Source organism: Panicum virgatum, chromosome 4N (genome assembly GCF_016808335.1).
Source record: "Panicum virgatum strain AP13 chromosome 4N, P.virgatum_v5, whole genome shotgun sequence".
NCBI lineage: Eukaryota > Viridiplantae > Streptophyta > Magnoliopsida > Poales > Poaceae > Panicum > Panicum virgatum.
Window position 1 is genome coordinate 29,105,767 of NC_053148.1, and position 144,179 is coordinate 29,249,945.

General features: G+C 44.6%; 8 protein-coding genes and 2 long non-coding RNA genes across 16 annotated transcripts; 3 read left to right on the plus strand and 7 right to left on the minus strand.

The window, feature by feature from the left end:
- The first annotated feature begins 17,138 nt into the window (after positions 1–17,138).
- Positions 17,139–23,925, plus strand: LOC120670046. 2 transcript variants are annotated; one of them, XM_039950025.1, is made up of 3 exons: positions 17,139–17,304; positions 20,708–20,795; positions 21,437–23,925. In XM_039950025.1, exon 3 carries the CDS (start codon positions 21,814–21,816, stop codon positions 23,599–23,601), a length of 1,788 nt encoding a protein of 595 aa, XP_039805959.1. In that variant the 5' UTR covers positions 17,139–17,304; positions 20,708–20,795; positions 21,437–21,813; the 3' UTR covers positions 23,602–23,925. The 2 variants fall into 2 exon arrangements, with proteins under 2 accessions (XP_039805959.1, XP_039805958.1); XM_039950024.1 differs by lacking the exon at positions 17,139–17,304 and adding an exon at positions 17,324–17,678.
- A 1,778-nt stretch (positions 23,926–25,703) lies between these two features.
- On the minus strand, positions 25,704–27,454 carry LOC120670047. The gene is made up of 2 exons (XM_039950026.1): positions 26,296–27,454; positions 25,704–26,094 (listed from the first exon to the last, which is right to left on the minus strand). Exons 1-2 carry the CDS (start codon positions 27,422–27,424, stop codon positions 26,075–26,077), a joined length of 1,149 nt encoding a protein of 382 aa, XP_039805960.1. The 5' UTR covers positions 27,425–27,454; the 3' UTR covers positions 25,704–26,074.
- An 11,121-nt stretch (positions 27,455–38,575) lies between these two features.
- LOC120670051 lies at positions 38,576–59,900 on the plus strand. 4 transcript variants are annotated; one of them, XR_005673037.1, is made up of 3 exons: positions 38,576–38,864; positions 58,322–58,585; positions 59,320–59,900. It is a non-coding gene; the product is annotated as an uncharacterized LOC120670051 (long non-coding RNA). The 4 variants fall into 4 exon arrangements; XR_005673036.1 differs by having other exon boundaries at positions 38,577–38,864; positions 59,651–59,900; XR_005673038.1 differs by lacking the exon at positions 38,576–38,864 and having other exon boundaries at positions 58,105–58,585.
- Positions 45,166–46,918, minus strand: LOC120670049. The gene is made up of 2 exons (XM_039950030.1): positions 45,758–46,918; positions 45,166–45,556 (listed from the first exon to the last, which is right to left on the minus strand). The coding sequence occupies exons 1-2, from the start codon at positions 46,884–46,886 to the stop codon at positions 45,537–45,539; spliced, it is 1,149 nt and encodes a 382-aa protein (XP_039805964.1). The 5' UTR covers positions 46,887–46,918; the 3' UTR covers positions 45,166–45,536.
- Positions 59,901–63,126: 3,226 nt separating the features above from the next.
- On the minus strand, positions 63,127–63,860 carry LOC120670050. The gene has a single exon (XM_039950031.1). The coding sequence runs from the start codon at positions 63,758–63,760 to the stop codon at positions 63,449–63,451; it is 312 nt and encodes a 103-aa protein (XP_039805965.1). The 5' UTR covers positions 63,761–63,860; the 3' UTR covers positions 63,127–63,448.
- A 6,016-nt stretch (positions 63,861–69,876) lies between these two features.
- Positions 69,877–70,601, minus strand: LOC120668440. The gene has a single exon (XM_039948148.1). The coding sequence runs from the start codon at positions 70,453–70,455 to the stop codon at positions 70,138–70,140; it is 318 nt and encodes a 105-aa protein (XP_039804082.1). The 5' UTR covers positions 70,456–70,601; the 3' UTR covers positions 69,877–70,137.
- Positions 70,602–73,285: 2,684 nt separating this feature from the next.
- Positions 73,286–78,096, minus strand: LOC120670137 (CMP-sialic acid transporter 1-like). 3 transcript variants are annotated; one of them, XR_005673065.1, is made up of 9 exons: positions 77,893–78,096; positions 77,216–77,299; positions 76,871–77,085; positions 75,842–75,920; positions 75,183–75,352; positions 74,858–75,044; positions 73,983–74,060; positions 73,669–73,888; positions 73,342–73,566 (listed from the first exon to the last, which is right to left on the minus strand). XR_005673065.1 is itself a non-coding variant. In XM_039950147.1 (8 exons), the coding sequence occupies exons 1-8, from the start codon at positions 77,941–77,943 to the stop codon at positions 73,784–73,786; spliced, it is 969 nt and encodes a 322-aa protein (XP_039806081.1). In that variant the 5' UTR covers positions 77,944–78,096; the 3' UTR covers positions 73,286–73,783. The 3 variants fall into 3 exon arrangements, 1 of the variants encoding a protein (XP_039806081.1); XR_005673064.1 differs by having other exon boundaries at positions 73,646–73,888; XM_039950147.1 differs by having other exon boundaries at positions 73,286–73,888.
- Positions 78,097–78,581: 485 nt separating this feature from the next.
- Positions 78,582–80,758, minus strand: LOC120670805. Its single transcript, XR_005673377.1, has 3 exons — positions 80,382–80,758; positions 80,149–80,213; positions 78,582–79,609 (listed from the first exon to the last, which is right to left on the minus strand). It is a non-coding gene; the product is annotated as an uncharacterized LOC120670805 (long non-coding RNA).
- Positions 80,759–82,301: 1,543 nt separating this feature from the next.
- LOC120669279 lies at positions 82,302–83,561 on the minus strand. The gene has a single exon (XM_039949056.1). The coding sequence runs from the start codon at positions 83,559–83,561 to the stop codon at positions 82,302–82,304; it is 1,260 nt and encodes a 419-aa protein (XP_039804990.1).
- Positions 83,562–85,963: 2,402 nt separating this feature from the next.
- Positions 85,964–91,111, plus strand: LOC120669280 (ABC transporter G family member 28-like). The gene is made up of 13 exons (XM_039949057.1): positions 85,964–86,205; positions 86,320–86,396; positions 86,794–87,066; positions 87,172–87,235; positions 87,327–87,473; positions 87,628–87,662; positions 87,873–87,946; positions 88,048–88,907; positions 89,004–89,300; positions 89,389–89,868; positions 89,966–90,114; positions 90,396–90,685; positions 90,833–91,111. The coding sequence occupies exons 1-13, from the start codon at positions 85,964–85,966 to the stop codon at positions 91,109–91,111; spliced, it is 3,267 nt and encodes a 1,088-aa protein (XP_039804991.1).
- The last annotated feature ends 53,068 nt before the right edge of the window (positions 91,112–144,179 follow it).

The following is a 144,179-nucleotide window of genomic DNA, read 5'->3' on the forward strand; positions in this document are numbered from 1 at the left end:
ATGGACTACAGCTGCTAATTCCAGATCATGTGTGGGATAGTTCTCTTCGTGACGCTTGAGTGATCGAGAAGCATAAGCAATCACCCGATTCTCTTGCATCAGAACACAGCCAATTCCGGTGCCCGAAGCATCACAATAAACATCGAATGGCTTTGTAGTATCTGGTTGAGCTAAGATTGGTGCTGAAGTAAGTAGAGTTCTTAACTTCCGGAAAGCTGTCTCACATTGGTCACTCCAATAGAATTTGGTACCTTTCTTGAGAAGTTCAGTCATAGGTTTAGCAATTCTGGAAAATTCCGGTATGAACCGACGATAATAACCCGCTAACCCTAAGAAACTTCGGATTTCAGCCACTGAGGTTGGAGCCTTCCAGTTCAGTACATCCTGTACTTTACTGGGATCAACAGAAATACCCTCAGTCGTAATAACATGACCTAGAAATGGAACTTCCTTTAGCCAAAATTCGCACTTGCTGAGCTTAGCATATAGCTGATGTTCCCTGAGACGTTGGAGTACTATATGAAGATGCTGAGCATGTTCTTCTTCCGTCTTGGAATAGATTAAGATATCATCAATGAATACCACGACGAATTTATCCAGCTCTGGCATGAACACCGAATTCATGAGATACATGAAGTAGGCTGGAGCATTGGTTAATCCAAAGGACATGACCAAATACTCATAAAGACCATAACGAGTGGAGAATGCTGTTTTTGGTATATCTGATGGCCTGATTTTAATTTGATGGTAACCAGATCGGAGATCTATTTTCGAGAAGAACTTGGCACCGGCTAATTGATCAAAGAGAATATCAATGCGAGGAAGAGGATATTTGTTTTTGATGGTGACCGCATTCAAAGGTCGATAGTCCACACATAATCGTAACCCATGATCTTTCTTTTTCACGAACAAAGCTGGACAACCCCATGGTGAAGTACTGGGTCGGATAAAACCCTTATCCAATAATTCTTGCAACTGAACTTTCAACTCAGCTAACTCACTTGGGGTCATTCTGTACGGTCTTCGAGATATGGGCGCTGTGCCAGGCTGTAACTCAATGACAAACTCAATATCCCGATCGGGAGGCATGCCTGGCAAGTCCTCCGGAAACACATCGGGGTATTCACAAACCACCGGAATTATTTCTAGAATCTTCCCCTCAAGATGGTATATGATAGTGGTTGGAATTTCACGCTGGGAAAGATGAATATTCAAAATGCCATGTGTGGAAGAATTGATTCGGACAATGCGAGATGAAGTATCAAGGATAACACGATGTTCCTCCATCCAATTCATTCCAAGAATGATATCTATTCCTTGGTTTGGAAGAACAATGAGATCGGTCTGGAAAACTTTCCCACCTAGGTCAAGGGATACACTCGGAACAGATTGACCGGCTTTTAACGGTACACCCGGTGCATGAATAATATATGGTCTTTTCATGTGTGTTACTTGTAAGTTGAGCCGTGCTACACATGCTTCGCTGATAAATGTATGAGATGCTCCGGAATCAAATAACACAACAACAGGGCGCTGGTTAACGGAAAACATACCCATCATTACTTGAGTACCGTCAGTAATATCTTCCAATGTGGTGTAGTTCACACGACCTGTTTTGACAGGTACAGTCTTCTTCTTATTATCTTGGGTACTAGAGGTTGATATTGGTGTAGGAGGCTGGTAATTGACTTGTCTGCGTGGCATGGTACAATCACGTGCAAAATGCCCAGGAAGCCCGCAGTTATAACAAGGATAGTTGCTGGGGCGTACAAACGGCGAAGCGGGAGGTCTCTGCCCTTGCTGTGGCGCTGGGAGACGTGGTACCCACGACTGCTGCTGTGGCGGCCTAGCAACCCAACGGCCTTGCTGCGGTGGACGACTTAGAGTCCACTGACTTCCTGTTTGTACTAGCTTGTACTTCTGGGGCGTACTGCTGGAAGATCCAACAGGTGCCTTCCTCTTTTTGTCGGCCTTATGAGCTAATGTAGCATCTTCTTGAGTAATAGCCTTATTAACCAGTTCTGTAAAGTGGGCACAAGTAGTTAGGGCCAGTTTGTCCTGCAGCTTGGTATTCAGTCCTCTCCTGAAGCAATCCTGCCTCTTTTCATCACTATCCACATGAAAACCACCATACTGAGCTAACTGGTTGAAGGTTTGAGCATATTGAAGAACAGTGTTATTTCCTTGCTTCAATTCCAGGAACTCTGCCATCTTCCTTCTCATCAGACTAGTAGGAATATGATGGGCCTTGAATGCTGCCACAAACTCATTCCAAGTGAGACGCGCACCAGCGGGGAGTAGAGACTTGTGATTAACCCACCATATCTTCGCTGGGCCTCTCAGTTGTTGCGCTGCAAAGGCGGCTTTGTCTACTTCTGTACAATTGAGGATACTGAACTTGTCCTCGATAGTGCGAATCCATGCATCAGCTTCAAGAGGATCATCTGCCTTGTGGAACAGAGGTGGCTGGGTGGCCAGAAAACCGACATAGTCAGTTTCTGCTGGTGGTGCTTGTCGACCTCTGCCGGCATTGTTTTGCACTAATTGCCTCATCAATTCGGTCTGCTCATTGCGGTCAGCAATAAGAGCTGCAATAGCCTGAGCCAAGGAGGGAAGTGGTTGGGGTTGTGCTCCGTGATTCTCATTTTCAGGGTTGGCAGCGTGGTTATCACCCATCTGCAAAATAACCACCCCTTGGTTAGCCATTCCGCTATCAGGACTAATTCATGCAAATAAAGAATGTGCATATCTAATATGGACACACGGCATGAATCATTTCCCTTGCGATATGGTTCACCAAGGAAAAAATAAACTGACTTGCTTTGGTTGAAACTTCATCTACTCACTTGAACCACAGATTGGTAACTCGGGGTTGCACAACTATTAACTACGAGGCGAGCAAAATTAAATTTTTTTTTTTGAGGCGCAACTGCAAACAACAAAGCGGTCAACCAACTCAAATATGCCAGATGCATGCACGTTCTATCGTTTCTCACCCAAGCAAGTACCAAATATGGTATACGAAGACGACTAGTGGCACAATTACGTACTCTCCCTATATATACTAGTCGTTCCTACGATCAAGGATTTCATAACGTGCTTAACGAAGTTAGTGTTCCTGCAGACAAACCAAAACAACAAGAGAGATATAATTATCCATTTCTGGACCCTTCGTGCCAGCACACACGAACGGCCCCCATGTGTCCTACGCCACACGGGTAACGCATATGCAGTTTCCCACATATTCACCCATACATTACCATCCACTATAGAGATGGCACCCAGACGTTTGACGCTGAATGGGCAGCGCTGCATACGTCATAACAACGTATTCACTTCCCGTACACTCGCCTTACGGGACATCCAAGGGTAGACGTGTCCCAAGGGTCACGGTCATGGCCAACCGCATGACAGGTTTACATCTCGTAACATTGCCTTACGAAATGACCGTGATCACAATCACACGGTATGAAATCCGCACTCCATATCAGGCGGCAGATAGCGACAGGCTCATTTGAATTGAGCCTTATCACCTCCTCGTATGCTCATCATACGGGACCCGCGCACGTATGAAACACGTGGGCTATTCTAAGGACTATCAGAATTCTCACCTTGCTTACCTCAGCGTAGGTGCGTCGTTACAGAATAGTAGTTGTGCACAAAAGTAAGGTTTAACGAGAAGTAATTGCTGGAAGTGCTGGAATGAATAGATACTTAGATGCCTCCTAACTTATAACACATAATTAGGGCATACGAACTACCTACCTATTCCTTAGCGCATCTAGCGTCAACTTTTCGAAAAACCCAAAAGTTTTGCAGTTAAGCACTCAAGTAATCACCCCCCCAGTGCAATTAGCTCTGATGCCAGCTGTCACAGAACAGTCCAAATAATACCGATCAAGTGCACTAATTAACCTTTTAACTTAAACCCCCGCTACTGCACTTCAGCAGTACATCCAGACTGCCTGCTTTAACCAGGATCGATTGCACAGGAACTCTCGCCAAAAGACGAGCACAGGTGATTACAAGCAACCAAGGTTTTCAAACTTAACTTACAACCAGAGTTAAACAAAAGTCTTCAAATTAATTTACAACAAAAGTTTTACAAGCCAGAGTTACATTTCGAATACAGAGTTCAAACGCAGCGGAAAATAAAATACAAACAGGTTTGAAACAAGCTTCAAAATACAGTACGATAAATAACGTCGATGACCAAAAGATGAACTTCACATCTTGCCCACTGATGTGAGGCTCACCTGCCTGCAATCACGGAGAAGGCGGAACCCACTCGAACGTCCAACCTGGAGGAAGAGGCTGACCACTCCAGGACGCACCGATTTCCTCGAAGTCTTCCGGAATACAGCCTGCTCAGAAGGGTTACAACCAAACCCTGAGTATTCTAATACTCAGCAAGGCTTACCCGTCTATGGGTATACTTAGCCCATTACCTAGACATGCACAGCTCTTTGGCTCTGGATTATTTTGCTGGAAAGCTACTAAAACTGGATCCTTACTTTCAATATTTTAGCTCCAATTGTGTTGATAGCTAGAAACTAGGTTTGCCTAATTCTCTAGAGCACACATGGTTAATCATATTATCTTTTCAAGAATATCAACAAAAGTCCAACTTTACTCTTTCTGCCTTTCAATCCTTACTACGATGCGACGCATTGACCAAGGCTCTCATATCCGCGAGTCACGGCGAATCGATCCGATTTAACCTTGCAAGGTGGACCTAACTCACACGACACGTGAAAACCCCGTCGGGCCACACACGTCAACTGTTCCCATAATTACCCCGAAGTCTGAATCAAGCCCGCAAGCACCCAGATGATGAGCCCCGCACGTGCGAACACCCAGTGAACCCGTGGGCTACTTCACCATCCGTCAACCCTACCCAGCACCGCAGGTCGAGACCCAGATTCCGACGCAATTAAGGTAATTAGCTTACCGGTTTCGACTACCTCCTACTTCCGGCATGTGGTTAGTACTGTTCAATCCTCAGTCAAAGGGCCAACAACGGAACGGTCCTCAATCGACACAGGCGGAGACTCAACTTTCCTTAATCAACAATCATGTCCAACTTTACCTCCGCCCGGTCTCCAATTTCCCTTCTCATTGCATTATTTCTCATAACACTGCCTGAAGTAACAACCCTATATCTCGCGGGTGACAGGAAATCACCCGTCTTCTACCGGTTTACTTAAGCCTAGCAGTGCTAGCGATACCTACACTAGTAAGGACACTGGTAATCAAGATTATGCATCTATGGTTCCAATCAACTCCTGGAACGTAAATGCACAATACTTAAAGTATAACATGGAGTAATTAAAATAAGGGATATGCTCCGGGGCTTGCCTTGCAAGTCAGTGGGGTTAGCGATTTCTTCGGGAGCGTGCTCGACTGCGTCCTCCTGCTGTTCTCCCGCTTGCGGCTCCTGGATCGGCTCGGCAACCAGCGCGTAGGCGATGTCGGTTTCAGCGTCTACATGAATAAAATATGCCATGCATGAAACTTATGAAAAGATACAATGCAATGCAGCACGTGCAATTAGAAATAAAAACAAAACCAATAAACAGCACTTTCAAAACTATGGTCCAAAGGAATGGTGTAGTGCTGAGATGGGATTTCGGTTGCTAATTCCTTTTAGCCTGAAGTATTTCCTTCAAAACATCAACTACTAAGTTTGCTTAGGGCAGCACGGAGTAAGACAGGAGTTTGTTTTGTTGTGGTTACACATGCATGAAACAATAATCAAATAACCACACTTATAAAAGAAAAGTGTAGCTAGGAGCCAATAAAAGCAAGGACTCTACATGCAGATATGATCAAGCCACAAGAAGTTACCAAAATAACAATGATTTTGGTAAAGCATGCCACATAAAATTTTTCCAACAATTATTGACGGCAGAAAGAATTTATTTTACCCAAGAAAAGAAATCAAACACTAATAGATCCACAAACATGTACACAGGCTATGCACCTGAAAATTTTTCAATGGACTACACATGCAAAGAGTAAGCTACCATAAAATTTTCAGGATTTTTAGACAAACAGAACAACCCATACAAAATAATCTAGCTCAAACGCAAACCCTAAATTTAGCAGGGGTAAAAGTGGCATTTCACCTGCAAGAGTATTTTTCTATTGAAGAACTTGATTTTAGAAACCTAACAAAATTTGGTTTGCAATTTTAGGATTTTTCTGCATTTTTCTACGATTTTTTTTTGAAGATTTCTGCAGAAATCAACAAAAGTAAATAAACCCACCCATAAAGCTCCTGACCCGTGGGCCCCACTCGCCATAGAAACAGAGAGAGAGGGGAGGGGAAAAGCTCCCCTGCTCTGCTCAGCCGTCTGCCCCGGCCCGCACGCCGACGGCGCGCCTGGCGCGCGCGGCGGCCGTGGACCGGCCGGCCGGCGGGGCAGCGCGGGCAGGCCCACGCGCGGGGAGTCAGCGCACCTGCGGCCCGCGCAGGAGCGGCGCAAGGCGGAGCGAGGCGGCGGCGGGGCGCAAGGCTGGGGCGGCGGCGCGCACGCGGGCAAGGGCGGCGGCGCGGCGATCTCCGCCGGCGGCGAGGCCGGTCGGCGGCGGGCAGGGCAGCCCCGCGGCCAGGGCGGCCTGCCGGCCCCGGGGCGCGCGGCGGCGGCCCGCAGGCTCGCGCAAGGCAGCCCCGCGGCGGCACAGCGGCGGCGGCATGGGCGGCCACGGCGGCGCGGAAGCGTTCCGGCGTCGGCGGCGCCTAATTAGCGCGGGGAAAAGGCTGGGAAGGAAGAGGGGCGCGCGGAGAAGCTCACCGGCGACTCGTTTTACGCGGAGGGAGGTCGGGGAGGGGAGCTCGACGGCGATGCAGAGCTTCGGCGCGGAGCAACAATGGCGGTCGGAGACACAGGGGCTGATTCGGCCCGGGGTTGGCGCGAACGGGTTCGTGGAGGGACGAAGGAGCTTCGGGGTGAGGTCGCGCGGCTTGGGGCGCGGGGAATCGAAGCACGGCGGCGAGAGGTGGCCGGAATCGGCACCGGCGCGGCGAGCGGCAGCTAGGGTTACTCGGGTGCTCTGCTCGCTCGAGGAAGAAGGGGACGGAACGAATTGGATAGGGCTCAGGATAAGAACGCGTCCACGCGGAAGCCGAGGATCGCCGACAGCCGACGCGTGGTGTCGCCGGCGACAACGCGGGGTCACGGCATGGGCGCGCGTACGGTTCACTGGAGAGCACAGTAACCGGGTTTAATTCGTTTGAAATGAAATTGACCAAAGTTTGACCGCCCAAAACTCAAATTTTCACATTGAAACCCGAAATTTGACCAAAATATAAGTTGTAGAGGACAAAAAGTTCTACAACTTTGTTTTTGGGCGACAATTGAATTGAAGCTCGGATCATTGAGAAAAACTGGGTCGAACTTGGCTAAACGATATTTACCGTGAGAACTCGATTAACGCTAACGATGAGCTTAAGTCCATAATTAGCGGTTTAACCCATGATTAACACTTTGATTAACACTGGGGTGTTACACCGATGGCGCCCAATGCGGCGACGACGGGTGCGCCAGTACCACGCGAAGCAACGCCCGACGCGGCGACAGCGGGTGTGCCAGTGCCAGGCGCAGCAACGCCTGACGCAGCGACGGTAGATGCGCTAGTGCCAGGCGAGGCAATGCCTGACGCGGCGACGCCGGATGCTCCAGTGCCAGGCGCAGCTGCACCCGACGTGGTGGCCCCCGAAGCTCCCGATGTGATGGCCCCCGAAGCTCCAGCTACGGCGGTAGCTGTGCTGACACCAGGTGCAGCGACGGTGAGCACTGCAGGAGAGGGCACAACAACGGCGAGCACCCCGGTAGCCGAGGTCCCGACGCCTGTGCCGGAAGTTCCCACCTCCAACTCTGAACCTGCAGCAGAGGAAGAGCTGGAGGTGGTCTCTGGAAGGCGGCTCCTGCAAGGTCCCCCGGAGGAGGAAGCGGCTCCCCTCCCCTAGGTGCTGGTCCGAATCCGGCAGTCGATAGAGGAGGCGACCTCCACCGCCGAGGCGGCCTTCCGGCGGGAGTGGGCTTGAACGCTGCATAGCTGATGACGTTGAGGCCAGCCCCACCGTCTATCAGCACGTGATAGAGCCTGACATTGGATGACAGGGGCGGTGACCAGAGGTAGTACACCAGCCCCGGCCATGTTCTCCGGGCAGTCGGATAGCCCGAAAGAGATGGTAGTGTTCATCCACCTTTGGTGCGGCACCACCTTCGGGACCCCCAGCTTCACCGAAAGGACTTCTCGGCGAAGGGTCTTCACGTCCCATCGGGAGACAAGCTCCCAGCTTCCGCCGTACATTACGTACAGCTTCTTGCGGCAGTCGTCGTTGTCGGAGTCGGAGTTGTCGTCGTGGTACACGCCCTTCAGCTCCCGAGCGGGGGATTGGTACCCCAGCTCCTTCTCCCCGGCAGCGGTCCCGCTGTCGGAGGCTTTCTCCTTGCTAGACCGCTGGCGAGGAGGAGGTGAGCCATCCTTGGAGGACTGCTCACGCCGCCCACTGACCCGCTTCGCGAGTTTCTGGATCTTGCGGCAGTCAGCGGCACTGTGGCGAGCAGTGGGATGCATTAGGCATGAACCTCCGCTACCACCTTGCGGGCGCGGGCGTTTGCCATGCGCATTCTGGCCCCCAGCCGCTGCCGCAGCAGCTGGTGCTGCTGCTGCTGCGACTGGACCGCCGGGTTGCGGCTCCCCGCGACTCCAGTTCTTGTTCTTCTTTTTCTTGCCACCGCCCTGGGCGGTGGCACCGGAGCCACCAGCTTTGGCGTCCCCGTACCTTGGTGAAGCGCGAGATGAATGCCCGGAGCGTCTCCTCGGGTTTCTGCCTCACGGCATGGAGGTGAGCCTCCACACCATGCTGCTGGTATGCACTGGCGAAGTTTGCAGTGAACCTCGCACAGAGCTCCTTCCAGGACTGAATCGTCCCAGGAGTGAGGTTCATGAGCCAAGTCCGGGCTGGCCCAGTCAAGGCTACATGAAAGTAGCTCTCCATGACGGCGTCGTTACCACCAGCTGTTGTGATGGCGGTAACGTACACCTGCAGGAATTCTGACAGGTTAGTGGTACCGTCGTACTTCTCCAGCAGGTGCGGGCGGAACTTGGACGGCCATGCCACCGCGCGGAGGTGCTCCGCCAGCACAGTGCAGCCCACCCCAGCCACCAGGGTGCCCGCCTGTATCCGGGCGTTCACTGGAGGCTTGGGCGCCGCCACGTCCAAGTCGGCGTTGAGGTTGCGGCCCTCAATGTTGAGACGGCGCTCTTGCGCCCTCTCCACGGAGATGCGGGCGTCCTCACCCGCGTGCCTACGGTTGAGCTCCGCCTGCAGGTCTTCTGTTCGTGAACCCCTCACTGTGGGGGAGCGCACGGACGCCGACGCACCGCCGTGGCGCCGGTGGTAGGGTACCACCGCATTGCCAGGCGAAGGTCGTTGCCCAGTCCTTGCAGAACTGGGGGAGGCCTGAGCCAGATGGAGGAGACGGTCAATGTCGTCCCGCCACTGCCTCAGGGCGTCTGGCGAGGCTGCAGCAGCTGGAGGGTTGCGAAACAACTCCCTAGCCGCCGCCAGCGCTCCGCCGCTCGCAGCTTGTGAGGGCACCCTCGACGGGCGCCCTGACTCTTGCCGACGTGCAGCGCGCGTCGCCGCCGACGAAGGCTGCTCCACAGGCACGGTTGCCCCTGGAGCAGGAAGGCAAGAGGCATGCGGCGCGGAGGACGCCACACCCTCTGTCATCTCCACGTCGCCCACTCGAACCATGGAGACGAGCAAGAGATGAACTGAAACCAGCTAATCCCCCTACCTGGCGCGCCAAATGTCGTGGTGTAGCAAACCACAGCCGGGTGGAAGAATGCACCCGCCTAAGCCCAGAGGGTGAGTACTCGGGGGTTAGCTAGGACTAGTTCGATCTCGCTCAAGAACACGATGAACACAGCCGGTTTAGAGTGGTTCGGGCCGCCGGAGCGTAATACCCTACGTCCACTGTGTGTTGTATTGCTTGAGTCTGGGTGAGCTCGGAGAGAGCTTGGTCTGTGTGTGTGCTCGAGAGTGCTTGGTCTGTGTGTGTGCTCGAGAGAGCTTGGTCCTGTGCAGCAAGCGCCTCCCTTTTATATCTCAAGGGAGGCGCGTACATGGCCGTTGGGTCCCCGACATGTGGGCCCCAAACGATGTAGTATAAGATAACATATTGTTCATACATTATGGCGTTGCAGGTCAAGGAGATCTCATCCCCGGATTTCCCTGGTTTGTCCGTGGGAATCTTCCGACCGGCGTGCTTTGCCCTGTCTTGTCGAAACGGTGCCAGGGTGTAGCGTGCGGCGTTGCCTGCAGCGTAGCTGAACGGCCGTGTAGCTTGCGGCGTAGGCAGCATGATGGAAAAGTGCCGTGCCGTCGTATCCATTTAATGCGGCAGACAGGCTCTGCGCGGATGCTGCGCAGGCGGCTGCACTGTGTACCTCGGTAATACGCGGTATACAATGAGACCTGGCAAAGGCTGCCCCACGTGCCTTGGCGGCAGAGCGCGCCTCAACCACCCACATTAAATGCGGTGGGTGGGCGAGCCTTCCAGTGGAAGACCCGCGCCCGCGCCTGCGGGACACGTGGAGCCTCCGGATCCCCTCCCGGCGGTATGCTGCCTCTACGTGCGTGGGAGGTCCGGACAGACGCGGGGAGGTCCCAGACCCCTATGGGGGTCCGGGCCCTCGGCCGTTGGCTCGGAGCTTCCCCTCCTTAGGGACACGTGGCGTCACCGGACCCGTCCCAGAGCTAGGAGCGGGTCCGGGGCCGTTGGCCGGGTGAGGTAGGAGCCTGACCCGTGGGGCCCGGCAGCTCCGCCCCATATGGCGTAGTCGCGGATGACTATGCGAGTCCTGCCTTGCTTCAGTAGAAGTGGGTATCCCTGCTACAGGGTACCGACAAGAACAAATTAAACTTTTTGTACAGTGTTCTGCCACCTAGAACTTTGAGGACGTGGAGAGTAGGCTTTGTTTGCTCGTAGAAGGGAAGAGAGTAGAGCATCACAAATTAAATAAAGCAGCCTAGCTAAAAGGCATGAAACTGGAATTCGACGTGCGGAGGATGCATGGCCAGATGAGCGGTGGTGGTCGGTCGATAGAAAAAAAGATGCGCGCAATCCGTATGTAAAGGTAGCGTTGGAGTACCGTGCACCACAACTTGCTGCCGGATCCATGGGCGAGATCTGTGTTTGTGACTGCACGTAAGAAGAGGGAGATTGTGGCTGTGGCAGGCACCACAACTGACCGAGTGCATCTTGCTGCTGGAAGATCGTCTGGCTAGCCTGTAGAAATTTAAGATGGAAGACGAAAGAGATGAGCTCAAGGTCAAAATTAGGGCTGGACAAACAGCTCACGGCTCGTTAGCTCGTTCGACTCGTGACTAACTCGGCTCGGTTTGGCTTGTTGTATTTTCTTAATGAACCGAGCTAGTATTTTTGGTCGTTTGTGTAAGTCGGCTCACGAGCTGCTCATCACAAGCTCAACAAGCTCAGGGTAGAAACAGACTACGCTGCTGTTTGTGTTGGATTAATGCTCTTCATCACCTTGCTCACTCCTTGGCCAGCTGCTGACCTTCGCCCTCACGCCGTTCTTGCTTGTGCGGCCAGGCGGATCCGTTCCTGCTTGTGCGGCCAGCCGGCTTCACCCGCCATGTCCTCGCAGCCTCTCCTTTCTTAGCTCGCGAGCCAAACCGAGCTGGCTCGAGCTGCAAACGATCTGAGCCGAGCTGCATTTTGTGCTCGTTTAGATAGTGAGCCGAGCAGAGCTAGCTCGTTATCTGAACGAGCCGACCTAGCTCGATATCCATAGTGATGGAGAGACGCATTGGCAGGATCCAAGCGTAGGCTGGCCACAAGCCACACGCAAGGCGAGAGGGGATGTCAATCTCGGATCCGATCCCAACTGCGACAAGATCGCGGTGGATCCGTGGCCAGGCGCACCCTTGCTAGACGACCGAAAGCTGCTTGCATGCCGAGAGGAAAGGAAAAGCCACCTAGATCATCAGGGTTGTCCGAACCCTCCACCTTAGTTGCTTTCTAATAGGTTCCCACGTCACTAAAAATCTAAAGTGGCAGTATAATTAACAAGGAGAGAGAACAAAATCACATGACAAATTGTGTCGACTCAAAAATCAAGGCAGCAAGACAAGAGCGACTCTGCATTGAGGTTGTCCGCACTCATTGTACTTATTTTCATTCTCTAAGACGAATATTTTGTTCTGGTCATCGAGATTATTTCCTCTATACTCATTTCTCCCGCACTCATATACTCTATATCCTCTTCATCAATATATACTACTCAAATCTACTCTACCCACTACTTCTATAGCGGCTAACGAAAGGGACCCACCCTAACCTTATGTTCCACCCCTATCCACTCCCTCTCACCACGCCCTCTTTCTCTCTCTCTCTATCTATCACTCTCCTTTCCTCCACGACGGAGGTGCCGGGGTGGAGGCGCGGAGGAAACGACAATGACAGTGGCGCGGCGGAGGTGCAGCAGCGGCAACGGTGGTGCGGCGGAGGCGTGGTGGTGGTGTGGCGGGGACGCAATGGCGGCGGTGGAATGCGCGGCGGCCCGACCGCGGTACGGCTGGGAAGAGGCAGAGCCAAGCTTATGCGGGTGGATCTTGTTTTGCTGGATGGGACCGGCTCGCTGCTGCTGCTCCAGCCATGCCGGAAACGACGCCACCACCGGTGACTCTCTTGCCGGTCAGGAAGAGCTCACGGGGATGTGGAGGGGAGGCGGAGGGCCTCGCCAGCCGCTAGGAGTGCGTGGGTGAAGTGGTAGGAGAGATGGTCGGCGGTGTCGGCGTGGGTGTGGAAGAGCGCGGTGAGGTGGACCGGCCGCGGTGGGACTGGACGGAGCGACAGCCCACCCCGCCGCGGCCACGGCACGTGTGGGGGCGGAGAGGGGGGTTGAGTGGTGCGCGGACCCACACCATGTCTGCGCGGACGGGCCCGCTCGGTAGGGGATGACATCGAGGCCTCCGGTGCAATGATGTTGGTAATGCAGGATGGTACAGAGACCCTTATGCGGACAGCCCGAAGCTCTTCTGTATTTCTTCGGAAGAAAATGGGGTACGCCCCGCGCGCGCGTACGGCAGGTCCTGTGCACCCCCTCCTGCGATGCCGTCCCGTTACAATCCGACGGATGGCACAACAATCAGTTTCTTCAAATTCTTATTGGCTTACCCCGTCGACCACAGCCAGCCGAGTCCGCCCGACGGCGCCTCGCCTCCTCCCTGGCCATGCCCGCGGCCGCTTCCCTTCCACCACTGCTTCCAGTCCCGACCTCCCTGCAGAACGCCGCCACCGCCCGACCTCCTGCGGAGCGCCCGTCGCTGTTGGATCCCACCGAAGCGCCGCCGCTGCCGTCTCTCTGCTCTAATTCCGGTCCGCTACCCCAATCTCCATGCTGAGCCCGTCATCCTGCTACTCCTCGTTGCTGCCCGCTTCGTCCTACTACAACAACATCCAGAGGAGCATCAGCTCCCACTTGCTCCTGAGGCACATCCAGTTCGCCAACGACATGGCCTTCGGCGGCGGCAGCAATGGCTTCTTGTGGCTGTCCTCCCGACCTCCCCGTCCTAGCACCGCAGTAGTCGAGGTCGCGAAGAAAAAAGGCGGAGCCGAGGCTGCCGATATGAGCCGAGCTGTATCTGCATGAGAGGAAACGAGCCGTTCACTGTGCCATCCGTCGGATTGTAGCGGAACGGCATCACGGAAAGGGGTGCACAGGACCTGCCGTGCGCGCGGGGAGTACCCCATTGACCCACCATCGGCCAGGCTGGCAAAAGCTATGCCCGTGCGGCAGCACCTGCATGGCAGGGACCTTCCCCGCCGCCGGTCTTGCATTGCCCGCTCGGAGCTCGCCGCCGCCGCCCAGCACCGCGCGCAGCCTGCGCCGCCCGTTCGAGAACCACGCCACTGTCGCCACCCGCCGGCCCCGCGGCGCCCGCCCGACCACCAGTCCACCACGCTGCTATCATCTCCGCCCGCGAGCCCCGTGCGCCACCACCAGTGTCCACAATCCTCCTCGCTGCCGGCTCGGGTCGTGGTGGGCCTCTATCCATCGGCCTCCAGGCCTGCGGCCCGCCGCCGCACTGCGCGTATATTGTCAGCGCTGACGTGCCGCAGGAGATGCGGAGCCTGCCTCGCCTGCGCCGGCGCGCGCGTGCAACGAGACCACGGCGCTTTCGCGACTGTTTCCTTGTTCGTTATCGTTGTTGTATATCCTTCCTGCCATCGTTTTCCAGTTCCCCGCGCGCCTCGAGGCTCCATCTGAAAATTTTCATATCTAAGTATCTATTTTATATTATCCTCAAACGAAGCCTAAATGACCCACGTTCTAGGTACGTACCACCACGGCCGGCTCTACGATTTCTCGAGTCTCCGAGCGAACTAAAAATTATGGACCTTTTAGACTAATTCTTTTTTATTTCTAATATAGAAGAGAGATAATAATGCTAATAATACATATATAATTTTGAAAAAATATCAATAGTACAGACTAAAAGTGTGACAAAATGTAATTAGTTTAAAGTTTATGAATTGAATATCTAGCATGCTAAATAGACGATTAAAGAAATGAATTCAAGACGAAGGTGCGATGCTAAATTGAATATGGGCATCTACTTCAAGTACCAAAAGCAAATTAGGTTGACTGCGGCTGGCAATCTTTTCTCTAATTTGCTAATTTCGTTTTAATTGTTTGGATTCCATCGATGATGATGCCTACGAGTTTATGATGCAAGGTCTCCGAGGATAGATGTCGCATCGCCACCATTTTTTTCGATGCCTCGATCAGCTCCGAAGTAAAAGATGTGATGACTAGAGTTCTAGAAAACATGCTTTATATATGGATTGTTGGCCCCCCTTATTCTATGGGCCCGGCCGTCGCCTATCCTGCATGGGCCCCTGAGCCGGCCCTGCATGCCACTACCACCACCTTCGCGGAGTCTTGATGCATGTTAGTGTCGACATAAATCTGGTCAACACATGAAAACACTAGAATGCACGGATCGCAAACGATCAACAGCTCCTGCGCATGCAGGTCAGACCGGTTGGTCTAGGGATGCCGCAAAAACCTAACACTACAAGCTCGGGAGAGACTCTATCGGAACTAATGGAGTTACGGTTGTCATGAGATCGGCAGGCCATTCAGAACGCCCTCTAACGCCGTAGAGACGTATCAAGAACAACAATTCGGGTTTGAAAAAGATAAGGTTTAAAGAGTAAAAGGTAAATGCCACAGGTGTTGAATTGGTTGGGATTACCCTCAATCAGCCTTAGCCTTCGTATATATAGGCCGGAGAAGTTATACCCCTTCATGAATCGGCTTACAAAAGGATTCCAAATTTCAAATATAAACCTACTCGGATTGCACAAGCCGGTCCGACGGCTTCGGTCTTTACCAATTTTGGTTGTGAACAGTAAACTTTCTCAACTTATTGAGCTGATACTTTCTAAGAATTATTAGCCACTAGACTCTCAACTAAAGAAGCCTTGCTTTTCCTGATGACTTTCTCGTTGTTCAACTTTCACATTTATTGCTGAATGATATGTCAACTTTAAGCACCAATGGATCCAACATGAAACATAATAAAGATGTAAGGTTTCTAACGTTAAGAGAAAACGGGAGCGTGATAGGCGATGAAAAAGAAAGCCAAAATAACCATTTTCGTCCTTAAACTTTCACTCGAGGCTCAAATTCATCCTTTAGCTATCAAACGGTCGCTTCGGTCATCAAACTTCCCCTAACGGTTCTAAGTTGGCACGCCACATGAGCATCCATCCATCCATGGTTCCAAGTGGGTTTAAATTGACCTCTTGGAGCATCTCCAACAAACTAGCTAAAAATTCTAGCTAAATAAAGAGCTAAAAAACTAGGTAAAAAAAATTAAAAGATGCTCAATGGATAGAAAAACCAACAGCCTCTTCAAATTGACTCTCCAAATCATCTCAAACTCTCCCTCACCATCCTCCTCCTCGGTGTCCGGCTTGGCCACGCTGCCACAGGACCTCACGACGAGGGCTAGAGAGGTTCCAGCGGGTTCGCCAGCCGCTCATCATGTCGCGCATGCCCCCGCCTGCTCCACGGCGGTCTCCTCGAGCGACGGAGGGCCGTAGGTGCGCGCCCGCCGATGGCCGCACTGACGAGGGCGGGATGCGAGAGGAGGAGAGGGGGCGGGACCCGAGGGTTGTGCCGACAGGGAGGAGCGACGGGACCTCACATCGCGCCAACTGTACAGCGTGCGGCCGGGGATGGCGAGAGGGCGGGAATGAAGGAGCGCGCGGGGAGGAGTAGATGGCGAGTTGAAGGGCTCGGTATATATGCCTACCGAGGGTGGAGGGATCCCGAGCGAGATAGAGAAACCGACGAGATAGCGAGTCTTTTGCATCGTGATTTCACTGTCTTTTTTTTTATTTTTACCTATACAGTCTCTTTTGGAGAGTCAGGTTGGAGATGCTCTTACCTCATCTTTTTTCCCTGCTATTTTCCGTGAAGTTTGTTATGAAGAACCATCTTTCAACATTATAAGGGATATTGATATCTTTTCTTAAGATGTTCAAGAAAACAATTTTATAAATTTTGTTTCTCCTCTTTCTAGAACAACCGACGTTATCGTTTGCATCCTTTTCCAATAGTCGCCAGCAAAACACCTCTCTTAGACCTACAAAGTAACCTCAATCCCAATCATTTTGATACATTCATTTAAGAATTTAAAGGCTAGATTGAAGTATGGTTGAAAGAATAGATATCCAGATGCTAATGCTAATATGGTAAGACAAGTAGGATAAAGGATGAAATTGAGCCGCAAGGATAAATTTGGGGATTGAAATGGTCACTTTGATCGTTGAGGGATGAAAATGAGCTTCAGTTAAAGTTCAGAGGATGTAAATGACTATTCTGCTAAAAAGAAAGATCAATAACCTATGGTCAGAAATAAAAAAAAACATCTAGACAAATTTAAAATACATTAACCGAGAAAAAAGATGAACCTCAGCAGTAGTCGTGGCAGTCATGGCCTATCAGATTCGCCATTTGGCCACGTCGACCACGAGGCCCTCCACCTCCACCAGATCTTCTTCCCTCGTCGCCACTCGACTCGCCTCCACCTCTCCACTTGTCTCTGTCCTCCACCTCCGACCAGGGACTCCTCGCCCCGCTCGCTTTCTCCCCTCCATCCCCGAGAAGCTCTCGCGCCCCTCCGCTACCGCCGCCGGCGCCGCCTCGGTGCCCCCGCCCCCGCGCGTTCCGTCCCGCCCCTCCGAGGTCGGTCTCGTCCTCCCGCCCGTCCCGACGCCACGCGTGGCTGCTTTGTTTGTCCCTTCCCCTGGCTGCTTGCCGCCCCCGCGGGGACCCTGCCTTGTCCGGGACTCCTTGGCCCCGCGCGGCCTCTGTGGGGTGCTTACTTAAATGCGCAAAGAATCGCGGGCGGCGGCCTCTTGCTGCGCTGCTCCTGGGTACTAGCTCTCGCGTAAGCTGGGATCGCTACGGATCCGTATCCTCTAGGTGTTAGGAGGAGCTCGGGTTGATTCTGTTCTGTCTTGCCTGCGTGATTTCGGGTTTTCCAGTTAGCTTCTGTGTTTGTTCCGATCGTCACCACGCTTGCTAGCTGTCTCGTGGGAAGCTGCATCATTACCTGGGTTCGTTCTTTCTTTTCCTTGCAGCAAATCCTATACTCGTCTGCATCTAGGTTTTGGGCATTAGTATGGTCAGATGGCCAATCATATGTTTTGTTCTCGGCCTCCTATAGAATTTGCAAGATATGCTATTTTCATGCTTTTGTAGTTCTGAGTAGATTCCATTCGTAGATTTTTTTTTCGCGAATGTGCCTGAGCACGTATTTCATTAAGAGGAAAGCAGTATGACCGTTACAAACCTTAATAGGCAGAGGCTATTAAGGTGGAAACACCACCAAGTAAGTGGCAGGCAACCCGTACAACAAATTAAGAACAACAAGAAAGACGGGGAACACAGACGAACCCGCAAACCTAGACACATCCATGACTGAACCTGCCAAAAGAAGCTACAACGCCACGGCTGCAAGGATCGACAACACAACAAAGGTGGCAAAGCATCCACCCGACCTATCGAGGCGGCAAAGTATCCGCCCGAAACGATTACCAACACAGCGACAGCGGCAAAGAATCCGCCAAAGTAGAACGGCGGCAAAGTATCCGCCAGCAAGCAGAACGGCGGCAAAGCATCCGCCAGATGACGACCAATACAACCGCAGACGATGCAGATGAAATGAGCGAAGGCAGGCGCAGAAGCGGAGATTCTCTGAGAAGAGTAGACGACCACCACCGGCAGAGCTTCCAAGACGACGCCTCCAGGGAGTTAGCGACGCCACAGGCGCCGTCGTCATCCGACCAACAAGGTCTAGGCTTTCACCCGGAAAGCTCACCGGAGAGGAGGGAAGAGGGGCAAAGAGATGACGCCTTCAAGAAGGTAAACGGCGCCCGAGGGCGTCGCCGTCATCAACCCGCAAGCAGGTCTAGGCTTTCGCCTCCACCCCATTCCCTCCCCGAAACCAGAGGCCGAAGCACGCCGCAGCGCAGAAGAGCCCACCGGCCGGCACCCCGCCGCGGCCGACCACCGGAAAGTGGAGGCCAGCGGAGGACAGACACCTGCGGCCCACGCCTCGAGCGGCCGCAATGCCGCGGCCACCAGGGCCGCCGAAGACAGCAGGCCACGCCCCAGGGCCGGCGGCGGCGCGACCACCGGCCACCCGAGCCACAAGAGGGGCAGCCCCCACCCCGGGCCGTGCGGCGACAGCGGCCGCCCGACCACGCGAGCCACCCAAAGCGGCGGCCGAGCAGGACCAGCCGGAAGAGGGGGGCGGCGAGGACGAGATCCGGCAGCGGCGCCCCCGCCCAACCGAGCGTGCTGCAGGCAGGGCCGCGCGCCCGCCCGAACCACCAGAGGCGCGCGCGAGACGACGGCCACGAGGGAAAGCCGCGCCGACACCACCCCGAGCTAGGGCCAGCCGGAAAAGGAAGGGCGGCGACCACCACCACGACTAGATCCAAACAGGGAGGGGCTGGATCCGTCGCGGAGGAGGCCGGATCTGGCCCCGGCGACCGGCGGCGAGCATCAACCACAGCTAGGTTTGGAGTCCGTGGGAGGGAGGCCGGGGGAGAGAGAGAGAGGAAGGAGGCGAGGGGGCGGACAGGGCCGACTTCGGCCAAGCCGAGGCCCGCCGCCGCCACCCAGCCGGCCGGCCGGGGGTGGCCAGGAACGGGGGAGCTCTGGCGGCGCGGCGAGATGGCCCCCGAGTCGCCTGGAGAGCGACGCGGGCAGGGGGGGTGTTCACAGATTCCATTCGTAGATTTCACTTACTACTACTGATGCAGCAAATTACTGCTGTTATAGCTTTGATATTATTCTAGCTTCAGGAAATATTCTGTGGTGCCTGTTGTCGCTGACCCAAATATATTCCTGTCATGCCTTCTAAAAGATGTATAGTGGCTGACTATGGTACCCTACTTTAGATGATTTTGATTTGTTCCATGTATCGAGTGTGCTACTGGAAAGACCTTTCCGCTTTTGCCCCTCTAGTAGTTACAGTCCACTCGGTTACGGTGTTTCCTGAAGAATTGAGATTAATGCATTATACACGTGTGCTTCTGCTTCAGTTGAGTGTTCAATTTCTTCAATCGTCAGTCAAAATTCCATTTCATGTGTTGGTGCTGATCTGAATACATAACAGAATATTCTTGTCATCTTGACATATATTCCTCCTAAGATGCAAAGTGGCTGACTCTGAAACATATCAGATTGCAGTGCTACTAACATTAGATGGTTTTGATTTGTTATATGTTGATTTGTTGTGCAAGTAGTCCTTTTCACTCCTTTTAGTTCTTAATAGGCTCCACTCCTATAACAAAGATGATTCTCTTTTCTTTTGAAACCAACAAGAAGATGCTTCTTTAAGACCACATATGTGATTCAACAGAATATATGGTATTCTTTAGTCCTAAAAGTTTAGATGAAGTTGTGTTTTGCCTGTTGGTGCTGACATAAATTCAGAACATTCTTGGGATGTTGACATTATACTTTGTAAGGTGTAAAATGGCTGACTGCGATATTTATCTATGGTGCAAAGCTACTGCTTCTGATGCTTTGATTTGTTTAGTGAAGTGAGTGTGACATATGAAAGATGGTGTCCTTTGCCCTTATCTAGTGCTTATTTGATTCCATGCTCCATTGTTAGATGTAAAGAAGCATCTTGAAGACTAAGTACTGTTGATTCAGTTGAATTGCTGCTAGTAGGTTGCTGCTAGATGTTCAGTCTCGAGAAAAAATTCCATTATGCCTGTTGATGGTGACATGCACAGTGAATATTCTTATGATGTTTATATCACGCTCTTAAGCTGTAAAGTGGCTGGCTGTGATACCCTTTTAGAGTGTAGCACTGCTACTTTCACCGTGATTGAGGTGCCATGCATACAAATATTCTAGTCGCCTATTGATCTAACTTGTGCGGCCTTCTTTCTTCGTTGGTGATTCTTGTATATTTTTGCTTTCTTATTGATGTCCATCCATATCATTTCGTGCGTCAAATTAGTTTGGTTTATTTTGATGGGGCGTCTAGTTAGTAGCATAAATTTAGTTTGAGTTAAAGGATGGCATATAATTTTTGTTTTCTAACTCATGTTTCTCTGTTCAGTTTGCAGAGTGATCTTGCTGAGTTTCTATATCAACAGCAATGCAATTTCTTGCAGTATAGAAAGGCTATTGCTCTTTTCCACTCATTGGTAATTATCAAAAGCCTTTTTATCTATCGCATGGAGTCAAGTATATACATTTATCCATCATGTTACTAGGTAACAGGAGTATGGAGGTTATTGAATATGCTCGAATTGTGAACCTAGCCTCCTGTTTCTCATAAAATTGTTATTCCTGATGATGACACATTCACATAGCATTTTATTGTCAACTTTATTTTTTCTTTGAAAGCTAAATGGACCTTTGTTTCGAAACTAATTGCATCTCCTTCTGAGATCAAGAATGGCATCTGCTTAGTACCCTTTTTTCAGATTCAACTATCATTTTGAATTTGCATCAAAACAATTTCTAAGCTGGAAACATTGTTTTATACTTGCATTTGGTGTTCATTTCAATGAAAAGTTATTCTTTATGACAGAAAATAACTTAGACGAACTCACCTGTGTTTTGCAAAAACATGATGAACATGTGATTTTCTTTTAATTGAACACCAACTATACTGACGAATATTGTAGAATACAACTAAATCATTAATTGCATGCACATTGTTTCAACCACTATGCATTTCTCATTTTCCCTGCTGTGTGTATTTGTTATTTCGTTGTTTGTATAGTACTGATTTTGAAATTCATGGATATTTACATTACCATGTCTGTTTCCATCCATGCAGAGTTGCAGACCTGCAAAATCTTGTCCAGTGAAAGCAGAGTCAGTTGCTTCTGATTGTTAGTTCTGGATTTGATAAATAAATAGACTCTCTTACAGGGTTCTAACAAATGGATCGTCATGATACTTCTGGGTTTGTTAGTGGAGGATGCAAGGTGACAAAGGGACTGCTAACAAGCATAGACTTCTGACACATTATATTTCATTGCATTATGTAACCAGAAGTGACGCAAGTCGCTGACTGTACTTTCCATAAAGATCAGTAGGATTTGATGGTATTCTCAGCCACCAGGAGCAATTGATCATAAACATTCAGGATATACTGCAAAATCTTTGAGTTCAAACAGCCTTGGAAACTGGACCACTCATAGACCAATTGTCATGGAACTAAGAGCTTGTCCTACACAACTTGATGTGCTTTCCCAAGATAGCACAGATTTTGTATCAAGAGGGATGAAGCGTAAGCATGTTGACTTGTCACTTGGCTTAGGTAACTCTTCAAGCTCCTCTGACTCTAGCAAGCAGAGCGTGGGCACATGCTGCACCCTGTCTTCTACTGCAAAGGATAAGGATGATGGATCATCTATTGACTTGGACCTAAATTTTCAGTTTAGTCTGTGTAGTGAAAGCACTTCCAAATTGGGCACGAATGCTTGTAATGCTAAGACTTCAGAGAAGCAGCCTTCTACGGATCTTAAGTTATCTTTGACCGTCGGACCTGCTGAATCTGTTGTTACTGATGTGGACCTTAATGTGACCTCCCAAGATCACATAGTATTGCTGCAATCATGCAATATGACTTCAGTGTCAACTGTTGATGAGGGATCAACATCAGCTCGTTGGAAAACTGGTGGTATGCTACATCCTTACCTGTTACCTGTTTGCTCCAATCAATCTCACGGTCCTTTACCAATGCCACCAGCAATACAACTGCCAAAAATTCCAGTGGCCTGTTCTTCTGGAGTTATTAGCCCACAGCAGCGCTGTAGTAGCACAAAAGTTTGTTCACAGCCAGGATGCTCTAAAGGTGCCCGCGGTTCATCTAGGCGCTGCATTGCACATGGTGGTGGCAGAAGGTGCCAGAGAGAGGGTTGCAAGAGAGGGGCGGAGGGAAAAACCATCTTCTGTAAAGCTCATGGAGGGGGTAGACGCTGTGAGCATCTTGGATGCACAAAGAGCGCCGAGGGTCGCACTGATTTTTGTATAGCTCATGGGGGTGGCCGCCGATGTAGCAGAGAAGGGTGCAAAAAGACAGCAAGAGGAAAATCTGGTCTTTGTATTAAGCATGGAGGGGGGAAGAGATGCCAAAAAGAAAACTGTACAAAGAGTGCGGAGGGACAGTCTGGCTTTTGCATTGCTCATGGAGGTGGGAGGCGCTGCAAACATGAAGGTTGCACAAAAGGTGCTCAGGGCAGCACTAATTTCTGCAAATCCCATGGAGGCGGTAAGAGATGCACACATCCGAATTGCAGCAAGGGTGCCGAGGGAAGCACACTCTTCTGCAAGAGCCACGGAGGAGGGAAACGCTGTGCAGCTGAAGGCTGCCCAAAGAGTGTCCATGGTGGCACTGAATTCTGTGTTGCCCATGGAGGTGGAAAGCGATGTGTGGTACCAGGATGCACCAAGAGTGCTAGAGGACGAACAGACTGCTGTGTTCGTCATGGTGGGGGCAAAAGATGCCAATTTGCTGGCTGCAGTAAGAGTGCACAGGGGAGCACTGACTTTTGCAAGGCTCATGGCGGAGGCAAGCGTTGCTTATGGGGCCTACCAGGATCTGATCTTGGCACAAGCAGTGCTCCTTGTGAGCGATTTTCAAGGGGAAAGGATGGACTGTGTGTTGCACACAATGCTCTGGTGGAAGACAGCCGAGTCCGTGGTGGGGAGACACTTGGTGCTATGGGCTCACCAGGACCTGTTGTGAACAACATGGTTAATTATGGTTCCATTTATAGAACTGCAGATGGTGAGTCATTCAACCCTTTTAAAATCAGTGAAAGGCCCAACAATGTTCTGCATCCTGCAGAGACTCTTCATCACGCACCAATATCTGCTCCAGAGGGGAGGGTGCGTGGTGGTTATATTGTTGCTATGCTATCTACTGGTATGAATCTTGGAAAGCAATTAAGCTACAATGTGGAGGCAAGCACCTCTGAGGGAAATTGGCTGTAGTGCGGAAACACACCAGCCTCTCCAATTGTCTTTGCTTCATGTCAACTGGAAGTAACCTTCCGGTCTTGCCCTGTTGTGTATCTGGGAGCCATGCCTGCTGATAACATAGCATTTATGTTTTATAATTATAGGGGACTTCCATTTTTTGTTTTAGCTGTAACTCCCTTGTGTCATAAATAAAAAGGGGGAAAATACTGTAATCTATACTAGCACCCAAGTGTGAAATTAGAACTGTTGGTCTGAGATGTAACGAATAATCTTCTGAACCTATGTGTTTCATTTTCTGAGTACAATATTAGGATTGCGCTAAGCTCCTGCAGTGCATGTGTGGAACTGTTTGAAACTCTACTACTTATACCTACTATGTTCTTCTTAGTGTTGCCATGTATTCAGTTACTCAGATTATTTGGTTCTAGATACAGTCTATGGTCCAATAAATTATTGCGTCCTATCCTACGCAACAAATTCTGTTGAATTAGGGCAGGCACTGGGCATTTTCGTCTTCAGAAGCAAGTTCCACTTCAAAACATGAAATTGGCCTGTTTTTGTCCCTTGATGGAGCTGCCTTCTCATGTCCCCTGTCATATGCATTTGTGTCCTCTCTATCTTAACATGATGTAGCGACTGCACTTCAGCAAAATTATTCTCTTCAAATCTGTATGAATTTAGATGGAGGTGCTGGTTCACCAAGTTGTTTCCATGTAGACAGCATGGAATGTAGATGAGAAAAACAAGGGAATGCATGACCATCGATCACATTTGTCCTGTGCAAGAACGACCAAAACACTGGTATAATTACAAGCAAGTTCATCAGGATTACGACCTAAATCTTCCTGAATTCATACCGCAGAGGGCTGTTTCAAAATTACAAGCTAAGTTCGTCAGGATGCAGAGAGTTCCGTTGAAACCAAAACATCTTGCCTATGTTGAGTGATTGGAGGGAACCAAATAGTCATGTGATTTTGAGTACTGGAGAACGTGCGTTCAAGGCAGGTGCAACCGAGTGCTAAGTATAGTGTTTGGTCTGCATCAGATGCAAGGATGGTCGTGTCATTTCTGTTTACTCAGATTATTTGGTTCTAGATAAATGCTTTAGAAAAAAAACTGATGAACTTGTTAGCTGAGCTCCTTTGCAGTTTTCCTGGGATCCCAGGCTCGAGATCAATACTGTTTACTGATGTTGTTAAAACGCATTGTGTTTTCAAGGTTCACAACTATAAAATCTCTACTATTTTGAATACTTACCAGAATACCCACACGAGATATTATAACAAATTAACAAGTCTCTGTTTATCCAATCAATTTGAAGCCACAATGCGTTGAACCCAACTAAACTGGCCAAGAGTAACATGACGCTTGTGAAGTTACAGTATTTCAATTTCAAATGCCTATATCTGATTAGTCATTCTAGACTTCAATTCCAATGCTATGTAAAATTCTGGAGTTCACACAGAGTAGGGTAGCACATGGTTATCAACTTACAAAAAAGTTCATCAAACTTGACACCATGATCAACCTAGCTAAGAAATTGAAGAGATAAGCTACCTTGAACAGAACAACTAAAGGTAAACAAATTAGGCCAGCACTAATCTCATTAATGCTAAAGAGGTGTTCCACCAAAAACCCAAGCTGTTCACCATTTCCATTCGACTGATGCACCTGCACTTGGTCCCTCACAGGTAGAAACTCCTCCCAATGTTACAGAAATAGACAAATTATGAAAGTAACACAAACAGGTTGGTGAATCAAACATTCGCTCTCAATGAACTTTTCTACAGCTAATGCTAAATAAACAGCAGAAACATCTTATCCGCAGCTCCACCAATGAACAGCCACACTTGCACAAAGTTTTTTGATAGAAATCAAGCTTAAACAAACATTAAAGAAATTGCTAAATAGAAGTGCCTCTCTTGCTTAAAACAGGTATCCAAGTTATTAGTCAGAAATTTAATTTCTATTAAAAGACTCATTCAGTTCATACCGCACAAACAAACTGAAAACATACCAGCATAACTTTAAACATTTTCATATCCACCTACCATGTGCATGAATTAAATTAAATTCTGAAGCTACTTGTGCAAACCATGTTTAGAACATTCACATTGAGACAAACCCACAAATACACTTTCTTAATTTCTTCAGGGAAAGAGAAGCAGAGTCACACATGATTTCAAAATTCCAAAGCAAGCTACTGACCATGAAATGAACATTAGCATTAGCTACAGTAAAAAATCTCAAACGAGCACACTTAGTTTGTAAGTATGGATTCCTGGAAAAATCATCACGTTATCACGAGGAGCAATATCATTCTCCTAATCTGATTGCAAACTCAAGTTCCCAAAGCACAATGAGAGTACTACTATTCTACTGCAGTCACCATCTTGCAGAGAAGGCCAAGAAAACTATCTGCATTCAGCAGCACTAGATACTTCCAGCTTGATGTAGAAGACCTTGCACTGGAAACTTGTGTTGCTTATGGCCCCTGCTGCGTTCCTGCAGAAAAAACACACAAGAGGAATTATGGACATAAACCAAAATTTCTTGTCACTTGTCAGCAAATCACAAGACGAATCAAGTTTCCGCGAGCAGCTAAAATGAACAGCACTAACTTATTTTCCACAACTAACACCAGGAACGGTCGGTCACATATGCTGAACATTATTAAGAGAGCACTGAAACAAGTGAGGCTAGTACCTAGAGTGTAGAAGATCTCGAAGGGAAAGATAGTGTAGGAATTGGGGGTCCTGCTGAACTTGCTGACTCGGCCAGACCTCAACTGGACACTGGAGATTATGCCATTTGCACTGACGAAGATGGTACCCGACATCTCTGCAAAGCCAATCACCTTGAGCTGGGTGATGGGGGCTCCGATGGTAAAGGGTATCGACATCTCCAGGTCGATGACCCTGCGCAGCGCCCATCCAGCAGCAGCCTCCCAGGACCAGAGGCGGAGGCTGTAGCCCTCCACGGCGGCAACTCCCAGCCCTCCACCCTCCCCGGTCACCAGGAACGTGTCCCTCCTAACCAACGGTGGAGGGTCCATCACCGTCAGGGCACCCCCGCCCAAATCGTACCTGAGAACAGTACGGTTGTTGAGGAGGTCCAGGGTGAAGTAGAGCGCGTCGCCGGCGAGCAGACTTGGGCCCATGATGCTCGTCACGCCGGGCGAGTTCATGACGGCGCCGGGGTGGACTGTGCTCGGCTCGGTCCAGGCTCCGGTCTCCGAAGAGTAGAGGATCGCCCATGTGGAAACCACGTCGACGTTCTCGTAGGAGGTGGCCGCGAAGACCACGCGGAACGGCCCCTGAGGGGGGCAGTCGAGGTGGTCACAGCCGTCCACCGCGCAGAGCACCGCACCGGCGAAGTCGCTGTAGGGAGGATCAGGCGGGTCGAGCTGGATAGGCTCCTCAGGCAGGACCTGATAGTCGCCGGTGACGGGGCTCCAGACGATGAGGCCGAGGGGAAAATTCGTGTGGAAGAGCACGCGACCGTGGCGGCAATCGAGCGCGAGCCAGAACTCGCAGTCGAACTCCGGGTGGTGGTGGAGCGGCGGCGACGGGGCGGCGGTGGTTACGAAGCGAGGAAACGGCTCGTCGGAGCGGCCGGTGTTCTGCAGGAAGCCCAGAACTGGCGGCGCCGTGTGGAAGCCGCGGTAGGTGCGGACATTGTCAGGGCTGGTGAGGAAGGCACGCCACGCCTGGCAGACGGCCGCCGCGCGGAAGAGGCATGCCGGCTGGTCCGGCGGGAGGCGGAAGAGGACCTCGCCGGTGACCGCCTCCGTCAGCACCGGCCCTTGGGCCGCCTTCTCACCGGGAGCCTCCATCTCGCCGTGGGATTGTGTGCTGGCGAAATTGAGAGGAGTTAATTCCTTCAATGCCATCAAAATTTATATCAATTCCTTCAATACCACTGAAAATTAAGTTATCCCTTTGTTGCCATCAAAATTTAATGTTTTATCCCTTCAATGCCATTCCGTTCAATCCTACTGTTAACATAACGGAAGCTACTGCGGACCCCACGTGTAAGTGAAAGGGAGGAGCCTCCTTTTTACCCCGGCGGCGTGGCGAGCTGCCTCTGCTCGCGCCGCACCCCAACAGCGCCTCCGCTCGCTCCGCCCCGCCGCGCCATGGCCCCTGCTCCTCCTCCCTCCCTCCCCCCGGCGCGCCGCGCCGCTCCGCCATGGACGCGTGCCGGAGGAGGAGGGCAACACGCCGCGCGTCGTGTGGCCTCCGCCCTTCAATTGATTTTTGCACAAATTTTGTCTCGTTAATTTTTTTCTTGAATTTTTTTTTATCTATCTAAATTTTTTCTTGAATTTTTTTTCTCTCTCTAAAATTCCCCTTGAAATTTTTTCTATCTCTCCGAAAATGTTTTCTGAATTTTTTTCCTAAACCTTTTTTATTACAAAACGACAAAAACTTACTAAAAAAGAAAAAAACGGTCGGGAGATCGACCGTAGGGAGCCTCTCCCTACGGTCAACCGTAAATTAGCGAGACCCGGTCTAGACTCTACCCTTAGTCCAACTTGGATGGGAAGAACACGCTTGGGGTGAGGTGGCGTTGGCAGATTGAGTAATCCGGTGCCAGTATTTTTTGTAGGGAGAAATTCAAAATACACCCTCGAAATATCGTTCAACTATAAAACCGGATAATATAGACAATCCAACTATTAAAATCGGGCAAATTTGGTCATTGGAATGGTTTCAAAGGTAGTTTTGTATTTTTAAAAATAAAAAAATTAATTAGCTTTAAAAAATCAAACCTAATTGATTTTAAATCAGAAAAATATGAAACTAGTACCAATTTTTTTCTAAAAATATAACCTACTTATTATTGCTCTATTTAAATCTTAGTTATTTAAAAACTATAGACATAATTACAAGCAACTAAATATTATGAAAATAAAAAAATAGATCAGAATAACTAAAAAATATCGTACCAATAGATAGGTTACATTTTTAGAAAATTTTGTACTTTTTTTATTTAAAATGAGTTGCTTATAAATTTTTAGTTTAAATTTAAATATTTCTAATTCTCACAAAATAGAAAATCACCTTCAAAACCACCTAAAGGGCCAAATTTGCCCGATTTCAATGGTTGGATGGACTTTGTTATCAGGTTTTGTAGTTAAAGATTGAAAATCGTGTTTTTGTGATGTTCAAGGGTGTAAAAGCGGATTTTTCTCTTTTTTATATACTAGGTGATGGGCCGTGTGATGCTACGCGCATAGAAAATTTGAATAAAACAACAATAATATGAAAGTAACAAACACAATTCTAATCGTGAAAGACTTAAACTAATATGCTTTAAGAATCACCTAGATAGGGAATGTTGTAACAATTCATACTTCTCCATTTGTGAGACTAATATAGCGCCTAAGATAATATCATAGAATTTCATGTATGTTGTGCTCTTACTAATTACCCTTGTATCTCAATTGGCCATTATTTTTTTTCGCGACCGTGCCTGAGCACGTTTTTCATTAAAAGGAAGAAGAATGTGTTATATTACAAGAGGGCTCGACTGCAGAAAGGAGCCGGCCTGACACAAATACAAAAGATTATTACACCGTAATTGTTGCGCGACCAGTGAGCGTGCCTAGAACGGCTACCGCTAACTCCAACTGTTTGTACCCAGCCTGGTACCAAGACATAATCTCCTCTGCGACCCTAGACAATAAATCATCGATTGTTTGGACTCGGCGATCGAAGGTCCTATTATTCCTCTCTTTCCAAAGGAGCCAGCATACTAGAACCACAAGGGAATCAAAGTACTTGCGATCATCTTTGGGAATACGTTTCGTTGCACCATACCACCATTCAGCAAGAGCGTATGTTTGGGCAGAGGGGGAAACTGCCTCCCAATGCATCCTGCGCAAAGACTTGAACCAAACCTCCCTTGAGAAAGGGAAGACGAGCAACAGGTGCTCGATAGTTTCTGGTGCTTGGTTACACAGGGCACACGTATCATCATTCTGCAAGCCATGTCGTCTGCGCTGGTCCGCCGTCCAGCATCGATCATGCAGTACCAACCAAATAAAAAAAACTTGCATTTGGGCGGCGCTCACGCCTTCTGAAGGATTTTGGCCCCTTCAATCGGATGTTGTCCAATGAAAAAGGACCTATAGGCTGAAGAAGTTGAGAAGACCTTATCTGAGGTCCACATCCAACAAATCCGATCGTTTTGGTTGTCCTGAAGTTGTATCCCTCTCGTCAAATCCCAAATGCACAGATATTCCAGGATTACTTGCACTGTCAAGGCCCCCGAATGTCACACCCTGAATATTTTGGATTTCAGGATGTGATTAAAATAAAAAAACAACAATTTTCTTGTAATTTTAAAAATTTGTTCAACACTTATTGTCTTTACAGAGAATTTAGTGTAAAAGAAAATAGATTGTTTGTTTTTTAAAAAAATTAAATAAGGTTGTTCTTTTGTGTTGCATTCATGCCGCAATGCATTATTCCATTGCTTGTTGTTCAACTCAAGTTTAAATTCTCTTGAATTTGAATTAAATTGATTAGGATCATTTTCAAAAAAAAAATGCAAAACTTTTCTATTTCCTTCCCCTCCTAGGCCCAAAGCCCCAACCACCGGCCCAGCTTCTTCTTTCTTCTTCTCCTCCACTGCAGCCCAGCCGGCCCACTCCCTTCTTCCGGCCCAATCCGGCGCCCCTCTCCCCTCTCACTCTCTGCCATGCGGGCCTCGCCGTTAGGCCTTCCTTCTTCCTCCTCCCGTGTGTGCCACGGACTCCGCAGAGTCCGGCCGCCTCCCGAGTTCTGCGCTGCGCCTTGGCGCGCACGCCAAGGGCCTCGGCCCCGGCCTATAAAAGGCGCCGCCCGCACCCCGTGAACCCATCCAACCGAGCCGCAGTCGCCACGCCCTCGCGAAACCCTAGCTCGCGAGCTGCCATTGTTGCCGAGCTCGGAGCCCATCGCCGCACCGCCGTCCCGTCGCTCCCTCGCCTCCAAAAGCTGCCGCCGGAGCACCGCATCGTAGTGAGAACTCTCACCGGCCCCTTTTCCCTCTCCTTTACACTCTCCTTCGCGCGAGATAGCTCGACGTCGCCGCCCTTCTGCCTTGCGTCGCCGCAAGCGCTGCCCCGTCCGCTTTAGCTCGAGCCGCTGCCCTAGATGCGTTCGCCGTGCCGTGCGCGTGCTCCCAGAGCAAGACCCGAGTTGAATCGGGGCCGGAATCGCGTAGACGCGACACACCGGCGATGCGCCGCCGCCTAGCTCGCCGCCGGCAGCCTTGCGCCGCCGCCAACCCGCCCCATCGAACCCGAGCCGTCTAGATCAGATCCAACGGCCGAGATTAGATCCATCCTGAATCAAACCTATCAAATACCGGTCAGCCATGGTGTTTTTGCAAAAGAGCCCTCCACTTTTTCCGAAATCAACCCGCGGTCCCCTCTAGTTCAAAAATAATTACAAAACGGCCCTCCCTTTTATGTTTTAACCCCTGGGCTTTTCTAAAATCCAACCTGCCGTCCAGAGCTCGAGTTTTTGCATGTTAGCCCCTGTGATTAAGGTTTAATTATGTATAAGTCCCTGGTTTCTTTAGAGTTAGCCCCTGGAAGTTCAAAACTCTCACAAACAAGTCCCTGGTGCACTGTTTTAGCCATATCTTTCATGTTTTAACTCCGTTTTCATCGATTCTCGTGCTTGCGTGATCCTTGTGACATGTGCAATAGCTTTATACCCTTTTTATCCTCTGTGAGCACACTTTATTGTGTCTTACGAATCTTTTCTGTTAGCTCTTAACTCTATAGTTAATCGCGACTAGATCCCTGAAGCATCGTTTATCCCATAGAATCGCCGTTTTAGTTCCGTTTTCTGTGTTTCTTGCGCCTCCGTAACCATAGCAACGAGCCCTATCCGTTAGTACGTTCTTTTAAAGCCTTTCTTTTGTTTTGGTGTATTGTTCTTAGATGTATCTTCTTGTTTGCTTTGTATGTTTGCTCGATGATTGCTCCGAGTAGATGGATCGCCGTTCGAAGATTGAAGATCAAGAGTTCCAAGTGAGCAAAAGCTGAAGAGCAGTAAGAGTAGCTTTTCGTTGGAGAAAGGCAAGTGACCCTAACCATACTTCTATCTATGCTTTTTACAAGATTATATGATTTAATTGGAACATGGAGAACCACTCAAGAAAACAGTACAACCACAATACTACATGGCTCTGGTCTTGACTGATTAATTAGAGACTCTAGCTTGTGACAGTCTTACCGAAAGGGCAAGAGGGGAAGCATCGACGGGGTATAGCTCGATCCTCTTGGGGCAATTGGTATTGTTTAATGGTCCTTTGGCAAGGTACCACCTCATTAGGACAGTGTTATGACCGCTTTGACTTGAAACCTTAGCGGATTGTCATAGGTTAGGGAATCTTTGTAAAGGCCTCATAGCGTCCCTATGCAATCACACCTCGGAAGTGTGGTATTGTGCCTAGCTAGCACATTGCGTGGTTGGGTTCAAAGTTCTTCAGAACTTTTGCGCGAATTGTGGTGAAAGTGTATAACCTCTGCAGAGTTAAAACTAACTGGTTAGCCGTGCTCACGGTCAAGAGCGGCTTGGACCCTCACATGATTAATAAACTTAAAGATGGATTTAAATCATTTTCTGGTTATTTCTTGTGGCCTTGCTGAGTACCAACCATAAGTGTACTCACCCTTGCTTACTGCTGCTCAGAAGGAGAAAGTTGTGGTGAAGTCTTTTGAAGATGTTGCTGAGTTCTAGGCGTGCGCAACCCCCAGTCGATTGCCTGTGAAGTTTGGAGCCTTTGTTTCCAGGATAAGCTGTAAACTCTGATAGTCTTTTATTTGTTTTAGTTCTCTTTTTCGTGATACTGTACTGATTATTCACTTATGATGTCTCTATATGTATGAAACTTGATCCTGACATACATATAGTTATGCATTCGGTTTTGTCCTTAAAACCGGGTGTGACACCGAAATATCCCTGATCCAATTGTCCCCCTGTAAGGCTTGTGCGACCGTTCTCTACTTCTTAATACGCGATCCAACAGCGTTACATAGGCAGGGTGCAAGTTCAGAAATGGACCTGCCCTGCAGCCAGCGATCTGTCCAGAATAAGGCCTTACAGTCGTCCCCCAACTGAACGTATGTCGATGCCATGAACATTGCCTCCACAATCATTTCTGATTCATGTGAGAGTAGATGCCAAGAACGTGCATCATCAGCTCGACGCTGCCATAGCCATCTCATGCGTAAGGCATATCCAAAGCGCTGCAGGTCAACTATCCCCAGGCCTCCTAAATCAGGTGGGCGACAAACTCTTGGCCATGCTAAAAGACAATATCCCCCTTTTGCTGACTGATTTCCATTCCAAAGAAATCCCCTTCTGTAGCTGTCAATACATTTTATCAACCATGGCGAAAGGTTGACTGCAAGAGCCGTGTGAGTTGGTATAGCAGACAAAGTAGTCCTGACCAGGACAGTTCTCCCCGCCTTATTCAACAACCCTGCTTTCCAGGTGGGTAGGCGATTGGCGATTTTGTCGACCAACGGCTGGAGATCCCCTTTGCTCAACTTACGTAAACCCAGTGGAATGCCCAGATATTTGATAGAAAACGGATCAATCTTCCCTGAGAAATGATTGAGTAATTGCGCCGTTGCATCCTAGTTGCACTGGATTGGTGAGATATGACATTTGGCCAAATTAGTTCTGAGGCCCGACGCGCCCGCAAAAATTTCAAGAATTGCTCTTATGGCTGTCAAGTCTTGTTGTTCCGGCGAGGAAAATATCACCACATCATCGGCATGCATGAATGCCCTCTCCTTGACCTTGGGGTGTAAAGTAATGAAAAGGCCTTTATCATCGGCAAGTTTGAGGAGAGCATTGAGCACTTCCATAACTAGCACAAAAAGTAACGGTGATAGAGGATCCCCCTGACGGAGTCTCCTTGCATGGCAAATTCTCCTATACCTGGGGTTCCATTCAGAATCACCTTTGTGTTTGCCGTGGACAAAATGATGGAAATCCAGTTCACCCAGCGCCTGGAAAAACCGAGATGCTGCAGAAGATCGAGTGGGAATTGCCAGTTAACTGTGTCAAAGGCCTTTGCAATATCAATCTTCAGGAGGGAACATGGCACTTTGCTTCGATGTAGTAACTTGGCCGTGAGCTGTACAGCCTTGTAGTTTTCATGGATAAGCAGGCACAAGAGCGTCCAAAGTAAAGAACTTTGCTTGCACACACTTATCAGGGGAAGGAATAAATGCCAGAACAAATATAAAAAGATAAATTCATGATAGTTGCTTGGTGAATCCACAGATCCAGTTCGGTCGAGAGGAACATGAGATGAGAAATAGCACATGTCACTATACGAGACAAAATTTGGAAATTAAATGCTCTTCATGGTAACTGACAGAATATGTCCTGTAAGTTTCAGTAATATTACGACGGTGAGGACCAAAGACTCTTCCCAGTACGTAGTGCAAGATAACTCAGTCTGAAACATCACTAAAACAAGTGTCAAGCCATTCGTCTAGCAATTTCACTATCCTAACAATCGAGGACAAGAGTACAACAGATCGCGGTACAACTTAAATGCATCAGATTCATATGCATACAAATGTTACTAACATAATTTCAGAAACAAATGGTTTGCCGTGTCGGTTCTAAAAAAGACTTCACTACCACGGGTTTTGGCTTTGTGAGAGCGTGAATAGTTTTGGACATACTGTGTGGGTTACATGTAAGAAAAAGGACGAAATAAATCTTAGGCTAAATTAACTAAACTAACGAAAGAATGAGCTTTTCGGGGGGGGGGGGGGGGGGGGATGAGAAACCAAAGATGCATGGGCTGAGTCTGGGTTAAGAAAAACTAGGAAATGATGGGCTAATAAGGAAACAAGTCCAATGATCCACACCAAGTTCTGTATTCTCGGACCAGGCATGGCCCAAGACGTGGTTCTGTATGCGGCTATATGGCCCATGAGGCCATGAAGATAGGTGACTCAGATTAATTAATTCCCTTTGATAATTGGTATACTTCGTAGTCGTAGGGGAAGCCTAATTTCATGAACGGGGCCTACGACTGGCAATCTGATACGTGCGTCAATCGATTTTTTAATATTGTGAATTTCTATTTTTTTTTCTACATTTCTAAGTTTGAGTCATGTTCATGTCATGGTCTTTCTTATTTTGATAAGAAATCCTTTTGATTTGTAAATGATGGTCTGTTTAATATGCATGAGTGGGGTCTTTTTTTTTTGAGTGATTTGTAGCCAAATTTTCGACGGATTCACGCCCAGAAGATCAGTTGGCAAAATCGAGTTATTTTTATCCTATCATCGCTCGATTTTTAGCAACTGTCAATGCTACATGGCCTCATTCTATTAGCTCTAAAAGTTGAGTGATGATGCTGTGTCTTTTTACTCGATTATCAGGTAGTTTCATGAAAGAAAGAGCGTCGAAGTATTTTTCATAACAGTAATGAATGAATTCAATAAGAGAAGTGAGATTACCAAACAAGAAACACGTCCTCCTTGGCACCTTCTTACTAATCAAACATACAGCATGCGACAAAATATCATATCAAATTAGCAAGTCGAATCTCTTACAAGCTTTGGCAAAACAGGACCACAAATTTGTTCAATAATTCGGCTACAATCATAAATTTCGAGAGCTTTCCTGCACCATCCGGTGATGGAAAACCAAATAATTGATTCTTCGCAATAGTGATATTTTAAAGATAATAATAACAGATGAAAACTGCACTGAATTCGGAAAGCAACCAGAGACATGGTCACCTCCATCCATATCTGATAAAATAATGCTAATAATAAGTTCCAGAATCGACGCGATACACTACATAAATTCTGACAACGTCGTGCTAGCTTCATCCCGCCGGCGACCTCAGGGCATTGCATCGCCGGCATCACTGTCGGACATGGGGCATGAGCCGAGCGGATGAACTTAGGACCATGTCACCATCCATTGAATGTGTGATGCATAAGTACATGATTGATCAGGGATGTGGCAACAAGAAACACTGCTACTGACTGATCAGGAATAGCTAGTTGGAGTTGGATGCCCGATACGTAACGGTAGCTGCAGACAGTGCAGCTGCTCAAGTTTTTGGATCTTGGGACAGCGATTGGTGGGCGACTGTGGAGTTACCTGGCTGGAAGGAAACTATGCCAAGTTGAGAGTGCAGAGAATTTCTTGGCAAGTCATTGATTGGGCCGTGAGTTATGGTGGTTGGACAGCAAGGTTGAGAACTTGAGATCTGTCAAGTAGATGTTGATGAACGAGGAGTACTTGTGGAAGATTTGAATTGAAAGAGGAAAATGCGCAAGTTAGAACGTAGTTCAGGGGAAATTAACAATAACTTTAAGGAAAAGTCCCTACTACGACTAGAATAATGTAAAATTCTCATGTCCTTTTTTATTTTCTAAAAAGAAGGCAGGAGCACTGCCTGCCATGCATGTCATACAAGGACAAGCAATTCCGATCTTAGAGCATCTCTAGCAGTCTCCCAATAAACAACTTCCAATAACATATTATTGGAATGTCTCAATACAATTTTCATAGGTTATTGGGATTTGGGAGACATGTTTTTACAGTTCCCCAATAATCTCAACCAAATACAACAATATATTGGGAGAGCCAAAGTTCTCCCTTTATTTGAGGGGAGTTGAGGTGAGATATTGGGACAACCCAATAATTATTGGAGGAAAACTAAAGGAGAGGTATCGGGGAACTGCTGGAGCATATTTCTTTCCAATATCAACAATTTATTGCGGGAAAGGGAGACTCGTGGAGATGCTCTTACAATATGTCTACTATATGAAACAAATTAAACTCAAACACTTGAAAAAGACTAACATTAGAAACAAAAAAGACTGGGATTCGCACACGCGCAGCTCCATTTCTTCCTTGATTTGTATTACGACAGGTGGAGCTTGCAACTTTTCTGTCGAAAATTCTCGTTTCTTTCCTTCCAGAGGTTCCACACCGTATACATCAGGGCCGCCTTTAATCAACTGGCCTTCTTGCTTGACCTGCTCCCATGTGTCTTTCGCAAATAGGCACTGCAGGCACAAGTTTTCTAACAATGCCATAGAGGAATTGTTACAATGCGGTGGACAAAATGTTTTTGGGAACACTTTCACTAGAAAATATCAGGGTTACCTAACTCCACATATACATACACTATTTCCTCTCCAAAATAAAATAACCCTAGTTTAAAGGAGAACATATCAGGTACAAACCAATCTCTACGTGCAAACTCCAATCTAAACCACCGGATTAACATCCAAAAGACATGAGGGATTGGGTAATTTACAATTAACCGCCACTACTAGAGAACTAGCTATTGCAAACAGAGTATCACCGCCGGTTCCAGACATCACCGCCGATTTCAAAGTCGGTGGCCGTAGTGGTCATTAAAACCGGCGGTGATGGTGTCATAGGGCATCACCAACGGTTCCATCCACGAACCGGCGGTGATGAGGCACATCACCAGCGGTTTGTAACACGAACCGGCGGTGATAAGCATGTACCCATCTCCTTCTTCCTCCCACAACCTTTCTCTATATTTAAGCGCTATCTTAACTATGTTTATGCGGTTATGGGACCCTTATCATCAATTGAAGCTACCTTTCCTCTATATTTATACGCTATTTTAACTATGTACTATTTAGAGTGAACTAAAGTTCTTTTATGTACCACTAGGACTAAACTAGGTAAAGGTCAGTGCAATCTATGGGCACAATGTTATGAACAAAATAAAATAACCTTAAAGAAACTTATTCAGGCATGCCGTGGCCTCCTTCTCGGAACGAGATCCTCTGCAGTCATGCTCTTCGACTACACTCTGCAGTCATCGCATCCGCGCCGTCCGCACCAATCCAACGGTGACAAGCTCCCCAAGAGCTCCACCCTTCACGCACTGGACCTCGGCCCAACAATAGCCTGGCCTATTCCGCAACCACGGCGGCGCGGCCCCGGCGCTCCCCGCGCTCTTCCATGAGCTGAGCTCCACCGGGGGAGCCGCACGTGGGGCTCCGCTGCAGGCTGGAGCACCCGAAGGAAGGCACGGCCCCCGCCTGATGGAGCACGCGGCCGGAGCGCGCGGCCCCGCCCGCGGCTAGAGCGCACGGAGGAAGGAGCGGCCCCGCCCACAGCGCGTATCCTACTGCGCGTCGCCATGGTTGCCGCGTTTTCCTGTTCTTGTGAGAGGTCACAGCAGCGACGCCGGTGCCAGCCAGCCACGCGCGAACGTCTGACGGCCGGGAGCTTCTGCAACTGAAGTTCATGGCGCCGACCAATGCCAGCACCCAGTACACACTGTCCAGCCTCGACCGGTTCAGGTTGTCTAGCAGCCACCCTGTGCGCCGACGAACGCCGTGCTCAAGTACGACCTCGCGGCAATGAATAACGGCGACATCACGGTGGCCGTGCTCCACAACGCCATGTTCCCCGGCAGGTGCAGGCGTGCAGCGCCTCCTCCGCGCCGGTCAGCGCCAGCTGCGCCACCAGCCACATCCTGCCTTGGAGCGGTGGCCGGCGGGAGCCCCCGAGGAGCACGGGCGGCGGCCGAGGTACGCGCCGCGGTGGTGTCGAACGCGGAAGACGATGACGGAGGGGAAGAAATCCCGAGCAGAAATGGCCTGGGCTCAAATGGGCCGCTTCATGGGCCATTTTTGTGAGACTGAGAGGCTTGGGATGCACGATCGCCGTTGGTTCACACTCGATGGTGCATATTGTGATGACTGCAGAGTGCTGTCGAAGAGCACGACTGCAAAGGATCTCGTTCCTCCTCGTCACCCTGCACGGTGGTGAATGATGCGTCTGTGGATAGCAGATGTGTTTTGAACAATGTGAATGGGAGAGACCCATTGGTTGTGCCGGCTGAGCCCTGCAACATAGACACTACGTTCGTATTATTAGTAGAGATTTAGGATGAATTTTACTATTTATTTTTTAATAGAACATAAATATAAAAATATGATCGCTGCTGGGTGATGGCTGGACCCGGCGGTGAGTGCCATCAACACCGCCGGCTAGTGTCTGACCCGGCGGTGAAGCCGTGAACCACAATTATCCATCAAAATCGGCCTGCTCGCGCCTCACCCTCCCAAAATTTCCCAGAGCCCGCGCACCTGCGCCCCAGATCCCTGCCGCCGACGCCCCCGACCCCGACGCCGCCTCACCGCGCATCTGCGGCCGCGCCGCCCGCGAGGAGGTCCAGCGTGGTCCGCCCCGAGCCCCTCGTACTGTCGGACCGCCCGCGAGGAGGTCCGGCGCCGCCGGCCCCGAGCCCCTCCTGCTGCCGCGCCGTCCAGCGAGGAGGTCCGGCACCGTCCACCCCGAGACCTTCCTGCTGCCGCGCTATCCCGCGAGGAGGTATGGCGCAGCCCGCCCAGAGCCCCTCCTGCTGCCGCACCGTCCTGTGCAGAGACGCGCTGCCGGCCGCAGCTCCTCCTGCTGCCGCGCCGCCGTCCGCGAGAAAGTCCAGCGCCGCTCGCCATCCCTGCGCACGCCGCGTGCCATCGCGAGGAGGTTCGCATCGGTCTCTGTCCCCATCGTTCGTTCTATCCCTTCAATTTTATATATCTAGATTAGAATTAGATGATCTCTCGCGCTGGCTGGCTTGTTGATTGATGTGATCTTGCATATCCTGATTGGGTTGTTCTAATGTGGTTAGAGATCAGTGCAGATCGTTTTTATAAATTGGTTGTCATTCAATTTCTTATATGTTCGATCCGTTTATCAACTTATGTGTGGTGTCATGTCATCTTAGGTCTGATTCTTTATGATTACTAGCTAGTTATAGGTATATGATTCCTGATTTTGATCTTGTTTCTATGAATGACATATGCTGAATGAATAGTTTCTTTTCTCTGTCAGCATTTCGATTTTCTGGGGAAAATTCTGTGGATATATGTCTGGTAGCCTTTTGTTTTTACACTACATAGCATTGCAAGTAATAGTTTCACATGTTTATATAGCTTTTGTCAAATGGTAAGAAAACATCTGTCAGAATTCAGCTGACTAAAGACTGAACATAGATGTAGCTGAGTAAACAACTGGCTTTTCACTTAATTTCTTAGGCTATTGCATTTGATTAGCTTACATCAGTTATAGTCTTTAGGTCTGAAATTGTAGCATCTACGTGCATACAAATTTACACAAAGTATGCCATTTTTATCTCTTACCGCTCAGATGTGACAATCTGCAATGTTTAGGGTTTCTCATGGTGATTGAACACTGACAAACATTATTTTACTGACAGCAAGCTTGTTTGTTACAAGCTGCAATGTTTAGGGTTTCTCATCATATCGAAGCGGTGAATAAAATGGAATTAGCTGCTGCTGCTGCTCTCTAGCAATGAATAAAGTGGAATTAGCTGCTGCTACTGCTCTCATGCAATGAATAAAATGGAATTAGCTGTTGCTGCTTTTGCTACTCTCTTGCAATTTTGCTTTGTAACTACTCAACTGTTGAAAGATAAATTTACAATGAGAAAGCTTTTTGTTAAACTTTATTTTAGTAGTTCATGTCATTTCTCTTTGTTGATTTAAGGTTATGAATTCACAAGTATAATAGGACGATTTTCATGATTCAAGTCAAGTCTCGTTGTGGGAAACAGTTAGAATAATGCGGAGAATGATGATGGAGGGGCCCGTGGTAATTGTGAAGGTAGAGAAGGGGATGTAAACAATCTTGATGTATGAACTCTTTTTGATGTATGAACTCTTTTGTTTAATCTCAATGTCCGAGTTGTTTGGTTGAATTATGCTAATATAATTATATATGCTTTAAAAATTATGCAACATTATTGTATAAATATTTTTTTTGATGGGAAAATGATCTTCACCGCCGGTTCCAGCCACAAAACAGTGGTGATGAGCACTCATCACCAACGGTTTATGAACCGGTGATAATGACCTTCCCATCACCGCCGGTTGGAAAACTGGCGGTGATGACCCTTCCTATCACCATCGACTTGAATCAAACGCCCCTCAAACCGGCGGTGATACCTATCCCTCAAACCGGCGGTGTTACCTATTTGGAACTGACGGTGATGGGGGGCGTTGGAGTAGTGCGCCCACCCTTGAATTGGGTAATCATACTTTTGCAAATCTCCCTTCCACTCCCTCTGTGCCCCCCTAAGATGTTGATCCGGTGGTCCAGATTAGAGTTTGTACGGTTTGCACGGAGAGGTTAGTTTACACTTGATATGTTCCCAGTTTAAATACCCTCATTTGTGCCAACAATGATCCTTGCCACGATGCCTTCTGCAACTTTATAAAGATCCATGTCAGGGCAATGAACTTTTTAAAGATCCTTCCTATTTTTTTTCTCAAAAGGGATCAACGACTTCTCCAAGATTCATGTCGGAGTAATGCCTGTGTTTCGCAAACATGTAGTCTGATCATGTTCTGCACTTACTGACTCATCACAGTGTAACGAACATGGCCCTATTTAGGCCATTTCGAGTGATTTTGGTGATCGAGTGACAACGCAATCAATGGGACTAACGAGTTTGCGAGATCATATATGTAGGATTTCTTAGGTCCCTTGGATGACGCCCAAGTCATATTCGAGACGTCCAATGTACCGTCGAGACGTCTAATGCACCGTCGAGACGAGGTGTCCAATCCAACGCAGAGATATCAAGTCCAATATATTTGAAGTGTCCAAATGACTGCTGCGACACGTTGGACAAGTGCACCATGGAAATAGAAAATGGCAGTTGGCTTGGATAATCCGAACACCATAGGGTCGGACTATCCAACCAAAGAAGCCGGATAATCCGACGCAGTAAATGCAGGCTCGGACTATGAGTAATAGTATTCTTCAGAGAGCCTATTTTAGCATTTTGGAAAACTGTCTGTGGGATCGGATTATCCGACGCTATGGAAATGAAGGTCGGACAAAGGCTCGGGTGATTCTGCAGAGAGCTTGTTTTCGAGGAAGGAAAATTGCCTTCAGGGTCGGATGATCCGACGTAGCCTTCAGAACGCGTCGGACTAACTAGTCGGACAAATGACGTCAGCGAATGGTTTAAAAGATAACGGCTACCGTGGAAAACTCAGTGGGGTCGGATGATCCGACGCCCTTCTCAGAAAAAGCAGAAAAAGCAGTAACGGCTCAAAACGGCTAGTTCGACTTGGTGGCCTATATAAGCGCCTCACCCCGGCCATTTTGGAGTTCCCGGAGTTCAGAGAGACCCTAGACACATTGAAGAACACCTCCAAGCCAACCCAAGGGCTTAGTGATCAAATCCTTCAGGTTTAGCACATTCTTGTAAGTGATAGTGCTATGATAGCTCATGTTTGAGTGTGATAGCAAGGTTGTGTGCCTTGTGTGCTGTGCTTGAGAGCAGCTCAAGTTTGTACTCGGTGAGCAGGCCATCCTTGGAGTCTTGGTGACTCGCCGGCACGTCTTCGACCCTCCGGTTTGGTGTGGAGCGGCGACGACAAACTTTGTGCGGGGGATGTGGAGACCCCCTTTCTTGGAGGAGAAGCTCCTTAGTGGAACCTGGAATCAAGGTGACCGTGGACTTGGTGTCCTTGGAAGAGACTTGATTGCCGAGAAGCAATACTCTTTATGAGTGCTTTAACAACGTGGATGTAGGTGTGCCTTTGTGGCTAACCGAACCACGGGATAAATCTTCGTGTCACAAGAGTTTGCGTTCTCTCATCCCTCTTTAAACTTCCGCATTTACTTATTCCAATCTTTGTGTGACTTTACTTTCTAGAGTAGAATCTTGATAGGATTGGCTATAGGTTGCATAACTCTTTTGGGATGAGAGTTTTCATACTAGAATAATACTAGTTGCACATCTAGATAGTATATCTTAGTTTAATTTATATGCAAATAGTTGGAGCTTGATGTTAAGGTTTTTAGTTTGACTAATTCACTGACTCCCCCTCTTAGACTACGAGCACCCGATTCCTTTCACGCAGGTTATGGAAGGATTAGAATATTCAATGATCAAGAGAAAAGCAGAAATCAGATTGTTCTGAGATACGAATACATGCAGATCAGATCTCTGGTTGCATCATTGTTCCTTGCCTATGCTACAAATGAAGTCCTGTATATATGCCCTGGGACACACAGCAGCTGTTGCCATGCTGCGACTTATTAGTAAAGATCTTGGGGCTCATATATCGACTCGTGCAAATGCAACATACCGGCAGTTTTTCAAAAAAAAAAACCCCAGTGAATCACAGTCTGCAAGATTTCTAACCGAGAAGGTGTGTCTAGAGCTAACAAAGTTATCATTCAGAAGAACAAAAGTTTACATAGAAAAGCTAGCTTCTAGATCATATCAGATCTGAACATCTGATGTTTCCAAAAGCAAACAAAGGAGCATAATTTGTCTAATCTGCACTAAAATTTGCAACATCAATAACCATTGGTATTAGGTGGATATCTAGTGTACTCTTCTTAGTGCGATACCGCGTGGCACAAGTCATTGCATTGGGTCCTCAAGGAACAGTTCTGTTCTGTGATTCATGAGTCACGAAAGCATGTAACCTCAATATTTTGCTCTTCCTTCAGTACTGACCATTTGAATAATCAAGTGCTCATAACATCATTTGCACAAAACAACTTCTCATAACATCACTGAGCACCAGGATGGTACGAGTTCAGGTCTGTTGTCGTACTAGCTTGCTTTTTCAAAACATCAACTTTTTACAATGTTATTTATTTTTGTACAAGTGAAGAGGGATCGTTAAAGTATAAAGTCAGTCAACATTCCGACTATTCTCCATGCTTTATTACGCAAAATGTATCACCACAACGCCAGACCCATAGAAGTTGTAAAACGCCAATGTAATTCATTGGTATTATTTTTCCTAACAAACACCTCTAGCTCTGCCCCTGGCTGTTCTCTAGTTGGTGACAGCCTTTTCCATCTCTTTATTGCAAGTCTAGTTTGTTTATCTGAATTTGTTATGTTAGAGAGGAGTACAAAAGTTGATCAATCAGCTCAGTTGTGGTTTTGACAAAAACGTGAGATAGAGGTAAGTGCTGAAAACAGAAACTGGCACCATCCATACATTTACTAATTTTTATATTGATAGATGCAATACATATATCATTCAGCGCAAGAGCATGCATAGATGATCAGCATGTCAGTACGTAGAAATGCTAGCTAGATTGCTGCCAGTACGTAGAATGCATGACAGCATGGAATGTAGATGAGAAAAACAAGGGAATGCATGACCATCGATCACATTTGTCCTGTGCAAGAACGACCAAAACACTGGTATAATTACAAGCAAGTTCATCAGGATTACGACCTAAATCTTCCTGAATTCATACCGCAGAGGGCTGTTTCAAAATTACAAGCTAAGTTCGTCAGGATGCAGAGAGTTCCGTTGAAACCAAAACATCTTGCCTATGTTGAGTGATTGGAGGGAACCAAATAGTCATGTGATTTTGAGTACTGGAGAACGTGCGTTCAAGGCAGGTGCAACCGAGTGCTAAGTATAGTGTTTGGTCTGCATCAGATGCAAGGATGGTCGTGTCATTTCTGTTTACTCAGATTATTTGGTTCTAGATAAATGCTTTAGAAAAAAAAACTGATGAACTTGTTAGCTGAGCTCCTTTGCAGTTTTCCTGGGATCCCAGGCTCGAGATCAATACTGTTTACTGATGTTGTTAAAACGCATTGTGTTTTCAAGGTTCACAACTATAAAATCTCTACTATTTTGAATACTTACCAGAATACCCACACGAGATATTATAACAAATTAACAAGTCTCTGTTTATCCAATCAATTTGAAGCCACAATGCGTTGAACCCAACTAAACTGGCCAAGAGTAACATGACGCTTGTGAAGTTACAGTATTTCAATTTCAAATGCCTATATCTGATTAGTCATTCTAGACTTCAATTCCAATGCTATGTAAAATTCTGGAGTTCACACAGAGTAGGGTAGCACATGGTTATCAACTTACAAAAAAGTTCATCAAACTTGACACCATGATCAACCTAGCTAAGAAATTGAAGAGATAAGCTACCTTGAACAGAACAACTAAAGGTAAACAAATTAGGCCAGCACTAATCTCATTAATGCTAAAGAGGTGTTCCACCAAAAACCCAAGCTGTTCACCATTTCCATTCGACTGATGCACCTGCACTTGGTCCCTCACAGGTAGAAACTCCTCCCAATGTTACAGAAATAGACAAATTATGAAAGTAACACAAACAGGTTGGTGAATCAAACATTCGCTCTCAATGAACTTTTCTACAGCTAATGCTAAATAAACAGCAGAAACATCTTATCCGCAGCTCCACCAATGAACAGCCACACTTGCACAAAGTTTTTTGATAGAAATCAAGCTTAAACAAACATTAAAGAAATTGCTAAATAGAAGTGCCTCTCTTGCTTAAAACAGGTATCCAAGTTATTAGTCAGAAATTTAATTTCTATTAAAAGACTCATTCAGTTCATACCGCACAAACAAACTGAAAACATACCAGCATAACTTTAAACATTTTCATATCCACCTACCATGTGCATGAATTAAATTAAATTCTGAAGCTACTTGTGCAAACCATGTTTAGAACATTCACATTGAGACAAACCCACAAATACACTTTCTTAATTTCTTCAGGGAAAGAGAAGCAGAGTCACACATGATTTCAAAATTCCAAAGCAAGCTACTGACCATGAAATGAACATTAGCATTAGCTACAGTAAAAAATCTCAAACGAGCACACTTAGTTTGTAAGTATGGATTCCTGGAAAAATCATCACGTTATCACGAGGAGCAATATCATTCTCCTAATCTGATTGCAAACTCAAGTTCCCAAAGCACAATGAGAGTACTACTATTCTACTGCAGTCACCATCTTGCAGAGAAGGCCAAGAAAACTATCTGCATTCAGCAGCACTAGATACTTCCAGCTTGATGTAGAAGACCTTGCACTGGAAACTTGTGTTGCTTATGGCCCCTGCTGCGTTCCTGCAGAAAAAACACACAAGAGGAATTATGGACATAAACCAAAATTTCTTGTCACTTGTCAGCAAATCACAAGACGAATCAAGTTTCCGCGAGCAGCTAAAATGAACAGCACTAACTTATTTTCCACAACTAACACCAGGAACGGTCGGTCACATATGCTGAACATTATTAAGAGAGCACTGAAACAAGTGAGGCTAGTACCTAGAGTGTAGAAGATCTCGAAGGGAAAGATAGTGTAGGAATTGGGGGTCCTGCTGAACTTGCTGACTCGGCCAGACCTCAACTGGACACTGGAGATTATGCCATTTGCACTGACGAAGATGGTACCCGACATCTCTGCAAAGCCAATCACCTTGAGCTGGGTGATGGGGGCTCCGATGGTAAAGGGTATCGACATCTCCAGGTCGATGACCCTGCGCAGCGCCCATCCAGCAGCAGCCTCCCAGGACCAGAGGCGGAGGCTGTAGCCCTCCACGGCGGCAACTCCCAGCCCTCCACCCTCCCCGGTCACCAGGAACGTGTCCCTCCTAACCAACGGTGGAGGGTCCATCACCGTCAGGGCACCCCCGCCCAAATCGTACCTGAGAACAGTACGGTTGTTGAGGAGGTCCAGGGTGAAGTAGAGCGCGTCGCCGGCGAGCAGACTTGGGCCCATGATGCTCGTCACGCCGGGCGAGTTCATGACGGCGCCGGGGTGGACTGTGCTCGGCTCGGTCCAGGCTCCGGTCTCCGAAGAGTAGAGGATCGCCCATGTGGAAACCACGTCGACGTTCTCGTAGGAGGTGGCCGCGAAGACCACGCGGAACGGCCCCTGAGGGGGGCAGTCGAGGTGGTCACAGCCGTCCACCGCGCAGAGCACCGCACCGGCGAAGTCGCTGTAGGGAGGATCAGGCGGGTCGAGCTGGATAGGCTCCTCAGGCAGGACCTGATAGTCGCCGGTGACGGGGCTCCAGACGATGAGGCCGAGGGGAAAATTCGTGTGGAAGAGCACGCGACCGTGGCGGCAATCGAGCGCGAGCCAGAACTCGCAGTCGAACTCCGGGTGGTGGTGGAGCGGCGGCGACGGGGCGGCGGTGGTTACGAAGCGAGGAAACGGCTCGTCGGAGCGGCCGGTGTTCTGCAGGAAGCCCAGAACTGGCGGCGCCGTGTGGAAGCCGCGGTAGGTGCGGACATTGTCAGGGCTGGTGAGGAAGGCACGCCACGCCTGGCAGACGGCCGCCGCGCGGAAGAGGCATGCCGGCTGGTCCGGCGGGAGGCGGAAGAGGACCTCGCCGGTGACCGCCTCCGTCAGCACCGGCCCTTGGGCCGCCTTCTCACCGGGAGCCTCCATCTCGCCGTGGGATTGTGTGCTGGCGAAATTGAGAGGAGTTAATTCCTTCAATGCCATCAAAATTTATATCAATTCCTTCAATACCACTGAAAATTAAGTTATCCCTTTGTTGCCATCAAAATTTAATGTTTTATCCCTTCAATGCCATTCCGTTCAATCCTACTGTTAACATAACGGAAGCTACTGCGGACCCCACGTGTAAGTGAAAGGGAGGAGCCTCCTTTTTACCCCGGCGGCGTGGCGAGCTGCCTCTGCTCGCGCCGCACCCCAACAGCGCCTCCGCTCGCTCCGCCCCGCCGCGCCATGGCCCCTGCTCCTCCTCCCTCCCTCCCCCCGGCGCGCCGCGCCGCTCCGCCATGGACGCGTGCCGGAGGAGGAGGGCAACACGCCGCGCGTCGTGTGGCCTCCGCCCTTCAATTGATTTTTGCACAAATTTTGTCTCGTTAATTTTTTTCTTGAATTTTTTTTTATCTATCTAAATTTTTTCTTGAATTTTTTTTCTCTCTCTAAAATTCCCCTTGAAATTTTTTCTATCTCTCCGAAAATGTTTTCTGAATTTTTTTCCTAAACCTTTTTTATTACAAAACGACAAAAACTTACTAAAAAAGAAAAAAACGGTCGGGAGATCGACCGTAGGGAGCCTCTCCCTACGGTCAACCGTAAATTAGCGAGACCCGGTCTAGACTCTACCCTTAGTCCAACTTGGATGGGAAGAACACGCTTGGGGTGAGGTGGCGTTGGCAGATTGAGTAATCCGGTGCCAGTATTTTTTGTAGGGAGAAATTCAAAATACACCCTCGAAATATCGTTCAACTATAAAACCGGATAATATAGACAATCCAACTATTAAAATCGGGCAAATTTGGTCATTGGAATGGTTTCAAAGGTAGTTTTGTATTTTTAAAAATAAAAAAATTAATTAGCTTTAAAAAATCAAACCTAATTGATTTTAAATCAGAAAAATATGAAACTAGTACCAATTTTTTTCTAAAAATATAACCTACTTATTATTGCTCTATTTAAATCTTAGTTATTTAAAAACTATAGACATAATTACAAGCAACTAAATATTATGAAAATAAAAAAATAGATCAGAATAACTAAAAAATATCGTACCAATAGATAGGTTACATTTTTAGAAAATTTTGTACTTTTTTTATTTAAAATGAGTTGCTTATAAATTTTTAGTTTAAATTTAAATATTTCTAATTCTCACAAAATAGAAAATCACCTTCAAAACCACCTAAAGGGCCAAATTTGCCCGATTTCAATGGTTGGATGGACTTTGTTATCAGGTTTTGTAGTTAAAGATTGAAAATCGTGTTTTTGTGATGTTCAAGGGTGTAAAAGCGGATTTTTCTCTTTTTTATATACTAGGTGATGGGCCGTGTGATGCTACGCGCATAGAAAATTTGAATAAAACAACAATAATATGAAAGTAACAAACACAATTCTAATCGTGAAAGACTTAAACTAATATGCTTTAAGAATCACCTAGATAGGGAATGTTGTAACAATTCATACTTCTCCATTTGTGAGACTAATATAGCGCCTAAGATAATATCATAGAATTTCATGTATGTTGTGCTCTTACTAATTACCCTTGTATCTCAATTGGCCATTATTTTTTTTCGCGACCGTGCCTGAGCACGTTTTTCATTAAAAGGAAGAAGAATGTGTTATATTACAAGAGGGCTCGACTGCAGAAAGGAGCCGGCCTGACACAAATACAAAAGATTATTACACCGTAATTGTTGCGCGACCAGTGAGCGTGCCTAGAACGGCTACCGCTAACTCCAACTGTTTGTACCCAGCCTGGTACCAAGACATAATCTCCTCTGCGACCCTAGACAATAAATCATCGATTGTTTGGACTCGGCGATCGAAGGTCCTATTATTCCTCTCTTTCCAAAGGAGCCAGCATACTAGAACCACAAGGGAATCAAAGTACTTGCGATCATCTTTGGGAATACGTTTCCTTGCACCATACCACCATTCAGCAAGAGCGTATGTTTGGGCAGAGGGGGAAACTGCCTCCCAATGCATCCTGCGCAAAGACTTGAACCAAACCTCCCTTGAGAAAGGGAAGACGAGCAACAGGTGCTCGATAGTTTCTGGTGCTTGGTTACACAGGGCACACGTATCATCATTCTGCAAGCCATGTCGTCTGCGCTGGTCCGCCGTCCAGCATCGATCATGCAGTACCAACCAAATAAAAAAAACTTGCATTTGGGCGGCGCTCACGCCTTCTGAAGGATTTTGGCCCCTTCAATCGGATGTTGTCCAATGAAAAAGGACCTATAGGCTGAAGAAGTTGAGAAGACCTTATCTGAGGTCCACATCCAACAAATCCGATCGTTTTGGTTGTCCTGAAGTTGTATCCCTCTCGTCAAATCCCAAATGCACAGATATTCCAGGATTACTTGCACTGTCAAGGCCCCCGAATGTCACACCCTGAATATTTTGGATTTCAGGATGTGATTAAAATAAAAAAACAACAATTTTCTTGTAATTTTAAAAATTTGTTCAACACTTATTGTCTTTACAGAGAATTTAGTGTAAAAGAAAATAGATTGTTTGTTTTTTAAAAAAATTAAATAAGGTTGTTCTTTTGTGTTGCATTCATGCCGCAATGCATTATTCCATTGCTTGTTGTTCAACTCAAGTTTAAATTCTCTTGAATTTGAATTAAATTGATTAGGATCATTTTCAAAAAAAAATGCAAAACTTTTCTATTTCCTTCCCCTCCTAGGCCCAAAGCCCCAACCACCGGCCCAGCTTCTTCTTTCTTCTTCTCCTCCACTGCAGCCCAGCCGGCCCGCTCCCTTCTTCCGGCCCAATCCGGCGCCCCTCTCCCCTCTCACTCTCTGCCATGCGGGCCTCGCCGTTAGGCCTTCCTTCTTCCTCCTCCCGTGTGTGCCACGGACTCCGCAGAGTCCGGCCGCCTCCCGAGTTCTGCGCTGCGCCTTGGCGCGCACGCCAAGGGCCTCGGCCCCGGCCTATAAAAGGCGCCGCCCGCACCCCGTGAACCCATCCAACCGAGCCGCAGTCGCCACGCCCTCGCGAAACCCTAGCTCGCGAGCTGCCATTGTTGCCGAGCTCGGAGCCCATCGCCGCACCGCCGTCCCGTCGCTCCCTCGCCTCCAAAAGCTGCCGCCGGAGCACCGCATCGTAGTGAGAACTCTCACCGGCCCCTTTTCCCTCTCCTTTACACTCTCCTTCGCGCGAGATAGCTCGACGTCGCCGCCCTTCTGCCTTGCGTCGCCGCAAGCGCTGCCCCGTCCGCTTTAGCTCGAGCCGCTGCCCTAGATGCGTTCGCCGTGCCGTGCGCGTGCTCCCAGAGCAAGACCCGAGTTGAATCGGGGCCGGAATCGCGTAGACGCGACACACCGGCGATGCGCCGCCGCCTAGCTCGCCGCCGGCAGCCTTGCGCCGCCGCCAACCCGCCCCATCGAACCCGAGCCGTCTAGATCAGATCCAACGGCCGAGATTAGATCCATCCTGAATCAAACCTATCAAATACCGGTCAGCCATGGTGTTTTTGCAAAAGAGCCCTCCACTTTTTCCGAAATCAACCCGCGGTCCCCTCTAGTTCAAAAATAATTACAAAACGGCCCTCCCTTTTATGTTTTAACCCCTGGGCTTTTCTAAAATCCAACCTGCCGTCCAGAGCTCGAGTTTTTGCATGTTAGCCCCTGTGATTAAGGTTTAATTATGTATAAGTCCCTGGTTTCTTTAGAGTTAGCCCCTGGAAGTTCAAAACTCTCACAAACAAGTCCCTGGTGCACTGTTTTAGCCATATCTTTCATGTTTTAACTCCGTTTTCATCGATTCTCGTGCTTGCGTGATCCTTGTGACATGTGCAATAGCTTTATACCCTTTTTATCCTCTGTGAGCACACTTTATTGTGTCTTACGAATCTTTTCTGTTAGCTCTTAACTCTATAGTTAATCGCGACTAGATCCCTGAAGCATCGTTTATCCCATAGAATCGCCGTTTTAGTTCCGTTTTCTGTGTTTCTTGCGCCTCCGTAACCATAGCAACGAGCCCTATCCGTTAGTACGTTCTTTTAAAGCCTTTCTTTTGTTTTGGTGTATTGTTCTTAGATGTATCTTCTTGTTTGCTTTGTATGTTTGCTCGATGATTGCTCCGAGTAGATGGATCGCCGTTCGAAGATTGAAGATCAAGAGTTCCAAGTGAGCAAAAGCTGAAGAGCAGTAAGAGTAGCTTTTCGTTGGAGAAAGGCAAGTGACCCTAACCATACTTCTATCTATGCTTTTTACAAGATTATATGATTTAATTGGAACATGGAGAACCACTCAAGAAAACAGTACAACCACAATACTACATGGCTCTGGTCTTGACTGATTAATTAGAGACTCTAGCTTGTGACAGTCTTACCGAAAGGGCAAGAGGGGAAGCATCGACGGGGTATAGCTCGATCCTCTTGGGGCAATTGGTATTGTTTAATGGTCCTTTGGCAAGGTACCACCTCATTAGGACAGTGTTATGACCGCTTTGACTTGAAACCTTAGCGGATTGTCATAGGTTAGGGAATCTTTGTAAAGGCCTCATAGCGTCCCTATGCAATCACACCTCGGAAGTGTGGTATTGTGCCTAGCTAGCACATTGCGTGGTTGGGTTCAAAGTTCTTCGGAACTTTTGCGCGAATTGTGGTGAAAGTGTATAACCTCTGCAGAGTTAAAACTAACTGGTTAGCCGTGCTCACGGTCAAGAGCGGCTTGGACCCTCACATGATTAATAAACTTAAAGATGGATTTAAATCATTTTCTGGTTATTTCTTGTGGCCTTGCTGAGTACCAACCATAAGTGTACTCACCCTTGCTTACTGCTGCTCAGAAGGAGAAAGTTGTGGTGAAGTCTTTTGAAGATGCTGCTGAGTTCTAGGCGTGCGCAACCCCCAGTCGATTGCCTGTGAAGTTTGGAGCCTTTGTTTCCAGGATAAGCTGTAAACTCTGATAGTCTTTTATTTGTTTTAGTTCTCTTTTTCGTGATACTGTACTGATTATTCACTTATGATGTCTCTATATGTATGAAACTTGATCCTGACATACATATAGTTATGCATTCGGTTTTGTCCTTAAAACCGGGTGTGACACCGAAATATCCCTGATCCAATTGTCCCCCTGTAAGGCTTGCGCGACCGTTCTCTACTTCTTAATACGCGATCCAACAGCGTTACATAGGCAGGGTGCAAGTTCAGAAATGGACCTGCCCTGCAGCCAGCGATCTGTCCAGAATAAGGCCTTACAGTCGTCCCCCAACTGAACGTATGTCGATGCCATGAACATTGCCTCCACAATCGTTTCTGATTCATGTGAGAGTAGATGCCAAGAACGTGCATCATCAGCTCGACGCTGCCATAGCCATCTCATGCGTAAGGCATATCCAAAGCGCTGCAGGTCAACTATCCCCAGGCCTCCTAAATCAGGTGGGCGACAAACTCTTGGCCATGCTAAAAGACAATATCCCCCTTTTGCCGACTGATTTCCACTCCAAAGAAATCCCCTTCTGTAGCTGTCAATACATTTTATCAACCATGGCGAAAGGTTGACTGCAAGAGCCGTGTGAGTTGGTATAGCAGACAAAGTAGTCCTGACCAGGACAGTTCTCCCCGCCTTATTCAACAACCCTGCTTTCCAGGTGGGTAGGCGATTGGCGATTTTGTCGACCAACGGCTGGAGATCCCCTTTGCTCAACTTACGTAAACCCAGTGGAATGCCCAGATATTTGATAGAAAACGGATCAATCTTCCCTGAGAAATGATTGAGTAATTGCGCCGTTGCATCCTAGTTGCACTGGATTGGTGAGATATGACATTTGGCCAAATTAGTTCTGAGGCCCGACGCGCCCGCAAAAATTTCAAGAATTGCTCTTATGGCTGTCAAGTCTTGTTGTTCCGGCGAGGAAAATATCACCACATCATCGGCATGCATGAATGCCCTCTCCTTGACCTTGGGGTGTAAAGTAATGAAAAGGCCTTTATCATCGGCAAGTTTGAGGAGAGCATTGAGCACTTCCATAACTAGCACAAAAAGTAACGGTGATAGAGGATCCCCCTGACGGAGTCTCCTTGCATGGCAAATTCTCCTATACCTGGGGTTCCATTCAGAATCACCTTTGTGTTTGCCGTGGACAAAATGATGGAAATCCAGTTCACCCAGCGCCTGGAAAAACCGAGATGCTGCAGAAGATCGAGTGGGAATTGCCAGTTAACTGTGTCAAAGGCCTTTGCAATATCAATCTTCAGGAGGGAACATGGCACTTTGCTTCGATGTAGTAACTTGGCCGTGAGCTGTACAGCCTTGTAGTTTTCATGGATAAGCAGGCACAAGAGCGTCCAAAGTAAAGAACTTTGCTTGCACACACTTATCAGGGGAAGGAATAAATGCCAGAACAAATATAAAAAGATAAATTCATGATAGTTGCTTGGTGAATCCACAGATCCAGTTCGGTCGAGAGGAACATGAGATGAGAAATAGCACATGTCACTATACGAGACAAAATTTGGAAATTAAATGCTCTTCATGGTAACTGACAGAATATGTCCTGTAAGTTTCAGTAATATTACGACGGTGAGGACCAAAGACTCTTCCCAGTACGTAGTGCAAGATAACTCAGTCTGAAACATCACTAAAACAAGTGTCAAGCCATTCGTCTAGCAATTTCACTATCCTAACAATCGAGGACAAGAGTACAACAGATCGCGGTACAACTTAAATGCATCAGATTCATATGCATACAAATGTTACTAACATAATTTCAGAAACAAATGGTTTGCCGTGTCGGTTCTAAAAAAGACTTCACTACCACGGGTTTTGGCTTTGTGAGAGCGTGAATAGTTTTGGACATACTGTGTGGGTTACATGTAAGAAAAAGGACGAAATAAATCTTAGGCTAAATTAACTAAACTAACGAAAGAATGAGCTTTTCGGGGGGGGGGGGGGGGGGGGGGGGGGGGGGGATGAGAAACCAAAGATGCATGGGCTGAGTCTGGGTTAAGAAAAACTAGGAAATGATGGGCTAATAAGGAAACAAGTCCAATGATCCACACCAAGTTCTGTATTCTCGGACCAGGCATGGCCCAAGACGTGGTTCTGTATGCGGCTATATGGCCCATGAGGCCATGAAGATAGGTGACTCAGATTAATTAATTCCCTTTGATAATTGGTATACTTCGTAGTCGTAGGGGAAGCCTAATTTCATGAACGGGGCCTACGACTGGCAATCTGATACGTGCGTCAATCGATTTTTTAATATTGTGAATTTCTATTTTTTTTTCTACATTTCTAAGTTTGAGTCATGTTCATGTCATGGTCTTTCTTATTTTGATAAGAAATCCTTTTGATTTGTAAATGATGGTCTGTTTAATATGCATGAGTGGGGTCTTTTTTTTTTGAGTGATTTGTAGCCAAATTTTCGACGGATTCACGCCCAGAAGATCAGTTGGCAAAATCGAGTTATTTTTATCCTATCATCGCTCGATTTTTAGCAACTGTCAATGCTACATGGCCTCATTCTATTAGCTCTAAAAGTTGAGTGATGATGCTGTGTCTTTTTACTCGATTATCAGGTAGTTTCATGAAAGAAAGAGCGTCGAAGTATTTTTCATAACAGTAATGAATGAATTCAATAAGAGAAGTGAGATTACCAAACAAGAAACACGTCCTCCTTGGCACCTTCTTACTAATCAAACATACAGCATGCGACAAAATATCATATCAAATTAGCAAGTCGAATCTCTTACAAGCTTTGGCAAAACAGGACCACAAATTTGTTCAATAATTCGGCTACAATCATAAATTTCGAGAGCTTTCCTGCACCATCCGGTGATGGAAAACCAAATAATTGATTCTTCGCAATAGTGATATTTTAAAGATAATAATAACAGATGAAAACTGCACTGAATTCGGAAAGCAACCAGAGACATGGTCACCTCCATCCATATCTGATAAAATAATGCTAATAATAAGTTCCAGAATCGACGCGATACACTACATAAATTCTGACAACGTCGTGCTAGCTTCATCCCGCCGGCGACCTCAGGGCATTGCATCGCCGGCATCACTGTCGGACATGGGGCATGAGCCGAGCGGATGAACTTAGGACCATGTCACCATCCATTGAATGTGTGATGCATAAGTACATGATTGATCAGGGATGTGGCAACAAGAAACACTGCTACTGACTGATCAGGAATAGCTAGTTGGAGTTGGATGCCCGATACGTAACGGTAGCTGCAGACAGTGCAGCTGCTCAAGTTTTTGGATCTTGGGACAGCGATTGGTGGGCGACTGTGGAGTTACCTGGCTGGAAGGAAACTATGCCAAGTTGAGAGTGCAGAGAATTTCTTGGCAAGTCATTGATTGGGCCGTGAGTTATGGTGGTTGGACAGCAAGGTTGAGAACTTGAGATCTGTCAAGTAGATGTTGATGAACGAGGAGTACTTGTGGAAGATTTGAATTGAAAGAGGAAAATGCGCAAGTTAGAACGTAGTTCAGGGGAAATTAACAATAACTTTAAGGAAAAGTCCCTACTACGACTAGAATAATGTAAAATTCTCATGTCCTTTTTTATTTTCTAAAAAGAAGGCAGGAGCACTGCCTGCCATGCATGTCATACAAGGACAAGCAATTCCGATCTTAGAGCATCTCTAGCAGTCTCCCAATAAACAACTTCCAATAACATATTATTGGAATGTCTCAATACAATTTTCATAGGTTATTGGGATTTGGGAGACATGTTTTTACAGTTCCCCAATAATCTCAACCAAATACAACAATATATTGGGAGAGCCAAAGTTCTCCCTTTATTTGAGGGGAGTTGAGGTGAGATATTGGGACAACCCAATAATTATTGGAGGAAAACTAAAGGAGAGGTATCGGGGAACTGCTGGAGCATATTTCTTTCCAATATCAACAATTTATTGCGGGAAAGGGAGACTCGTGGAGATGCTCTTACAATATGTCTACTATATGAAACAAATTAAACTCAAACACTTGAAAAAGACTAACATTAGAAACAAAAAAGACTGGGATTCGCACACGCGCAGCTCCATTTCTTCCTTGATTTGTATTACGACAGGTGGAGCTTGCAACTTTTCTGTCGAAAATTCTCGTTTCTTTCCTTCCAGAGGTTCCACACCGTATACATCAGGGCCGCCTTTAATCAACTGGCCTTCTTGCTTGACCTGCTCCCATGTGTCTTTCGCAAATAGGCACTGCAGGCACAAGTTTTCTAACAATGCCATAGAGGAATTGTTACAATGCGGTGGACAAAATGTTTTTGGGAACACTTTCACTAGAAAATATCAGGGTTACCTAACTCCACATATACATACACTATTTCCTCTCCAAAATAAAATAACCCTAGTTTAAAGGGGAACATATCAGGTACAAACCAATCTCTACGTGCAAACTCCAATCTAAATCATCGGATCAACATCCAAGAGGTATGGAGGATTGTGTAATTTACAATTAACCGCCACTATTAGAGAACTAGATATTGCAAACAGAGTATCACCGCCGGTTCCAGACGAACCGGCGGTGATGTCTCATCACCACCAATTTCAAAGTCGGTGGCCGTAGTGGTCATTAAAACCGGCGGTGATGAGACATCACCGCCGGTTTGTGTTACGAACCGGCGGTGATGGTGTCGTAGGGCATCACCAACGGTTCCAGCCACGAACCGGCGGTGATGAGGCACATCACCAGCGGTTTGTAACACGAACCGGCGGTGATAAGCATGTACCCATCTCCTTCTTCCTCCCACAACCTTTCTCTATATTTATGCGCTATCTTAACTATGTTTATGCGGTTATGGGACCCTTATCATCAATTGAAGCTACCTTTCCTCTATATTTACTCGCTATTTTAACTATGTAGTATTTAGAGTGAACTAAAGTGCTTTTATGTACCACTAGGACTAAACTAGGTAAAGGTCTGTGCAATCTACGGGCACAAAGTTATGAATAAAATAAAATAACCTTAAAGAAACTTATTTAGGCATGCCGTGGCCTCCTTCTCGGAACGAGATCCTCTGCAGTCATGCTCTTCGACGGCACTGCAGTCATCGCATCGGCGCCGTCTGCACCAATCCAACGGTGACAAGCTCCCCAAGAGCTCCACCCTTCACGCACTGGACCTCGGCCCAACAACAGCCTGGCCTGTTCCGCAACCACGGCGGCGCGGCCCCGGCGCTCCCCGAGCTCCTTCGTGAGCTGAGCTCCACCGGGGGAGCCGCACATGGGGCTCCGCTGCAGGCCGGAGCACGCGAAGGAAGACATGGCCCCCGCCTGACGGAGCACGCGGCCGGAGCGCGCGGCCCCGCCCGCGGCCAGAGCGCACAGAGGAAGGAGCGGCCCCGCCCACAGCGCGCATCCTGCTGCGCGTCGCCATGGCTGCCGCGTTTTCCTGTTCTTGTGAGAGGTCGCAGCAGCGACGCCGGTGCCGGCCAGCCACACGCGAACGTCCGACGGCCGGGAGCTTCTGCAACTAAAGTTCATGGCGCCGACCAATGCCAGCACCCAATATACACTGTCCAGCCTCAACCGGTTCGGTTGTCGAGCAGCCACCCCATGCACCGACGAACGCCGTGCTCAAGTACGACCCCGCGGCAATGAACAGCGGCGACATCGCGGTGGCCGTGCTCCACAACGCCATGTTCCCCGGCAGGTGCAGGTGTGCAGCGCCTCCTCCGCGCCGGTCAGCGCCAGCTGCGCCACCAGCCACATCTTGCCTTGGAGCACGGGCGGCGCCCGAGGTACGCGCCGCGGTGGTGTTGAACGCGGAAGACGATGACGGAGGGGAAGAAATCCCGAGCAGAGATGGCCTGGGCTCAAATGGGCCGCTTCATGGCCATTTTTGTGAGACTGAGAGGCTTGGGATGCACGATCGCTGTTGGTTCGCACTCGACGGTGCAAATTGTGATGACTGCAGAGTGCTGTCGAAGAGCACGACTGCAGAGGATCTCGTTCCTGTTCCTCCTCACCCTGCACGGTGGTGAATGATGCGTCGTGGATAGCAGATGGGTTTTGAACTATGTGAATGGGAGAGACCCATTGGTTGTGCCGGCTGAGCCCTGCAACATAGACACTACGTTCGTATTATTAGTAGAGATTTAGGATGAATTTTACTATTTATTTTTTAATAGAACATAAATATAAAAAAAATATGATCGCTGCTGGTGATGGCTGGACCCGGCGGTGAGTGCCATCAACACCGCCGGGTACGGCTAGTTTCTGACCCGGCGGTGAAGCCGTGAACCACAATTATCCATCAAAATCGGCCTGCTCGCGCCTCGCCCTCCCAAAATTTCCCAGAGCCCGCGCACCTGCGCCTCAGATCCCTGCCGCCGACGCCCCCAACCCCGACGCCGCCTCACCGCGCATCTGCGGCCGCGCCGCCCGCGAGGAGGTCCGGCGCCGCCGGCCCCGAGCCCCTCCTGCTGCCGCGCCGTCCAGCGAGGAGGTCCGGCACCGTCCACCCCGAGACCTTCCTGCTGCCGCGCCATCCCGCGAGGAGGTATGGCGCCGCCCGCCCAGAGCCCCTCCTGCTGCCGCGCCGTCCTGTGCAGAGGCGCGCTGCCGGCCGCAGTTCCTCCTGCTGCCGCGCCGCCGTCCGCGAGGAAGTCCAGCGCCGCTCGCCATCCCTGCGCACGCCGCGTGCCATCGCGAGGAGGTTCGCATCGGTCTCTGTCCCCATCGTTCGTTCTATCCCTTCAATTTTATATATCTAGATTAGAATTAGATGATCTCTCGCGCTGGCTGGCTTGTTGACTGATGCGATCTTGCATATCCTGATTGGGTTGTTCTAATGTGGTTAGAGATCAGTGCAGATCGTTTTTATAAATTGGTTGTCATTCAATTTCTTATATGTTCGATCCGTTTATCAACTTATGTGTGGTGTCATGTCATCTTAGGTCTGATTCTTTATGATTTACTAGCTAGTTATAGGTATATGATTCCTGATTTTGATCTTGTTTCTATGAATGACATATGCTGAATGAATAGTTTCTTTTCTCTGTCAGCATTTCGATTTCCTGGGGAAAATTCTGTGGATATATGTCTGGTAGCCTTTTGTTTTTACACTACATAGCATTGCAAGTAATAGTTTCACATGTTTATATAGCTTTTGTCAAATGGTAAGAAAACATCTGTCAGAATTCAGCTGACTAAACACTGAACATAGATGTAGCTGAGTAAACAACTGGCTTTTCACTTAATTTCTTAGGCTATTGCATTTGATTAGCTTACATCAGTTATAGTCTTTAGGTCTGAAATTGTCGCATCTACGTGCATACAAATTTACACAAAGTATGCCATTTTTATCTCTTACCGCTCAGATGTTACAAGCTGCAATGTTTAGGGTTTCTCATGGTGATTGAACACTGACAAACATTATTTTACTGACAGCAAGCTTGTTTGTTACAAGCTGCAATGTTTAGGGTTTCTCATCATATCGAAGCGGTGAATAAAATGGAATTAGCTGCTGCTGCTGCTCTCTAGCAATGAATAAAGTGGAATTAGCTGCTGCTACTGCTCTCATGCAATGAATAAAATGGAATTAGCTGTTGCTGCTTTTGCTACTCTCTTGCAATTTTGCTTTGTAACTACTCAACTGTTGAAAGATAAATTTACAAAGAGAAAGCTTTTTGTTAAACTTTATTTTAGTAGCTTTTTGTTAAACTTTATTTTAGTAGTTCATGTCATTTCTCTTTGTTGATTTAAGGTTATGAATTCACAGGTATAATAGGGCGATTTTCATGATTCAAGTCAAGTCTCGTTGTGGGAAACAAGTTAGAATAATGCGGAGAATGATGATGGAGGGGCCCGTGGTAATTGTGAAGGTAGAGAAGGGGATGTAAACAATCTTGATGTATGAACTCTTTTTGATGTATGAACTCTTTTGTTTAATCTCAATGTCCTTTTGTTTAATCTCAATGTCCGAGTTGTTTGGTTGAATTATGCTAATATAATTATATATGCTTTAAAAATTATGCAACATTATTGTATAAATATTCTTTTTGATGGGAAAATGGTCTTCACCGCCGGTTCCAACCACAAACCAGTGGTGATGAGCACTCATCACCAACGGTTTATGAACCGGCGATAATGACCTTCCCATCACCGCCGGTTGGAAAACTGGCGGTGATGACCCTTCCTATCACCATTGATTTAAATCAAACGCCCCTCAAACCGGCGGTGATACCTATCCCTCAAACCGGCGGTGATACCTATTTGGAACAGGCGGTGATGGGGGGCGTTGGAGTAGTGCGTCCACCCTTGAATTGGGTAATCATACTTTTGCAAATCCCCCTTCCACTCCCTTTGCGCCCCCTTAGGATGTTATCCGGTGGTCTAGATTAGAGTTTGTACGGTTTGCACGGAAATATTAGTTTACACCTGATATGTTCCCAGTTTAAATACCCTCATTTGTGCCAAAAATGATCCTTGCCACGATGCCTTTTGCAACTTTATAAAGATCCATGTCAGGGCAATGAACTTTTTAAAGATCCTTCCTATTTTTTTTCTCAAAAGGGATCGACGACTTCTCCAAGATTCATGTCGGAGTAATGCCTGTGTTTCGCAAACATGTAGTCTGATCATGTTCTGCACTTATTGACTCGTCACAGTGTAACGAACATGGCCCTATTTAGGCCATTTCGAGTGATTTTGGTGATTGAGTGACAACGCAATCAATGGGACTAACGAGTTTGCGAGATCATATATATAGGATTTCTTAGGTCCCTTGGATGACGTCCAATGTACCGTCGAGACGAGATGTCCAACGCACCATCGAGACAAGACGTCCAATACACCGTCGAGACGAGGTGTCCAACCCAACGTAGAGAAATCAAGTCCAATATATTTGAAGTGTCCAAATGACCGCTGCGACAAGTTGGACAAGTGCACCATGGAAACAGAAAATGGCAGTTGGCTTGGATAATCCGAACACCATAGGGTCGGACTATCCGACCAAAGAAGCCGGATAATCCGACGCAGTAAATGCAGGCTCGGACTATGAGTAATAGTATTCTTTAGAGGTCCTGATTTAGCGTTTTGGAAAACTGTCTGTGGGATCAGATTATCCGACGCTATGGAAATGAAGGTCGGACAAAGGCTCGGGTGATTCTACAGAGAGCTTGTTTTCGAGGAAGGAAAATTGCCTTCAGGGTCGGATGATCCGACGTAGCCTTCAGAACGCGTCAGACTAACTAGTCGGACAAATGACGTCAGCGAATGGTTTAAAAGATAACGGCTACCGTGGAAAACTCAGTGGGGTCGGATGATCCGACGCCCTTCTCAGAAAAAGCAGTAACGGCTCAAAACGGCTAGTTCGAATTGGTGGCCTATATAAGCGCCTCACCCCGGCCATTTTGGAGTTCCTGGAGTTCAGAGACACCCTAGACACATTGAAGAACACCTCCAAGCCAACCCAAGGGCTTAGTGATCAAATCCTTTAGGTTTAGCACATTCTTGTAAGTGAGAGTGCTATGATAGCTCATGTTTGAGTGTGATAGCAAGGTTGTGTGCCTTGTGGGCTGTGCTTGAGAGCAGCTCAAGTTTGTACTCGGTGAGCCGGCCATCTTTGGAGTCTTGGTGACTCGCCGGCACGTCTTCGACCCTCCGGCTTGGTGTGGAGCGGCGACAACAAGCTTTGTGCGGGGGACGTGGAGACCCCCTTCCTTAGAGGAGAAGCTCCTTAGTGGAACCCGGAATCAAGGTGACCGTGGACTTGGTGTCCTTGGAAGAGACTTGATTGCCGAGAAGCAATACTCTTTATGAATGTTTTAACAACATGGATGTAGGTGTGCCTTTGTGGCTAACCGAACCACGGGATAAATCTTCGTGTCACAAGAGTTTGCGTTCTCTCATCCCTCTTTAAGCTTCCGCATTTACTTATTGCAATCTTTGTGTGACTTTACTTTCTAGAGTAGAATCTTGATAGGATTGGCTATAGGTTGCGTAACTCTTTTGGGACGAGAGTTTTCACACTAGAAGAACACTAGTTGCACATCTAGATAGTATATCTTAGTTTAATTTATGTGCAAATAGTTGGAGCTTGAGGTTAAAGTTTTTAGTTTGACTAATTCACTGACTCCCCCTCTTAGGCTACGAGCACCCGATTCCTTTCACGCAGGTTATGGAAGGATTAGAATATTCAATGATCAAGAGAAAAGCAGAAATCAGATTGTTCTGAGATACGAATACATGCAGATCAGATCTCTGGTTGCATCATTGTTCCTTGCCTATGCTACAAATGAAGTCCTGTATATATGCCCTGGGACACACAGCAGCTGTTGCCATGCTGTGACTTATTAGTAAAGATCTTGGGGCTCATATATCGACTCGTGCAAATGCAACATACCGGCAGTTTTTCAAAAAAAAAAAAAAAACCCCCAGTGAATCACAGTCTGCAAGATTTCTAACCGAGAAGGTGTGTCTAGAGCTAACAAAGTTATCATTCAGAAGAACAAAAGTTTACATAGAAAAGCTAGCTTCTAGATCATATCAGATCTGAACATCTGATGTTTCCAAAAGCAAACAAAGGAGCATAATTCGTCTAATCTGCACTAAAATTTGCAACATCAATAACCATTGGTATTAGGTGGATATCTAGTGTACTCTTCTTAGTGCGATACCGCGTGGCACAAGTCATTGCATTGGGTCCTCAAGGAACAGTTCTGTTCTGTGATTCATGAGTCACGAAAGCATGTAACCTCAATATTTTGCTCTTCCTTCAGTACTGACCATTTGAATAATCAAGTGCTCATAACATCATTTGCACAAAACAACTTCTCATAACATCACTGAGCACCAGGATGGTACAAGTTCAGGTCTGTTGTCGTACTAGCTAGCTTTTTCAAAACATCAACTTTTTACAATGTTATTTATTTTTGTACAAGTGAAGAGGGATCATTAAAGTATAAAGTCAGTCAGCATTCCGACTATTCTCCATGCTTTATTACGCAAAATGTATCACCACAACGCCAGACCCATAGAAGTTGTAAAACGCCAATGTAATTCATTGGTATTATTTTTCCTAACAAACACCTCTAGCTCTGCCCCTGGCTGTTCTCTAGTTGGTGACAGCCTTTTCCATCTCTTTATTACAAGTCTAGTTTGTTTATCTGAATTTGTTATGTTAGAGAGGAGTACAAAAGTTGATCAATCAGCTCAGTTGTGGTTTTGACAAAAACGTGAGATAGAGGTAAGTGCTGAAAACAGAAACTGGCACCATGCATACATTTACTAATTTTTATATTGATAGATGCAATACATATATCATTCAGCGCAAGAGCATGCATAGATGATCAGCATGTCAGTACGTAGAAATGCTAGCTAGATTGCTGCCAGTACGTAGAACAAGAACTATACTTGACGTTTCAGCAAGCTAAGACAGTAACAACAAGGCGCTCCTAATTGTTTTCATGAACTCAGAGGCAGCGTTGCACATGACGAAGCTCCAGCCACTGTACTTGGTCTCTTGTCAACCTCATCAGGTCGGTTATTATATTCAGCGCGGCCATGATGAGTTCCTTCAGTACTGGTCGGGCCAGAGGAAGGCTCCCATGGCGAACTTTCTCTTGCTTTCGAGGTTGCCGGTGACGGGGAGGCCGTACTCGCGGAGCAGGCAGTCGACGCGCCACTCCGGCATGGTCTCGTAGTCCGCCTTCTTGTACTGCGGGTAGTGCAGCGGCATCTGGAAGGCGCAGCTGCCGCAGTTCTTCTGGCCTGCAGCTTGCTGCTGATCGGCGACGGCAACCACGCTATTCTTCGTACCAATGCTGGCTGCTGCTGCCTTCGCCATGCTGCTCATGCTACTAATGGTGGTTGGGCCTAGGGAACCCATGCTCTGTGTGTTGTGTCCACGCACGCGCGTGCAGCTGTGTGCGTGAGAGGGAGGGAGAGGTGATGTTGTGTGTTTGTTGTGTTGTTATTGCTGAAGGATCGTTCAAGTGTGAGGGAGCTTTTATAGGGGATTGAAGGAATGATGTGGAGGATGCTAGAACCTTAGAGTGAAGCTAGTGGCTAAGAGAATGTTGTTGAATCGGTCATTGCTTACAAGTTGGCTTGCATTCATGTTGATCACCCATTGGCTCTTGATCTATTGCAACCATATACTATACCTGCTCATCTCATATCATTCTATAAATGATTTAGACAAATTAAACTAGTGATCTATAAATGATTTAGACAAATTAAACAAGTGATCTAATGGTAATTCCGTAATTGATTTGTTTTGTGCTACACTCCTTTGCTTGCAACGTATGGATATGTCACTGTTCAGATATATGCTCAATCGTTTGAAGAATCCAACTTTTTTTCGACAATTTGAAGAATTGAACTATGGGTCTATGGCTTGGTTTGTAGAGGCTCTAGTTCAGAGCCTTCAGACGAGGGCTTATATGCGGGTGATCGCAGATCAAGTGAATACATCTATGAAGGGTTCAAAATTCTGTCTTAAAGGCAGGAGGTGTGTTCTCTCTGTGATCGAATGTTATACGCTCTGTGTATGGCATAGGTAGGCATACTTCATTTTTCTCGTACTAGATGTGATGATAGTTAAACAAGACTGAATTTCCATAATTTAATTGTTGTGTTTAGCAATTAGAAACTAACTTTTCGTACTCTCAAAGGTAGACATTACATTTCATCACAAGAATAATAGATTGATGGCTATTAATAGCCCACATAGTTGAATAACTAAAAGAGAAGTAGCTGGGCAACCATAAAACCGTAGCCTTCTAATATATATATATATATATATATATATATATATATATATATATATATATATATATATATATAGTTTTGCACCATAAAATAAATCATACTTCGAGCAAACTCCTTGTTTTAGTATTAAAGAGGTAGGGTGAGTAATGAGTAGTGAATGCGTTGAAGTGACATGCACCTTCTTGAGAAGGAAATTGGATATATTAGACAGATGGTAGGGATGGTAGAGAGGGCGATAACAGTTACATCACACCATGCATACTCATAAAACATTCACGTCAAGTTGTCAATAGTGCTGATTGATGGAAACTGCTCCCTACATAGGAGGTCACCATGTAGGACTTACGGAGTAGCAAGTGTGTTTATAGTTAGTTTCTTTCATAATTTTAAACTCAATCGTTGGATTCTATATTTATAAAAAAAATATGTGGTAGATATACTCTGTTAGAAAGATCTTGATTTTCTCAAATAAATTTTTTTCAAAATTTCAGTTAAAAATCTCTCAATAAGTTTTCCATTCCAAATCTCAAACACTGGAAGGTGCGTTACTTCAAAATGTAGTGGAAGATGGATATGATTTCCGGTTGGGGAGGAACTCGGCTCACTAGGTTTTTGTGTGTGTGTATGGGGGGGGGGGGGGCGACCTGGGCCTCCAGGTTGGGCTGGTTGGATGGCCCTTGGCCAAATTTGGTTTGGGCCTCTCCTAAAGCTCTTTTTTTTTCTTCAAAATATTTTGGTATTACAGCATTTCTCTGTTCCGAGATGGCAATAACACCTTATTCGATTAATCCCAAAATTGGAGGGATTAGATGGGATTCAGGTGGATTGATTCCCAAACTGACTTGTTTGGGAATTAATAGTTGGGGAATCAATCACCCTAGTTTCTTTTTGGAAGGGATTGACCGAACAGGACCTAGGGTATTAGCAAAGTTTAGTTTACCAAACTGGCCAAGTTGTTTAACCTCATCAGTTGCTGAAATTGGCCAAGATGGTAACGGGCTGGATGCAGAGCACTACCATTAGTCAATTGTAAGAATATTGAAGCAGGTCAAAGTGGACATCAAGTGTTCACACTTGCTAGTAGTTCAGACTTCAGGGGCAAAAGCAGAGTTTTGAACATCAGAAGTTTGTGCAGGATGCTATAGAATCTTGGAGTGAAGATAGCTGCTGAGATAATGTTTAAGGGGAATTTGATATTAGCTGGCAAGTTGGAATGCTTCTTACTACCCATCATTAGCTCCTGCAATATTGCAAGTAAGGACCAGCCACTTATCCTCTGAAGATGGGAATCAGAACAGAAGATAAATATTATTAAGGGGTAAATTGGACTAAATGATATAGTATAGGGTAAATAGAACTAAGAAATAGTTTATGGGATTATTTGGACTTCGATGATACTTAAGGGGAGTAATCTGGATTTTTTTTCCCAAAAATGAAGGAAAAAGTCCAAAAATTTTCCAATAAGGAAACAGATAGGCCTAGTACCTAAACCCCTATAACTCATACCGGAAAGTTCAAAAGATAACTTGAAATATTAAGAGGGCCCAGACCAACAAAAGTCAAAGCAAGCCAAGGGATGTCAACTCCTTTTCTAACTTTATCCCCATTCATCCTGGATCTTACATCAGTTAGAGCATCACACGGTTGATATTGGGTTTGGGATCATAACCATGAATTCAAATAGGCTATAATGTAGATAAAAATTTGACGATGAACCCCTCCATCCATTCATCAATGCAAGTCCTAGTTTTTTAGGACAAAGCTTTAAAAAAGCGAAACTTGACATTTAGTACTCATGTAATACACTGTCAGTTGCTACAAATCATTATTATTATAAAATTCACTTGAGTCACTTATATTGATGTAAATTTTTTATATTAAACATGTATATATGGAATTTTATTAATCATTATCAACAAATTGGTAAATTGATGGTACTTGTATGCCACGCCGCCACGTGATACATTGATCTATATATGCATTCACAGCAGTTCTCTGCTCATAAATGGTCATGAATAAGGGGTGATAAAAAGCCTAGATAATATAAAAGCAGGGCCAAAAAGAGCCGGGCTCTTATCTTATATAATTTTAGGCCAAAAATATATAAGGGTCATACTAGGTTGTGAAGAGACCACTAGGACTATGATCCTTTACCACCCGTACAAATAAAGTATTACCAAGTTCAATTTACCAAATTGGCCAAGTTGTTGAACCTTATAGTATGGCGACTTGGCAAGCACTAGCTACTGATAAACTAATAGTTACACTGAAGGCAGGTGCTCTTGCGGGCTGCTAACTAGTGGAGATCTCAGGTAGAAGATCCTGATTCAAGCCCTACTTCCTTCTTAATTCAAAGTGGGGAGGTTGTCTGTCTCTTCCCGTCAAATTTTTTAGTAGTTACAGTGAAGCAGATCAAAGTGGAGTGAAAGTGTTCACATTTGCAACAGTTCAGAGGCACAAGCGGAGTTTTGAGCATGATAATTTTGTGGAGTATGGCTAGAGTCTTAGAGTGTCAATAGGGGCTCAGAGAATGTTTAGTGGGGTGGCGTTGCAAGTTTGAATGCTTCTTATTACTCATCATTAACTCTTCATACTGCAAGTAAGATGTGAAACAACCAGATGTTCTCTGAAGAGATGAGCAAGAACTTTGAATGTTTAAGGACATCGATCCTAGCTTGCAAGTTGGAATGCTTCATATTACCCATCATTAGCTCCTCAGTACTGCAAAGTAAGATGTGAACTAACCAGTTGTCATCTGAAGAAGTGAACAAGAACTCTATTAGCCGTATATGGCAGTGCATTTTGACATTCTTCGTGAATATTTCAAATTGACTGATATGACAAATGTAAGAATGTTTTAGTAGTTAACATAATTTAATGGTTGTGGCAATTAGTAACTACCCATTATAAGTTTGGAATCACGCCATTTCTGTCCTTAGGCAATTCACTCAAGTGCATCTTGACATGGGCTGATGGGCGTTGCCAACACGCATATCTTTACAAAACAAGCTAGCATCTCCTTACTTTTGTAAAGAGGTTGGGTGAATAGTCATTGCCCTAAATGATCCATGTTGAGAAGGAAACTTGATATACTGATAGAATAGCTAGCTCTAAAGAATTGTAAGTCAGGTTGTTGTTAGCAATGATGGATATGTGTTCCCTACACCGAAAGGTCCTAAAATTGGTTTTATGATAGGTGGAAGCTGTAGTTTCCTCAATCGTTACTTTTCTAGGTTTAATACAAATGGTGGTTTCCGAATTTAACAAAATCGAACTTTGCCCACCATTTCCTTCTATTATATCATTCATAAACAGCAAGATTACAAATATCCTAGGACACGGTTTCAGCATCGATCATAACGTATATGCCGCTTGTCAATCGAAGATCCCCAAGTTTAAATCTTGCAATGGATTGCACACCTTTGTTAAAGACAAAAAAAATGATGAGAAGCCACATGTCATTTTGGAGCAGCATAAATTTCCAAACTGAAGCTGAAACAACATGAAGGAATGTGTGAAAAATGATGACATAATGGAATTTTTGAAGTTGGAGATCCCGCATGCGCTGATCATAGCGTTTGTTATTGTGTTCATTCTTAGATGCTATTGCAAAGATGTATGAGGTTTCCTCGGTGTTTTCTTGTATTAGTTAACATATACTAGGTGATACCTCACGCATTGCTACAAATTTCTTAAATAAAATTGTAAGGTGAAATTTGAAAGTAGAAACACTAATGTGATTGCATGGTAACATTCATAGAAAATCGGTGGAAGACATAAATAGATGGTCTAGTGGATAGTGATGTTGCGTCTAATATAATGGGTACTGAATATATAGCATGCATGTTGAGAGAAATAGATGATATGAATTTTACCTGCATGTTATTTTTTTATTGGATCTGGTAAAACTAATAAGCTAATAGAAGAAACAACAATAGAATATTTGATGCCAAAGGATGTCGGACCAGTTGGTCACGGCAGTCCGGCGGCACCCCGCAAGTTGTGGGTTCGATCCTTGGTCGGGACGAATTTCCGCCTGCGGGTAAAAAAACCCCCTCGCCTGTCTTATGTCCAAAGCACTGTGGAGCCCGGCCTAACTCACAAGGCGACGGGCCCCCGTGTACGAGTGGGGCAGGGGTTCGGGGGTTTTCTTGGCCTGCTGTGAGAAGGTCATTCTACCTCTCAAACAATGCCGTGGGGGCGGTCTTACCCCCGCAGGTCAAGTTTTTTTAACAATAGAATATTTGATCATATTATAGAAGAATAGGTGATGAAAAAATAACGTATGTATTTGATTTATATTAATAGATTAAAGATTAAAAGTATTGTACATAATAGAGATGATAATATATTTTTTATAATTAATAAGGAAACATGAATGGATTGCATGAAAGAATTGCAAGTTAGTGGGACACTTAGTGGGGAATGATGTGGACACCTTGCATGAAGAGAGATATAATTAGTGGATGTCATCTATATAGGTTATATAGATGGTCAACGGTTATGATCCAGTATCTGCTAAGAGATCTCAGCCATTAAGTCAATCCAACTATAGCAACCGCAAATCCTGCTACAGCCGCTTCAGTTACAAGATGAGGTACGCAGGGCATCACAAGATGGATTGTTGGCTTCACGACACCTTCGTGATGCTTCTAGAGACTTCCACACGGGAACGCACGAGCCTGTGGGTGCTGCCGGACTAGAGGCGCTCTCAGGTGACTGATAGCTTTCTCTTTTTACAAAACAATGGCAGTTTCGATCCGCGACTTTGCCCCAGTTCCGGCGCCGGCCATGGCTCTGCCTCAACCTTCCGGAACCCGGCTAAAGTGCCGAATGCCCGGATCACAGGCTTACTCCGGAGGAAAAACTAGAGGTGGTAATGGGTTATGGTCCTAGCGATCTTTTCACAGTCCAATAAAACTTTTAAAATTTTTAGTTCAAAATTACATAAGATTAGAGCCCGGCCTTTAGATTTTCTAGTTCAAAATATTTGGCCCTTTACCACCCCTAGGAAAAACCATAAGAACTGCTTGGAAGTTGGAACCCTGCTTCTTTCCCTCAATCCGGTATTGTGTGGAGAACTACTGGTAGTCAATTGAAACAACACTGAAACTTTCCAACCGATTCAGACAATCAAGCAGAGAGACAGTTCATCCAGGAAACATACTTGAGTGCTCTGATCAGCATTAAAAAAAAAGGTGAAAAAGAAACTCAAAAGCAGGACAACAGATATCTGATAGAGAATGAGCACATCTTATTATTCCGCCATAGCTATACAGGGCGCAAGAAACATATGCATTCACCGCCTCTGTGTCATGTCCGGCTATTACAAGCAGATGATGGTAGGTTAAGAGGATCTCTTTCTAAATAGTAAAGTGAGTGTGATGATCGACGACACAATCAGGTTGCTATCGCTATATGTAATCACTGAAGCTGCCTGCAGCTGCAGCTCATCGTCGGAACGGCCGGCGGCGGCGAGCTTCCTCCCACGGTTCAGTACTGGTCGGGCCAGAGGAAGGCGCCCATGGCGAAGCGGCGCTTGCTGTCGAGGTCGCCGTCGGCGGGGAGGCCGTACTCGCGGAGCAGGCAGTCGACGCGCCACTCCGGCATGGCCTCGTAGTCCTCCTTCTTGTACCGCGGGTAGTGCAGCGGCATCCGGAAGCCGCAGCCGCAGCCGCAGCCGCCGCCGCCGCCGAGCACGCCGCACCTGCCGCCGCCCTCCTTCCTCTCCGGCGGCTGATGGCCGCCGCCGGCCGCCGCGGCGTTGGGCTTGGCCATGCTCACGGTCACGGTAGGGCCCAAGGATCCCATGCGTGCGCGGAGTTGCTGCTCTGCTCCACACTCTGCAAGAGGCTTGCTGCTGCTGCTGCTTGGCTTGAGTGATCCTGCTCGATCTTGCCTTGCGAAGGGGACGGTCAGGCGTAGAGGTGCCTTTTATAGAGGGGAATCGGAGAGGAAGGGCAGTGTGGAAAGTGGTGGGCCCACCGTGTTGTGAAGTTTATGGAAAACTCTTGAGGCAGTTTCAGGCGTTTCATCATCGAGATCATGTTGAGACGGCGGTTGTCGACCAGTTCCTCATGTAAAAACGGCGGTTTCGGAACATTACCGACCGATCCTGCCCCACTTCGCAGGTATTCGTACTCGTCGAAAGACACCAATGATACTAACCACAGTTTCCGTCCAATGCCGTGTTTGCAAGAAATTTCAAACACTGGAGTAATCTGTAAGATTAGAGCTCTTCCCCGTGCCGGAACACCATCGCAAGGGGAGTATCTTGGGGATGTGGTTAGGATCGGGTTGCATGAGTTCGGCGTGCATTCCAGGCAGGCTTGCGTTGCAAGCGTTTCTGTTCCAGAGGATGTGACGTGCTGTGGTTAGCACTCAGAGACGACGATACTATGGGCGACACGAAACCAGGGGCATACCTTGTGCACAAACGGCAACCTGCTTTCGGCAAATTTGCCTCGCTATTGTTTCCTCATTTTTCGATTCGTTGCCTAGCCGAAACAGGCCATCACTAGACATTTCTCGAAAGAAGCAAAGGTAAGATCTGGCACCATATACAATAGCCCTTTGCCCTTTTTTCACGCGGTGCCGTTCACAGGATGGTAACATGAACGTTCATGGTGAAGCCCTTGCCCTTTTCCTCTTCTCAAAGAAGGGAAGGAGGGTATGGAAGAGAAGAAACGGGCCAAGAGGGGAATCAGAGGAAGCTAACACCAGATTCTGCTCAACTCATCCATCAGTCCACGTTGATGGTTACAGTTTCTTTTGTGCATACCAGTCACTGGCTTTGTTACTTTAGATGCTAGCAAGCAAAGCTGGGAGTTGGAAACTTACAGGTGCAAACCTTGAGAAAGCATGTTTCCCCAGGCAGCAAGGGTTTGCCTAGTCAAATATTGTGCACAGGGAAACAAGAAATATCTCCCCAACCACATTCTATGAAGCTCCTTTGCTAAAAACATCAAGTGCTCCGTAACCGTAAAGGGCAATGCATACTTCACAAGCTAGCTTGCCTACATCCTTTTCTTCCCATCAACTAGGGAAAATATGTGAACATTAAAACTGTTCTAAGCTCATCAAGAAATTAATAAACTTCTAGGGAAATCTACAATAGAGAATAGTTTACCTCACCAGTGGACAAGTTCACTGGTTGGTTGAATCAAATCATCAAGTTCTCTAATTCCAAGTGCCTTGAAGATAACTTCTATCCAGGGATACAGGACAAAGGGAACCAAGCTCAGCAAGAAGAGGCACTCCTCACATGATCACTAATGTTCTTAAGCTTTTCATAGAAGTATGCCATATGAAAGGCCCCTAAATTTCCAATTCCAGCATACAAAGAAAACTGACAGATTTCCGTTGCTTTATCTCTCACGAAATTAAAGTGACAAACAATTTATCATTGGCTAGCTAAACAAAGGAGAAAACTGAATATGAAAATTGTATATCTGGACTGAGAAGTCAAGTCATATCCTTTGACCAATCCTAGCAAGATTGGAGCGATATTTATTCAGGTCTTGTTTAGATCATTTTGTATTTTGCATTTTTAGATTTTTGGAAAGGAATCTTCAATATTTAAAGTATTAAATGTAGATTAATCACAAAACTAATTACAGATCTCGTCTGTAAACTACGAGACGAATCTAATGAGTCTAATTAATTCATCATTAGAGCATGTTTACTATAGCATTACTGTAGTAATTTAGTGTCTAATCACGTTCTAATTAGGCTCATTAGATTCGTCTCATGATTTACAGTCTATTTGTGTAATGCGATTTATTTTTCAACTACATTTAGTACACTATGCAAGCGATTTATAAAATTTTTGTATTTTGACTTTATGCATCTAAACAGGGCCTCACATGGTCGGATGGCTGCACATTTCTAACCCTAGAGTGTCTAGGGCCAGCTCACCTGGACGCTAAAAAATTTCTTTTGAGGAAGAGGGAAGAATCCCAGGACCAATCCTGCCGATCAAAAAGATGCAATATATAGTGCTCATGTTTCTGAAGGCCACAGGCCCACATGCAGATAACTTGGTCAAGATGACCTGAAACTAAAACTAGGGACGCAAATGGGTACACAATGGTGTTTTTTGGTCAGTTAATTAATTATGATAACATGCCACTCTAATTCATTTCTTCCAAATTATTTACGTATAATGACATTCTAGTTCATTTTATTAACTTTTTGAGTCGACCCAATGACCCAAAAATTATCTAACTTGCATCCCTACCTGAAACCCAAGCATGTACTGCTAGTACCGATGAAACATACTATACTTAGTTATAAAGGCTAATAAGAAGTAATTCAATCTCACTAGGCACACTATTCAGCGGACTCTTTTAAGACTAGAACTACCAAAATCATGGAGGGGGGGGGGTGCAATATAAGTAGCATCAACTTTCAAGCACGAGTTTACTAACTTACATTGCTGCATCAATAGCCATACAGCAGTGGCCTGAGATAATGCAATAAGCCATGCTAGTCACTTGGTTGCGTGATTGAGGCTCTACTCTACCACCACGAGAAATCCTATTCTTGGCTATACATTTCCTTCAGTTTTCTATGTAGACATTTTAAGAGTAGAATTCCATGTTTCAAGAAAGAAATTTTATTGCACATAAAGAGAATGTGCTCGATCATGTTCATTTTGAATATTTCCTGAACAGAAACCTACATGAAAATAAAATGTAAGGGAAAAAATAATCGGTGTAATGTGGAGAGAATTAACACACTTTGCAAGATGACATAACTCGTTGTACTTGCCAGTTTCGTCTCTACTCCTACTCTATCAATACTGTCACTTTTGGATATAAGTAATGGACAGTTTTGCACTATTTGAAAAAACTCAAAAAGTTTGCTTTCATTCCCTTTTCCCTAAGACAAAACAATACCAATCAGCCTCCCATCTTTTACCTGAAAAACAGTAGGAGAGCTTGTAGGAGTTAAAGTTTTTATACATTGGTATAACAAGCTCACTTCACTGTTAATTCACCTTTTCTGCATCGTGAAACTAACCACATCAGTTGAGATTCCAGCCACAAATTTGCCCAAACAGGTCAATCAAACAGATTCTTGCCCCCAGATAAACAGTGTTCTACACTCCGATCAGGTTAGCTAAAGTGCCATAAGCCTACTTTGATGTAACAGGTAATGTTTGTGGCAATTCAACAAGCATGTGGGTAGGCATAAAATACATCTGCAGCGAAATTATGCAGATGATAATGCCTAAGAAAAGCTGCATAAGAATGGTGTTAAAGCATGTGTTAGTACAAAATAGTAAATAACAAGGACCAGAATCCAACTGTGAAACTAGAATACATCAAAAGCACCTGAATTGTTGCTTTCACACTGAAAAGGTATATGGATAAAACCATCGTTGATAGCATGGCCATTGAAGTTGAGTACACCTGTCAAAACAGAGTTACATGACACATCTCAACATCGGGAATGCATAAAATTGAAAAAATAAGTAACTTTCATTAACCATCATATTAATAAGATCAAATGAGTTCAGAGAAAGCTTCAAGAAAATTAAATTTTCCAGGAGCCAATGAGTCCAGGGGCAATCTTTTGAAAAAAAAATAATTTTCCAAACCAACTGACACAAAGGTTCTGGAAGAGCAATTCTGAATAGAGCAAAAATCCTGTCTCGAGCACTATGAATTACTACATAAATCCTTATTTCTGTCACAGGATGTCCTGATAGATTAATTTGCATGCCTTTGTAGGCATAGATGTATAGCATGCTCAAAGTATACAATGAAAGAGCCAGATCAGTCAGGTAAGCCATTTTCTCAACAAACACCAACACAGCAAACTGATATAGAGAGACACAAAGAATACAGTTTCACCTTACAGGCATTAGGAACAAATAGTGAGTTCAAATCATTTTAGCAGCACTCATATAAGGAGGGTCATTTTGCAGTTTCTGTGCTTGTTTTGAAGCAGCAGTGGAAAAGGAATAATAAAAAAGCATGTAGTTTGTTTGGGAAATAAAATAAAATTAAGACTATTTTCTGCTATCCCTTATCCTATTGTTGTTTCTGTCATAACTGATCTGCACTTTGAGAGACAATAATATTGTGTTTGTAGTTTATATTATGAAAAAAACAGTTAACAAAATACTATTTTTTTCTAAAAGCAGTTCAACCAAAAAAAGACTATCATAGCCCACTTGAATGGAAAAGGAATCCAGTTATCTCACCTTGACTATATTGTCTGAATACTTCATCAACCATGATACTAGTAGACCAGTGGACCCTAAATTAAACACAACCATCCATGTTGTGACAGAATAGCCATTAAATAGGCGCTGCCACCATGGACCCAACTCAAATCCAGCTTTGAAATCGCCATAAATTAGCCACCCCATGTTGAATATAACTCCAAACCTAACAACACATAAGATGGATATGAAATAGTGTTTGTTCAAGAACATTGGCGACTAAAGAAGTACACACTGCTGCACGTTGGGTTTTTGGTATGTGAAATTTCAGACAAATGGACAAGTGTTAGATATAGATACCTACGTATATAACTGTACATTTTGCCAGTACAAACTATCATTGTTCTTCTTCATCAAGTATTCTGTGTAGACACCAGCTAGTGCTGAAAGACAAGCAGAAAGTATACCAAGCATGTAACCCTGTAATGGTGCTGAGAAAAGCAAATCACATGGTCCATCTCCACATCCTTTGACCTGAAAAAACAACAAGTTTAAACTGAGTCCAAATTTATCAGCTAAACCCAGTACAACTAAGCTACATAGCATATTTAATCCATATACTATTTATTAAAAAATAGCAAATGATGCCAACCAAATCCATTTATGCTGTCAGTTTATTGATTCATATATAAAAAAGAATACCTCGGGTCAACTAACTACATAGCTTAAAATTTTTCCTAAAGCTAATTTATCTATAAATTATGTGATGGATTGAAATTTTGCTAAGATTCTGAAATTAGATTACATACCAAAGAAATTATGCTTTGGAGCCTGTATATTGCATGTAGATAAAATTCAAAAAAAAAGAAAGAAATGGCAACCATATGTTGTCTGGTTACATGCTCACAAAATTTACATCAAAGTGAAATAAGACATAAGAAGTTCAAGTGGAAAGCAAATCATCATTAGAACAAAAATTTTGATGAAAATAAACAGGGTTATTTCACAATATTATTAACAAACCTGGCTAGTAGTTGTACCAACAGCAAGCAAAACAATCGCCATCCATTGTAGATTTGATAACTTCCTTTTTAGGACAAGCCTAGTAGATTTACAGAGAGAAAATCAAGAGCACTAATTAATAAAGGGGAAGAAGGATAAAGCACCAACAACACAGAATACAGTTTTGATTCACAAGTAAACTCCATTTATTGCCAGCAACAGATCAAAACTCTGAAATAAGTTTGAAGAAACAAGCATAAGCTTATGGAAATACCAACAAGCACATCTCTGGATGCTAAACAACAAAGTGCGCAAACATCATGCAAAAATCTGAATACCAAGAAAAAACGCGTAAGCATTTTCAGTGCACTGCTTAGGCAGTGTAACATGGAACAGTTGCCATTTATCGCCTGAAAAATACTGAACTCATCAAATAAATAGAAAATCTTCACTGAACAATAACAAAAGTTCCCTTACAGGCAACACCGGTGAGACCCGGGAAGGTAACCCGATTGGGAGTCAGAGAATCCATAGTACCCGCAGCCTCCCGGACTTCTCCGATAACGCAATTCCGGGAGGAGTCAGTAGTTGGGCAAGATTTTCCAGGCCAGCCAACAAAGTGTGATGCTTAGGAATATGGAACCATAGGTATAACTACCCACATATATGACAATAAAATTCTTTTCATGTTCGAGACCATTACTAAGTAAGTTGTCGCAATTATTGTACATTCAAAAGATTAAAGGGTCAAATATTGTTTACAACGGAAGGATATATTCAGATGATAATTGGTATTGCCAGTGTCGAGTGAACTAATTGCTAACGGCAAGAACAAAAACAAATCAAACTCCCCACTGCTTGAACTATTTTGAATCATCCCACTATTTCACTTATGCACTTCAAATCTTTGTTTCATTAAGACAAACCAAATTCCACTTTAAGGACTGGGTCCAGAGGGGACAATAAGAAATGCAATATGGATTCTATCATGTAAATAGTGTTAAAAAGCAAAAAATAATGAAAACTTTAGTGAACAGACAAGTTACATACCTGAACAAAATTCCGGTTGTGACAATTTTCAAGTTCCCCATTATCTGATAGGTAGATGGATCAACATAGGTCAAGGTTGCGAACTGCACATTGTTATGGACGAGGTATATTATTGAAGGAACAAGATATAGCCGCACACTCCTCCACTCCTTTGTCATCCTTGGTGGGGATGAAGACTTGCATTCGTTCCAAAGGAAGAAACTTGATACAGACAACTGTGTCAAGGACAGGGTAATGTTACCACAGAAATTCAATTTCAAAACAGTCCAGTATATTTACTGGTATCAGGGTACCAAACACCTTACGTACAGCAACTTAAGAATGAAGAGAACTGCAGCATTTTACCTTGAAGAGTTCTGCTAGGAAGGGAATGGTTGCATAGTCATACTTATACTTGCCATTGCTCTGGGAGAGAGTAGTCAATATACCCTGCAAATAGTCAGGGAAAGGGTAATGTTAACACAGGAGATTATAAATTAAGAAAATAAGTCAAACCGCAACACATGTGCAAGATTCAAGGCCTATTTAATTAAGACTTAACCCTACTGCCTACATCCTCAGAACCTAAACTGCTCAATGACCATGATTCTTCACTTGAAATAAAGTTTCTTCACTCACGAACTCACGGCCAGAGCCTTTCCCATCCCACAAATCCACCAAAATGACCACATGTACCTCACAACAATACAACATAACAAATACCAAGCTTCCTAACAACCAATTTCGCCCGGGGACCGCATCTTTCTACCTATTTGGCAATCCCAGAAGTCCAAGATAACATTCGTCTGAAGTGTGTTTCTCTCCAATATGGTAATGAGCTAATGGCGACACCAATCGGGAATGGAATTGCAGATTGAGGCCACCTCCGCCACCCATTCCACCGCACACCTCCACAAGAAACACCCCAAATTACCCAGCAATCGAATCGCACAACCAATACCCGGTTGTAGACAGATCTGGGCCGCTTCCCTGCTCAAATCGGCTGAAAAACAAGAAGACGGAGCGGGGAAAACGGGGATTGCCTGGGAGCTGGTGAGGACGGTGAGGAGCGCGGCCACTAAGTACCACTGCATCGTGTCCCCTTCGACGCCGCAGCGCTGTCCAGGTCTCTTCCTCCCTCTTTCTCTACGGAGGCTGAGATTGGAGGCGGGCGGCAGCCGCCACGGCACCACTACGGAGGCCTGACTGGACGATGCGAGCACGATGAACTTGGTTTTTGCACTTTACCCCCGCTAATTTCCGTTATTTTTTATTTCCCCGAAACCGCGCCGCTGTAACGCTTTTTTTTTGAGTGGAAGGTAGGAAATATATTAATTGTGATTCAAAATGTTTAGATCCAAGAATACAGGAGGAGCACCAAGCCAAAGATGACGACCAGGTTCAAGAGTACAAGCATGCTTGGCAAGATAATGAGCCTCCCAGTTGCATTCCCTACCTTCACGTGCAAACCGCACACAATTGAAATATCTCGATCTTACATTAATATCCTGAAGAATCATCATATAAGGACATCTAGACATTTCCCTGATGTTCTTAATGACACTTAAGCAATCCGAGGCCACTGTGATTTTCCTTAATCCACAATATTCAGCAAGAGCTAATGCTTCTGAACATGCCATTGCTTCCAAAGTTTCTGATTCAATTATGTTGGGTAGCACCAAAGCACTTGCTGCAATGAAATCACCATGATCATCTTGACATACTACTCCAACAGTGCCTTTGCCGGCGGTGTGGTTGACAGCTGCATCTGCATTTATTTTGCATCGTCCATTTTCAGGTGCTAACCAATGTCTAGATTTTACTTTTTGTTGTTGTTGGCACTTCCCTTTCTTTTGAAATCCCTCCATAATTTCCCATTCTTCTATCAGCCTATTGATCATTGCCATTGTAGATAAAGGGCTCTGATATATCCCATCATAGATTGCTTTCCTCCTTGCCTGCCAAATAGCCCAACAGGTGACAAGAATGCGTATAGAATCAGCTTGCGAAATATTGCTGCACATAAAGAAAATCCAATGCTTTGGGTCTGAAATATGTAAACTAGCGATCAGCTCTGTTACTTCCTCATCTAGCTGAGCCCAAACACATTTAGACATTGAGCAATGCAGCAATGCATGGTCCCATGTGTCCTCATCTGCACCGCAGAGTTTGCATTCAGCTGTATCACACATATTCCTACCTTTGAGCATACTGGCAGTTGGAATTGAATTCAAAGCAAGACGCCAACAGAATATTTTGACTTTAGATGGCAATTTCATATTCCATAGTTGTTTCCATTCCTTTTGTCTTTTAACAAAATCAGAGCAGCTTGCCGTTCCTTCAAAGTAGTCATCTCTACTCTTCTTTGCTTCAATCATCATTCGATATGCTGAGCGCACAGAAAATATACCATTTCTTTCATGGTGCCAAGCCCAACAGTCTTCTTGTTTACTCATACTTAATGGGATCTGCAATATTGCTTCACTGTCCATTTGATTGAAAAAATGTTGCACTACCTCTGTTTTCCATGTCATAGAAGTATGATCAATCAATTCAGAAACAAAAGTTGGAGGGTTTCTTTTTTCAGAATAGAGAGGCCTAAACATCCTAGTTCTTGGAATCCAATTACATCCAGATATTAGTGTGCTTTTACCATCACCAATGCGTTTGATCAATCCTTGTTTCAGCACCTCTATTCCATCATATATGGCTCTCCAGGTCTTGGATGGATTATTCCCAATAGGAGCACTGAGGATATCACTAGATGGAAAATAAACTGATTTTAGTACTTTGAAACATAAAGATCCCGGTCTGATCAGCATGCGCCAAGCCTGTCTTGCAAGCAATGCAAGGTTAAAAAATTCTCTGTCTCTAAATCCCAAGCCTCCCATGTACTTTGGCTGGATGATTTTATCCCAAGCTACCCAACATGATTTCCTTTTCCCACTATCACTCCCCCACCAGAATTTTCGAATCAACGAATTTAAATGCTCACAAAGCCCTCTCGGCAATTTGAAACAACCCATGGTATAAGTAGGGATAGCTTGTGCAACAGATTTTATCAAAACTTCCTTTCCTCCAGCTGATAATGTTTGCTCTATCCATCCTTGAATTTTATTCCACACCTTATCTTTTAGATATTTGAATGCATTGTTTGTTGACCTACCAACCTCAGTGGGTAAACCCAGATATTTTTCATTCAACGATTCATTCTCTACCTGAGTAATAGTTTTGATATTATCATGTAAAGTTTGTTTGCACCCTCTATTGAAAAATATAGATGATTTTGCAAGATTTACCTTTTGGCCTGAAGCGTCACAATATTTGGTGAGGGACTCTTGCACTAACTGAGCATTGCTTGCATCTGCTTTCAAAAATAGAAGACAATCGTCAGCGAACAATAGATGATTAATCTTCGGTGCTGTGCGCGCGATCTGAATGTCGTTGACAGATTGATCTGCTCCTACCCCTTTAAGTACACATGACAAGCCTTCAGCACATAGTAAGAATAAATAAGGGGAAATAGGATCACCTTGTCTAATACCTCGAGTTGGCTTGAATTCTTGTAGTCGTTCTCCATTAAACAGGATAGAGAAGGAGGCTGTCGTTACACATTTCATAATTTTATCCACCCAAAGTCGGTCGAACCCCAATTTTAGCATTATTGCTTCCAGATAGCTCCACTCCACTCTATCATATGCCTTCATCATATCCAATTTCAAAGCATAATAAGCATTACTTTTTGAACGGTTCGTGCGCATGAAGTGCAGACATTCATAAGCAACCAGAATATTGTCACTAATAATTCTTCCAGGGATAAATGCTGATTGCTCTTCGGATATGATATTTGGAAGGACCCTTTTCAACCTATTTGCCAATGCCTTAGAAATTATTTTGTAAACCACATTACAAAGGCTGATAGACCGAAACTGGTTCAAGCTTACTGGATTCTGAACTTTTGGTATTAGAACAATGAACGTGCTATTGATTTCAGTAGGTACCTCATCACCATTGAGCACCCTCAGCACCATCCTTGTTAGATCCTCACCACAAACATCCCAGTTGCGCTGAAAAAATGTGCAGGAAAACCATCCGGACCCGGCACCTTAGTTGGGAACATTTGGAATAGAGCATCCTTAACTTCACTTTCATCAAAAGGAGCACAAAGAAACTTATTCATCTCATTTGTGATCTTACGGGGAACATGACCAAGAACCATGCGCATGTTGGATGTGCCCTCCGACTTAAACAGATTGCTGTAGAAATCTGTTGCCATTGCATGCATCTCCTCCACCTTTGTGCATTCAGAACCATCAGGTCGATTTAGCTTAATAATTCTGTTCCTGGACCTTCTTCTACTTGCTCTTTGATGGAAAAATCTGGTGTTACTATCCCCTTCTCGTAGCCATGTAATACGAGATCGTTGTCTCCACATTATCTCCTCTTGGTAATTCAGTAAAATAATGTGTTCCACCACCTTCTTTTCCTCCTCCGAAACATTGTTCCTTGCTGGGTCATATCGCAATTGCTCCAGCCTTTTCTTCTGTTCCCGTATCTCCTTCCTCACAACACCAAAGCTTCTTTGACCCCAAGACCTAAGCTCTTCTCCAAGATGGCAGAGCTTGATTCTCATATCTTTAACTGAATTACAAGGTTGCCCCTCTTTCCAAACTTGCTGAATTAGGGAGGGCAGGCCATCATTTGTTTCCCACATAAGTTCATATCTAAAAGGCCTTCCCAACCCACGAATATTCTCACTCTTTTTCTCTGGCTCAACGGATAAAAGAATAGGACAGTGATCAGATTTAACTGCCATGAGATGATGAACCTCAGCAAGAGGAAAGCGAGCACACCAATTAGCTGAGGCTAGCACCCTGTCAAGGCGAACACGAACAAAGTGTCCTCCTGTTACTTTTTTCTCAAATGTCCAGTCCAAACCAATGTACCCTAAATCACAAAGCTGACACACATCGAAAACCTGCCATAAGGTATTCTTCCCTAATGTTAGGTCCCAACTGTTCTTCCCTTTTGAGAACTTCATTAAAATCACCTATACACACCCATGGCAAATCTGTATCACTTTTCATCTGCTTCATGATATCCCAAGTACGGAATCTTAGCGACCTATTTGGTTCCCCATAGATAAATGACATGCGCCAAGGCTCTTTCCCATGTTCACTAACTATTGAATCAATATGGTAATTTGAATATTTTTTAACTGATAGAATCACATCATTATTCCAGAACAGACCAAGGCCACCGCTCCTCCCGTCACTTTTGACTGCAAAACTATTATCAAAACCCAAAGAATAGCGCAGATTCTCCACTCGATATTTATCAATTTGAGTTTCCATGATGAATAATACCGAGGGGGCATAATCCTTCGCTAGATCGCAAAGTTCCCTTACTATCGCAGGGTTGCCAATCCCGCGACAGTTCCAACTTAAGGTTCTCATTGCTCTCGGCGGTACTCCTCAAAGGAACCCGCCGTTTTCATTTCAGTGTCAACTGAGTCATTATTTCCATTTTGCATCTTCAGCCGTTTATTGACTCTCCCTTTCAACTGGCCATCCCTCTCAAGTTCACTTTGATAGGCATCTGATTTCTGCCAAAGATCAGAATTGTTTCTAGAAAAATCCAGGACACCATCCATTTGTTCAGAAACTGAAACGGAAACCAAAGCCAAATTGTTACTATCTCTAACATTCCCTATTGTAAGGCGCTTACGAGCCCCATTTCCATCAATACTTGTATGCTGGTAACCATCTGTTTCTAGTGTACTTCTTGCATCATCTTTCAGCTCAGAACGGTTATCAACAAAAGCAACTTGATTGTTATCTCCACTCCTAGCCTCAGGTCTTATTGATGGGACCAAGCTCTTATCAAGCTCCTTAGAATCTGACCCCTTAGTGTCAGCCGAACTTGATGGTCTAAATCCCTTCACTCTTCCTTTCCTCTCAGTACTAGCGACCAACCAATCCCCATATTGATAGGCCGCCTTGTCATGCACTCCATCACCACACTCAGAATCCACATGACCCAATAATCCACAAACTGCACAAAACTTTGGCAATTTCTCATATTTAACACGAAAAGCTAAGCGATTTCCTTTTCCTCCAGCAGACACATAGACAATCCTTGTCGAAGGCTTCTCAACATCTAGCTTTATTCTAATGCGTAGATAATCACGCCACCCATTGGTTTCGTCATTCAAATCCACTTTCAAAAAATGACCAATTTTATTTCCAATTTGGCGCCCAATATTCTCAGTTCTGAAACCGGTTGGCAGATCATAAACACGCACCCAAATAGATAGATCCTTGAATTTCACTGTCGATGGCTTTGTGATACCATCATACTCTTCTAATAAAACAGCATTCCCCCTAAATAGCCAAGGCCCATCATCTAGCACCTTTCTCCAATCCCCTAGACATGAGAATTGGAATACAAAAAGATTTTCATCTATGGCCTTAAAAATGACATCCTTTGCCAAACTCCAAGCATACTTCATATTGGCTAAGAAAGCTGCATGACTGAAAGGATTTGGAGACATAACCTTGGACATAACAGTCCAGCGAGCCTCAGCCTTTAACTCCTCTAGGTTCTCTTCCAACACAATGCCTTCATCCTCATCCTCACGTATCTTCAGGTGTTGAAGCAGGCTATCTAACTCGGGATCCATAGAATGCAAACTTGGGTTGTATTCAGCCATCTCCCCAAACTAATCAACAGACCGCTCACAAGTGCCCCCAAATCGCAACCAAGGCCGAGAAACAAACCCAATGTTTGCCCTTTAAAAAAAACTCGACCGGCGGGGGAAAGACCGCCCCCACGGCTTTCAATTAAGAAGAGGCCAGTTGACCCCGGCCGAGAAAACCCCTTTAGCTAGCCCGAATCGCGATTGGGAGACCAGAGCAAGAATAAATCAGATTAGATTAGAAGGGGAGAATGAGAACTCACACTGGATTCAAGTGCGAGTACGAAGAACCCTAGGAATCGCCCAGGGGAAGTTTCTCGAGCCCTGCCCGACGAGCGTTGATGCAAATTTGGCTAGATGCCGTCCTCCTCCTCCCGCTGTAATGCTTTTTAGTTCAGTCTTCTCGCGGCCCAATAAATCACCATCTCCTAAAATAAAGCCCATCGATACACTGACCTCTACATAAATCTGCAGCCCACAAACGTATAAACCTTTTTTTTTGAGATCGCTATAATAGAGTACAAGTTGTAGAATCTTAACACACATGTAGACACACACTGCACACACGCACTCACAGCTCCCTACAAGGGAACTAAGACCTACAACCTATCCTCCAGAGAAGCCAGTTCATGTGCAGCGCACGGTCGAAATAGAGCCACCTGTACCTGAAAGAAATTGGGGAAATACCCCGGTGAGAATCATGGGCGGGCCAGCGCTCGAACCCACGACCGGCCGCTCGTGCCACTCGAGCGTTAACCGACCGAGCTACCGCTCGTCCTCCCCACAAACGTATAAACCTGACCAGACTCCGCAACGGTCCCGAAGAGTCGCGTAAGTCAGAACGGGCTGTGCACACGACCCAATAAGAAAGTCAAGTGTAGTCTTGTTTCGAAAATCCCATTATAAGGAAAAAAATGGAGCAAATTAAAATTTAATTTGGATGCTTTAATTCGAAGACAAAGGGTTTTTATTTTAAGACTTGTTTTGCAAGAGTCACAAAGTTTTGATTCCTTCGATATTGTAGCACACGCCGTCGCTCCATTACGTGACAGCAATTATTATATAGTTAGAGATGATAAAATCACCGCTTATTACGTGATGAGACGACGACCGTCGACCGAATAGCGTGGCAGGCTGTGGGTTGTAGCTCATGATGCGAAGTTCACGGTGTTGTTCATGATTTCTTCCTCCTCCTTGAACTGAGCTTCCTCCCGCGCAGTATGCCTTCTGGTCACCGGCGGCACATCGCAGCTCAAGACGCTCCTCCCAGCCGTTGTCACCCGGAAAATACTCCCTGGGCTCCTAAATAACTATCGCCATTGATGTGCATGCCATAAATTTGTGTTGATTTGTAGAAAATGCGTGCAAATATTTGTATCTCCATACAAATTTATTAAAACTAGATTTAAGGACATTTCTAATGATACTAATTAGATACCATAAATATTAATATTTTATAATACATATTTAGTCAAAGTTGTTTCTCAATAAACGAAAATGACATATATTTAGGGTACTGTCGTAATGTGCCGGATAAGGCACCTTGAAGCCTACGCCTCCTTCGCAACGCACCGGTTCTCTTCCACCATCTACGTCTGGTGCAACCCCGGCGCCTTCCAACTCGTCAAAAATAAATGGATACACCCTATATTCCTAATCAAGTAAATATCTGAATATGATCCGTCCATTTTGTGTTTGTATTCTAAAATATTTGAATTTATATTTAAGTTAAATATAATAATAAAAGTGATGTTCAAATCCAATTCCATCCGTATCTGATCCATTCTGTCCTGACCAATCTCCATTGTGAGCACACAATCTTAATGATGGCAGCAAGTGACATACAATTGGTTGTCAAATTTAGGAAATCAATCTGGGCTCCTATTTTATCCCCTATATATAATGGCTCTTTGGGTCCTTCACTGTACAAGTCTAGATACTTCACCTTGGTGATAGCTGAAGAAGACCTAAAGTCATTCTCATGCAAATTAAACGGCTAAACTGAAATTGGCACCCTTGTGTACAACCAGCAAGTTTCCTTTTGTGCATGGAGATTTGAGGAGCGAACAACACATCAACATGCATGCTCACAATTCTTTCTAATGCCACTTTATATCAAAGATTCAAAGAACAAAACATACTGGCATGCTGGAGCTCACAGCATGTAAGCAATTACAGCAAAGGCGAATGCAACGCTTGACAAGACGACCCTAATAATAGTCTTGGAAGCACAAGCTGCACAACCTCTCGTCCGCAACCTTCGGCGCACAACTCTCCGCTCCACCAGCACCGGGAGCAAAAATTGAGGGAGAAGACGAGAGGAGGACGAGTGCGAGGAAGGAGGGGTCCGACATGAGTCTTCACCCCGTCTCCCTCCCATCGCCTCCCTTCCTCTCCCCCCTTGCTCCGTCTCGGCCATGGCGTCGTTCCTTGTGCTCCTCCTCCTCCTCTTCCTCTCGGCCACTGCTGCAGCGGACGCCGACGCCGCCGTCAACCCGCGCCGCCGCTCCCTCGCCGCGCAGACCAACAAAGGCACCATGGCGTCCCTGGCCACCGGGAACCCGATGGTGGTGGGGGTGATGAACGACCGCCTCAAGGCCCTCACCACCTCCTTCGCGCAGCAGATGGGCAGGGAGTTCCACTACTGCATCAAGAACATGTAACCATGCATCCAATCATCGTTCGTTTCCAAATAATTCTCAACGCTTTATTTTGCCTCCCTATATACCAGCTGTGGATTGATGCATGCTTGCAATAAAAAATAAAAATGCAGGGACCAGGAGTGGAACACCGCCTACAATTTTTCCTCTGACCCCACGTTTCTGACCAACTGCATGAAGAAAACCGATGGTACATTTCAGTTCCCCTTCATTAAATTCGTTTTATTTTTGGAGTTCTAGGGAACACCCCTAAGAGCCGGTTTAAATTAGGCCAGTCTCAGTTGGAGTTTCAAACCAAGTTTCTGAAAACAGCAGAACATGCTTATCTTTTTGCATGCCCATTTGGCTTGCAGCATCAAGATATGTATGAATAATCCGGCAAATTTTTAGCTTTTAACGTAGCAATGCAACTCTGGTTAAGTGAGTGATCACATGGCATTTGCATCCCCCTGACTCCACATTACATTAGGGTAATAGAGTACGTGTCACGAATTAGTATATTTGTCTTCCACTGTAAACTATATATCCATCAGATCAGGTTCTCACACATTGACCTATTGTCCATTCGTCCATGAACGGATTAACAGGAGACCTACCGCAGCGCGTGTGCACGGCCGCCGAGATGAAGTTCTACTTTGAGAGCTTCCTCGAGAGCAACGGGAGAAAGAACTACGTCAGGCCAAACAAGAACTGCAACCTCACTTCATGGATCGATGGCTGTGAGCCTGGATGGTCATGCAGTGCCGGCAAAGATCAGGAGGTCAACTTAAAAGATGCTGTCAACATCCCTTCCAGAACCCTCGATTGCAGCGGTTGCTGTGCTGGGTTCTTCTGCCCTCATGGCCTCACTTGCATGATACGTAAGTAAGCCCTGGCAGCCACGCACACCGTAGCTCACTCGCGTACCAATTTTCTGAGGTACAATTCCACCGTTACTCATCTGTTGTGCTGTGTGCTGTGTGCAGCATGCCCTTTGGGAGCATACTGTCCTGAGTCCACTTTGAACAAAACAAGTGGAGTCTGTGATCCGTAAGATCATCCTTTTCACAACTCCACTACTAAGCTCTGGATCAGAGCGCATTATTGTCCATTACTGATCGATGAACACTGCTTGGTGCAGGTATCACTATCAACCACCAGCAGGAAAGCCAAATCATACGTGTGGCGGTGCGGATAGATGGGCAGATGTTATTAGCACAGATGATGTTTTCTGTCCACCTGGTTACTACTGCCCAAGCACAATACAAAAGCTCGATTGTAGTAGTGGGTAATTCTATCTATCGAATGCCTCAATATTTATTTGGTCAACCGCCTAGCCCTAGACTAGTAATTTCTCTTAGTTGTTTAACGCGACATACGCGTATAGCTCAAAAGTTTAATATGCTTCACAATGCTAATGAATGTAAATTGCGCCTTTGCAGGTTTTATTGTAGGAAAGGCTCAACTTCACAAACCAGTAAGTTTAACATTTGTTCATATAGAAAATCTCTGATTGTTTCTTCAACTTTATTTCAATAAGGTTAATTCCTTGGTAAACGGAAAAGTTATCATGCATATAGGGGATGATTTTTCTTGTGCTGATACTGTAATTTGTTTTTTTTTATAGCCTTGCCTTGAAATGGCCTAACTATGCTACGTGATCACTTTATCTTCTTCTCATTTGCAGAATGCTTCAACAAAGGAAGCTGTAAACCAAATTCTGCAAATCAGGACATTACCATATTCGGTGCACTGCTTGTGGTAATATGATACGGTTCAACTGGAACCTCATTCAAGAGTGTGATATGTCTTCTAAACTAAAAAGAAGTTGGGTTAACATCTACCCTTTAATGATTCTGTAGGGCGCCCTGTGTTTTTTACTGCTGATCATTTACAACTTCTCCGGACAACTTCTGATGAACCGGGAGAAAAAGCAAGCAAAATCTAGGGAGGCTGCCGTAAGACATGCTAGAGAGACAGCAGCAGCTCGTGAGAGATGGAAAACAGCTAAAGATGTCGCCAAGAAACACGCTGCAGGCCTGCAGTCATCACTGTCCCGCACATTCTCACGCAAGAAAACTCTGAGGTCGCATGAATCGTCCAAAGGAGGTATGCCTTCATCTGAATCCACTGATGGGCCATCGACCGAGCCAGGAGGAAAGAAGGAAAGCCTCACTGAAATGGTGCGTTCACTCGACGAGAACCCCGAGAAGGGCGAAGGTTTCCATGTGCAAATAGGAGAGAAAAAGAAGCCTAAAGGAAAGCATGCGCATACCCAGAGCCAAATTTTCAAGTATGCTTATGGACAGATTGAGAAGGAAAAGGCAATGGAACAAGACGCCAAGAACCTTACGTTTTCAGGAGTGATATCGATGGCCACCGAAGAAGATATCAAGAAAAGACCCACGATTGAGATTGCTTTCAAAGACCTCACTCTAACATTGAAGGGAAGTAAGAAAAAGCTTTTGAGATGTGTGACAGGAAAGCTCATGGCTGGTCGGGTAGCGGCGGTGATGGGCCCATCTGGCGCGGGCAAGACCACATTCTTGAGTGCTATTGCTGGCAAGGCAACAGGATGCCAGACAACAGGTATGATACTTATAAATGGGAAAACAGAACCTATCCGCTCATACAAACGAATCATTGGCTTCGTCCCACAAGATGATATTGTCCATGGGAACTTAACAGTTCAAGAGAACCTCTGGTTCAATGCAAGATGCAGGTATGCAAAAGTTGAAAACCCTGTCTATAAGATTCCGTACTCATCTAGTTAGTAAATGTAGACTCAATTTCTTTCACATGCCATGTCATGCCCCAGGCTGTCTGCTGACATGTCAAAAGCTGATAAGGTCCTTGTCGTGGAAAGAGTTATCGAGTCCTTGGGGCTTCAACCAGTTCGTGATTCTTTGGTTGGAACTGTTGAACAGCGTGGCATCTCCGGCGGCCAGCGCAAACGAGTAAACGTTGGTCTAGAGATGGTCATGGAACCCTCCGTGCTGATTTTGGATGAGCCAACCTCGGGTTTGGACAGTGCTTCATCCCTACTTTTACTTCGCGCCCTACGTAGGGAAGCTCTTGAGGGTGTAAATATCTCTATGGTTGTTCATCAACCCAGGTTGTTTGCAAATTCATCTTATTGCTGCTTGTATGCTGCCTTAAACTCAATTACTTTAAGGTTGTAACCGGGCTGGTTTTATTTGCAGCTATACATTGTACAGGATGTTTGATGATTTGATACTTCTCGCGAAAGGTGGTTTGACTGTATACCACGGGCCTGTAAAGAAAGTGGAGGAATACTTTTCAGGATTGGGCATTGTTGTGCCAGACCGCGTGAACCCACCGGACTACTACATAGACATCTTGGAAGGAATTGTGAAGCTAGACACAAAAGAACCTGTAAATGTCAAAGATCTCCCTATTAGATGGATGCTGCACAATGGGTATGAAGTTCCACGAGACATGCTGCAGAGTTCTTCTGACTCAGAATCCTCTATTAGGGGGGGAGGAGACCAATATGCCTCAGGTGGTGACACCGGGCAATCTATTGCTGGTGAAGTCTGGGGTAATGTGAAGGACATAGTTGGGCAGAAGAAAGATGAGTATGATTACAATAAAACATCTGAAAACTTATCGAATCGGCGTACTCCTGGTATCCTTAGGCAGTACAAATACTACCTGGGAAGGTAAGATATTCTAACAAGTGGAGACTTTATATTAGCTTCTTTGGTTATTTTTTTTGGTAAACGAATATAATCAACATCCTCGTTCTATGTTATTCAGGTGTGGCAAGCAGCGGCTTCGTGAGGCTAGAATACAAGGAGTTGACTATCTGATACTGGGCCTTGCTGGTATCTGTCTGGGCACACTTGCTAAAGTGAGCGATGAGTCCTTTGGAGCACTTGGCTACACATACACTGTCATAGCCGTGTGTAAGTTTTTATCTTTATCCTGAGACATGGAGTATTCCAAATATGATGTTTATACCATGTAATTGCGTTCATCGTACTTCTCTAAAGGTAGAGTAGGAAAAATGGGTACGGATCAAACTGGTAAGGTGAGTGCAGTATACTTAATTAGGACTCAAAATTAATCTGAACCTGTCATGGAACGAAGATAATTTGCAACATTGTGTTGTATGCTTGAACTTTATTTATAAGCAAGAATCAGAACTTTTAGGTTCATTTGCAAAATAAGCTTCTGTTGGATGCAGCTCTGCTATGCAAGATTGGGGCCCTAAGATCATTTTCGCTTGAGAAAATACACTACTGGAGGGAGAGAGCATCCGGCATGAGCTCACTGGCATACTTCTTATCCAAAGATACAATAGACCACTTCAACACGATTATTAAGCCCATCGTCTACCTCTCCATGTTTTACTTCTTTAACAACCCGAGGTCATCAATCTGGGAAAACTATGTTGTTCTTCTGGCCCTCGTCTACTGCGTGACGGGAATTGGATACACTTTTGCCATCTTTTTCCAGCCTGGTTCTGCACAGCTGGTGAGCTGACATGCTGTTAAATTGGTTGCACATTAAACATAAGCACTTTATGCCTCCATACCCCTTCCGCCCCCAACATCTAGGATATTGGTTGGGTTTACATATATATATATATACGTACTAATGATGCTTTGTTTATGATGACAGTGGTCGGCGCTGCTTCCGGTTGTTCTAACACTAATAGCAACCCAGCAAAAGAACACCTTCTTTGCTAACCTTTGCTACACAAAGTGGGCTTTGGAAGCATTCGTGATTGCAAATGCTCAGAAGTACTCTGGAGTATGGCTCATAACGCGGTGTGGCTCGCTGTTGAATAGTGGGTATGACATCAACGACAAGATTTTGTGCATAGTCGTTCTTGTAGCGAACGGGGTGATATTTCGGTGCGTGGCTTTCTTCTGCATGGTGATCTTCCAAAAGCACTAATGGATGAGCATGGTCTGTTATGGGTTTATGCAGTTTGATCTGTATGAGGTTTGTTAGTTTTTGTCTATCGGTTTATCAGTCCAGAGATGCTAGTATATGTAACATAGCAGCTGATTTGTTCATTATGGCATGTAGCTAGCACGTAGAAGAACAATACATGCGTTGTGTATGTGTTCTTTACCACAGTTAGGATGAAGCCATCCATGTAGATATAGACACATAAACAAGTTGTTCAGTGAAAAGAAAAGAAAGTAAAATCCTTGAGGTATATATGTTGTTTGTAAATTTTTAGGAATTATTCTTCTCTAGCTAAGTATAGAGATTCAGGGTTATCCTTTCCCCATGAGCCTCCCTAAGTACTCCACCTCCCCATGCCTAACAAACACTTCAACCGATTACCGCCATTGTTGGCGGAAGAAGCCAAATGAAACTCACTTCATCGTAAGCCCATAGACTAGCTCGCAACCACCATGCCATCGGTTCAAAGGAGGTGATGTGTAGCCATCTAAATGAAGTGAAAGACGCTGTATTGGCGATGATCTTAGGTGCCACTCCCTTACTTGGAGTTATCATTGTGACATCCCAACCACCCTCATCCTTTTAATGGGTTCTCCAAATGAACATCAAGATCTCTCTCTTTTATGAGGGACCATAGGCTTTAGGCTTAGTCCTAGAAGGTTGAATGCTTTCGCTACGCCCCATAACATAAATGCTAAGAAACTTCTTGACCTTAGAGCATGAAAGTGATTTCATTAGTTGCCCAAAATTGTGCTAGGTATCGTAACTTCCTGTGAGCTTCTTTAGGTGCACATTTTGATTTCCTCCTATTTTTGAGAAATCATTTGATGGGAAGCCTTGGAGATCCTCTTATAAATCCCGAGTCCTCAAGACAGCAAGGCCATACGATCATACACGCAGCATAAATTTACTAGTCGGCATCACGAAATGTCAACACTCTTGTCCAGTGATCATCATCCAGGTTTCCTATCCTTTCCAAATGTTGCATTAAAGGCTTTAAGAGCCAATGGTGATCATGGTGCGGATGAACTTGCTATTTGTACGTACTTTCAGCCCATTTTGTTTTTTTATTTGTTTTCTTTTTATTTTTTACTTCATATTTGAGTTTTATTTAGGGATCATGTTGTGTTCATTTTCATGTCTCCCCTCCCCCTTTCTCTTATCATTTCATGTTTCGTATATAATTTGATGTTTCGTTCTTTTCTATTTTATTTTGTAAAATTTTCCCTTTCTTTTTGGGTGTGCATTTTACAATGTTCTAGTGTTGTGGTTGACACTAATTTGGCTACTAGAGAGACAAAATAACTTGAAAATTAAGATATTCCTCCTCATAAGATGTCAGCGATAAAATTTACTACTACTTAAAAAAAGAACGAAGTATAGGATGTGCATGCCTTATGTCTCGCATGTGTCCTTTTCAATTACTTTTTGTGATAAAAAAATTTGTGTGCGCACGCCGTCTCCCCACCTCTCCTCACATTCGTGAGCGATTCCATCTCGCCACTGCCGTCGCCCTCCCTCCCCAACGCCGTTCTCAACTTTGACCCGGAGAAAAATGCCGAAGAGGAGGGAATCATCAGAGAGTGATGACGAGATAGAAAAATGTTCTAGTGTTCTCACATTCGTGAGCGACTTCTTTATTATTATTATTATTATTTTCAATTGCTAGCAGCTCAAACTAAGAGGAGGGAATCATCAGAGAGTGAGAGCCAACCGGATCAATATATTGATCGACGAGATGCTGCAAATCATTTGGAGGCCCCATGTGCAACTAACGGCATTGACCCACTTGCATTGCATCCATACAGAAGGCAAGCATACGCACGTCCTGCATGGCAAGCATCCGTGATGATGAGCAACCAAGGAACTTAACGGTTGTGACAGTTGTGCAATGAACACTTCCAAGCAAAGCAAACACACACACACACACACACACACACACACACACACACACACACACACACACACACACACACACACACACACACACACACACACACACACACACACACACACACACACACACACACACACACACACACACACACACACGTCCTTGCTCCCTTTCTGATGATCCTTGCCTTTGGGAAGCTTCCGAAGATTGGTAAAACACTGCATAAATAAGTCACAAACCTTGTGATCTAAAGAGAACAGATCGCTCCACAAAGTAGAACTTGTTATTGTATGAAAAAGTATAGGTGTACCATTTTTGTAATCAAGGATTTCCTCATAGTAGCTATTCATCTTAAGGAATGCATCTGTGCGGTAAATTATGTTTATCAATCTGCGTGAAGTCTCATAAATCTCAAACACCTCCCTGTTCAAGGACCCAATTTTTCCATTCAGACGCTGCAACGCTGGCGTGAGAATCAACTGCAAGACAAAAATCCATACGCTGCATCATTTGTCAAAAAATCATTTAGCTGGCAGGTCTAGCACAGTTGATGCTTGAGCACACACTTTCAGTGCAAATTTCTAAGAAGATATGGTGATTCTGCGAAACAGGGAACATAACGAGCAAAATGCCAATACTGATTTCTATCTCCTAAAGAACAAACAGCAGTAAACCCATAATCAAGAAGCAATAGACCATATAAAATAATCTGAAGGCAGTCCATCATAACATCCACCATGTGAAACAAGTGGAAGACATTTTTATTTGTTTAGCATAAACAAACACACAAGACAGGCCCAATTTTTTTTTCTTTTTTTCTTTTTTATAATCTGAATAAAATTTTTCTACCTCAATTTTTTTATGTAATTCTTATCCAATTGATTTTTGCACAATTTTTTTCTCGTTAGTTTTTCCTCTATCTCTTCAAAAAATTTCTTGAAAATTTTTCCATCTCTCTCAATTTTTTTCTTGAAATTTTTTTATCTCTCTAATTTTTTTTTGAATCAGGATAGCATATACTTAGATATTGCACGACCTAGCATGAAATTTAATTCCATTATTTATTTCATTTGATTACTTCCCTTGGTGTTGTGTGGCAGGTCTCCAAGTGGGGCACTGCTACCATTTGTTCTTCCGGAATCTGGCAATTTTGTTAAACATGCAAACATAAAAGTACACTTTTTATTAATGTAATACTCAATGATACAAAATCATATTGGAAAACAGGCACCGTCTGAAATTTCACACCACGAGCACTCATAATATTAATATGAAAGGACCTATTATAATCATTGCTGGGCCAGGACCTAATATTTTTACCCTCTCTTTGTGGCTATCCTAGCACTCACCCTTCTCATCTACCATACTCATGAATGCCTGGGCAAGGGAGGGGGTCATCTATTTATAGGCCAAGGTGGATAATAGGATGGTGATATGTGTCCCCTTTCTAAGAATTCCTAAACATTCTAATATTTTCTAAATTTATTTATTCTAATTCTATATAACTCCATATAAAATATCTCATTCTTATATTGTGGGAGAAGGACTATAAATTTGTCTTACTCTTTCTCAACAGACAATTTATTTATTTGCGCCATATCTAGCAACGAATTTTCTACTGTGAATTAAAGGATGTGTCTCCGCGTCAGTTGACTGATATTTTGAATATCTGTCAATCGATGATGTCAGCCGTTCATCCACCATCCAAGGATTCGGCTGTTATACGTTACCTGTCCGTACTGCACTTTACCATAGCACACCCGTTAAACATACAAGCAAATCCATAACGAGCCCACTTGAGGTTTGCAGACCCGTTAGCGTTGTTGTCTGTTTTTTTATGTTTGTTTTGGAGGCCTGCTGCTGTTGTTATCGGCTCATGGTCTGTTCTTTTCTTATTGCCAACTAGAATACAAACAAAAATGACAACAAAAACAACCAAACATTTTACAGGTACAATTTCTGCCTCACAATAAAATTACATGTACAAGTTATCCTAGTTGTAAAACTAGGACATCGATTGAAGGTAACAGGCTCAAGTGTTAAACAGAGCAACATGCCCAACACACATACAAGATGTGTGTTGTAGCTGCTAGTCTTTTTTTTCTTAGGCTCTTTTCCAGATACAACAATTATTATTTGTACAACTATGACTTAAAACATGACAATTACAACGAATGAAAATTTTACAGATGATGGAAGTACAGTATACTTGTAACATAAAATGGAATATCTAGCAAGTTACACCTCCAAAATGATCACAAATTGTATCCAACCAGACATACATCCAGCACCTCAATTGGCCAAATTCCAAAGCAAAGAGAGGCAGCCATCACCCATCCCACAACAAGCGGAAGAAGTAGAAAAGGCAATGAACATACCTCTTTCTCGAAACCTGAAAAAAAATATTAACTGGAATCTGAATTTCACAAATTACAAAAAATTATAGAGTAAGAAAACTCTTGTCATGACAAAAAAGACCTGAATCTCAGTATATTTGAACTGGGTGCCTAATAACAAAAGTATATGCACACCTGCTAGTCCAAATCCACCTGAACACATCAAGATATAAAATAGGTGTTGCTTGCGACTCAGCCAGCCATTATGGATGCTATAGATGCAATCACAAGAACTGGCAGACACTTGAGTTTTGAAAAAGCCAAGAGATATGTCCAGTACAAAGAATAAGATGAGTTCAAATAATTATTCACTAGATCATATTTGGTAAACTCAAAAAAAAAAGAACCTCCACCAAATGTAAATCTGTACAAAGGTAAAGGAGGGAATAAGATAACATGTTACCAGTGTTAGTTTATTATTAAAATAATAAACATAAGTAAAAATAAATGCAGAAAATTACATAGGAACAATATCGAAATTAACAATTGTCTCTAGATGTAAATTTAGCATAATGATCATGTAGGTTTTTCATAGAACAAAAGTTCCTAACTGTTTGCTACCTATATTAGAGATCCCTTGGTTAGCATGCTATTAGCCATTCAAAAAAATAGAAATCTTTAAAAGATAAAAGAGAAAGAGACTTAGCTATTATAGGCCTCCTACACTCTTAGTCCCCGTTGGTCCTGCAAATTGACTCCTCGTCTAGCTAGAACACCTAAACTAGGTAAAAGATGAGATAATTTCATGGTTATCTCACTACATTAGTATGTATCATGTAGATAATTAAAAGGGGTAACAACATATGTCACATCTCAAGTAGGATCAGTTCACTAGCCTAAAGGCCAAAGACATCATTTCCAAACTCTTTACACTTCCCATCTGACATACACTGCAACTACACTATAAATTGCAGTGCAATTATACAACAATTATATGACTAATTCAAAATATATGCAAAAATCATTTACATGTTAACGAAAGAAAAGGTTATAGATTTGGTGAATGTAAACACTGGTACAATATGAGTTAACACAATAATGTAATACATTTGTCCTAGTTGATTAGATTATCACGGTGAAAAGTACACTGCAAAATAATGTTGTAACAGAAACATAAAAAGCTTCTCCAACAATATATACTATAAATGATCCTAGTTACATAACTCCTTAAGACATGATTCATACCAATATATTGCACAACAAAAAATTGATGTTATTAAAAAAAGCATGTAGTCGGAGCAGAAAAACAATATAACAGTAGACAATTTATTAATTGCATCAATAAAGTACACTTGGATATCAGTCTAAATTTTTTTTGTTAGTAAAAAGCTTAACTAACAAAACAACACAATTCCCTGTAATTAAATTAATACAATTTTGACTAAGCTGTTCCGAGATAAAACATAAAGAGATTAGCTTGTTGCATGGTGGTGTTAGAAAAGCAGGTTAGAAGAGAAATTTATCTGAAATAAATGAAAACATTTTAGGTGATGATTGTTATCTTTAAATTCTAGTTATGCATATCAAAATAAAAATTAAGATATTCCCCTTACGGAGTGCCCTAACAATCAATATATCCCCCATAAACACTTAAATCATCAATCAAATGATAAGGATCAGTTGGGGGCTTATTCCCAATTGATTAAGAAAATAAAGAAACACTAATCATAAATCTAATAAAGTTGGCAAGATATAAAAAGATGTTGGGAACAGAGTTGTTAAAAACTACAGTAGAACAAAATAAAAATTTTAGCCAGTGAATAGTGAAATAGATGAATATTTTAGCTAGCATTTACTAACATCCACCAACCAGAAAAAATTACTAGTGAACAATAAACTCTGATGCATGCTGGTGTATACTTGGTACTATGTATTTGCTCAAAATTTAACATTCTTTACTACTATACATATCAGCTAAGCCTATACATGCATATATAGTTGTAGCAAAATGGGTCCATTTTATTTTGAAAAAACAATACAAACACAATAAGTTGAAACAAATCTGTGGGCTTTGAACAATTTTGTGGTTCAAGAGAGTGAACTCCCTCACCAGAAAAAAATCATTATGCCTTGGTTAGAGGTCAACAATTTCCTCCTGCGGCTTGTTATTCCTTATCTTCAATCCAAAAACTGATCAAACTTAAATAATAAAGAAATATTAAACCTACTCTAGACTGAGATTGGAGTGTGTTAGCAATGTAAATTTCATATACAATATTATATTATTTTTGAAGTTTCAGCTGAAAAATAAATAAAGAATTTACAGTTCAAATTTCATATACACGACCAGTTAGTTTCTCGACTGGTAGGTGAGCCACTAGCAAATTGCCTAACAGTAGCACCCAATTTTTTCATATACAAGTGTTTTAGAACAGTTTATGTCATAATGATCTTTCTAGGTTGAACGTGAACACGATAATGATCTTTCTAGAGACAACGTGAACACGCTGACATGCATACTAAACCAGTCACTTACGAGCGAAAATTAAACAGTATCACCCAAGGTATCGTATGCAACTCGTTAAACCCTACAAAATGACATGGCATAGGAAAACATTTGACTGGTAAATTTGGCTTACACATAAGCAAATGCACTAAAGAAATAAAACATGTGAGCCCTCAGGAATTGCACGATAAACAAATGCACCCATGTAGAGACAATACAAAAGACAGCAGGTAAACCTCTACCTAGCTTAGTCCCTGTCAATTAAACTAGCATACGAAATAAACCAAGCAATCACATAACTGTCATATAGAATAGAGAAAGTGTGTGCAGTGATTCAAAAAACAACAAAGCTAGGGCTCGCAAATCATAGACAGGAACATTCACAGAGTGCAAAAATCATAAAAACATCTAGTCACTACCGGAGAAAATATCCATAAAAAAGCATAAGTAAAAACCTGAGTAACTTGCTAATGGCGTATTCAGATTGACACACACACACACACACACACACACACACACACACACACACACACACACACACACACACACACACACACACACACACACACACACGCACACACACGCACACGTATTGACCAAAAATATTCAGATTGAGAAAAATATGTTTTTTAACAATGCACCATGTTATACTCTTAAATCAGTTCTAAACAATGTATCTACTTACACTATCTACATACTCCCTCCATCCCAAGATAAGTGTTGTTTTAGCATTTAAATTTTGTCCCACAAAGAGTGTTGTTTTAGCTTGTAATGAGATCCATCTAATTAAAGCAATACCAAGTACCAAGAAAACATTGTATAGGAAAACACATAGAGCCAATCAAATACATAGAAGATGTTACTTTTCTAGTTCCAATGGATATGCATTCATTGAGGATCCAGAAAACCAAATAAATAATACGATTTTCAATCACAATTGTTAGAAATAATTAGGGGTAACAAAGTTATTTATTGGGATGAGTAATGCGTCTGAAATTTTCTAACACAACACTTATTTTGGGATGAAGGGAGTACGTAGCTGGTCATCCCGTACAACTTGCGTGACATTTTCTTGATATAGTTCACTTGATGTAACAACCATGTTACTTTAAAAATTTAAAAGACAATATATGGAGTGGCACTGAATTGAGCACTTAAAATCCATGATCGTTCCCTTGTAGATTTTCTATAAGAACAATTTAGAACCTTGTAAATCCTTTGCTGAGTTGCTCTTTGCTCGGGTTGTTAGGTTTTGTTTTCTCCTTCTCCTCCTCTCTCTTGGCTAACCTTTGGTTAAGCCTGCCTGTAAGTTTTCTTAACTGCTCTTTTAATTAAAGTTGCTGGGGGTCTTGCCCCATGGTTTTTGCTCAAAAAAACAATTTAGAACCTTACTTATATCCCAAGTAGTGTTGAGAGAGCTAATTTTAACGAAGTACTATGTAGCTGATGTCCTCTAGCTTAATCTTGGCGGAACGCCTCCATCCACAGGCACTCACTCGACTACTCGAGCGAAGCACACACTACTAAAAAACCGGCCAAAGATCCTGGCCAAAGGTACCAGCTACTGTTGCAGCCGGTACTAATGCCACACATCAGTATCGGCTGCAACAGCAACTGGTACCTTTGGCCAGTGGCGCTCAAAGGTAAGGGGTTTGGTACCGGGTTAAAGCATCACCCGGTACCAACCGGTTGGTGGCACCAACCGGCGCCTAAGGAGCGGACAATGGCACCGGGTTTTGCCATGACCCGGTGCCGCCAGGTGCCCATCACAAAGGCACCGGTTGGTAACATGAACCGGTGCCCATGCCTAGTTTTTGGCACCGGTTGAAGAGCATCAACTGGTGCCTTTGAGCCCCCACTATAAATACCCCGGCCCCTTCCCCCCTCCAAGCTGTCGTGAACTCACTGTTCATGGCAGCTGAGTGAGAGGAGGGGGGCGAATTTTTTCAATTTTTTAAAAGGTTAGTAATATTGTTTTCAATACTTTAGCAAATTAATTTTGTAGATGTAGTTAGCATTTGATTTAGTTTATACACATGATAAATATTTGTACATGTATTTTGGACCCGATTTAGTTTTATAGTATTATATTATTGTTATATAAATTATTAGGCATAAGATAACTATTTATTTTTATATAGTTAGGATTTGGATTATTTTATTTTTATATGAGGCATGCATAATATATATATTTATAGTATATAATTTTGATGACACTCCAATTTAATTTGTTTCGTAATCAATCATTGATTCATTCAATTTATTATTGTTACTTCCAATGTTTATTTAAAAATGGTTTATGTTGACACTCGTTTGATGTTAATAAATGAAATGTGAACCCAGATGAGTCGGCAATGGATGTACATGACGGACCGGCATTCAATGGAGTTCATCGATGGTATGCGTGAATTCATAAAAGTTGCTGATAACCACAAGTACGGTGGTTTCGTTCGCTGTCCATGCAAAAACTGCAAGAATGAGAAGGATTACTCATCATCAAGAACCATCCATAGTCACTTGTTCAGTAGTGGTTTCATGCCGAACTACTATGTTTGGACCAAGCATGGAGAAAGAGGAATAATGCTGGATAATAATAAAGAAGAAGAAGACAAGATTCCTGACTTTGAAGGGAATTATGGTGCCTTTTTTGATGACACTGTAATTGGTGAGCCTGAAGAAGATGCTGAAGGACATGATATAGAAGATGATCTGGGTCAGATGCTGCGCGAAGCTAAGAAAGTTTGCGAAACAGAAAAGGAATCGAGAGATCTAAAGCGTATGTTGGAGGACTACAGAACATTGTTGTACCCAGATTGCAAATAAGGCCAAAAGAAGTTGGGTACCATATTGGAATTGTTGCAATAGAAGGCATCAAATGGTTTGTCTGACAAGGGATTCGAGGAGTAGCTGAAACTTATAAAAAACTTACTCCCTGAGGGTAACACCTTGCCGGAGACAACATACGAGGCAAAAAAAGGTTGTTTGTCCTTTAGGATTAGAGGCACAGAAGATACATGCTTGTCCTAATGACTGCATCCTATATCGAGGTGAGTATGAAAATTTGGATTCATGCCCTGTATGCAACGCATGACGGTATAAGATCCCTCGAGATGATCCAGGCGACATTGAGGGGATGCATGTCAAGAAGAGGGTGCCTGCCAAGGTGATGTGGTATTTCCCTCTAATACCACATCTGAAATGTTTGTTCATGAACAAAACGAATGCTAAATTGATGCGATGGCACAAAGAAGAACATAAGCAAGACAATATATTGAGACACCCCGCTGATGGGTCGCAGTGGAGAAAGGTGGACAGAACATTCCCAACATTTGCAAATGATGCGAGGAATATAAGGTTCGGCTTAAGTACGGATGGCATGAATCCTTTCGGTGAGCAGAGCAGTGGCCATAGTACCTGGCCTGTGACACTCTGTATATACAACCTTCCTCCTTGATTGTGTATGAAGCAGAAATTCATTATGATGCCGGTGCTTATCCCCGGCCCGAAGCAACCTGGTAACGATATAGATGTGTATCTGAAACCACTGGTTGGGGATCTTCTATTGTTGTGGAAAGAGGAGGGTGTTCGTATGTGGGATGCGCATGCAGAGGAACATTTTAACCTTCGTGCATTGCTTTTCGTAACCACCAACGATTGGCCAGCACTAAGCAACCTCTCCGGACATTCCAATAAGGGTTATAGGGCATGCACCCATTGTTTAAAAGAAACCGACAGCACGTACCTCAAGCACTGTAGGAAGATCATGTATATGGGTCATCGTCGATTTCTTCCGATCAAGCACCCATTAAGGAGGAGGCATGCTCACTACGGTGGAAATGCAGATCATCGTACCAAACCTAGGCATCGTTGTGGGAAAATGGTGTTTGAAATGATCAAAGATATAAAAGTAGTATTCGGAAAAGGACCTGGCAGCAGATCAGTGCAGAGTGATGACGGACGTGCACCTATGTTGAAGAAGAAGAGTATCTTTTGGGAGTTACCTTATTGGGAAGTCTTAGAGGTCCACCACGCAATTGATGTGATGCACCTAACAACCTTCTAGGCTTCCTTGGTGTCTACGGTAAGCCAAAGGATACATTGGAAGCGCAGCAAGATCTTCAACATATAAAGCAACGGGCCACCCTACATCCAGAAAAAAGGGATAAAGGACGTCATTACCTAGGTCCTGCGTGCTACACTCTTAGTAAGGAAGAGAAGCAAGGTATGTTCGACTGTTTGAACAGTATCAAGGTCCCATCAGGCTGCTCTTCAAACATAAAGAGGCTACTGAACCTGAAAGAGAAGAAATTCGCACACGTAAAGTCCCATGACTGTCACGTGTTGATGACGCAATTGATTCCAGTTGCACTTAGAGGTATTCTACCAGCTAATGTTCGAGCAACAATCATAAAGCTATGCGCATTTCTCAACACCATTTCTCAGAAGGCAATCGATCCATCGAGTCTAAGCAGTCTACAAGAGGATGTTATCCAAAGTTTAGTTAGTCTTGAGATGATATTTTCTCCATCATTCTTCAATATTATGACGCATCTTCTAGTTCACTGGTCAAAGATATTGGTATTCTCGGTCCTGTTTTCCTTCATAATATGTTCCCTTTTGAACGATACTTTGCAGTCCTAAAGAAATACGTTCGTAATCGGGCTCGTCCAGAAGAACGCACTGCGAAGGGTTACGCCACAGAGGAAGTCATTGAGTTTTGTGTTGACTATGTGGAAGAACTCTGCCCAATTGGGATTCTAGTATCACGTCATGAGGGGCGGCTGATTGGAAAGGGCACACTTGAAAGAAAATCAGTAAATGCCACAGATCATGCCACGTTGAGCAAAGCAGATCTCACAGTTCTATAACAATCAACCTTGGTGGCTCCATACATGGAGGAGCACATGCAAATTGTGCGAAGCATGTACCCTTTGAAGTCTGAGACATGGATTACAAAACATCATAATGATACATTCACCATCTGGTTGCAGAAGGAAGTCATGGCCAACGATGAAATTAACGAGCAGCTAGCTTGGCTAGCCAGGGGTCCGGCAAATTCAATCATGATGTACCAAGGATATGAAATTAATGGATACACATTTTATACAAGAGCCCAAGATAACAAGAGCACCAATCAAAATAGTGGTGTTCGTATAGATGCCACTGACTCTAGTGGTCAAACGAATTCATATTTTGGTTACATTGAAGAGATCTGGGAACTCGACTATGGGCCACTGAAGATCCCTCTATTTCGACGCCAATGGGTTCAACTGACAGGAAAAGGTGTCGATATCGATGAGTACGGAATGACAACAGTTGACCTCAAAGAGCTTGGCTATCGAGACGAACCATTCGTCCTAGCTAAGGATGTCACTCAAGTTTTCTATGTGCAGGATATGTCTAGCAAACCGAAAAAGGACAAGTCCAAAAATAAATCAAATTTTCTAGGTAATGGAGATGAGCCAAAGAGCCACATTGTTCTGGCAGGCAAAAGAAAAATTGTGGGAGTCGTTGATGTCACAGATGAAGAAGAATACACCAAGGTTAAAGATATGACTCCGTTCGCATTGGAGGTTGACACAAGTATTCTTTTTGTCAAAAAGGAGGCTCCCTACGCATGCCACGATCACAATGAAGGGACGATTGTAATGCGAACCATCGTTAATATTCCATTAGTTGAATGATTATGTCTTGTAATATTTTTTGTGAACATGCTATTAATGATTATCTCTGATTGTTAAGGAAATTATCTGATTTATTATGCAACTTTCAGATTTAGTGTGCATTCAAATGATTTATTATGCAATTTTCAGATTTAGTGTGCATTTAAATGATTTATTATGCAATTATCACATTTTTATGCAATTAAAAGATTTATTATGCAATGATCAGATTTATTGTGTATTTAAATTATTTATTATGCAATTATAAGATTTATTATGCATTTCAATGATTTATTAGGAAATTAATAGGATTATTGTGCATTTAACAAATTTATTAGGCCTTTATTATGCATTTAAATGATTTATTATGCAATTTTCAGATTTATTGTGCATTTAAATGATTTATTTTGCAATTAAATGATTTATTATGCAATGATCAGATTTATTGTGCATATAAATGATTTATTATGCAATTATCACAATTTTTATGCATTTAAATAATTTATCACAATTATTGTGAATAACCTATTGGCACCGGTTGATATTTTCAACTGGTACCAATGTGTTTGCCAAAAAAAATGGGTGACCAGGAGTCGAACTCGGCCGCGGTGCACAGATAATTTTGGCTTACCATTGAGCTATGGTGTGAATTCAACTCTACAGGCGGCAAAATTTCTAAAGTACATTATTCACAAGAGCCTAAGGCACCGGTTTTTTGACTTAGAGCCTAAGGCACCGGTTTTTTGACTTTAACCGGTGCCTTAGGCCATTTTCATTTCCCTCCCGTTGGAGGCTTAAGGAACCGGGTCCATATACAACCGATGCCAATGTGTTTCCAAAGGTACCAGGTGATCTAACAACCGGTGCCTCAGGCCCCCTTAGGCACCGGTTTGTTTTTTCACCCGGTACCAAAGGCCTTGGGGTATATATTGGTGTTCCCTGTTCTCTTCTTCCTCAGTCTCTCGATCATCCTCTGCCGCCCCTCCAAGCCCGATCATCCTCCGCCGCACCGCAACGACGCCTGGACGCCGCCGCCTCGACGCCTGGACCTCTCCGCCGCGACGCCGCCGCATGGACGCCCCCGCCCGACCCGTCTTGGTGCGCCGCCGCCGCAGTCTCCGCCTCGACGCCGGTGCCCCCACCCCTTCGCGCCGCCACCTCGGTCCGGCTCTCCCCGGCCGCCTCGACAGGTCGACCCCCCTCCAATCCTTTCTTTCCCCCAGAGCCGAGCCCCCAAACCCCTGTGCCTAGAACACCGCCCGTCGCCGTCCCCTAGTAGCTCGCCGTGGAACTCCCCTCTGCAGCCCTTCTCCTCCACCTTTTACTCACGCAGCACACGTTCCGCCCCCTCCTCTCTCCATTCCACCCCAATCTGAGCTCCCACTCTCCTCCCTGCGCCCTGGAACGCCGCCCGCCATCGCCATTGCCACCGCCGAGCACCACCCCGCCGCGGAGCACCCATCCCCGGTCACTCCCAGACCACGACAACCCCCTAGAAAGCTTCGCCTTCCCTCCCTCAAGCTCACACACCACTTTTCCCCATCCAGGTCGCACGGAGCTCGCCGGGAATGCCGCTCGCTGCCGCCGTCGAGACCCACGCGGGGAACTCCTTCCTCCGCGCCGAATCCGTGCAAGATGACCCCCAAAGAGCTTCACCAGGTCGAGGCGAACCTCCCCAGCACAATCTCCGCCCGAGTCCGTCACCGGAGCAGTGCCACCGCCGCTCGACCTCGCCACCGACTGCCTGCGCCCGCAGATCCGCTTCCTCAGGCCACCTCCGCCGCACGAAGACCCTCTCTAGGTAGACCTAGGTCTCCTCTAGCGATTCCCCCACGGGGCCCACGCCGCCGGCGAGCCTCCTTGCCGGATTCCGGCCGCCAGAGCCGCCTCCCCTGCTCTGTCTCCGGCCAGGGGCCCAACCGTGAACCTATATTTCTTTCGAGGGGCCTAACTACAAAGTTTCGTTTTCTTTTTCTTTTGTTTCCATTTCCAAAAATAGCAAACTTGTAAAATCGAAAATAAATTGTAGAAAAATAAAAAAAATGCAAACTCAACTGTTATGGGTTCCTTGTAACTAGATCTACAACTTTTATTACATTAGTAGAGAATTACTAGAGAATTAGAGAGAATTTGTGAGAATTAGATATATTAACTAGAATTTATTTATAGATAAAGTGTTTGTATTATTAGATATATTAACTTGAATTGAATATAGAGATATTTTTAGAATTCAATTATGGATATAGTGTTTTCTTTATTATATATTAGATAAAGACTTGTATCTATCATGTATTTATTATTTAATTATGTCATTCAAAGACTTTAATTTATCATTGATTCATTATTTAATTATGTCATTCAAAGACTTTATTTCATCATGTACTTAATTATATAATTATTAGATATATTAACTAGAATTTATTTATAGATAAAGTGTTTGTATCTATCATGTATTCTTCATTCTTAATTTAAAGGTGCATTTATATTACTTCTGGATCTCGCAAACTCGCGCTAACACGCAAACGCACGCTCACTCACTAACTCTCGCTCACCGACGCTCTCTCCTTCTCACCTACGCTCGGTCTCTCGCTCACACACACACACTCACTGACACTAGTACACACTCACACTCACACACACTCACTCACACACACACTCTCTCTCTATCACACACACTCCCTCTCTCTCTCACACACACACTCACTCATACTCACTCTCTCAAACACACACACACACTCTCTCTCTCTCTCTCCCCCCTCTAACACACACACACACACACAAACACACACACATTCGTTCAAAGAATTGAATTCTCGTGCTTCAGTTAAGGATGATGGACACATACTCTAACACATTTTACGTTTTCAGTTAAGGATGGACCCCTTCGGTAATGAGGAGGCCGCCGGGCAATACATGTTGGACGCAATAAACGAAGATACGAGGGCCAACACCGCCCAGATAATCGGTGAAGAAGATGCTCGGACAGCTGATTCATTTCTAAATATGTCTGGAGAAGGCGATGAAGAAGATGATGACTTTGCGCCGCCACCCAATCATCAGCAGCACGTTCCAGCACGTATCTTAATTATTTATGCATGGTGACTTCGATAGATTAGTTTTGCGATTAACATATCTTTTCTGTAATTTAGTCAACCTCCGCATCGACTTCATTGAGCCAATTAAAAGGGAGACGCCGGCCAACCAAGAAAATGAAGGGAAGATAGGTCATCACAGAAGTGGACGCAGAGGGCTGTCCAAGTGCTCCAGAGGCTGCTAGCACAAAATTTGTCAACCAATGTGGGGTTATTGTTCGGGCAAGAATTCTGATCACCACAAGACTATAGAAATCGAGCAAACCAGAAGAACAGCAACACGTCGTACCTCCACATCAGAAGGAAATGTTATGGACAGAACTCAAGGATATGTTCACTCTTCCTGAAGGAGTTGACCAAGAACTTGTGAAGAAATGTGCCTTGAAAAAGATGGCCCATGCCTTTGCAACTTTCAAAAAGAAGTTGTACAACAATTACATCAAGAAGGATAAGGAGCCAAACTGGAATGATCTTTCTCAGGTTAAACCATACTGGGAGGAGTTCAAACAATACAAACTATCAAAGGAAGCCCAAGGAAAATCCCAACAGGCCAAGGCGAATGCAGCAAATAAGAAGTACAGCCACCACCTTGGGGCTGGCGGGTACAAGAAGGCAGTAAAAAAATGGCAGAAGATGGAGCAGGACCTTATGGATAGAGGCATCAAGCCGGCAACTTGGGATTGGCCGAATAGATCCAAGTGGTGGTTATTTGCTAATGGCGTGACACTAAACCAGTTGGATGGAACTTTGGTCGCGCTAGAGCATATGCAAGAAGTGTCCCACGATCTGGTCACAACAATAGATGAGGCCTAACAAGGAACATTCCAGTCTCAAAGGGAGAATGATGAACTGACCAGGGCATTAAAGAATCCAGAACACCCTGGACGAGCCTGCGGCATCGGCATGATCCCATGGAAAGTTGCTTGGGCCGGAGATTCCTCTTACAAGACTCACCGAAAGAGCAATGCCGAACAAGAATAGAAACTCCGTGCCTTACAAGAAGAGATGAGCAGGAAGGTTGCGTCCTTGGAATCTCAGATGGACGCTAGGGTCAATGAAGCAGTGCAGCTAGCTCTGAACCAAAGGGGCACTGCTGGGTCACACCCGGATGTTGTGATAAGCCCGGCCTCTTAGCGACGCAGCAGCTGAGCATCCACGGCGGCGCCCAACGTACAAGCTGATCAGCACCCCCAGATTGAGCCAACGGCGGTAGATGACCAGAGGTATCCAGTGGATGATATCACTATGCCGACACCATGTGAGCTACATGTGCGAGCAAAGAGTATATCCATTCATGTAGCATACGGGTCAGCCCTGCCACTGAATCCTAGTACTATAATTCATGGAAGGCCGATACCCCCTGGCTACACCTCCGTCACAGTTGAGTAGATAGTTGGAAACAATGAGGATCTTGAGCTTGACTTCGTTGGAGGGGATGGAGAGAAGACATTGGGAGATGCACTGCACGGGGTCATTCTATGGCGCAAGGCCGACATCAAACTTACTGCAAGCACAACGGCTCCCGTGCAGACTGATCGCCCATCTCCGCGGCCTCCCTCATCACCATCCCCACAACCACTTCCCTCACCACCGTCTCCGTCGGGGCAAAGGGCCACGAGTACTCCAACTCCTCCTGCACCAGAAAAAGGAAAGAAAAGACATCATCCCTCCCAGCGGCTGGACCCTCAAAGAAGAAGCAGAAAACGGTCGAGAGAAAATTGACCTACGAGAAGAATGCTGAGGAGTTGGAAGAGGAGACTACTCGATATATAAAAGAATAGTTGAAGCCTAAAGTCCCCCCACCGAGGGAAAAGGTACCTCTAGAATTAGGGAAAAAGCTTCTCGCAAACCTAGACAACCCACCAAAACCGAAAAGCTTACCCTCGGACTATGATCGTACTTTGACAAAGCTACACAATGTGAGAAATCTGAAGAAAAAATGTGGCATGACCATTCCTCAGCTTGGCACACAACAAAAAGAACTCGAGCCACTCCGGGTGCCAGGGTTGCCAGTCTTACACCCGGCGGACGTACAACACCAGGCGGACCTACAGGCGGCTATATTTCTTTCTGAAACTAGATTAACGCTAGAGCAGGCAACGGGGCAAAAGGAGGCGGATATCTCTGTCGCTCCCATTCTTACTCCATTCGAGCATGGAAAACCTTTTGTCACTGAGGAAGAGGAGAAAAGTCTAGGCACGCAAATGTTCAACTTGATAGATGGTACCTGCGAATGTCGAATGACGAAGGGAAAATGTTTGGAGTCAAGTATCGTCACCATGATTTATTCCGCAGGGAGGACGACTTTTGGGTGTATTTCAAAGATTTATATCACATTTACCATCGACAAGCCCTCGACGCCTCTATCATCACCATTTTGGTTCTGTAAGTATCACTTACCTCTACATTATTTCTTTTTGTTAATAAGCAATGTAATTATCTATGTGCATTATATAGTTTCTATTGTATCGTTTAGACAGGAGAGTCAAAGAAGCCGAAAAGAAGGATGGCACCATCAGATTGGCTTCATGTCTCCGTTGCTAGTCAACCAGAAAGTGCTCAACGAAAATTACACGGAAATGTGCCAAAACATGTACGATTCGTTGACTAGGCAGAATTACAAATCCTATATATTCATACCATACAACTATGGGTAAACCTTGGTCGACTCAATCCTCTGTTATATTTCTAAATAAATACTAAGTCGTCTAATGCATGTATGTATATATCCTATCTATTTCTGCAGTTATCATTGGGTTTTACTCATACTTGCCGTAGAGACCGGCAATCTTGTAGTGTTTGACTCAATGAGAAATCCAAAGTCCACAATCCAACATATCATAGACCCCTTGAACAAGTAAGTTTAGTCTGCACAATCAAATCCTTTTTCTGTTAATAACAATTGTTCAATATCAAACTTAACTTTGAGCGCAGGGTGTGGAAAAAATTTGTGAAAACGAACAAAGAACGTGGTCAATGGAGCCCCGAACTGAACGTTAAAATGGATTATCCGGTATGTTGATTCACGAACATTTCTCTAGTTAAGTAATCCCAAATTGCTAAATTGAGTAATTTATTTGTTTCTCCTTAACTGTGCAAGACAAAAACAAGGAACTGACTGGTGCGGGTACTACGTGTGCGACTACTTGCACATCATGACTCCATGCGGGAAGGCTACTATGGAGGAACTAAGAGTACGTGCAAACCGTTCACTAGTACATTTTCCTAATTATACTAACGCACATGATGTTAATGTATCAGTCCTTTTTCCTAAATGATAGATGTCTCAAATGGGGGATGAATGTTATTCTACCGATCGGATCAACACCGTGTGCGAGCAGCTCGCCGGATTCATTTTGAACGAGATCCTGGATCCTAGAGGTGAGTTCTACCACAATGGTCACATCCATAGGGGACTTCCATCGATGTCCTGAGGGGCCTAGTAGTTGGACTACAAACATGACTTGTACATTTGTAAATATTTCTAAACGTGATGCCTTGATGTTTGTATATTTATAAATATATTAGTTTACCTAATTAGCTTAATTATATGCTCGCATTTGATTTTTAGTTAGTTTCAAATATTTTGTGAAATCAAACATGTACGACCAATGAACGTATAGTACTGTAGAGCTCGAGTGCGCTTAGCAATTATGAAAGAATAAACAGTAATAAATAAAACAAACAAAACTAAATTTGGGGAAATAGGGGGAACCCTCATTGGTACCGGTTGGAAAGACCAACCGGTACCAAAGGGGCTGCCAGCTTGCGTCAGCGTGCCTCTGTGGTATTTCCAACCGGTACCAATGGATGCCTAAGGCACCGGGTGAAAAATCCGGGGTCTTTGGATCACGCCAATGGTATCGGTTTGGGGGAACCGGTTGGAAAATCGGTGCCTAAGGCCGTTTCCAACCGGTTCCCATGTGCTGTTTTCTAGTAGTGACAACATCCCTCGGTCGTATCACCTATCATGGTTGAACTTGTTGTTGAACTTGTGGTCAGAGTAAGGCCGGACGAAAAACTTGTAACTCGCTTGCTCGCTCATTAATGCCTTGGCCCGAGCTAGTCTCATTTTATAATGAGCCAGCTCGATTTATATCAAGCCAGGCTCGCGAGCTACTCACAAGCCATAACGAGCCAAGTTCATTCTCAAGTCAGCAACTGAAATTGGCTCGGCCCGTATGGCCAATTGACCATACATCCCTCGGCAACTCGGCCCAGCCTAATCGTGAAACCCTAACATTATACACCACACCATCAGGCAGTCGACACCACTTGTTTTGTTTTGTTCTCGAATTCTGTATGGATGAATGGGTGATGTGTAAACTGCATCAGTATGACTATCGTGGACTCATCATCAAGGTTGTGGTGGGCTGGCTGGACAAAAACTTTGTAAAGTTGTGGATCAATCGATGGATGGATTATATTCTCCATTGTTAAAATTATAAGTACTTTGTGCCTGTTGCTCACTTGCTTTTATAATCTCCCTATAGTATGGTTTTATGATTTGCCTCACGAGCCAAATGGGCTAGCTTTAGCTTTTTAGTGAGCCAAGCCGAGCTGGTCTGCTAGCTCGTTTGTATAACGAATTGAGCCAAGCCGGTATGTTAACGAGCCGAGCTATAACGAGTCAAGCTGTAACGAGCCGAGCTAACTCGATATCCAGACCTATGTTAGGGTCCGACTATACAAACTCAAACTACCCTGAAGAATAGGATTATGCTCAGATCACCATCTGTAATGCACAAGCTTTAAAATGGTTTAACTCTAGTATATAAAACTATCAAAGGATTAGCTCAAGGTTTCATATGAAGCAGCAGTATAACAAGATCATACCAAGTCCCAATACATCAGGCTACTGTGGTAGAACCACCCGAATTAATCCGGCTCAAGTGTGCTAACCATCACCATAAAGGTAACCCCGGCTAACACACACTTCAAACAGAGTAATCCGACAGTCCTGTCGGGTAACATCCCGATTTAACCACTGAAACTCGGATCGAACAAAGCAACATAAACCCGCACGAAGGCGAGTCCAAAGATTACAACATTCCACAAATTCTTACAACATAGAGTCTTAAACTAAATTATTACAAACCAAATTTGAAATTTATAAAGAAGCGAGTTCTAGTCGACAATACAAGATGCCACGATGAAGCCCATACATGACATCAGCCGTTGTTATCATGATTGGTCGGGTTGTATCCCATACCACTAACCAACCAGGAGGAAGAGTACACGGCCAAGTCAAACTAGCAACCATGTCCTCAAATGCCTCACCTGAAATCAAAGTAGAGCCACAAGTAAGGCTGAGTATACTAATACTCAGCAAGACTTACTCGACTAGTGCTATATACTTAGCCGACTCCTAGACTTGAGTGGTGTGTTTTGCCGAAAAGCAACAAGACTATGTTTTTTATTTTAGATTTTAGCTTTCCATATTCTAGTTCAATTAACCATTCTAAATTAGCATCTATCTCTAATCAACCATGGTGGAACAAATTATCTTTCATCATCCAACAATATTGACCATCATCCTTGTTTCACTTCTTACACTATGTGGCAAAAGGGTCAAGCAGTCTCAATGACCGCAAGAAATAGATGATTTGAATCGAATTTCTTAACTTTGCAAGGCAAACCTAAATACACGTATGGGAACCGAGTCACCCGTGCGACTTCCCCCCTTTCTTTCTACTTGTAGATCAGGGTTACCCCCTCAACTACATAGTGCAACGACTCTGCACCCACATGCGCGTGCATGAGAACAAAGTTCAAAGAGGGTGAGGGAAAGTCCACTCTTTGGGCAAATTAGGTACTTAAGTTTATCGATTACCATATTTCTCGGCATGTGGTTAGTACGTTCAAATGCTTAACCACCACTACCACACATTGTGGCCTTAGCATCTTTTTCACTAAAAAGACGGGGTCTCAACCATGAAATTGTACCCTAACCCTGCCCGTAAACCTTATAGTTGCAGTATGTAGTAGACATTCAACTCCTATAATTCTCGCGAGTGACAGAAAATCACTCGACTTCTGCCGAACCATTAGCATAGCCATCTAGCGACCTACACATACTAGTGTTCATGTCATAGGTATCAAGGATCATGCAACTAAGGTTCAACCAACTCCTATAAACTTAGATGAATAAGTAGATAGGAGTAATAAATTGCATAATTTTAAAAGTAATAGGTGATGCTTCGGGGCTTGCCTTCCGGGGCGTAGCTAGCCTTAGGCTCTTCCGAACTTTGGTTCGGGTCTTCAACATATTCAGTTAAGTTAGCTTGCGCTTCACGCTGCTCACTCTCGGACTTGGGCACCAGTTCTACGTTTCGTCAGTGAGAGTAGTCATATCTATATGAAATGCACATGCATAAGTTGTTCTGATTATAATAATTCATTAATTAATTCACTATAAAGTTGTAATCCAACAAAACTCAAGTTAGAAAATAAATACTTTCAATTTTTTCTTTCATTGGGCAATTATTTATAGAGTATTATCTAATACAATTTAGTTCAAAAAGAAGCTAGGGGTTGCTATTTTTCATTTTATTGATGTGTAGAAATAGCATTTTTCTTAATTAACACTAGAATATTATGTAAAAGCCATAACTAGAGTCATATATACTTTCTGGTGCTGTAAATGTTAGACAAGGTACATCTCTGAGTAACACGCTTACGGTGTAAATTTCAGCTCAGCAAATTAACCATGAAAAATAAAGTAAACAACTACTGCTAGAAACAAGAATACATTATACAGGTCAAACTATGCTAGTTCTGGTACTGAAAATTTAACTGAGTGTTGATGATCCTACGATGAGCGTACTGTAAATTTTTCAGATTTAAAACAGCAATACACAAAGCAAGATAAATAGAACAAGTTATGGTTGTATGGATCAGATTAATTTCTAGAGACAGTTCTACTATGTTCCAGAGGTTCATAATTTACCATCATGATTATGTACTCAAAGACAAGCTCTAGTAAACATATTAGTTTTTTCCATGCTGAGAAACTATTTTTCTTGATTTAGTACATTTATTTATTCTATTGATTTGTTGGACCAGTTCCACTCAACCAAAACTTGCTAAGATTTTTCTACGGCAATACACATCAAAGTATAGAAACTGTAAAATTTGAAGCTCATGAAACACAGCATAACCACTTGAAAAACAAACCTATTTAACCATGACATAAAATAAGGTTTAAATAAACCTATAGCTAGACATGTCCACTGTCCATGAAAACATTACACAAGGCCAAACTTCTAGCATGTAACACACCGACCAAAATTGACTACCGGATAATGCATAGAACATGAGATCTAAATAAATTCTAAATAAACTTGCATTTAATATAGAACAAAATAGCGAGGAAATGAAGATGTGCATGTGACAAAAGTTGTAGATCTGATCCCAAGAAACTCGGAGTTCGTATTTTTCTGATTTTTCAACAATTTTTAAACAAATTTACAAAGTCACTGGTTTTGAAACAAACTTGGAAATAGAAGTTTACACCTAAGCCCCTATATTTTTGTACCGAGAAACCTAGAAAGATTGCTTTGCCGGAGTTCATGGTGAGGGAGGCCTTGGCCGGCCGAAATCCAATGCTTTGGGTCATCGGCGGCGAGGGGCCAGAGGCAGAGGGGCAAGAGAGTGCTAAGACGCACCTGTGGAGGGTCTTGGGAGGGGTGGAGGTGGTCTGTGGTGCGCCGGCCACGGCGAGCAGGGTGGCGGCGGTGCTGTGCTGCGGCAGCCGGGCGGTGGGTGGCTGGAGAGGGGAGCCCCATGGCGAGCTCCTCACGGCGGCAACAATGGCGGGGGCGGAGGCGTTTTTGGGCGAGGAACTGGTCTGCGGGCTCGGTTCTGGGAGCGAGGAGTGGAGAGGGGAGAGTGAGGAGGCTTCTCCGCGAAGGAAAAGGGGGAGGGGCAATACTCGGCCGTCGCGGTGGCGCATGGACGAGAAGCATGGTAGGGCATCGGTGACGTGACTAGTTGGGGGGGAGGGCCCCGTAGAACTGGGTTGCCGGTGGCCGGTCGAGGAGGACCCTTGGCCGGGCTTGCGACGGCAGAGATGCTTGGTCGCGTGGCAGCCGGGCTTTGGCACACCGGGAAGAGTAGGGGAGAGAGGGAAGGAAGAGAGAGAGAGAGAGAGAGAGAGTACAGAGAGGAGAGGTCAACGGTGTTTGACTAAATTTTTCTCAAAATTTCCAATTGAAACGTGAAAATCTTTGAATACGAAAGTTGTGGCAAGCATGCTAGTATGTGTTAGAAAACTAGGCAATTTTCGGTATATTTTAATTCCAAAATTAAATGTATAAACTAGCAATATTTCTATGACTTTAAGGAGTAAAAATATTGCTAGTTTATACATTTAATTTTGGAATTAAAATATACCGAAAATTGCCTAGTTTTCTAACAATCCAAAAACCTGATTGCCCGCCTATCCCGTGCAGGATCTCAAGGCGAGCAAGGTTTCGGAGGCCTGCTCACGCTAATTCTGTGCGCGCAGAAATTAGCGTTGGGGAACTCAGTTGTTGCAACTGGAGAGGGAGAAGAGAGGAGCCGAGTTGCCTCAGTGCTCTGGTGCAGGATGGATGAGGGGAATGACACTCCTTATATAGTGACTCAGGTGCTCAGGTTCGTTGAACCTGGACACCATCAGAGTCATTTAGGTGATGCGGTTATGGCCATTAATTACAGATTTAATTGCACGTTTAATCGCACGATTAATTGCTATCAACGGCAAAATAGCCATCACATCACACCGCGCCGCGCCGCGCCGCACCGCCCGTCCGGCCGGCCGCGCCGCGCCGCGCCGCGCCGCGCCGCGCCTCGGCCTCGCCTCGGCCTCGGCCTCGGCCTCGGCCACGGCCACGGCCACGGCCACGGCCACGGCCCGGCCCGGCCCGGCTCGGCGAGGCGAGCGAGCGCGCGCGCGCGTGTGGTTCACCGTCCTCCTCTTACCGGCTTTACAAGTGGTGTACAAGAAGTCCACCTTTTAAGTCGGTTGAGATCCTCCTCAATTCCCGGTACGGAATTAAACATTGATTCCCTAGCATTAATAGTGGGCTTTAAATTCTTTTAATGCTTTAGAATAAATGGGCCAAGCCCATTACTCCAACAATCCCCACCAAGAAATTCAAGCCACACTAGAAATACCCTCATTCTCTCATTGATATACCAGTATTCGACAGAGACTGTTAAGTTGAACTTCCATCTAGGACAAAGGCTACACTTATTCACAACTGTGCAATGGACTATGCCTTGAATTGCCAGTTTTGTGCAAACAAGTTTGACCAGAGCCCTACACTGGTACTAGGCTGCAAAAGCATCCCCGCGGTTTGGAGCTTATAAGTCATACTCCAGGCCCTTCATGAGTTTCTAGAGAATACCCAATTCTCATAGACCATGACCAGTGGTCAAACTCATATAGGTGTGTTCCTTTCAGATGTTCTGTAGGACAACATCTTTGTTTCAAGAAAACAACTCATTTGTTTAAAAGAAACCACCTGGCACACATTAAGGTATAGACCAACCTGCCATACAGATTAGAAGAGAAATGCACCTTATACACGGAATGAGCCCTTTTCACAAAGGTTCTCTTCTCACAGTCAGACTTTAGTTTGTTTCACCATCCTAATTCACGGGATCTCCGATCACATAGGACAGGTTTCCACTATAGAATGACTCACGTGGGTCTCAAGCCCAATTCCATAGATGCATTGTCTATCACATTTCGTGAAAGACCCTTTGTAAACTGATCTGCCAGATTTTTAGCCGTCTGAACATAGTCCAGGGCTATAACTCCGGAGTTTCTCAATTTTCTGACAGATTTCAACCGCCTTTTCACATGTCTAGATGACTTCATGTTATCCTTTGAACTATTCACCTTGACAATTACCGTTTGATTGTCACAGTTCATTAGGATTGCCGGCGGTTGGTCCGGTGATGGCGGCGAGCGAGATGGCTGCAAGATTCGCCGGCCGGGGCGGTGGGAGATAACCGTATGGGCAAGACCGGCGACGGGACGACAAGATATCTTGTTGAGCGACGGACAGAGTTGAGGCAGCGGCGGTGTGAATGGGCGAGCTAGTAAAGCACCAGGAGCCACCGACTGCGGGCAGAGGAAGGGGAAGGAGAAGGGGAAGGGAGGGCATCGCAGGGTAGCCGCACCGCTGGTGAGGCATCAACTATAGGGCAGGAGGCGGCACGATGGGTCAGAGGTGGGTGGGGGCAACAAGAACAGCACTACCAGAGGAGAGCAGGAAGATAAACAGCGAGCCTTGCCTTGTTTGGTTCTCATTCTAGGATCTTAGAATGGTCTAGCCACCGCATAAAGGACCAAATGAAATTTATTTGTAAAATTTTTTTGGGATAGGCGTAACTTTTCACAACAAATCGGATGACGGTAATTAATCGACGATTAGCTACAGTGATGCTACAGTAATCGTTCTTAAATCACACAGCCAAAGGCCTCATTACAATCTTCAAGGTTTCTAGCACGGGGGTTCTAAAGATGGTTTTGTAAACTGATTTTGTTTGACACCGTAATTAATGGTCAAAGTGTTACTATTTTTTAGCATTCTACGAACCAAACAAGACCGATTGGTGGCTGGAAGATAACACGCTTACCTTTCTTCCGTTTGATGTGCATGACACCGGGATTTCCCTACCAAAAGCTAAATTTTCACATCACATCACTTGAGTTTGTTGTGTTCGTAACGATTCAGAGACTATCGTTGTCTGAATGCACTAACCATTCCTGAATCGGAACAAACATTTAAGAACCCCTAGTGGCATTCAATACTGCAATTGATGCACAGCATGGGATTCTCACTTGCCAGTTGTTGTTCCTCATGGTTGAAGGTTTGAAAGGTTCTGTCAAAATTCAAAATACTTCCATTTTTTTAAAAAAGAAAACAAAAAATGAAAGGGAAGTAGGGAACAAAGAAGTAAGAGAAAGCGCCATGTAAGTCTGCTGTGTTTTGTTCTCGTTTTCGTGCAACGTTGGCTCGAAAATAGAAAGCTGAAAAAGAAACAATTTGTTTATGGGAAGACAGGAGCTACAGCAAATACATCAACTTTAGTTTGTACACACACGTCCTGACACAGCAGGGGTATTTAAATTTTTGCCATCTTTCCGAATGGCACTCGTGGCACTCCTTCGGTTGCCATCTTTAGAATGGCTCCTATATTTTTGCCACCGTCAAATAGAAAACTCAACAGATTTGCCAATTTTACTGATGTGGCACTCCACGTCCGCATGCCAGCATGTACCTGGGAGGGGAAATGACCTCCATACCCCTTTCTTCCTCCTCCCTTCTTCCACCTCGCCACTCGAGCTTGCCGGCCTGGTGCTCAGCCGCCATGGCCAAGACCGGCGACGGCCTGTAGGGCCGGACGCGTCCAGTGCCCGCGGCCTTGTTCCCGGCGAAGAAGCGCTCCTAGAGCGGAGCAAGGTGAGGTCGGAGTTGGTGAGGAATAGAAACGCCGCCTTGGGCGGGCCCGCCGCCTCTGCCTCCCTTGCCGAGGCGGCCTCCAACACCGCGCGCCGGAACAGCCGCAGGTCGTCAGCCTCCTCCCCCGCATCCACACCCCAGACCCGTGAGTGACGCAAGGAGCAGCAGCGATAGCACCACCGGCGAGGACACAACCATGGCGGCCTCTGGTTCTTGCTCACGTCTGCCTCCTCTCCCCCTCGCTTTCTCGGCTCCCTCCCGTGTGGTGGCCGCGGCCGCGGCCGACGGCGCTGGTCGTCGTCGTCCTCATCCTCCTGGTGCCACCGCCGGCGGCGGAGTACAGCGAGAAGGCGGCGGAGATTAGGGAGGAGGACGCGCACGGGGCGCTGCGGCTCAAGCTCATTGCGGTGGCATCCATCCTGGCGCCGGGCACGGCGGGGGCGCTGGTGCCCATCCTGGGCCGCACGGCGCCCGCGCTCCGGCCTGACGGCGACGTCTTCTTCGCCGTCAAGGCATTCGCGGCCGGGGTCATCCACGCCACCGGCATGGTGCACATCCTATCCGCGGCGTTCGACGGGCTCGTGCCCCCCTGAGGTGGCCGCGGCAAGGACGCCGTGTTCCCCTTCGCTGAGCTCGTCACCATGTGCTCCTTCGCGGCCGGGTACTACCAGCGCTCCCAATTCCGGAAGGCGCGCCCCGTTGACGCTGCCACCGAGGAGCAGCACCAGGGCGCCCGCGGCTCCAAGGATGAGGAGGGCGCCGCTGAGCACGCGGGACGAGGACGAGAACAGAGGGGAGAGACCGAGACAGAGGAAGAATGGGAGGACCACGAGAGTATGGAAGGAAGGAGGAAGAAAGGGGGGTATGGAGGTCTTTTCCCCTCTCGCGTACACACTGGCATGCTGATGTGGAGTGTCACGTTAGCAAAATTGTCAAATCTGTTGAGTTCTCCATTTGACTTGACGGTGGCAAAAATGTAAGAGCCATTTTAAAGATAGCAATCCAAGAAGTGCCATTCGAAAAGATGACAAAAATTTAAATACCCCGACACAGCAACCACAGGTAGGGCTGGAAAAAAAGCTCGTTAAGCTGGCTCGGTGGCTCGTTTCAAAATTGCTCCAATTACGTTCGTTTTTTTTTTAATAAAGATTAGTTGATTTGGAACAAAAGTCAATTTTGACAGGCTCGGCTCGGCTCGGCTCGTTATGTTCGATTTGAAATTGAATATCAAACAACGCGAGAGATTATAATAAATACGAATATATTGATTTCGAAGAAAACTCGAAAAAAGTCGAGACATAAAGCGAGTGCGCCAGAACTCCAGCTCGAGCCCAAACAATGAAATGATCCAGACATTGGCTTTACTTTTTTAAAAAGAGTACTTCAAAGCTAAAGGTGAAATTATTCCAAAGATGCATTCATCAAATCAAAAGTGAAAAGGGAGAGATGGAACTGTGGTGGGCATCTTTTGTTTGATATGGACCAGTGCTGCATTGGTCCCTGTGCACGAAAATGGATACCAGAGCATACCTGAATGAACTGGGGGCAGAGAAGACGTGACCTCCCGTTTTCCTGCTGACCTTTCATGCGAGGAAGTTTCACAGGGAATCTGGGCATCTTCGGCCCTATTTAGTTCCCCAAAAACCCCACAAAAACATCACATCTCCATCACATCAAAATATTAAATGTAGTAAATGACCCATGCATGGAGTACTAAATGTAGGTAAATAAAAAAAAACTAATTGCATAGTTTTGATGTACGTTGCGAGACGAATCTTTTGAGCCTAATTAGGTCATGGTAGGACAATATCTACCACAAACAAACGAAAACGTGCTACGGTGTTTTTTCGCCCGCGCTACAGTAAATTTCGGGGGAACTAAACACAGCCTTCATCTCAAAGAATACTGTGAAAGTTGCTGTCTCTCGTTTCCTACTTTGCTCTCTTCCCTACCGTCCAAATTCGAACGAAAGCTCAAGCCCAAATTAAAGTAGGTCTGTTATTGAATTAGTTGCATCTGAAACATGTAGGGAGCTTTTCATTGGCGGGGTATATTTGTGATCTATTTTGCACAAAGATGACCCTGGCTGTGTTTAGATCCCTGGAAAATGGGTAGAAAAAATCACAGCGGATACTGTAGCATACTGTAGCACATTTCGTTTGTTTGTGGTAAATATTGTCCTACCATGATCTAACTAGGCTCAAAAGATTCGTCTCGCAACGTACATCAAAACTATACAATTATTTTTTTAATTATCTACATTTAGTACTCTATACATGAGTCATTTGTTATATTTAATGTTTCGATGTGATAGAAAGTTCGGAGTTTTTGTGAGATGTAAACACACCCCCTGTCGTTTGCTTTGTTACATTCTTCATCTTTTATTTGGCTCCCCTTCTTTACACGTCGATCGCTGCATCAGCAATCTCCATGACTGCAACATCAATAGAAGTACTTGAGCTAGCTACCGTCTAGTGCTCTGTAACGTTACTAGGTTTTAGCTGCAATGATAGAAGAAAGTTAGGCAATAGCAGACGTCGGCCATTGCTGACGTACGTATGCATAGCCAGGGGATAAAGGACCACACTGGGCGTCGATGAGCTCAGCAGCAGCTTCTTGCAGGTCCGATTGAATTGGCGGTTGACAGCAAAGATCTTTTCTCCAAGGAAGATCCATAGCGAGTTCAATTGATGGGTCTCTATATTAGGATTTTTTTTTGAAAACTGTTGAAAACCAAAGAGACCTAAACTTGGCTCCAATTTATTCAGCTCTCTTGTTCGTCTTTGACTCGGTTCTGATTCAAAAGTTACATTTTTCCCTTGCATGCTATTTTTGTAATCTGAACAAAAATGGGCGAATGTTGGTATCTCAAATCAAACTATATCTATTAGAAAGCAGGAAGGAACTATCCCTTGAGAATTGAAGCAGAACACAATGAATCATCACATCAGGTCCGTCACCTGAAAGGGCTTTTTGTTCTTTTTTATCTATCGGCACCTAGGCCGATTCCTACAGCAGGTGTTGGCTCCCTGGTGCAGCTCTGCAAGCCAGCACACGTTGAATTTGTCATGTCCCAGGAAATTACGTCAACAGAAGGAGAAGGTGTAGAAGTGTGATTTCTGTATTCGCGTGCTTGTGTGGACCTATGGGGTTAGTGGAGAGGGCATGACACTTTCGGATACGACCATTGATTATAAGGTGAGCTCGTTCCAAATAAATTTATCATCTGAATTTAAAAATAGATTACTACCTAATGATTTAATTATGGAGGCAGCTAACATACGGCCGGCCGTAAATTAGGCCAGCCGTACGGCCGCCCCAAATTAGGAAAGTTAATCCACGTCTCTCGCACACTTTCCTATTCTCGTATATTCTCTTTTTTTTGAGATTTTTTTGTTCCCCGCTCTTTTCTCCTCCCGCACATTTTCTTGCCACGATTGACCTGATTCGCTGATGCTGCTCAAAATTGCATAAACATCATTGAATTTTCTACTTCAAAATTCGAAATTTCATCCAGGCAATTCAGAATCAACACAAAAAACTATTCATCAGATATCATTTAGCATCAGGGTGTGTGATTTCAGACTAAAAAGAGTCATCAAAACACCATCAGGTATCTTAGAACACAAATATCAAGCAAAAACATACATGACAAGACACCTTACAACACAGTACTATCATTCAGCACATTAATTTTTTTAGTTTCATCACACCACCTTTCAAACGAACACATCAGCATCTGTCAAAACATATAGAAAACAAGTCTTCACGCCTCCTCTAGAACCTATAACCAAGAAAGAACTTGAATCATTAGAAATAAAAAGTTTTGAATAAGTAGAAATAAAAGATGGCAGGTAATCAGAACATTAAAAAAATGCTAAACTACAAATGAACATTTGCTTTACAAACTGATAAGCATATTCCAAATTGCCACCAGCTACTCCCTCCATTCCAAATTGCAGATTATTTTAAGGAGATCAAACCAGGTGTTAGAACCAGGCTGCAGTGTCCACTGTCCAGGTTTGTCTCCCTCTATAATCTTTAACCTTTGGAGCAGAAAATTCCTCTGAACATGGTCATGCAAATACGGAAAAATGCTAGAGTAGAACACAAATATGCTAATGTAAGATGGATAATTTGTCTTTTGAATTAATATAAGTTGCATACAGATTAAAGTACTTTGCCTAACCAACAGAAGTAATGTACCAAAACCAAAATAAACAAAATGCAGTCATAGCTTTTAAAATATTATCACGGCTTGACAAGGGTAAAATCAGTGACAAGCCGTTTCAAGTGATATACTGCTTTTTGTGACACATGCTCTGCTCAGTGCTCACATTTCCTGCTGCATGTTAATCTGATAATACTAGGTGTGTATCAATTTGTTATGCATCATGACTAGATCTTATGGCCAAACTAATGCAATGCATATGCGATTTATTGATAGACCAAGAATATTAGTCAAAAGAACATGATATTCTGAATAAATCTACATTGAGATTATTGTAAAAGAACCTGATCTCCTGAATAAGATCAAATCTATGTGCATTAAGAATCTCCTATCTGAAAATATGGATGAAATGCAATATCCAAATTGAACCACAACATCCAAATTTCTTATGTCACAAACTCACCCCGTCAGTCACCTTCCCATGTAGCAAAGCAAACATATGGTCTTCCCTAAATGAAATCACCATGCATGAAAATCCCACCCTCTGATTACCAGCTCCTAGTACACAATTCAAAATAAAAAAGGAAGAGAGACAAAATCGAAGAAAAAAGACAGAGAGATGCAGGGCTGGGCAAATTACCCGAACCCCGAACCCAAAAAAACACGAGCCCAAACCCGAGAAACCCGAGCCCGAAAAACCCAAACACTACTTCGGGTAGAACGGTACCCGAAATTATTATAGGGAAATTAATTGTTCAGGTTACATTTGCACCTTTTTGTTTTGATATATCAATGCTCATAACAGTTTTCTGAAATGATAATTTCCCAATCTAGTTTTATTAAATCTTGCAACATATAACTGAGCTGTCAATTCTTACAGATTTTTATGGACAAATCATAACTAATTTACTATGTAAACAGCTTCTACCTCTATCAGCTGAGCATTAATCTGATAGATGATAAGATTAGCAAATGATCTGACACAAATATCAATCACCACCAAATGATGGTCAGCAGTAGATAAGAAAATACAACACATGGCAAGGAGATTAGAAGCTGCTTAGATAGTAGAAAGGTATGCAGCAGGAAGCCAAATATCCCAGTCAACCTCTGAACACAAGATGCGTATCAGCTCATACCAATTCCTCCTAGAGCATGCTCAGCCAAGTAATTTCCAAAATAGTTTGCCCCAAATCTACAAGCTCCGAGTTCTAAACTACCGACGCTGTCGGTAAATCTTGTAAAGGAAAGCAGCTCACCTCGAAGCTGAGAGAGATGAAGCATCCCTGCTGCACCACTGAGTCTGCAGCCTTCATGCCTGCACCGTGCCAGTCGAGGATGGCCCCCATGATGAATAAACAGAATATTTTGCTCAACTATATATTTGGATGATATTTTACTCGTACAACAATAAGCATTCTTGATAGAAGTTGTAGGCATATTATAATGAACTTAGGAGCAACTTAACACAAATGGCAGGCAAAAAAATAATTATTCGATGAAGTTGCCTAATGTAATACATGAATTTGCCTTCTGCTGTAAGAATTATGCCTAATTCAGAAACTACATAATAGCATGATAGTTGCTAGGGTAAATGCTTTAGATGTAAAAAAAATGTTCATTAATGTTGCCTAATCAGATGCATGAATTTGCCTCTGCCAAGAAGTATTATTGCCTAATGATATACATGAATTTGCCTTCTCCTAAAAAAACCAACATGAAAATGCATGAACATATTGGGGATGATAGGGGGAACATATTTGATTTTCAGGACATACTGCATTGGATGATGCTAGCCGAGCCGGCCGTGCTAGTAGGATCACAACCTGATGGCTCTCCAACACCTCATCCTCCCGGTCGTCGCTGTCATAAAAAAAATCACTAAATGCAGCCTCTTCACTGCAACAATGACCAACCAAAAACAGATGGCAACGTCAACAACAATGCTTCCTCATTCTTCTCGACACAGACTGAATCTACCAAATCAAGTGGCGCAACATTGATACGGCCAGCCGTAATTTAGGCTGGCTATACGGTCACCCCCTAATTAGGAAATTTAATAGAATAAAACAATCTACTTTCCATATTTGGAACTCTGGTCAGTACATCAAAAAGTGGTATTACCGCCACCCTTACTAATCTGCTCACGTTATTTCTACTTGACTAATACCACCATTCAACTCAATGATTACATGAAGCAACTTTTTGAGACCAGTCAAGCAAATTTATGAAAGATCTCTAAGAAAATTAAAACATATAGAAAGGCAATTTTCACCCCCAACTCTAAGAAAATTAAAACATATAGAAATGCAATTTTCACCCCAACTCTAGAACAAGCATCAAGTCTAGCGTGCAACTCGCGTCCAACTCTAGCACCGGCAAGCAAGCAACTAACGCCTGTGCACTCTCCGTCAAGAGAGTCATCATGCCTAGCTCACCTTGGTCCTCAACACCATGTCTTTGTCCAGTAGTGGTGATAGCAAATTCTTCCATCACACCTGCTTGAGATAAATACGATTGAATATGGTCTTGCAGGGAAATAAAGACAGTAGTGGTGACAGCAAGTTCTTTCATCACAATGTTGATCACCATGACTTTGATAAAAAGCAATTACCCTACCAGTATCAACAACCATAAACTCCTGATTACCTCAATAAGATCGTCCATATAAGCGATCTCTTGTCGCACGCCGTAGCTGCACGCTCCGCTGCCCTCCTAACCACAGAAAGCATGCATGAATAATGTCATCAAGTAGTGTGCCTACATGCTAAATAAAGATTTTATAAGCAATTATTTATAAGACAAAGAGAATATCATAACAGAAAAATGTTGCAAAGCATCAGTGATAGCTCACAGACTCCTCATCCAGATATTGTGAACAGCAAAAAGGCACTATGAAGTCATGCTATGGTTCGGGTCCAAAAAATCATAATTGCAATTCACAAGGAGCCTTACTAGAATATTGGGGGTGGGTATAACAACAAAAACACATGGCCAACATAATAATCCCCAGAGAATCTCAAACTAGGCGTGCAGACTAACATGAATCCAATAAAGATTGTACAGATGGGAAATCAGACACCAAGGAAACGGCATATCAATACAAAAAATCTAATTTGAGCCCACCACAGCTTTAGCAATAAAAAAACAGATGCAGCAAAGGAACTACGATCCTCTTATCAAATATCAATAAAACCCAAAGCACATCAGAAATGGAGGGAGGGTTTTAATTGGGACCCACAGGGGAGCACAGGAAAGATCACCTTGGCACACAAAAAAAATATAATGATAGGAGCCTTACAACTGCATGGCAGGTTATAGTGCCAATTTGTTGAGGAATCTTGTAGACAAAATAAAGGCAAATAAGGTTTCAGGTTGCAAACACCATTTTGTGTGACTGAAATGAGAAAAGAAAACACATATTAGTGAAAGAATAGCAAGTGCAGTTAGTATTAGGAGTAAAAATTGTTCAACAATCTGCACTATTTTGCCTTGACCTTAGGATAATATTGCTTGATCATAGTACATTTAATTGCCTACTCTTATAGCTATTATTATTTTCTAACAGCCTAATAAAGTTTGGTAACTAATCAGATGCACCAACTATAATGCTTGATAAACCAACTAATCTAACTGCACTAGTCGTGCAACTACATCATCAAACATAAACAACTTACCACGATTGAAAGTTAAATGGCAAAAAAAAGGAAAAATGTGATAGCTAAGGGAATGAATGCCCCAGGCAAAAAGGAATGAGTGCAGGATTTTTAAATCGACCAAGTCGCACTACTCCAAAAACGCATAGAGAAATAAGCAAGGAACATTTGAAATGCTAGCTGAATAGCATTTAAATGCCTCCTAAAATTCATTAAAATGCTTTAGCTAAAGCTAGTAGAAAGGTTTGTGGGTCGTAGACACCAAGTATGTAGTTTTGCACTTGCATAGTCAAGCCGCCGAGCTAGTTTACAAAAATTGCCTGACCAATAATAAAACTTCGCCTAACTAATGACAATACTTTGCCTAACTAATAATAGTACTTTGCCTAACTTATAACAATACTTTACCCATCTAAGTACAATATATTGCCTAACTGAAAAAGGTAGCACAAAAAGGGTATTAGTTAACAGCAAGTATATCCCACTAGATAGTTTCATTTGATCATTTCACCGACTAGGCTAACAGTGTAAAAAATAATTCCTACCAAAAAAAAGAAAGTTTAGCTTTGTAGTGTCTCTGGGAAGAGTTAAAGATCTAGACCACATATGCAGGAACCAAAAAGGAAGTTTTCCCACCTCTCAGGTATGACTATTTGGAAGCTAACAATGTAATAGCTAGCGAATTTCAAGTTGTGACAATGTCATGGCTCAAAATGTTGACCACAGTAACTAAATTTGGGAGGTATGGACTCCATAGCTATTTATGGCAACAAAACATCTTAACAAGCAGATATGATCTGCCGACATCTCTTATAACACTCCCAATGAACCACACACGAATTCCACACTCTGGAACTTTAATCATACCAAACTAATTAGCAGCTACATTGATCCAACCATGTTACCACAGCTAACCTAGACTTGCTGCTAGTTTAGAGTAGCATGAAGGCGTAACCTCGTCCGCTAGCATCAAAAAAATTCCTGGCAACTTTGAACCATATTGTTGGGAAGCAGTCACACGAACTCAAACATCAGACATCACAGCCACTACCCTAGGTACCCCAGCCCACACAATCTCCCATGGCAGCCCCACAAAAACACATAAGCACACACGCATCAGATGCATCGAGATGCAGAAATACCACAGATCAGGACAGGCTTGTATTAGCCTGCGACAAGTTCATCAAGCACATGTAGGCGTGAGATGAACACCAACTACAGTGCAGCATGCTAAGCGCAATCCGGTCGTGGATCCCACAGTATCCACCCGGGATCTGGCGAAGCAGCAGGAGGAAGCGGCAGGGGCGCATGCAGATCTCGAGCCAGGTTGCTTAGATCTGACTGCAGGGACACTCGAATGTTGGGTTAGGAACTAGCGTGTGGGGAGATCGCGAGTAGAGCGGCTTGAGAGAGGGGAGGGGGAAGGAGGAGATTACCGGGGATGGTGCCAAAATTGAGGAAGAGGAAGATGCGGCGGCGTGGAGGACGGGAGGAGGAGCTGCGCTGCGCCGCTGCGTCCCCGCGCACAAGTTTGCACCGCCGTAGAGGAAGGAGGCGGGGAGAGGTGGAGGCTTCGTCGTCAAAGCAGCAACCCTGGGCTTCGAGCGCGAGGCGGAGGTGGGAGGAGGCCTCGACGGTGAGCCAGCGGCAGTAGACGAGGGAGCAGCGCTTGCGGCCGCCGGAGCCAAGCAGGCCGAAGATGAGGCGAGGAGCTCCTCCGGGAGGCGAGGAGCTGCGGTGTCGTCGTGGTGAGAGCCGGCGAAGGGGACGACATGGGGGTGGGGGCTAGCGGCAACGCGGGCGAGGAGGGGCGCAATCCCCTGGGGCGGCGGTGGCGGATCTGCCGAGGAAGGGGAAGGGGAATGGGGTGAGTGCGTGGGTGGGTGTCGGTGGGGAATGGCGACCGTTCCAACGCTGCTTTGTTGGATGCTGGATGAACTCAACCGGCCGTTCCATTCAACCAAATTACGGCCGGCCGATACGAAGTCATTACCTTTAATTATTGTTAGAAACCATGGAGATGAGGAGGAGGACTTTGGGGAGGAGCTTGGAGGCATGGTGGACCAGCAAGGGCAGCCAAGCCGAGTTGGAGGCCCAATCCCAGTCGAGTTCGAGTCTGTTTCGGAGTTCAGGAGCCGCCCACACTAAAATCAACGCCCAGGCCGCATACGGAGTCCGTTTGCGATGCTCTTTATATGGATGGAAAGATAATTTCAAGGAGCTTCCAATGGCACTGGTTTGAGGCCCAATTTCATTCGGAGTCGACAGGAATCGTCGAAACAAGTAAACGTCCAGAATCTGTCAAGTTGTTGCAACACCGTCTTTTGGGTTGTTGGCCCGTGTACCGTGTTGGCCCAAGTGGTGGACGCCCCCTTGGCCTCCACCAGCAACCCTAGGACATCCCTTAGGATATAAACTCAGTAGCCGTCGACTTTTAGACTTGAGTTTTGTTTAGATCTAGTTTTCTATTGAGGAACTGAGATAGATTCATTGTAATTGTGGCGACAAGTCCTTTTACTGTGATCCAAGGCCCCCGTTCTTGATTTCCTCCACTGTGTCGATTAGTCCTTTGGAATTGAGTTCTTGAACCCCATATTTATCCTTGCTTCATTTATATTTGCAATTTCAGATTGCGTGTTTCTACTTTCTTGCTTGTGTTCTTCGATTCGCTTGCAGGAAAAGCCTTCTCGGCGAGGTCAATCAAATTGTGCATGGTTGATAACCAACGGAGCATCGGTGTAACGGTTGCGGGACTTCGAATCATGTCTGATTAGAAGTCGGATCACCAACGTCACATACTCCACCAATCGAATTTATCCCTACCTCTCGGAAGATCGGGCCTAGTCTACATCAAGTGGTATCAGGATTCAGGTTTACCGTGAGGTATATTATCGTGTTTTCCCCCTTTAGATTCATTTTTGTTCATCACCCATAGTCCACAAAAAGCCCTAAAAATTTTGTTTCCGCTGTCCTATAACCCGTTTGTGCCCCACAATTTTTTGGTTCAGTTTGATTTTGTGAATCTTAGTCCCACGTTGTGTCATTGTGTTGCTTGTTTAAAACATGTCTTGTGATTGTGTTAGCCATGTCTAGTGTTCTTGGTTCCAGTTTTGTTAGTTCAAGGTGTTCTAGTGTTTGCGCAAGGTGAAGAAAAGAAAAAAAACAGCGAGACTGCGGATTGATTTTGGCAGCCGTATCAGCAGTCAATTTTTTTTCCCATTATATTTTGGTGCGCACCATAATTTCTGAGATCAAATTATTTTGTGGCTGTATTCCTTTGTTATTTAAATCTGGCCGCATCAGAAAAGGAAAGGAAGAGATTTTTTTCTATTAGTATCCCTGATATTTTTGTTCCTTCTTTTTTTACATGCTTTTCCTGCGGTACGTTTTGATTGCAAAAGAAAGAATATCAATAGAAAAAGGCAGCAGGTGCATAAAAAAGTGAGAAAGAAAAAAAAACCGCACCAGCAAAGAATAGTAAAAAAAGAAAAGAAAGAAGAGGAAAAAAATTCAGAAGTGCTTGCATCTGAGTCCCTTCCAAAGTTGTATCTATTGCTTGCTTGAACTAAGTCTGAGACGAGTTTAGGCCGGCAACATAGACTAGCTTGGGACTAATTTTCAGTCTTGCAATTCCGAATTGAATTATTGATATTCCTTGCTATCATATTGAGCCTACCCATAACTCCACATATATACTTCTGTCAGCACAGATTCTTCTTTGCAACTGTTACACCCAACCTTGACAACAGATTGTACCGTCCTATTTGGCTTTGGTAAAAACACTTGCAAGATGGTGGTAAGCCGCTTGAGATATTGCATTCCACTTTCACCACCACCCAGTAGTTGCTAGTTGATACAGATAATATTTTTGTGTTGTCTTTCACTATCTTCTAACAATGACAGGTTCTTCATATCCACCAACATATGATGGTGTGGGTGCTGATGCGTACTTGGAGTGGGAAATTGCTATAGATAACATATTTGCAACTCGTTGCATGTGTCCAAGGAGGAAGGTAAAAATACAGCTAGTGTTTTCGACACTCAGCTTTAGTTTGGTGGGATTCTTTAAGTTCTTCAGATAAACCCCAAACTTGGATACATATGAAACTTCTTATTCGTGAAACATTTGTTAATCCACTTCCTGCTTTGAATTCATATGATGAGGTGCAAAACATAGAGGATCAGTCCATTATTGTTTCTCTTGCTATGCCTAACCATTTGCAGGATGCTGATCAAAAGCAAGTGGACAAGAACGACATGAAAGAAAATGAGGAGCCCACATCCTCATGTGCAAGTTCAGAACCATCGCTTCACAATGCACCTATTACTACCGCTGCAACACTCACGGAAGGTGAGAATTCTCTTGATGTGCTAAATTTTTCCACCAATCATGCTATGACAGAGCAACTATTAGTGGAACCAACTCTTGATTTACCTTTTTCACAAGATGATTTGCTTCATATTCCCTGTGATAAACATGACTTACCTGATCATGAACATGAGAGCACTGAACCACACGTTTTTGCTGAATTTACAAATGCGATTCATGTTGGTAGTGATACAAATGAGATGAAATTGTTGTCTTCTTTACAAACTCTGGGTTACATTGAATTTGATGTTCTGTGTAATCTTAGTGATTTGGAGGAGAAACTTTTTGGATATGCTAATTTGCCATGGTTTTCTAGACATACATATTATGTTATTGTCAAATATAATAACAAAGGAGAGTACATGGTACATCGAGTTTATATTTGTTCAAATCTGAATTCTACACTTATTGTGCAACATTGTGATCAAGTAGAGGGCTGCAATACTACTAATCCTGTAATGTCAAGTTCCTCTAGTTTTATTTTAAAGAAGCAGGTTCACATCAAAGAAGGGGAGCAATATTGGTTGTTACCTACCCCATATCATCCAACTAAGATTAAATTGGGGACGGTTTGTTGTCAAGAAAAGGAGGATGATGAGGGTATGACACCTTCGGATACGACCAATAATTATAAGGTGAGCTCGTTCCAAATAAATTTATCATCTGAATTTGAGAATAGATTACTACCTAATGATTTAATTATTGTTAGAAACCATGGAGATGATGAGGAGGAATTTGGGGAGGAGTTTGGAGGCGTGGTGGACCAGCAAGGGCAGCCAAGCCGAGTTGGAGGCCAAATCCAAGTCGAGTTCGAGTCTGCTTCGGAGTCCAGGAGCAGCCCACACTAAAATCAACGCCCACGCCGCATACGGAGCACGTTTGGGATGCTCTTTATATGGATGGAAAGATAATTTCAAGGAGCTTCCAATGGCACTGGTTTGAGGCCCAAATTTATTCGGAGTCGACAGGAATTGTCGAAACAAGTAAACGTCCAGAATCGGTCAAGTTGTTGCAACACCGTCTTTTGGGCTGTTGGCCCGTGTACCGTGTTGGCCCAAGTGGTGGACGCCCCCTTGGCCTCCACCAGCAACCTTAGCACGTCCCTTAGGATATAAACTCAGTAGCCGCCACCTTTTAGACTTGGGTTTTGTTTAGATCTAGTTTTCCATTGAGGAACTGAGATAGATTCATTGTAACTGTGGCGACAAGTCCTTTTACTGTGATCCAAGGCCCCCGTTCTTGATCTCCTCCACTGTGTCGATTAGTCCTTTGGAATTGAGTTCTTGAACCCCCATATTTATCCTTGCTTTATTTATATTTGCAATTTCAGATTGCGTGTTTCTACTTTCTTGCTTGTGTTCTTCGATTCGCTTGCAGGAAAAGCCTTCTCGGAGAGGTCAATCAAGTTGTACTTGGTTGATAAACAACGGAGTAGCGGTGTAACGATTGCGGGACTTCGAATCGTGTCTGATTAGAAGCCGGATCGCCAACGTCACATACTCCACCAATCGAATTTACCCCTACCTCTCGGAAGATCGGGCCTAGTCTACATCAGTTAGTGTCGGCGGACAGGTGGATATATCCCAACACCGTATAAGAGATGATTACGTTTTGAACTTGCTAAACACTCGTGTTCTTGGGGAGTCGGGTGTTGGAAATATTCCCTAGAGGCAATCATATTTCTTTGTATTCATGGTTAATAAAGTGTACCTTGAATATTCATGGATGACAACTTGTCTTGATTAATGCTTATGTGAAGTATTTGTGAAACTCTATACTTGTATGAATATTCTAAAATGTTCCTAGTCATAGTTCATGTGAGGACACACATGAATATTAGACTAGCACATGTATTAGTTGATTGACTACGTTTCACAAGTCATGGACATGGGGATATCAAACTAATAATATGGGCTCATGTGAGACATGAGACTGAACTGACCCAACACGAGATGATGACTTCTCATTACACAATATGTACGCTGTGTCCTAAGACCTGAGATCGTCGTATGTACTCAAGATGTGAACCGACTTACTTAGGAGCCATCAAACGCTGCACCGTAATAGGGTAGTCATAAAGGTGGCTTTCGGGTCTGTCAAGAAGCATGCTGTGAGACATAGTCGGTCAATATGGGATTTGCCCCTCTCTACAAGAGAGAGATATCTCTGGGCCCCTCTCTACAATAATATGTAGGGCCCCCTCCTCTATTTATATAGCCCATTAGGTGGGCTGCCTTGGGCCCCACCTTGGGCGCCCTCTTTTGGGCCTAAAAGGCCCATTAGTGCACCTAAGCTCAGTCTAATTTGGATCTCATCCTTATCAGGCTTCTTTCCCTTAAGTGTGTGACCCTATGGGCTCACATGCGAATAGACATGGCCCGAGTACTCTTACTCGGCCCAATAGTAGACAGTGGCCTCTAGAAAGACATGTCAACTCCTATACGCACACAAGGATCATATCAGACGAGCCGCCACAATATCATATACATGTTGTTCCCTTTGCCTCAAGATATTTGGTCTAGCTTAAAGCTGACCTCTGTTTCTCGATGCTGTGATTCAGATCCTTGGTTAACTCTTAACCTTCGCATGGCCATGCACTTCTTGATCTAAATCACTCGAGGGGCCCAGAGATATCTCTCTCTTGCAGAGAGGGGCAAATCCCATCTTGACCGACTATGTCTCCCAGCATACTTCTTGACAGACCCGAAAGCCACCTTTATAACTACCCAGTTACGGTGTAGCATTTGATGGCTCCTAAGTAAGTCGGTTCACATCTTGAGTACATACGACGATCTCAGGTCTGAGTACACAACGTACATATTGTGTAATAAGAAGTCATCATCTCGTGTTGGGTCAATTCAGTCTCATGTCTCACATGAGCCCATATTATTAGTTTGACATCCCCATGTCCATGACTTGTGAAACGTAGTCAATCAACTAATACATGTGTTAGTCTAATATTCATGTGTGTCCTCACATGAACTCCGACTAGGAACATTTAGAATATCCATACAGGTAAAGAGTTTCACAAATACTTCACATAAGCATTAATCAATATAAGTTGTCATCCATGGATATTCAAGGAACACTTTATTAATCATGAATACAAGAAAATATGATTGCCTCTAGGGCATATTTCCAACAGTCTTCCACTTGCACAAGAGTCAATCTAGAATGTATCTAATACCCATTGCTCTTGTGTGCCTCTCATGCTTGGGCTGTGGAAGGGGTTTTGTCAACGGATCTGAAATGTTTAGGTCCGTGTGTATTTTGCATATCTTGATTTCACACCATTTATTGTGAACACGTAACCTGATTGGGACTTTGAATCATCTTTGTCAGTTTGGAATCTTGCATCGGTGTAACCCGTTACAACGAGCTCTTCCGCACCTCCATAGACCAGGAACACATCCTTAGTTCTTCTCAAGTACTTGAGGATGTTTTTCACAGCTATCCAGTGTCTCTCACCTGGATCTGACTGGTACCTACTCGTAACACGTAGGGCATAAGAAACATCTGGCCGTGTACTTATCATTGCATGCATGATAGATCCAATTGCCGAGGCATATGGAACTTTGTTCATGCGCTCTCGCTCATCAGTCGTCGTAGGACACTGAGTCTTGCTAAGATGTATGCCATGTGACATAGGCAATAACCCTTTCTTTGCCTCTTCCATGTTGAACCGCTTCAACACTTTGTCAATGTAAGTATCTTGGCTTAATCCTATAAGCCTCTTTGATCTATCTCTATAGATCTTGATGCCCAGTATGTATGCTGCTTCTCCTAAATCCTTCATCGAAAAACTATTTTTAGTGAAGTCTTTACGGACTCAAGCATAGGAATATTATTTCCAATCAGCAATATATCATCTACATACAGGATTAGAAATGCAACATAGCTCCCACTTTCCTTCTTGTAAACACAAGCTTCTTCTTCATTTTTAATGAAGCCAAACCCTTTGACTACTTCATCAAAATGAATATTCCAACTCCGAGATACTTGCTTTAATCCATAAATGGATTTTTGAAGCTTGCATATCTTTCCAGCATTGGTCGGATCGACAAAACCCTCGGGCTGCATCATATACACGTCCTCGGCCAAATTTCCATTAAGGAAAGCTGTTTTGACATCCATCTGCCATATTTCATAATCAAAATATGCAGCTATAGCTAGAATAATCCGAACAGATTTAAGCATCGCTACGGGCGAGAAAGTCTCGTCGTAGTCAACTCCTTGAACTTGTCTAAAACCTTTTGCGACAAGTCGAGCTTTGTAGATGTGAACATTTCCATCCATATATTTCTTCTTCTTATAGACCCATTTGCACTCTATGGTTCTCACACCATCAGGCGGGTCTATCAAGTTCCAAACTTGATTTTCCTTCATGGATTCTATTTCGGATTTCATGGCATCTTGCCATATCTTAGAGTCAGGGTATGAAATCGCCTCTGCATATGTCACAGGCTCATCATTGTTCAACAATAATAATTCCCGCACTGCGCAGAGCCTTGCTGACCTTCGTGGTTGCGGAGGTGCTTCTGTTGCCACAGGCATCTCAACTTGTTCAGCTACATTAGCATCACTTGTAGAGTCTTGTCCTATTGGCTCATCTCGAACTTCTTTGAGTTGCACTGTTCTTCCACTTTTCTCTCCTTTGAGAGACTCTTTCTCTAGGAAAACTCCGTTCCGAGTGACAAACACTTTGCCCTCAGATCCATTGTAGAAGTAATACCCTAAGGTCTGCTTTGGGTATCCCACGAATATGCACTTATCCGATTTGGGTGCAGGCTTGTCAGACTGGAGTCGTTTGACAAATGCTTCACAACCCCAAATCTTTAGAAAAGACAAACTGGGAGTCTTCCAGTCCATATCTCATATGGTGTCTTGTCTACGGATTTTGACAGCACCCAGTTCAATGTGAAAGCTGCTGTTTCTAGAGCGTAACCCCAAAATGATAACGGTAGGTCCGACTGGCTCATCATTGATCGAACCATGTCCAACAGAGTTCAATTACATCGCTCAGACACACCGTTTCTCTGAGGTGTTACAGGCGGCGTAAGTTGTGGAACAATTCCGCAACTCTTTAGATGACTGCTAAACGTGGCTCAGATATTCGCATGGCGTCTTGGTTATCTTGCCCAGCAAACAAGCTTCGCATGTCTCATATGACTCAAAATCAAACGAAGTTAGATGTCCATCCGAATGGAGCTTCTTCATGCGTTTCTCGTTTATATGACCGAGACGACAATGCCACATGTAGGTAGGATTCAAATAAGTTAGCCGAGGCCTTTTAGCACTTATATTACAGACAGGAGAATCATCATGATTTAAAATAAATAGCCCAATCTTAATGGACGCCAAAGCCACAAACATATTATTCTTAGAGATCACACAACCATTGTTTTCACTCGCAAAAGAATAACCAACCTTCATCAAACATGAAGGAGACAAAATGTTTCGACTCAAACTAGGAACAAAATAACAATTACTCAGCTCCAAGACAAATCCTGACGGTAGGTGAAGTTGCATCGTCCCGACAGCCACAGCAGCAACTCCTGCATTATTGCCGACGCGGAAGTCAACTTCTCCTCTTCCAACACTTCTACTCTTTGTTAGTCCCTGCATCGAATTGCTTATATGAGCAACCGATCCGGTATCAAATACCCAAGAATTAACATAAGAGTCAGCGAGAAATATTTTTGTAATATGAACAACAAGTGTACCTGAAGTGGAAGAACGATTCTTCAACGAGGCTAGATACAGCTTGCAATTCCTTTTCCTGTGTCCTGGCTGGTGACAATGAAAGCACTCCTTGTCTGCAGCTGGTCCAGGTTTAGCCTTGGGTGTAGGGTTTGGTTTGGGGTTCGTAACCTTAGCCTTGCCCTTCTTCTTCTTCTTCCAAGAAGAACCTTTCTTCTTGAAAGTAGGATTATTCTGGACAGCCAACACATGACCGCCACCGGTGCTTTTCTTGATGTCACTCTCTGCCGTTTTGAGCATGCCGCACAGCTCATTCAAGCCCTTCTCAGCCCCGTGCATGTGGTAGTTCGAGATGAAGTTTACATAGCTCGGAGGCAAAGAGGCAAGAATGAAGTCAGTGACCAACTCTTAGCCAAGTGGGAAGCCTAGCTTCTCCAACCTCTGTGTGTAACCAACCATCTTGATTACGTGCGGCCCTACTGGTGCTCCTTCTGCTAGCTTAGTTTCAGCAAAGGCCTTGGACACATTGAACCTTTCAGTCCTGGCCTGAGTCTGGAACATATCCCGTAGCGCCACGATCATATCGTGCGCCGCATGGTTATTCTCAAACTGCATCTGCAGTTCAGGTTCCATGCAAGCTAGCATGAGACAGCTCACTTCACGGTCTTTATCGACCGCTCTCCTGTAAGCATTCCTCTCAGCAGCAGGGGCATCTGCAGCAGGCTCCTCTGGCAGTGGGTTATCTAGAACATCTTTCTTGTTCGCTACCCTGAGAACAATTATCAGGTTGCGGATCCAATCCACGTAGTTTGTCTCATTCAATTTGTTGCTCTCAAGTATGGAACGTAAAGCAAATGGTTGATTTTGAGCCATTGATCTGCAACATAATAAATGCAAAATACTAAGACAAAAATATTCATGATGGAGTAAACGATATTAAACAATTTAATAGAATTTAGTCCCACTAAAATCAATATCCCTCTGTTGATTCTTAGTGATTCAAGACCCACAACTAACACGTCCACTAGTGAGCTTTTGCATCACCGCTAGAAGACGAGTTAGATCGGTAAGCAACTCTTGCTAATCATATCTCATATGACTCTTGTTGTTGGGTGACATCTCCATGTCTCGCTCCCAACCTTTATGCCCCAAGGTCCTTAACCGTTAAGATGACATTGTCAAGCTCACCAACCTTTTTATGCGTGCATGTATCCGATACAGCCTGTCTAGTCAAGAAAAACCAGTGGCACCCTAATTTCATAGACCCACCACCAATCGTACAAGACATGAAACAGTGCAAGGTTTATTGGTAGGGCATGGTAGCTTGAAATTTGTGAGGGATCGTTCTACTTCTACTATGATGCACGTAGTAGTAAAACGTCAAGAACGGCAAGCACATAATTGTGAATCAGTATGGCCCTAGTTCTCATGGTGATCTCCATCTCCATAGAACTTGTTCGCCATGTAGATCTCCATCTTCATGGAACTTGTTCATCATGTTGATCTCCATCTCCATGTACATGTGCATCATTCTTCATGTGATGAAAACTCTAAGAACTAGAACTTGCTATTACACCTAATAGCTAGTAAATAAAATTACATTAACAATTTGGATCATCACAGATTGGCACGCAGGCCATTACATCAAATGCAACAATTCATATGGCTCCGGCCGAATTGTCATAATCACGACACGTAGGTCATGAAATAATTTCACACATGCATCACATACACATAGGGGCCATACCGATCACAAAACCTGCAAAACAGAGTTATGCGATTCCGACGTTCGAACTTAAATCGCCGAAAACTCTATCTTCTGGGCCGAATTTCGAAAATCTAAATTTCGCAAAAACAAAAGCATTGTTCTAAACCAATTCTAACTTTTTCTGTAGATACAAATCAATATAAAATTCGCCTCAATCCGAGTTCGTATGCAAAAGTTATGACTGTTTTACTGTAAAACAGTCATAACTTTTGCAACAAAACAGAATTCGCAGTAGATCCAATCTACTGCCCTATGCATCTCATGCATCTGGCTTATGCCCTAAGTTTCGATTCGATCAATCACATTGATCTCCAACCGCAGCGACCGGGTTTATGTGCATCACTTAACTCCGATGGCGGAAAACCGACCGGTAGGAGTATGTCGTTGCACAACCTTCGCAGCTAGTTTACGAAACTACGTCATAGATCGATCAGAAACTACGCATATCTCCATATGCACATATCCGAATTTATAACGAGATAGCACTGGCTCTTGATACCACTGTAGGAATATGGGGTAGCAAAAACAAAAATTTTCTACCGCACAAACCAGGATTACTGCAATTATAGATCACGAGATTACCACTAGATGCGCGGTTGCGGAACTTCTATGGCGCGTCGGTCTAGTGCAGATGGAAGCCGACAGTGCAGTTGCGCGAACCACCTCACGAACGGCTCGTCCTTGTGCAGCAGGCACAGCACCTCCACGAAGTCCACACGTACGGGAAGAAGTGTCGCGATTCGGACTGCTAGATCCGCGAAGGCGACCTAGGGCTTGACGCACAGGAGGGGACGCACTATTCACGGTGGCTACTGTTCACATGCGGGTACTGTAGCACGGGTTAGGGTTTTAGGCGCCCCCTCCTCTGTTTATATAGCCCCTTAGGTGGGCTGCCTTGGGCTCCACCTTGGGCGCCCTCTTTTGGGCATAAAAGGCCCATTAGTGCACCTAAGCCCAGTCTAATTTGGATCTCATCCTTATCAGGCTTCTTTCCCTTAAGTGTGTGACCCTATGGGCTCACATGTGAATAGACATGGCCCGAGTACTCTTACTCGGCCTAATAGTAGACAGTGGCCTCTAGCAAGACATGTCAACTCCTATACGCACACAAGGATCATATCAGACGAGCCGCCACAATATCATATACATGCTGTTCCCTTTGCCTCACGATATTTGGTCTAGCTTAAAGCTGACATCTTTTTCTCGATGCCGTGATTCAGATCCTTGGTTAACTCTTAACCTTCGCATGGCCATGCACTTCTTGATCTGAATCACTCGAGGGGCCCAGAGATATCTCTCTCTTGCAGAGAGGGGCAAATCTCATATTGACCGACTATGTCTCACAGCATGCTTCTTGACAGACCCGAAAGCCACATTTATGACTACCCTATTACGGTGCAGTGTTTGATGGCTCCTAAGTAAGTCGGTTCACATCTTGAGTACATACGACGATCTCAGGTCTTAGGACACAGCGTACATATTGTGTAATGAGAAGTCATCATCTCGTGTTGGGTCAATTCAGTCTCATGTCTCACATGAGCCCACATTATTAGTTTGACATCCCCATGTCCATGACTTGTGAAACATAGTCAATCAACTAATACATGTTCTAGTCTAATATTCATGTGTGTCCTCACATGAACTCCGACTAGGAACATTTTAGGTAAAGAGTTTCACAAATACTTCACATATGCATTAATCAATACAAGTTGTCATCCATGGATATTCAAGGAACTCTTTATTAATCATGAATACAAGGAAATATGATTGCCTCTCGGGCATATTTCCAACAAACACCTCAGAGAAACGGTGTGTCTGAGCGACGTAATCGAACTCTGTTGGACATGGTTCGATCAATGATGAGCCAGTCGGACCTACCGTTATCGTTTTGGGGTTACGCCCTAGAAACAGCAGCTTTCACACTGAACAAGGTGCCGTCAAAATCCGTAGACAAGACACCATATGAATTATGGACTGGCAAGTCTCCCAGTTTGTCTTTTCTAAAAATTTGGGGTTGTGAAGCATTTGTCAAACGATTCTAGTCTGACAAGCTTGCACCCAAATCGGATAAGTGCATATTCATGTGATACCCAAAGGAGACCTTAGGGTATTACTTCTACAATCGATCTGAGGGCAAAGTGTTTGTCGCTCGGAACGGAGTTTTCCTAGAGAAAGAGTTTCTCAAAGGAGAGAAAAGTTGAGGAACGGTGCAACTCGAAGAAGTTCGAGATGAGCCAACAGGACAAGACTCTACAAGTGACGCTAATGTAGCTGAACAAGTTGAGATGCCTATGGAAACAGAAGCACCTCCGCAACCATGAAGGTCAGCAAGGTTCCACGCAGCACGGGAATTATTATTGTTAGACAATGATGAGCCTGCGACATATGCAGAGGCGATGGCAGACCCTAACTCCGAGAGATGGCAAGATGCCATGAAATCCGAAATAGAATCCATGAAGGAAAATCAAGTTTGGAACTTGATAGACCCGCCTGATGGTGTGAGAACCATAGAGTGCAAATGGATCTATAAGAAGAAGAAAGATATGGATGGAAATATTCACATCTATAAAGCTCGACTTGTCGCAAAAGGTTTTCGACAAGTTCAAGGAGTTGACTACGACGAGACTTTCTCGCCCGTGGCGATGCTTAAATCTGTTCGGATTATTCTAGCTATTACTGCATATTTCGATTATGAAATATGACAGATGGATGTCAAAACAACTTTCCTTAATGGAAATCTGACCGAGGACGTGTATATGATGCAGCCCGATGGTTTTGTCGATCCGACCAATGCTGGAAAGATATGCAAGCTTCAAAAATCTATTTATGGATTAAAGCAAGCATCTCGGAGTTGGAATATTCATTTTGATGAAGTAGTCCAAGGGTTTGGCTTCATTAAAAACGAAGAAGAAGCTTGTGTTTACAAGAAGGAAAGTGGGAGCTCTGTTGTATTTCTAATCTTGTATGTAGATGACATACTGCTGATTGGAAATAATATTCCTATGCTTGAGTCCGTAAAGACTTCACTGAAAAATAGTTTTTCGATGAAGGATTTAGGAGAAGCAGTATACATACTGGGCATCAAGATCTATAGAGATAGATCAAAGAGGCTTGTAGGATTAAGCCAAGATACTTACATTGACAAAGTGTTGAAGCGGTTCAACATGGAAGAGGCAAAGAAAGGGTTCTTGCCTATGTCACATGGCATACATCTTAGCAAGACTCAGTGTCCTACGACGACTGATGAGCGAGAGCGCATGAGCAAAGTTCCATATGCCTCAGCAATTGGATCTATCATGTATGCAATGATAAGTACACGCCCAGATGTTTCTTATGCTCTAAGTGTTACGAGCAGATACCATTATGATCCGGGTGAGAGTCACTGGACAGCTGTGAAGAACATTCTTAAGTACTTAAGAAGAACTAAGAATGTGTTTTTGGTCTATGGAGGTGAGGAAGAGCTCGTTGTAACGGGTTACACTGACGCTAGCTTCCAAACTGACAAAGATGATTCAAAGTCCCAATCAGATTACGTGTTCACAATAAATGGTGGTGCTGTTAGCTGAAAGAGTTCCAAGCAGGAGACGGTGGCCAATTCTACGACAGAGGCCGAGTACATCGCAGCTTCGGAAGCTGCGAAGGAAGGTGTTTGGATAAGGAAGTTCCTTATTGAGCTTGGTGTGTTCCCTAATGCCTCTAGCCCGCTGGATCTCTACTGTGACAATAGTGGAGCCATTACGCAAGCCAAGGAGCAAAGGAATCACCAGAAGAGCAAACACGTTATGCGGTGATTTCATCTCATTCGAGAGTTCATCGATCGGGGTGAGATCAAGATATTTCCTTGTATTCATGGTTAATAAAGTGTACCTTGAATATTCATGGATGACGACTTGTATTGATTAATGCTTATGTGAAGTATTTGTGAAACTCTATACTTGTATGAATATTCTAAAATGTTCCTAGTCGGAGTTCATGTGAGGACACACATGAATATTAGACTAGCACAAGTATTAGTTTATTGACTACGTTTCACAAGTCATGGACATGGGGATGTCAAACTAATAATGTGGGCTCATGTGAGACATGAGACTGAACTGACCCAACACGAGATGATGACTTCTCATTACACAATATGTACGCTGTGTCCTAAGACCTGAGATCGTCGTATGTACTCAAGATGTGAACCGACTTACTTAGGAGCCATCAAACGCTGCACCGTAACAGGGTAGTCATAAAGGTGGCTTTCGGGTCTGTCAAGAAGCATGCTGTGAGATATAGTCGGTCAAGATGGGATTTGCCCCTCTCTACAAGAGAGAGATATCTCTGGGCCCATCGAGTGATTCGGATAAAAAAAATGCATGGCCATGCTAGGGTTAAGAGTTAACCAAGTATTCTGAATCACAGGATCGAGAAAGTGTGGTCGGCTTTAAACTAGACCAAATATTGTGAGGCAAAGGGAACAACATGTATATGATATTGTGGCGGCTCGTCTGATATGATCTTTGTGTGCGTATAGGAGTTGACATGTCTTGCTAAAGGCCACTGTCTACTATTGGGCCGAGTAAGAGTACTCGGGGCATGTCTGTTCGCATATGAGCCCATAGGGTCACACACTTAAGGAAAAGAAGTCTGATAAGGATGAGATCCGAATTAGACTGGGCTTAGGTGTACTAATGGGCCTTTTCGGCCCAAAAGGGGGCGCCCAAGGTGGGGCCCAAGGCAGCCCACCTAAGGGGCTATATAAACAGAGGGAGGGGGGCGCCTAGTCCTTTTACTATTCACAGGTACCTAAGGTGCTATATAAACAGAGGGAGGGGGCGCCTAGTCCTTTTACTATTCACGGGTACCTAAGGGGCTATATAAACAGTAACGCCGCCGTGAACAGTAGCTACGGCGCGCTACAGTGCCGCCCCACCTTCGCGCCCAAGCCCTAGGTCGCCTTCGCAGATGTAAGCATTTAGGCCCTCTAGGTATGTTTCGGTGATTAATGACAACCATTATTGTGACTAATGAGTTTGTGCAGCTTAATGAAATATTATCGCTCATTGGATCATACGTTAAAGAGGCCCCTCAACTTCATTATTCAAAAAGGCGATATCGGTATTCAACTCAAGTATATAACAAGACTAAGGATCTTTCTAGTCCTAAGTGTCGCAAGGTTGAGAAGGACACTTATGTTAGTATAGGTTTTATAGTTTTGTAGAGATCGCACTATTAAGAGGGGTTAAGGCCAAGTAACTTGAGCATGGACATGGTCAATCAAAAATGGATGCACACTATGGTCACTCAGGTTCCTAGAAGTTCAAATAAGTGGTTTTCAACTTATATCTCAAGAATATTTGGATTTTATTCAAGACTCAAATCAGAAAAGACAAAATCAGAAAAAGTCTATACACCGGTTTAACCGACGACTCCAATTTTCTATATGTCGGTTAAACGCAGTTATCAGAGTCTGGACAAGTACATACACCGGTTAAACCGACGATATTTGAAATTAACGTCGGTGCAGTTGTCCAGAACGTTGGTTTTCCAGGGTGTTTCAAGGTTATACTCACCGGTTAAACCGACGATATTTGAAATTAACGTCGGTGCAGTTGTCCAGAACGTTGGTTTTCCAGGGATTTCTAAGGTTATACTCACCGGTTAAACCGACGATGGATTTGAGTTAGCGTCGGTGCAGTTGTCCAGAGAGTTGGTTTTTCAGTTGATCAGTGGACAACTACACTCACCGGTTAAACCGATGATACGTCGGTTAAATTGCCCGAGTTGTAACGACTAGTTTTCCAAATAGGCAGTTTACATTCATCGGTTAAACCAACGATGACTTTTAGAGGACCGTCAGATTAACCGGCGTTGCGTACTTTTCTGGCAGCTTTTCTCCAACGGCTCTATCCACGTGAGCTGCCTATATATACCCCTCCAATGTGTCATTTTGAAGTCTCTTGACACCAGGCAACATTCATACACTCATACTATTGTTGAGAGCCACCTTGAGCTTTATATTCCACACATTTGATCATTCAATCATTTAAGAAGCAAGACTAAGGACTTGAGTAGAGAGAAGCTTGTGTGCATCCGTTCTTGGTGATCGGTTCTTGCTCAAGTGAAGGCCCTAGCTTGTTACTCTTGGTGATTGGCAGCACCTAGGCGATCTTGGTGATTGAGGTGTTTCTTCTGGAGCTTGCCAAGTTGATTGTGGGAGCCCGAAGAAGTTTGTACGTGGCTTGAGCTCCACCACGCCGGGATGGTGAACGGAGACTCTTAGTGAGCGCACTCGTCTCGGTGACATGGGAGGTGACAAGACTCTTAGTGAGTGTCACAACGTGGATTAGGGGTGTGTGCCAACACATCGACACCACGGGAAAAAAAATCCGGTTGTCTCTTGCCCACTCTTTACTTTCAAGCACTTACTTTCATGCAATTATTCATGTGCTTG

What these genes read in the sequence shown, in the direction of transcription:
- LOC120670046 (XM_039950025.1), top strand. Translation starts at nt 21,814, where the DNA reads ATGGAACTAAGAGCTTGTCCTACACAACTTGATGTGCTTTCCCAAGAT.
- LOC120670047 (XM_039950026.1), bottom strand. Translation starts at nt 27,424, where the DNA reads ATGGAGGCTCCCGGTGAGAAGGCGGCCCAAGGGCCGGTGCTGACGGAG. An exon ending in CGAGATCTTCTACACTCTAG is followed by an intron (nt 26,095 to 26,295) that starts GTACTAGCCTCA and finishes TTTTTTCTGCAG; the next exon opens with GAACGCAGCAGGGGCCATAA.
- LOC120670049 (XM_039950030.1), bottom strand. Translation starts at nt 46,886, where the DNA reads ATGGAGGCTCCCGGTGAGAAGGCGGCCCAAGGGCCGGTGCTGACGGAG. An exon ending in CGAGATCTTCTACACTCTAG is followed by an intron (nt 45,557 to 45,757) that starts GTACTAGCCTCA and finishes TTTTTTCTGCAG; the next exon opens with GAACGCAGCAGGGGCCATAA.
- LOC120670050 (XM_039950031.1), bottom strand. Translation starts at nt 63,760, where the DNA reads ATGGGTTCCCTAGGCCCAACCACCATTAGTAGCATGAGCAGCATGGCG.
- LOC120668440 (XM_039948148.1), bottom strand. Translation starts at nt 70,455, where the DNA reads ATGGGATCCTTGGGCCCTACCGTGACCGTGAGCATGGCCAAGCCCAAC.
- LOC120670137 (XM_039950147.1), bottom strand. Translation starts at nt 77,943, where the DNA reads ATGCAGTGGTACTTAGTGGCCGCGCTCCTCACCGTCCTCACCAGCTCC. An exon ending in CCGTCCTCACCAGCTCCCAG is followed by an intron (nt 77,300 to 77,892) that starts GCAATCCCCGTT and finishes GACTATTTGCAG; the next exon opens with GGTATATTGACTACTCTCTC. An exon ending in TCCTAGCAGAACTCTTCAAG is followed by an intron (nt 77,086 to 77,215) that starts GTAAAATGCTGC and finishes TCCTTGACACAG; the next exon opens with TTGTCTGTATCAAGTTTCTT.
- LOC120669279 (XM_039949056.1), bottom strand. Translation starts at nt 83,561, where the DNA reads ATGGCTGAATACAACCCAAGTTTGCATTCTATGGATCCCGAGTTAGAT.
- LOC120669280 (XM_039949057.1), top strand. Translation starts at nt 85,964, where the DNA reads ATGGCGTCGTTCCTTGTGCTCCTCCTCCTCCTCTTCCTCTCGGCCACT. An exon ending in ACAAGTGGAGTCTGTGATCC is followed by an intron (nt 87,236 to 87,326) that starts GTAAGATCATCC and finishes TGCTTGGTGCAG; the next exon opens with GTATCACTATCAACCACCAG. An exon ending in TACAAATACTACCTGGGAAG is followed by an intron (nt 89,869 to 89,965) that starts GTAAGATATTCT and finishes TATGTTATTCAG; the next exon opens with GTGTGGCAAGCAGCGGCTTC.